Source organism: Paramisgurnus dabryanus, chromosome 19, assembly GCF_030506205.2.
Source record: "Paramisgurnus dabryanus chromosome 19, PD_genome_1.1, whole genome shotgun sequence".
NCBI lineage: Eukaryota > Metazoa > Chordata > Actinopteri > Cypriniformes > Cobitidae > Paramisgurnus > Paramisgurnus dabryanus.
The window spans coordinates 30009401-30153579 of record NC_133355.1 but is presented as its reverse complement, the minus strand read 5'-3'; the positions used below and the strand labels follow the sequence as shown (position 1 = coordinate 30153579).

Sequence of the window (144179 nt, the reverse complement as noted above, 5' to 3'; positions counted from 1 at the left end):
GAATTCTCAGCAGTATCAGTATTGTGTAAAACACTATAAGGCAGTTCTACAGTTCAGACTTATTAGCCGATACAGCTCAAGCTCAACATTTAGCAAGAGAGGCTACAAAATGTTTCAACATTTTCCAAGCGAGTCATCTAACACAGAATATTCCTGAATGAACCAAGTGACGTCATAATCAGATGCGTCATTTTTAGTCCAGACGTTTTCACAAGATTTAAAGTCGTCTCACCCCCCCCCCCCCACCATTTCAAACATCATTAAGAGCTATTTCAAAATCAGTGTCACTTGTTTGAAGTACCAGCCTTCATTGCCCACATAACACACACATTCAAACATCAGGACTCTCGAATCTCAGGGTTAGTCTGGGAAAAGGCAAGTTTCTCCATCACCACAGATCACGTCTGCTTTTTGGTAGGCATCATACATAAATACATTTCTAAACGCTATCGACTCTAGTAGCCCCTAAGGAGGCAAAGCAGTTTCTAAATCGTTCCAAGCAGACTTCTTTATCCACCGTGTGAAGATACATTCCACCCTGGGGCAGTTGGTCAACATCAACCCAACAGGACCCGAAAAAAGACAAGGGGCTGCTCACCGAGTACCTAGTACCAAGTTCAAGTAAAGTCTCTGTTCTCATTTCAAGCGTGGAATTCTTTAAAAGCAAACAGTGTGCACTACAATATGCATAGCACGACTTCAAAGACACAGAGAAACACAGAACCCGAGCTTTTCTTGAGCAAGACAGTCTTGCTGATCAAACACCTTTCTCTGACTAAAGAACCAGAAGCTATCAGCAGCTGACAGTACTTGGCTGCTGCTTGCACACAAAGTCTGAGAAAAAGTCGAACTCGTTTTGCCCTAGAAAAAGCTCGGGTAGCTCTTGGACCCGGTCCAGGCCGAGCTCCAGCACTAAAGACGTCAGAACCTCCTCGTCGATCAAGTCCATGTCCATGACGTTGGGGCCCAGCACCGGACCACCCATCCCCATCTGCATCCCTGGCAAATGACCTGGACCCATTCTGTGCTGAACATTTCCCGCATGATGCATGTTCAAAGGCCCGTGCGGGTGCCCGTGGTACTGGGTATTGAGTTTTTGAAGATGCATGCTGGCCATAAGCTGTTGAGATGGCGTGAGTCCTCCTCCACCCATGTACTGCTGTGGGTGCTGGTTCGGGTGCATGTGATGATGTTGTGCTTGAACGTGTCCCTGCTGCTGCTGCTGCTGCTGACTTGGGCTTCCATACATCATACTGGGTTGCTGCATTTGGTGGGGGTGTCCACCTCCCATCTGGCCATTGATGTGACCGTTCATGACGCCGTTCATGGCATTCCTCTGTCTCATGGCTGCATCCATGGAGCTCTGAGGCCCTCTCCCATAGTGCAAGAGTTGGCCGTTAGGAAGGGTCCGGAGGCCGGGCTGGGGTCCGTGCGGAGAAGCACCGTTCATTCCCATGCGATACCCGTGCAGGCCTCCGCCAGCAGAGCCGTGGGTCATGGGCATCATCAAGTGTTCGGCCATGGCTTCACAACTGCGGAGATACGACAAGAACGTTAGCAACGTGAGGCAACTATTCAAGTGACATCATCGCACAATAGATAACCTTTTTCTTTATGATTCAACAATTTTAGCTTTAAAAACCAGTGCACTGATCGACACGCTCAGACAAAGCAGTAGTGGGGCTCTTCACTAAGGGTATAACAGTGTGGTTAGGAGCTTCAAGGAGAATCAAAACAATAACAGGCGGTGAGGACAAAGTGCTCTGAAAACAAAGCCAACCAACTGCCTGATACATGTGATCAGGAGGCAAACGTAAACTATTGATGGGATCCACACATGTACAGTGAGAATTTAGGAGGAGAAATATTACACTAAAAAAAGACAATGCAATTGTTATTATTATAATCTGGATGTATAAATCAGGTTTTTAGGATTTAGGATAAATGTCATTATAATGATAACATAGTTATTGCTATTTCATACATTTTGTAAAAGTAAATTAAATGTATTTTTGACTAAATCAATAGGTCCAGGACAGGAGATCATAGCGAGCTTACTAAAATATTTTACCAAGTGCACATTTATATCCAAGACATAATCTGGGATTGATGTTAGAGATAAAATGTGTAATGGGGTCGACAGTAGCCTCACCTTGTATCTGTCTTTGTCTCTTTACATTTAAAAAATCTCATCTGCTTTACAAAGACTAGATATATATAAAATGAAATACAAATACTTTAAGGATCCCTTACTGAGAGTTGCATTACAACATGCAAACTACAGAACTGTCTGTGTATTTGTAGAAAAGTTAAAGTCTCCCCAATGCACGTTTACATAAAAATATCTTTATTCTATTTAATATTAAAACAAAGAGTGATACAAAAAAACAAAAACACTGGTAATAGCGTAGTAAATGCCACGTACTGTTCGCTACAACAAATCAAGACAACTTAAATGACCGCTTTGAGTTTTGTGTATCAGGTACACGTTACACTTGCCAAACAACCATGCAGCAGAATATAACAGTGATAAGTGTACACATACCGTCTAACAGATGCTGATCTTGTAAAGATGCGCTTTTGTCTCGCGTGTCTCTTTAAAGCAGACGCACGTACATCCAATGAAGCGCGCGGCCGCGTTCTGTAATCTGTATGCTGCTGAGCGCGACGATTACACACACATACATAAAGATCGAGTGAAGGGCGGGGCTACCTGTAACCCCTCCTCTAATCTTTCCTGATTGGCTTCTTCTCTTATCTCAGACGTCACTGGCCAATTACTCACATGGCCTCACAATGCCAAAGTCAGTCAGTTCTCAGTAATAACACGTAAACTCATCAACATCCCTGGTTGTGAAATAAATATATATTTAAAAAACAAAAAAAACAAAAACAAATTACAATTAGCATATAGTTGTCTCCACAAAATAAAACGTGTTTTATCAATTACATTTAATATTTTATTTGTTCAGCTGTGATCAGTTTACATTAAATGTATTAGAGTACTTTGTACATAATTTTTTTGTATATTCATATATTAGCCTGCAGAATTGTTTTATTTTCTATAGATCTAAAATTCACCACGAGTTCCTTGTGACTTTTATTTAGTGTTTATTAACTCATGAATAAAATACAGTAAGGTCCGTGTTTAACATTACGTGCATTAATTGTTTTTTTTCTACATCCTAATTGACACTTGGACATACCTCATGTATGAAGCCGTGTGCTTGATAAATGTAAGTTTCTAGCAAGTTTTTACAGGACATATGTTTGCTTCGTGACTTCTGGCTGTGGCCTTTGGCCTCGCATGCAAATGAATGTTTACCATTATAAAGAGAAAGTCAGAAACCTCCTGCTGGTGTAAAGCATGTGCTAAAGGTCTGACACAAGCTTGATATAAACTATATACAGTATAATATATAATGTACATAATATGTAAAGTGATAGCCCTACTTATTCTTATATACACACACATATTCTTACTATATGGTTTATTAATTAGTATTTTTACATTTCTTTAAAAAATAATTTGCTTGAACAGAATTGTCATTAAAACGCCAAACACTTTCTCATCTGTATATTCAAGAAAAGAAATAGTCATGCTGAAAGGAATGTGGCAATCAGGCATTTACCTAATCTCTCTCTCTCTCTCTCTCTCTCTCTCTCTCTCTCTCTCTCTCTCTCTCTCTCTCTCTCTCTCTCTCTCTCTCTCTCTCTCTCTCTCTTTCAAGGAAATCTTTTGTAATAGTGCAATGGCATTAAAGTAAGCTATTTGAACAAAGTATTAAATTGAAACAGAACGTCTCATAGCACATGAATCATACCTCAAATCACGCAGCGTCATGCCCTATTACTTTTGCAAATGAACATGAAATGACAATTAAACAGTCATGTACACTTATACTGAATGAAGATCCTGAACCATATCTAAAGCACAGAATATTACAAAGACCTGAGGGGGCAACTTTCACCTTGGGCCTGTAAGAAAAACGTCACTACCTACTAACCGAATAACAATAGGCTGGTGACTACTGCAACCTCCACAGCAAAATGTGAAAGCGTCACACATATAATCCTCACAAAACATACATTTTAACTGTTATTCATGAAAACGTGTTTTTGTGGAAGCATTTAGTATTTCACTTTTGTATATGTACCATGATTAAGTTTTCCTGTGACTATCTAGATGTTCAGTGCCAAAATTCCTTGTGGGATGTCGAAATGTGTCAAGAGCGGATGGCCTAACTAATAGCAAGATAAAATTAGCCCGTCTTCCTAATCTGGATGTACTTTACCTCAGTGAATTGCGCAGGACTACAATGGCCTATTTACTGCACACCAGTTCATTAACGTGAAATTACTTTGAGAACCGAACTACAAGAAAGTTCACATTTAAAACACCAGCTGCCGTATTTGGTTAATGAGTGTAAAAATGGGTTTTCAATTGGAATTTGAATGATTTAAAGTACTAATAAGGTAATATTTTGCAGCACCAGAGACAACAAAGAAATGTAATGAAAAAAATAATTGTGTCAAAAAAACGTTTCCTAAACACACTGAATAACAGGTTAATCTCTTACACCTTTGGTTGAGCCAGAAATTGACACAATGGTCCATTCAACATGATTTTATACATGCCGCAGTACTACTGTGGCATGTATACACTACTGTGCACTGTATTACAGTGTAAACCAAAAATATTGGATATAACGAAACTGAGCAGGTGTGTCCGACTTCCGATCAGCGGCTGACTTGAAGCAGTGCATACCGGTTCAAAATTTTGTCCTACTTGAGTCTGACACTGAAGGCATGTGACGTATGGTTTTAAAGTACCATGAGAGGGTTTCTAGAGTAGCTGGCTCTCTCCAGAGCAGCTACATGACGTTATGATGACGACACAGCTCTTCGTGATTGGTCGCCTCACTGATGACAAGAATCACATGCGTTTCATGTTTAATCCAACCTTCAGTTCCATTAATAAACAAGATAAATTCATGTTTTTACAACAGGTAAAACTCCTTAATATACCTGAATATGTTACAGTGTGTCGTGTAATAAAATGAAAAAGAAAAGGAGTTAAAGAGAAAACTCTTTTGGTTTAATAATGTAGGCTTATGTTTTCCATTATTATCAGGCATACAGTATAAGCACCGATTAAAATATATGATATGAAGTGGTTCTGGATGAAACTTTTTATTAAAATGTTTGTTTTTTACAAATTCACCATCTCATTCACTTCATTCGTGATAAAAAAATAGAAAACACGGACCACACATCGCAAGCAAAGCAAATGTCCGACTTGATGGATCCGCCTTTAACTCCTCCCTCGACTGAAAGCGGCAAACTTCACTGATCGGCCTGTGCAGCGCCGCATGAACTCGAACACACCTTATGACTAGGGGGACAATGCAATGCTCAATATGGCTGCTCTGGCGACATAAGTCACTAAATTCTCTGGGGGAGGGGATCTGTACAGAGTCACGTTTGGTGCTTACCATCCTGTGCTCAGTAGCTGAAGAGGCCTGAATAAAGGTGTTTCAGCATAACTTGAACTTAAGACCAAATGTTATGATACAGGTAATGACAGGTTTAATTATTGATCAGAAACATGTTGTTTAATTGTGATTTTTTTTTCTACTACAAAGGGGGAGGGGACCAGCCTGGTTTAGATGGTTAAGTTGGTGTAGCAGGCAAGTTTTGCAGGTTGACATTTTTTGCTGGCCTGGAAGACCATCTGACCCACCTCTTTAAACAGGCTGGAAGCTTGGCTAGCTTGGTTTAGCTGGTTGGTTGGTTTAAAGAGGGAAGTAGCTGGTTTAAGCTGGTCCTCCCTGCTTGGCAAAGTCTTCCAGCTTGGTCAAGCTGATGGATCAGCTGGTCTCCCAGCCTCCAAAACCCTTCTTAAACCAGCCTGCTTCACCAGATTACCCAGGCTGGAATACCAGCTAAAACCAGCCAACCAGCTTTCAGTATTGTTATGGCCGTTTCACCCGACACACGGGAAGCGGCAAAATCGCCGCGCGGCTTCAGCTTTTCTCTTGTATTGGAAGCGTTTTGTGCAGCATTTAGTGCAAATATGTTTATCTTCAACGGCGCCTGTCATGAAGTACAATGTCCGGAGAAGGAACAGAATTTTGGGTGCACGAGCAAGGCATGTGGACCAACTCCACTTCACCTCTGTAAACGCCCCCGTTTTGCCGCTTTCCGCACGTCTCCTATTGAAAAAGAACTAAACACTCGCGGGTGCCCATACCATGTGAAACGGCCTTTAGCGCTTGATTTTAGAGATATCTGTCTTTAGGACTTTATTGCATGACTTAAATAACTGCCTGAAGGTGTTGCAAACAAGGCTGCCTGGTGGCACGACTTTCCTAAAGGCACTTTGGCGAAAAACCTGGGTTAAAGTCACATATACTCATAATCCAGGTTTCAAGAGCTACCTGTAAATTATTGTTCATTTTTTCGGTGCAAGAGCAGCTCCTTTCTATGTAAACTAAAGTTATTATAAACAAAAAATATGCACTATTGGTTAAATGCAATTAATCTATAAAGCATTTAAAATGGATTTTGTTTTGAATAAGGATTTATAAGGATGTTTTATCAGTTTATGTTATATATTATTCAGTAATTCATAGAATAATAGAGAGGAGTGTCATAGCTAGGCATAGATGCACAGTGGACGGCAGTGATGACCAGTGACGTCTAGCTCAGTGAACCATGCCACAACAATGTGATGGATTATTACTGCAATATGTGGCATGCAAATTGTACCCATGACAGATTTATATTATGGGAGGGCATTATTTCATTTGGATGATTCACTGAACCCAATTTAATACGTAGTGAATCCCCCAACAGTGTTAACAAGGTTTATGATATAGTTGATTCTTGGAAACAAGAATTTCACAACAACAATTACATTTCACCAAAACACGTTCAATCTACCTCACCGAGGATAAATCATTCTATTCAACCTCAATGAGTCATCAAGAACCGCATCAACATGATTAATAAAGTCTTTCCTAAACAATTACATGCCTGGGCTAACAAAATGTCATTGGGAAGGTAATTACAACCAACAGGTTCAATTTGAGACTGGAGCCCCATTTGACTCTTCCGCATGACGGAGCGAGAGAATGAACACATTGGTAGAAAGGTCAGAGCGACGGAGAGCCTTCTTCACTGACACATGTGACAACAACACTGCAAATTATCCATAGTCATTTGCAGGTGGTGCACGCTGAGCATTTCCATAACAGCGCCTATATTTCCACCTCTGACATTTCGTGATAAAGACAGTCTGAATGTTTTCACAGCTGTTTGGTTGCGTGTTTGTATCGGTGTTTAGCATGCACACTCACAGGTGGGTACGGTAACCTGCTGAGATGGACTCGGAGAGCCGGGTGGTTATAGAAACATTTTTTTCATGAAATGTGGGGATTTTAGGTTTTCAAACATTGGGGTAAAGCTGATCTTTAAAAAAGACAAAAGCATCCTAGTAACATTTTACATTGCTCTTTATGGGAGCTTGCAGACTAGAGAACGACGAGCGAGCATTTGGCGGGGAGGAGTGCTGTGTTTATTTCGAAATACAAAAAATTGGACAAAAACATAACATGATCTAGCTTGTCTAAAATTTTCAATAGGTGAATCTCACAACCTTTCAAGAACTTGTTTTGCTGTCACTCCAAAATAGAATTATAGAAATGATATTGTGCTATTTAGGATTGAATTTGTTATTTATTTAAAGATGGAAAATTTGTATTAGTCATAAAATTGAATTGGCCTTATTTAATTTAATTTCTTTTACAGTTTTCGGATAAAATGTGAATGTGTAGATGTTACATTTACATTTGGCAGAGGCTTTTATCCAAAGTGAAGAGGTACACATTTTTGAATAAGATTCACATATTGGTTAAGATTTTGTTGTAGCAAGACATTACTTTCACAAACCCGACCCATCATTCCCATTAAAATGAATACAATTACTTTACATCTCAAAGACGTTTGTGGTAACATGGCAAATTGTTGTTTTCCATGTGTAACCTAATTTCAACCAAACTGTGGGGTAAGAGTGACAACACATGATGTCCTTGGTAATACATAACACACACTTGCCAACCTTAATGCATATGTGCTCTGTCACACGTTGTGTTGTGTACAAAGATCTGTCCAGTCCACACCCAATGTGTTTATCAGCTTATGGGGCGGAGTCTCTCACCTGTTGCTTCAGGTAACCAGGATCAAGCTATGTTTGTGTCAGACTGCTTGTTTAAGTGTGCGTGTATCTCTGTGTGTGTTTTGTGAATGTTTATGCCTGTTTGTTTGTAGGTGTATATGAGTCAGCACGAACGGTAGAGTTACACACTACCCTCGTCTTTCCACATTACTCTGTATGCTTGTGTGAGAGCGAGAGAGAGAGAGAGAGAGAGAGAGAGAGAGAGAGAGAGAGAGAGAAAGAGAGAGAAGATACAGAACAAAAGAACCAAATGTGTGGGGGAGGGCGAGACCTTGCATGCCTGAGTCTCGTGGTGTTAAAGTTATGTTTTGCTTCACTGATTTCATTAGGCGGTCCTTGACCCCTCTTTGAGTTTATCTTCCCAAAACTGGCCTCCTAAATATCCAGAACTTGGTAAAGCAGACGCTGTGCCTTTAAAAAATAGTTATTACACTATGTACGTGATTTAGACCTCAGTGAACTTCGTCTTCGGTGAAACACAAAGATGTTAGCTGGGCAGAATATAGACACTTCAATCTTCATAATACTTTAAGAACTATAAGAAGGGTCTGTTAGTCTCCAAAAAGATCATAATCACTAATGAGAGAAAATAAAAGTTGTCCATGATACGTAAGCTTTATTCCAAATCTTCTACAGCCATATGACAGCTTTGTGTGAGGGACATATCAAAATATAAATTCTCTTGTCTATGGATGGTTTTAGCAGTAACAACATAAACAAATGGCTTTCATGAAACAAACACAACTTTCTGGAGACTTCCACAAAGAATCAATTATCAATACCTTTTAGAGTAGTTTATTTCTGATAACAAGCAAAATAAACAACAAGTAGTTTACCTTAGTTTAAATCATAGCTTTAGCGTATCAAAAACTACACTGAGCTACAATAATGTACTTTAATGTTATTAACGTATTTAATGTTAACTATAGATCGGCTGCCAAACTTCCCTTCATATAGCAGTGATCCATGATCGCCGTCCCCCCTCGTCTTTAGGAAACCAAAACATTTGTTATTTTCGACAAGGTATTTGTTTCAGAGTTCAGTTTAGCCACTAGTTAAACCATTAAACAAACAGTGACCGGAAGTGAAGTTACGTCCAGACGTGTAACTTTGACAACGTGTGATGAAAACGTCTATACCTCTCAAACTTTCTTTGCGCTATACTTCTACGGGTATATACTGAAAATGTGGCACTTTATGATGTGACAGTTTTTCCAAAGTTTTTCTTAGGCATTTTCACCTTTAATTGACAGAGAGCATTGTATGGAGATGAAAGGAAGTAAAGGGTGGCGAGAGGGGAACAAGACCGGCAAAAGACACCAAGCTGGGACAAGAACTCGGGTCACCTCAAAACGCATTTGCGTACATGTCGGAGCATTGTGGCATTGTTGAAGCAAAGCACTGTTGGTATATGTTTGCAGCGTTTCCAATATATGCAACAAATGTGAATCAGATCTGAGATATGATAGATGCAGATTTACAATTAATAAACTTTACTTTTTGTTCTATTTGTAGGCTTATGCAGGGTTCACACTAGAGGCGGCAAGGGCGAGTGATTTACATGTTAAGTCAATGCAAAGACGCGATTGGACATCCCGCTGCTGCGGGAAACGCGCAAGTTGAAAAATCTGAACTTCGGCGGGTTTCCGTGCCGCCTTAACCAATCAGGACCTTGCTGTAGTAGTGATGTGATTACAGGAAGTGAGTGGAGTCTCAGCGGAGTTGCAGAAGCCCCTCCCATGACGTGAATTTCCGCGCCAATATCTCGAATGACTAGAATTTCATTCGCGGCTTTCACGCGCAAATAAAGCAAGTAAACTCAAATGTTCAAGCGTCCAACTACGCATGAATAGCGCGTTTTTGCCGCCTCTACTGTGGCTGGTGTGAATGCACCATTAGGGGGAGTGCACACCAAAGCTTTTATGCTCTGGCCGGTGCATGTTTTCAAATGTTTTCAATGGAAGGTCTGTTTTTTCAAATAAGCCAGCAGCTAGCAGGTTTTTTTTCCGCGCTGAAAGCTGTGCGCCATGAGTTGAAAGAGATTCAACTTTGTGTGAAAAGCTCCGCTTGTCAATGTCAGTTCTCACACGCCCATCCAATCACAGTGGAGAAGGGGCGGGACAAGTATTACAACAACCAACCGGCTCTCACAGCTCAAGTTTCACAGCTACCAAAGCGCTCAGCTGAAGAAAGTTGGAGCTTAAGTTTTGTTGTGCACAGACCTGCTTGAGTAAACTTTAGTACATTTTTAAAGGGCAGGTAAAGGTGTTTTGATATAAATGTGTGTTGGGAATTGTGAACACAACAACCATTCAGTCTCGTTAGAAATGCTGTTTTGATTCTCTTGTAAATGTGATGTCACACTGATTAAGCACCACCTACAGCTACAGACTGACTGGTTCATTTTATCCAAAAGCTTTTCTAAATGTGTTTGTTAGCACATTGTAACAGTACTGTGGCTTAAGATATTATTGTCTCAGACTTATCAGATCTATTTTAACTGAAAGCGCTCACTTTCTGTTGATAAGGGAGTGAGCTTTAGCTCTTTTGCATTTTAAATAGGGTCATTTTGGGCATGCTATAACAAATAATCTGTGAGGTATTCTGAGCTGAAACTTCACAGACACATTCTAGGCCAACATGATCTCACAAAGTTCCGTGGGATAGTCACGGAATTTTTTGCTCATTTTTCCGTGGCATTCTCACGGATCTCCGCATATTTCCGTGGCCCTGCCACAGACTTTCTTTTCCGTGGCATTCTCACGGATAGGTTACTCAACTGCTTTTTCCTATTTTCAAACCATTGTCGCTTCGGTTTAGGGTTAGATTTGGTGTTTGCGTTAGTATGTCACTTTAAGTATTGATTTATACTATTTTTTTCTGATGTATTCTTTTATATTTTCTAAACTTTAATCAATTGTCGCCTGGTGTTGGGGTTAGAGTTGGGTTTGGGTAGGGATGTCATTGTATGTAAATCTAACCCTAAACCGAAGCGACAATGGTAAGAAAATAGGACAAAACAGTTGAGTAACCAATCCGTGAGAATGCCACGGAAAAGAAAGTCCGTGAAATATGAGGAGATCCGTGAGAATGCCACGGAAAAATGAGCAAAAACTTCTGTGACTGTGCCACGGAAATTCGTGAGATCAGGTTGTTCTAGGCACACCTGAGACTTATATTACATCTTGTAAAAATGGGCAGGTGCCCCTTAAAGCTTGATGGCAAAGGCAATGTCAACATTTTGCTAAACATATTTTTTTTCTCTGCTTAAAACAGATCATACGGTTTAACACTTCAGTATCTCTATATAAGCAGAAGATCCACAGTTGTGATTTGAATGACAACAACACTCATCCACAGCAACAACCTAAATGAGCTCAGATTGACTTTCGGGTTTGAAAGTGTTTACAGATGTTGCGGTCACCTTCATGGGCTCTGTGCATACAGCGATGCACATGCATTCAACATGCACAAGTCAACATCAAATCAGAATTGAGATTATTTACATTCATACATGCTCTTGGTATCATTTTATAGACATTCAAAATATTTTCATTGTGGAGCTGATGCTCTTGATAAGATAACAGTGAACAATATGACACAAATGTCTTTGAGTCCACTCAGCGTCTCAGCGCAGGTTCTCAGTTCTCCCCCAGGAACCCATTAGCTATTCATAGCACTCAAGGAATGTGGTTTCCCCACCCCATGATTTGTTTGCGCTCTCTCTCTATCTCTCTCTCTTTCTTACTCGCTCTCTCTTCTCCTTTCTTTCCACCCTCTGTGTGTGTGTGTGTGTGTGTGTGGGTGTGGGTGCACTAGGCACTGGGCAAAACCGGCTTTTGTGCGGAATACATCTGGCATTCAAGTGTTCATGTAGGTCAGAGGCGGGCTATGACACAGCTCTCTGTAAAGAAAACGTTGGACTTTGTTCACAATGGAGTTTAGTTGCAAAACAGTTTTGTGAAACATTACACAAGCCACATTTTCATACAGTGTCATCTGCCCTTTCTGCACATAAGACAAACTATAGACATAGACTATAGACTATCTGACAGTCTATAGACGATCATGTAATTAAATGTAAGACTTACATTTTTCAAAGAAAATTTTGCTCGTTGTAAACTCACCACCACAATTGTTGGCCTTAAAACTATTCCCAGTATTTGTTAAGGCACTTTAAAAATGAGTACTTAGTGGTTTTAGAGTGTCTCCTAGGCGGCTTCGATCTATAAACATGTCAACAATTTGAAAACCTTTAACTAACTTTCTTATCAACACCTCTTTAAACTGTTGCTCAGCCACGAGGGTATTGAACGAAAAGAGAAAACTAACTGTAGAAGATGACCGTACTATTGTGACACTAAGGGCGCACTCACACTATCCAAACCAAACCGCGCTCGGGCGCGTTTAACCCCCAAAGCCTGGTTTGTTTGACTAGTGTGATCGCTCTGTTCCGTGCCCGGGCACGGATTGGTTATTCGCGCCGCGGCCGGGTTGCAGAGGTGGGCCGGAGCGCGGTTCACTTGGCCTCAGGCGCGGAAGGCTGTGGTGTGAGCGCAATCGCGCCTGAGCGCGATTCAAAAGGTGAAGACGTCAGTTGCGCGACCACTCACGCTTATCTGCCTCTGTAAAAACCTTTTGCTGCACGCAGCGGGGTTACGTGAATGTCCGAGCTGCACACGTGACAGATCAACTAAGCAATATGAGTACATGTGAGAGGGCTGTCTGTAATCGCGCACCAAACGACTCTGAATAAAAAACACAGACTTATCATTACAGTGGGTTCCAGTGTTAAGAGAGCGCTTTACTTCCTGCTTTTTCAAAACAATCGCATTTTAATGACGAAAGCGCGCCCGGACTCGGATCGATAAGAAGTACAGTGTGAGTGCGTGCACCTGGGGGAGTAGGGAGGGGTGACAATCGCGCTGGGGCATGGTTTGGTTTGGTTTGGATAATGTGAGTGCGCCCTAAGAGCAAAGATTAGATAATCCAACGTATACAAGCTTTCTTGGCTAAAGCGTTTGCTTTTAGCTGTTATAGTTCTTAGTGCAATAAAAATGATAGTAATACTTCAACACAATCTCATGGCAATTCATACAGTATGTGTTTTACAAGGTGGCTAAAGCCCGGAGTGTAGTCAGTGTTTAATGTGTACGCGAACGTACGTGCGCCTACGAACGCACAGCCTTGCAAAGTATAGTTTGAGAGATACGTGTAAACAGACGTTCGGCTCATGCGCATTGCAATAAAATGCAATATATCTCCTGGGCTACATACTACATTCTCCTGTACGCACATGCGCGACCTATACGTACAAAGTACGCGCGGTTACAAAAATCTAGTAGTGTGCGTACAGTGTGCAAAAAACCTGAACTATACTTCTAGCTTAATTCATATTAATTTGTACAACTACATTCGTATGTTTTGTACGATTTGCTTTCACCCCTGTGACATTAGGATTAGCGGTAGGGTTTCATTAGTATTTTTTCCTAGAAATGTTTGTACAAATTCATACAAATTCGCCTTGTAAAAAATTACAAAAATGGTTTTCTAATGGTTTCTCTTTTTATAAACATGCAGATGCATGTTAAATTCAGGTGTGAACAGCACTGCATCTCTGGTGACCACTTTATCTGAATACCAGGTGTAAACAGGGTTTATGAGTAAATGACTTCCTGAAAAAACACAAATGTTTTTGTGAAAACATAGCTCTCGGTGAAAGCGAAAGTAGCTCTCAGACACCAACTGCACAAAGGTCTCGGATAAGAAGAGTTTAAATTCTTAACTCAGCGGCCCATGATGATGTTGATGGTTTTGTGTTTGTTTGAATGTTTTCACACCGGCTAAACATCTGTGCTGGGAACTGTATTTAGTACTAAAATAAACAAGTAACTCTCCTGCCGATCACATGCATGTGTAGAAAGTGTCACACGGTGTGAATTGCGATGGGTGCAGGCTGCCACTGAGCACGTGCGGTAGGCATCCATGTTCCTGCTGGGTGAGATAGAGCGATAAAGAGAGTGACACGTGAGGGGGAGTGCTCTGAGAAAAAAAACAGCTTTGCACATGTACACTGTAAAATATTGCCAAGACTTTACACTGCAAAACAATCATTTCTCACCAACAAATACGGTAATAAGAATTTTACTGTGAAATCACTGTACAGTAGCCATTTAATCATCTTTCATAACACAGTGAATTACTGGAAAACAGTGAATAAAAAAGCTTAAAATGATTGTGCTGGGTAAAAAGTGAAAGTAGTTATGCAACAAATATTTCCAAAATGAACTGAATGAACTGCATAATTTATTCATGGTGCAGTGCATGCTGGGAACACTAGTCTGTAAAAAGACAAGAGATTACTGTAATACTACTGTGATGCACATATTAAGAACAGTGCTGCTAAATCATACTATACAGTTGTCATTTTATTTTAATAAACAACTATCGCTCTACAAAATCACTATGAAGCTATGCCAACTAGTATAAATTGATAGCAACGTTTTTTTTTTTGTTTTTTTTTTGCATTATGTGTGCTGTATTTTTCTTTCTCACATGCACACCTGGTGCATTTGGGTTTGTTCCGCCCCCATCAACTCGGTTTCCTCCAGCTGTATGAAGAGAAAAGCCGTTAGACCACCGCTTCTCCTTCAAACCTCCCCCTCTTGTTAACCACAGGATCATCAGGCCCTTCCTTCACCCCGCATACACACACACCTCCCTCACCGTATGGTGCAACATGCCAGGCAACCTGATATCCTCTTTCTCAGAAAAGCCCTCAATGGCTCTGTCTCACATACAACACAAACACATCTGTTTAGTGCTGCCACAGTGCACATTATTCTACTGCCTGACTATAACAAGTAACATTTATTACTGTCACTTACAAAATAATACCATGCCAAAACCAAGTATCTTCAAAATACTAAGGGCACCTCTCAATTGAAAGCACCATATAAATGATGATATTTTATATATACAGCCTGCAGCTACCTCAAATATTTCTTTGGATTTTGATTGCTACTGGCTTATATTTTTTTATTATCAAACATTTTCCTACATTAATGCTTTTTAAATTAGTTTTTTGGTTCCGGGACAGCAATTTGCACGAATTCGGTAGAATGGCCCATATACAAATGTAACCAATTTGTGTGCACCTAAAATCAGCAATAATGCGTATAAATGTGAAATGTGCTGTAAATGTAAACATATGAAAACTTAGTAAGAGTAGTTAATATTGTTTATTACACGGCTCTCTGGAATGCTTGATTCTGATTGGTCAGTTGAGACATTTGCAGGTTCGTTCTTTTCAAATTATTATTGGTCCAAAGTAATAACGCATAGCCGGTACTACTTGTACGATTAAAATCGCTTCGCGCCAATAAAGATTACTGTTTGGCGCATTCTTGTGACAAACACTGGACAACCACAATTAAGAATGGAAAATTTTGACATTAATTTTAACATGTACGGAAAAAACAAAACATTTAAACAGTGGATAGAAGAACGAACAACGACAAGACACTGAGACTGAACTTGACAAAATAGAGCATGACAGCTACGAAGCCAACACACAAAAAAATACAGAATGGGCATTAAAACTTCTCAAAGACCGGCTAAAAGAGAAAAAAATGGAGACAGACAAGTATGAAGCAGAGGATCTTAATAAGGTATTACGATCATTTTATGCATCGGTGCAAAGTTTCGCGGAAGGACAAAAATGTTAATTTAAAACAAATATGCCAATAAAATGTTTCAAATTCATATTCATGTCCAGTTTTTTTCTTATGTGGCAAGTAGCCGTGTAATAAGCGGGATAATGTAGAGGCAGCCTGTAGTTATCGCGAAATAAGCCCCTTCAGTGTGATACAAGACCCTCCGCTTCGCGTCGGGTCCTGATCACACTGTCGGGGCTTATTTCCGGATAACTACCGGCTCCCTCTACATTATCCCTTACTTGTTTAGTGTGATTTATGATGCATCAATAAACTGAAACAAATACATGTGAATAACAAAATTAAGATTTAAATAAAGATTATTCTTAAATCAATGTTTGATGTTTATGTATGTATGTATGTATGTATGTATGTATGTATGTATGTATTAATGCATCCACATTACCGCTCTTGTGCGACCACTCGGGCCGTCACAATCACCAATCCCAGGAAGTAAACTGTTGCCTACAATCCATGTGTTTGTTGTAGTCCAAGAACAGAGATTTACTTTGGAGATGATAACTCGCATCACCGTGTACTTTGGGGTTTGTACCTTTTGCTTATCGTTAACATGTACACACTTACCCACAAAAGGAATTTTAAAAACGTGAATCAGACAATAGGTGTTCTTTAAGTAGCTTGTACCCATGAAATGGTACTATGGTTAATGCATAAGATTATCATAAAATACCATGGTGTACATATGTATGTAATTCTCGAGGTGGATAATGTGTGTACGTATGTCTATAATCGACAGATATCCACATTTCTATCCATCCATCCATCATTATCCCCCTTCTATTATAGATCAATAGAAATTATGACAAAATTTCAGAATTTGTAAATTGTTTCCCCTGATATTGTATTTTTAGTTATAATTTTGATTAATTAAATTGACATTTTACATTTTATTATTGTTGCCTACTTCAGGCTTAAATCCCATTCACACAGCACTTTGGTCCCAGAACATTTCTGTAAAACTGGCAGAGAGGCTTCTGTGTGAGCACAAACACATCCTGTAAATGTTCTGAAATCGCTCCTGTAAAGAGGACTCAGTAACATTCCCATAACATTCATGGAAAGCATTCTGTGTGAACAAGAGTCAGAAACCATGCCACAAGGGTGTGCCGTAGTAAGGAAGCGCGTGTCATTGCAACCAGAAATTATGATTCAGCTCTTTGACAAAGTGATTTAAACGCAGATTAAAATTCACAACTAGAAATGTCTGCAAACTGGACTGTAGCAGACATCAGCGAGCTTGTGCGTGGTTTCTCGAGAGAAAGCACGGATAATTAATAAACTCTGGATGTGCAGGACTTTAAATATGCCACGTGTCTTTACAGGATCTTTACAGCATGTGTGTGAATGCAGGCACGGATTCGGGAAAATCATTGGCAGTGTGAATAAACCAGAAATCAAACAATCCCCGACAAATCCTGGATGCATTTTCCATGTATTGCCGTTAGGGTGGCCATTCGTGCCAGTTCCGCCAGACACGTCCCGAACATGTTTTCGGGTTCGTTCTCCGGAAGTCGCGTTGCTCGACCCCATACGTCATCGAGGTTCTCACATTTCATTTAAAATACATTAGAAAATTAAGATTTATTTCTTTAAGACATACAATCATTGTAGTTTCATTCGTACCTTGAAATGTAACGGTTAATTTTCTGAAATTAAACCCAAAATATTAAACATTGATGACGTATGCGGTCGACCAACGCGACTTCCGGAGAACAAAAACATGTTCGGGACGTGTCCGGCGGGACTGACACGAAGGGCCACCCTAATTACCGTAATCACTGAGTGTAAAGGGCTTTTGTTGTTACTGTTAGTAACCCTGCTGTGTAAAAGAAGCTAACCAAAAACACTGATTGCTCGGAGCTGTCTAACTATGATAAAGGTTTGTGTTACAATTAACCCCACGTCAGTTTGTGCTCTGCTCACCCCTATATCGAAGTCAAATTGTAGTAGGGATGTTTTCCAAATCCTCTGGAGGTAGACGGAAACACAGAGAAACAGACTAAAAGATTCTATTCAAAATCTGAATTTTCTTATCGTTTAGCTGTTCATAAGTGGTGAGAAATCTATGTGATAAATAAAATAATCAAATTTGCAATAAGTGTAAATGGTAATTAGATGCTATCTATATTGGCAGATACAATTATTTACACATCAGTCTTTTTGTAGATTAACAGAATGCAATAATAATGATATTTATTACAATTATTATATGGATGATGCATTATTGGGAGAATAAAAACCCTTCCTACAAGTTGCACGTCTGAAAATGTTTAAGAAAGCTTAAATGCCATGATCATGGAAGTAGATAAATGCTAGAATCATGAGTCGGCATCATATGTCCTGTCAGGTGTATTAAAAATATTTTGTATATTGTATAATTTATCAGGCATATTTAATGCATTTAATACTGCTACCAAAGTCACAACATTCAAAATTGTTTTGTTTGTTGTTTTGGGTTGAATAAATCACATGGTTAAATAAATATAAAATGTTTTTCTAAAAACAGCTCTTTTTCTGAAAAGCTGTTTTGTTGCTGGACAAAAACACTGTGTCTGAGTGTTTGAAAAAATGTGTTTACAAATTTGACTGAATGTGGACATAGCCGAAAGTAGACAGGGTTGCTTGTTTATTATACTGTTTGTGTGTTGTTTTTTTCTGTTTAAAGGGATAATCCAGTGAATAATGAAAATTACCCCATGATTTACTCACCCTCAAGCCATCCTCGATGTACATGATTAACTTTTTTCAGACTAACACAAAGTTATTTTAAAAAAATGCTTTGCCCTGCCAAGCTATATAACGGTAGGACTTTGAACTTTGAAGCCCAAAATAGAGCATCCACCCTTCACAGAAGTAATTCACACAGCTCTATGGGGTTATTAAAGGACTTCTGAGGGCAATTGAAGTGATTTTGTAAGAAAAATATAAATATTTAAAACTTTAATAACTAGCTTCCAGCGAAATTCAATCCAGCCATAGAATACTAGATAACTAAATGTAACTTTGCCACTTTGAGAACATTTTGGCTATGAACCGAAAGTCTCCTTCAAATACACTTTGCGCAATGAGCACACCACTTTATGCAACCAAAGTGAACAATTTTCCTAGTGTGCAACAAAGCCATAACATTCCTTTTCCTTATTGTAAAATGCAGAAATTACTGTTTCAAAATTTTCTTTTAATTTTTTTTTTTTCAAAACAACTTCCAGCACATTTTATACTGCATCAGTTTTACACAGTTCAGTCATACAAATGGCTAATTTTTTTTGTACTGAGACTGGATCTTCACGAAGCTGGATCTACGAAGCGTGTACAATCTTGTACGTATCCAGAAGGGCAATGAATGGAAAACAGTTTTCATAACTCCCTCAGGTCACTACAAATAACTTCCTTCACCGGTTTGTCATCCATTGCATAGACAACATTCTCATTTATTCCCGCAATCTGAACAAGGAATCGGAAACACGTTACACAAGTCCTCCAACAACGCAGGAAACACCTCTCTACCATCTCTTCCTAAAACTCGAAAAATGTTCCATCGCTAGACAGTCCAGTTCCTTGGATACATTCTTAATTCAGATGGTATTCAAATGAACTAGGGGAAAGTTCAAACCATCTTTAATATTATAAGGCTGATGCCAGTTAAAGAACTTCAACAATTGATGTTTTAATTTCAGCCTTATAGCTAACTCACTCACATCAATGCTCCGTCAGAAAACCAAGTCTCTGTCCTGGAACCCCAAAGCTAGAGCTGCCTTTAAAAAGCTCCAGGATGCCTTCTGCACTGCTCCCATCCTTAAACACCCTGACCCGAGACTCTCGTTCATAGTAGAGGTAGACGCATCCACCACTGAGGTGGGAGCAGTGCAGTCCCAAAACAATGTAGAGCCTCCCCGTCTCCATCCTTGTGCATACTACTCCCCATCAGAGCAGAACTATGACATTGGTAACCGGGAATTACTGTCCATCAAGCTGATGTTGGATGAGTGGAGGCATTGGCTGGAGGGAGCTCAACACCCCTTTACTGTCATCACCAATTACAAGAACTTGGAATACTTTCAAAATGCCAAAGGGGTGAAATCCCCAACAAGCTCGTTTAGCCCTCTTTTTCACTCGTTTCCAATTCACAATGACAGATAGACCAGAAGATAAGAACCTCAAGGCTGATTCACTGTCTCATATCAACACTCCTGAAGAACCCTTTGCCCCTCAGCCTATCCTCCAGCCATCCTCGTAAGCCCTATACATGGGACCTGAATGACCAAATCCATATTGCAATCAAGTCCGCTCTGCTGGAAGGCCCACAAGGTAAGATCTACGTGCCCACCTCCCTAAGAAATAACCTTCTGGGCTCCCTGCATGCTTCCCCAGGCTCTGGACACCAAGGCAGCAAGCATACTCCCTCACTTCTCCAAGCTCGTTCTGGTGGCCCAGAAAGCTTGTGTGGTTGCCCAGCACATACACGGATGCTCAGGATGGAGGAACCCTCTGATGGTCCTGTTGTTGACCACTGGTTCTGAGCAACCGAGAGAGTATGGTACTCAGTCCATTTCCATCTCCAGCAGGCATTGATCAGTCATTCACATGTTTTACATTTCCTCTAGCTTCATACAGGACTCTTTTACATCAAGAGGCAGATCAATAAGGTCACTTACCGTCTTCAGCTCCCAGCACATATTCATATCCACCCTACCTTCCACATTTCAATACTCAAACCTCTGTGTCTCCTTCTCCCTCAGAACCAAACAAACCATCAGAACCTCCCCCCGATGTCATCGGAACAACCCTCATCTACAGTGTACATGAGATCGTGAATTCCCGGGGAGGTATCTCGTGGATTGGAAGGAAAAGTACAATATCTTGGATCTCACTCTCCTGGAGGAGTTCTACCAAAATCACTCTGATGTTCCGGCATCTCGCGGCAGTAGTAAGGAATCAGAAGCTGCTCTTGGAAGAGGGGATACTGTCAGGGAGTCAACTCAGCCACCATCATATTTACCTGTCAGCTATCATCAACCAACACTATTAAACCTGCACTCATTCCATTCACTATCTTGTCTCAACTTCCCCATGTTGTGTTACCTGACTCCTCTTACGTGATATATACTTACCTGTTGTCCCTGTTTTGTCTGTCAATTCTCAACCTTCGCTGTCCCCCCGCCTTCTCCACGCTCCCCTGCCTCCACTGAACTCCCTGGAACAAACAAAGACTTGCCAAGAATATCTCCACTTCAGTATTGTCTTCCATGGTTATCTATAAACCTGCTGTTGTCAATGAAACTTATATTTGTGTCCTGGACACTGTAATTGCACTTAACAAACATTTGCTTTACTTATTTTCATTTTAGTTTATTTTTGTCCCAGCCTGGATAAGTGTAAAACTTTATAATAAAGGAGAAAAGACATACAAATAATCAAGAGTGCTTTATTGTGTGTCAAAAGTGCCAAGAAAGTCTTTTAATAATTGTTTAGAGAAATATTTACTAAAAGGAGAAAAAATAAAGCGTAAGCATTCAGTTTGTTAAAGGAATAGTCTATCCTTTTTACATATTAAACTATGTTATTACCTTAACTAAGAAGAGTTGATACATACTCCCAAAAGTGCTGTTCCGCCATACAATATAGTTACCCTTTTAAATCCGCTTAGAAAAGCGCTACATTTTATTTTGTGCCACCATACTTGCTCGTATAACTACTCGTATTAAACAAGAAAAACGTTGATGTGTTTGGTCACTTCTAACTTTATCTCTGTTTGGTACCATTGAATGAATGGGGCTAAGCTAAATGCTATCAAAGTGTCGCAGCGCGCCACAGCGCTTACGTGCACGCACTAAGATGATAGAGGTATGTATCAACTCTTCTTAGTTAAGGTAATATCATAGTTTAATATGGAAAAAGGATAGACTATTCTATTAAGTTAAGTGTTAAGGCAAGGCCCAGTTAACCAAGGACAACATTTGTGATATTTGTGATTTGCAATGAAATCAAAGTCCTCATCTTAACCCAACAGAGATGCTGTGGCATAGCCTAAGGAACACTTTGCATCCCAGAAATACTGATGAAGTAAAATGTCCTGAGTGGCTTATAGGATAATTACAGAGTCTTTGTTTGTTCCAGGGAATCCAGTCTCCACTGGATTTGCAGGAGAGCATGGAGGTGGCGGAGGACAGCGAAGGTTGAGAACTGAGAGACAACACCAGGACAACAGGTAAGTGTAAATCACGTAAAAGAGTCACATGGGAAAGTTGAGACAAGATAAATATTGCTGGTTGATGATAGCTGAGAGGTGAGTATGATGGTGGCTGAGTTGACTCCCTGACAGTATCCTCTCCTCCAGGGGCAGCTTCTGATGCCCTACTATGGCAGCGGGTCGTCCATGGCCTCTGGGTGCTGGACTCAGGGTGATTTTGGTGGAACTTCTCCAGGACAGTGAGATTCAAGATATTGTACCTTTCCTCCCAATCCACGAGATACCCCCCCCCCCCCCCCGGAATTCAGGATCTCATGTACACTGTAGATGAGGGGGTTCCGATAATATCAGGAAGTTTTGATAGTTAGTCTGGTTCTGAGGAGAAAGATACCTTATTGATCTGCCTCTCGATGTAAAAGGGACCCACAGTATATAGCAGGGACTCAGCAAGCAAGAGTCAGACCTTATCACCCAGATGGTAGACAGGGGTAGGAGCTCAATGGGCATCAGCAAAGGCGGAAGGTCTGAATGTATAATCAATTATGTGCAAGTCCTCTGTGAAGCTAGAGGACATGTGAAACACGTGAATGACTGATAAATGTCTGTTTGAGTCTTATATGTTCTTTCAGATTGTGTATTTGTGATTTCACAAATACGGACAAAGAAGATCAGATATGATTTTATGAGCAATCAGTGCTAAAATCAAAGGAATTCCAAAGGAATTTCTTGCAATTATATAGGTGACATCAAAGTTGTTTGCAAACAAATGCATTGACACATTTCAACATTTATTTGAAGCTAAGTTTAACATTGGCCTTAAGCATTACAAAATTAAATTAGAAAAATAATGATTGTTTTCAAACATGTTTCCCAACAATCCCCCTTTCTGCTGTTATTCACACAAACAGAAATTTCACACAAAGTTTGGATGCCAGACAAACAGAGCCACATGCAGCATTTTTTCTGTTCAGGGAAGTAGATGATTTATTTATAGCTCTCTGCATGTTAAACTGAGAAAGCAACAAGTATTTTAACTTCGAAAAATGCCACACTTTAGCTTTATTGATGTTGTAACCCTGTAACATCACACTTAGGTTCAATGTTCAACTGCTGATGCCAGCGTTTCTCTCTCTCTCTCTCTCTCTCTCTCTCTCTCTCTCTCTCTCTCATTGGCTGAGTCACATAAGAAAACCGCTGCTTAGGAACAAGTGGCTTTTTAACAGTGTCTCCATGGCGACCCTGTTGGGAAGGTGACAGTCTGCGGGTTGGGAATGTTTGAAGGTCTTTTGGAAACACAGACTAGCAGAGAGCTGTTGATCTTTGCCCTGCCTGCTCGGATATAAGACACTGTTTTTTATCTGCTCCTCAGTCCTCATTTGTGCTTTGTTTAAACAAATATTCTTTACTTTAGTTGTTAGTTACCACTAGTTATGTCTCAGTTATTTACGTATTTGTGCTAGATCAAAAATCCCAACACATGAAATTGCACAAGCATGTGAATGTGATGGCATATAGATGTTTCTCTTTTGGAGCTCAGGAGACTTTAATGAGTTCCTTAGGGAGTTATTTTTCACTTTAACTTGTTCACTTTAACCTTTGTTTTTCCTAAAATTCCAATAAAATTACAGTAGGTATAAATGAGTTAATTGTAAATCCAAAAAAGCAAAGACATTAATTAGTAAAGCCATCATTAAAATAATCCTAATGTGGGACAAACTAAACAGCATGCAGATAATGTCTCATTGGAACTTGCGTTTCTTGTATCTAGCTGATGTTCAGTCATGAAAAACACATGAGATTTGCAGTGATCGGTATGCATTTTTTTGGGTGTCAATAGCACCAAGATGCTGAAATTGTTAAATGTACTTACCATAGCAAAGAAACGTGCTTTTAACAAATATATTGTTCCTTGTGTATTCATTGCAGGATTATAATACATTTTTATTTTAAATTTTAGTTTTCAAATGAGATACCACTATTTAAATATTTACAGTATAGCTTATAATTATCAATGATAGGCTACAATAAAGTTGATAGAACTTAAAGGAATAGTCTACCCTTTTGCCATATTAAACTATGTTATTACCTCAATCTAGATGAATTAATACATACCTATCTTTTTTCAATGCGTGCACTGTACAGCGTGTTGTGAATGTGTTAGCATTTAGCCTAGCCCCATTCATTCCTATGGTACCAAAAAAAAGTTTTATTTTGTGGCACCATACTTACTGGTATAACTCCTCATGTAACAGTCTTTAAATAGGGAAAACACAGAAGTGTTTGGTGGCTTCCCTGTTTGGTACCATAGGAATGAATGGGGCTAGGCTAAATGCTAACACATTCACAACACGCTGTACAGTGCACGCATTGAAAAAGATAGGTATGTATTAATTCATCTAAGTTGAGGTAATAACATAGTTTAATATGGCAAAAGGGTAGACTATTCCTTTAACAGCAATAAAATATTTAAGTTTAATCTTATGCACTTTTGTATTGTGGTTTCATTATAAAAATATTTCACAATATGTCCAAGGCTTCAAAGCAGGGCATAAACTACAGAGAAAAGAGAGAGATTTTTATACCAAAGTTTCAGAAAGTAATACAATTAATGCGTCTGTAAGAACAGGACGTAAGAATGATGTGTATTTTGCTGATATGGTCACTAAATTTAATTGTAATTTCACTTAGGTTAGTACATCAATACATCACCTCCACTGTTTTCACTGCAAAAAAAAAAAAAAAGGAAAAACAAACAACATAAGCAATATAACAAAATTTAAGACAGTATATACAGCATCCTGTTAGTATTATAGTTTATCTTATGAATTCAAGACAGCAGCAAATTGTTTTCATTGTTGGCAAGTTGGCAAATACTATAAAATGTTGTAACACAAAATCTGCAATTCGTAGACCAGTATAAATTTTGTATATCAGAAATTACAATTCTTAACAACTCATAAAGGCATATACTGTATTGACAACAATGTATATCCATACTGCAGTAATTCCTGAACTAGTTCTCTAAAACTCAAGCCACTTTGAGCCGATTGCATGTAATGTCGCAGGTAGTGGACAATGCAGGTCGCGACTCCAAGTGATGTCACTGTCAGGAAGCGCTGGTGTCTGAAAGTGCTGCTGCAGCTAGACCCTGTTGATGTTTTTAACCAAAAAGTGGAACTTTTATTTGGAGTCCTAAAAATGCAAACTTTTGAAAACGAGTTTCAAAGTGCGGGTTTTTGAAAACAATACTGTTTTTGTATTAGTATTAACATCAAAAACATACATCTTTGAAAATGGTGACGTCATGCGCTTGCGTATTATATGTTAAAGCGGGTAATGGGGGTGTACATAATTTCCGAATAATTTTAAGGTGTAATGTGTATTTTTAGCAGCAACTAGTGGCCAGATTGTGAATTGCAATCAAACTTAATTTCGAACCACAATGACAAGCTATAGCTGCCACAGGACAAACATGGCATCGTCTGAGACAACATAGGGATGAAACGTGCTTTATAAAGTCCCTCCAGAAAAATGGGATCGCATGATGTAATGCATAATCAGAGGACGCATTTTTTCAAATACGCCGCACTTTCGCAGCATAAATTGCAGATTTCAGTGCGCAAAATATACGGGCTTGCATGATTTCATAATCCCCGCCTTTTCATAGCAAAAATACATATGTCTTAATAGAAAGTTGAAAAATGTTGCGTTTACCTCACACAAGTGCAGCCATGTACCCTGTTGCCATGTGAACGTTATGAATTGAAGTGATTATGTGATGTGAACATCATTGAAAAGTTCTTGCAAGTTCCCGCAATTTTTACAAGTTCCCGCAATTTCGTCGCATTTTTTAAGAAAACGAGATCAAGATTTTTGCCCGCAACAATCACAAAAAAACTCTTCCATTTTTCTGGAAGGACTGGATATAAATCAGTTTTTCCATTTAGGGCTACTGTAGAAACATGATGGCAACTTCCATGTGAGGAGACCTGCTGTGTATGTGTCAGGAATTTCAAAATGAATCCAAGTGCAGACTAGGGTAGAAAATCAAAGTACACTTTAATGAACAAAAACAGCAAAACAAAAACCCACGATGAGGCAAACAACAAGAAACAAGGCTTAAATACAAATGACTAACAGGACTAAACTTGACACTAAACATGACACTTGACCGATACAAAACTAGACTAAGCATAAATTGGTCACAATACTCACAAGAAAGACAAACGCACAAGCAAAGAACATGAAACACAAAGACTTTAAATAGGGACAAAATAAATTACATACACCTGGAAATCATTACAAGTAAGGGACTGGGGAAAAAGTGACGAGACCCGGGAAATGCGTGGTCAGAATAAACCAATACTAAAACCACGTATCTCCCACATAAAACATGGTACTGCCAGGACCCTGTCACAAAGACTAGATATAATTCAAGACATGATTCTGTCAGGATCCTTATTTTGCTTACACCATGGTTATAAGACATTATTTATAAGACACAGTATTTATGTATTAATTTGTTCTAGTTTTATATTATCAGGAATAAAGCTAAAAAAAATGAAGGAGCAGGCAATCAGTGTTTTTTTTCTTCTCCCCATCAGACAGAAGATTGAATTTTTTTGTCGCTACAACACACATATCTTTATTAGCCTGACTAACACCAGACCAGTCTCATAGAGAATGATACGTGGTCTAGGAACCATCTGCAAATTGTTTCGTATTTCGTGGTTTACGAATGCCCAGAGCTGTTTATCGGGCGCTACGAATGTCTATCAAATGCGTACGTAGCTCATAGCCAATCGTTTCAATATATACGTATGTAGAGCGACATCAATTCAAACGCAGCATAGGGAAACCCAGACTATGGGCCCTATTTTAACGATCTGAAACGCAAGTGGGAAGCGCAAAGCGCAAGTGACTTTGTGGGCCGATCTTGGGCGCTGTTGCTATTTTCCCGGCGGGAGAAATAACTCTTGCGCCAGGCGCAAATCAATAAGGGGTTGGTCTGAAGTAGGTTCATTATTCATAGGTGTGGTTTGGGCGTAACGTTAAATAAACCAATCAGAACATCATCAAACATTCCCTTTAAACCCAAGTGCGCAAGTTCCATGGCGGGTTGCTATTATTATGACGGATTTACCAGGCGCTGCATCCACCGCTGAAAGCCAAGAAACGCAAGCAGTCCAACCCCAAAGTACACTTACAAATCAAGTTCACATACATTAAGGTTTCTTATGAAAACATTTGAATTATTATTTACATAAAATAAACGTAATACAGCCACACAACAAACTTATGAAAATATTTTAATCATTATTTGCATGATAATTTTTTAACGCAGCCACACAAAATAAATAAAAACTATCACCACAATGCTCTAATGATTTCCCTTATCTCATGTGTTAATATTTTTTATTTTAACAATTTATGATTTGCAAAAATAACTGTGTATCTGTGTAGATTAGATAAGCAAAGTGTGTGCGCGTTGTGCACGCTAAACATTATGGTCAAGCATGCGCCCTTAAAATAGCATAATGAACCACGCGCCACTGACTTTAGACTAGTTTTTTCTGGTCAGTGGCACAATTGTTTTTTGAAACTGCAAAATAGCATCAGGAATGGTTTGTGCCGGACAACACGCCTCCTTTTTTGCGCTGAACCACCCAGGTAGCGCAAGTTCATTCCCTAGTTTGCCGACGTGCATCTGTGGAGGGAAAAACCTTCTGTGCGCCGGTGCAAATTACGAATGATACATGCGTCACTGACAAAGTCAATTGCGCTGGGTGCAAGATAGGGCCCTATATCTTTACGAAATTCAATAAATCTTTAAATTTAGTTAAACTAAGCGTAGTGCACTGTTACTCAACCAGAGGGCCGGGGCCCACAGGGGGGCCTCGACAGATTTCCAAGGGGGCCTTAAGATTAAATTACTATTCAAAAACAGACAAAAAGCATTAAAGTAAGATATAACAACCAAAAATCATCAACATCTTTCTAGTGCAAAGCTCAACAACATTCTATTGGACAGAAATAGAGTGAGGGGGGCTTCAAATATTGTTATGGGCAGTAGAGGGGCCTTAAAATGAAAGTGGTTGAGAACCACAGGCATAGTGATATGGAAATGTAATGCGGTCAACAGACTTTGAACTACTTCAAGGATATGTTTACTGAAAAATTATGCACACCCTTAAAGCGTTTCTCAACTAATCAGAATGAAGCATTCAACAGTCCCGTGGGATAATGCAAAATACATACATTCGCAATATCAACTGCATATAAAACATAGTCTGTAGGTTTACCTTTGCACCATTACATTCATAGCACTGTATACATGTACGTGTATTAATCAAAATCCTCATGTGATACAAATGTGCAAGTCAGAGTTCATCAAACTTTAACTTCAGATGAGCTTGCGTTTCTGGTCTTTAGCATTCAAATGTGTATGAATGGAAGTCAATGGAACAAAGTCTAGTGTCATACTCTCACTCTCTCTCTCTCTCTCTCTCTCTCTCTCTCCTTCTGTCCTTTGTGGCTGTCTCTGTTGACTCTGCGGGTGGGGGAGGGTTGTGTGACGCTTAAAGGGAGTTTGAGAACAACACTGACGGCTGACCTTTACACAAACGCACAAACACACACACAAATCGCTACGTGTTTTAATTGTTTTAGTGAATCATCTTTGAGATGGCAGACTTGCAGCACGCAGACATTAGGGTGAAATCTACCAAAATCTACCAAATATGCATTTTTCAGTAGGAATTATTCTGAATTCCTTGTGTTTGCAAGGTAGCAATGTATTAATATTCCACAGATATCCTGTCTGGGCTTTGTTCTGAAATGCTCAATCCTCCTTAAGACTTTCTCTATTCAATTTTCAGCCTTAGGCTCGCAGTGTTTTGCAATCTTGTCTCTTAGAAAGTGTTTACATTTTTAGGATTTTTCACATTTATGATCAAAGATCTAAAATCTCTCTTTGACTTATATTAATGGCATGTTCTGAATGTACTTGTATTTGACATTGACGTAAAATTTGCATATTCAAATACAGTCTCTAATTCTTCTTTCTATTCGTGCTTTGAATTGTCATTGATCTCTTTTTGTATGAATGTATCCCATATGTGCCTTAACACCACTGTGTTGTGTTGTGTTGTTTGTTCATTCTTGTGTACAGCTAAAGGGGAAGAAGACTCAACTAGAAGTCTAAATTATTTTGCTGTCAACTGAACTTAATTTGCACTTAAGCTGGAAGGTTTCTTTATGCCAACATCACCCATAGAAAAGTCACAGTAATTATTTTCTAGCTAACTAGAACAACAGCCCCAACAGCTTAAATTATATTTGACAAAAGCTCTAACTAAGGGATGGAGAATTTCACTGTTGGGCCTCTCCTGTGCTGAATCATTACACGTGCATGACGAATAACACATCAAACTATCACACATTGTACTTGTTGACAAATGGGAGAGCCTTTTAGCTCATTTGTTCTTAGTCTGGTGTTTATTCATAAACTTTTGTTTTGTTGACATAACAGTATACAAAAGTGAAAATCATAAAGTCTATTATTAGAATTGCTTGAGAGTTTTGTGTTCCTTATACAAAACTATTGTATGGCTTCACAGTGCTTATAAATGTAGTACTTTTAAACTTGGGGTTTCGGTAGTAACCCGAGCACAAAAAAGAACTAAAAAAATCAGCTTTACGGCATACGTCACCTTCCTCCACTTCCTCAAATTCGGACATGAGAGCGCAACTAGTTATTTTCCTGATGTTTTTGTCATGGAGACCCAAGGTTTTGTCGAAGTAGACCAGAAAGAGTAAACGGGTGAGTTACAGAATAAAAAGAAGGACGAGAATCAATATTGGGCCAGCGTTCGCTCGCTGGCGTGAACTAAAGGAGGAGGAGGGGTTTCTGACCGATGCTGATTGGCCGTCATGCTGCTTGCTTGTAAACGTGAGCTACGCAATCTTCTGGCGTTTGAAAAAATAAAACCCATGAAATTATATTCACATGACATGCTGGAAGGCACACTTTGTGACCTTTGTCTTCTTTTCCTTTGCAACAGTGCTGGGGCGCTTGTGGCCTCTAAGGGCGCTAGACGTGAAAAATACATGTCTAGCACCCCCTAGTGTCCAAAAACTTCAATGGTGTGCCTTTAAAGAAAAAGTTGAGATAATTGCATTATTGTAAAGAACTTTTGTTAGAGATCAGATTCAAAATGACGATCAAAACATACCCAGAGTTTTTACTGGTTTGGGATCATTGGATGCCTTGTTGTTTTATAAGTTGGGAAAAGCAGCACTTAGTAAAAAATGGCGGAAATATGGATTGCAATTAATCAATTCATCCTACTTTTCAAGTTTTGACTTGTCAATCCGCAACGATGATTAAATATGCTGTATTACGTATGCCGGGCCAATAGATGGCAATGTTAGTTTGTAAACACACACTACAAGCCGCCATTTACAGAGCGATAAATACCAAGCGTGCCGCATAAGCCCTGAAAAGTTACGCCAAAACGTCTTGATCGCCCCCCCCCTCCGCCCCCGGGAATGGGCTCAGTATAGGTCATAAACTCCGCCTCCCCCATGTTATTCAATGGGACTTGAGACCAACTAAACAATTTAAATGCACTTCAAATATCTTTATTTCCGAAGCTGGTTTCTGTCATTTACTGTAGTTTTTATCACGCTGATGTAAATTCAAGTGTTAGTTTTAAAAAAGTTTGTTTTTAGTTAGTTATTTAATGCTATAAAAACGGTGGAGTCAAGTCATGATTGACAGCTGTGATATGCGCATTCTGCGAGGGCGGGGCCTTGATTTCGCAGCTTAACTTCCTGCTCCCTACTGCGCAGGACTGGTCCCGAAATCACTACCACACAGGCTCAAGACCCACGATGTCAGATGTCGGGACACTGACGGCTTCACTTTTCACCAATGGAAGAGAGCGTCGTCGTCCATCTTTTTTTACAGTCTATGATGAATACAAATAAATGAAGACCACAAAAGCATTAAGCAGTTTTGTTTATACAAACGATAGGCTGAGTTTATAACTACAATTGAGCTTGGACTATAAAGCGCCAAAATTGTGTAAACTTTGTTTTAGAAGTTTTAATAAACTAAGTATCTTGATCAACACAAACACAGTCTATAGGCCACCATTGTTGTTTTGCTTTTACTAGTGCATGCTTGTAGTCTGAAATAACACATGCACATGACATCACCATTATCACATTCAAGTTCACATAATTTACACAGGGGTGATAAGGCGTCGTTATTGAAACTTGCAATTTGAAACCTCTCTTCAAAAGTTTGCATTTTCAGGACCCCCAAAAAGCTGCCGTCAAACAGCCCAACCTAAACTTTTTCGTTTATGGTTAAAAGCGTTGTCGTGTAAATGGCCCCTCAATTCTGAAGACAAAAAACACACACAAAGGCAGGATGAAGCCACCTGGCACTGCGGTTGGATGTCAACTCCTCCCCGTCAGACAGAAGATTAAATAAACACAGCAGAGAAGAGTAGACATGGATGAAGAAGGACCGATGGACTGTATTAAATAATGCATAGAATCAAGCCTGAGGAATATTAGTGTTAACTCACACACAGGTGCATGTGTTGCTCATTGTTAGCTTATGATGTAAAGATCTCAGTTGTTTTATCTGAGTACAACTTTGCCTCAGGACAGTAACAGTAATGTGGATAAGCATAGAGACTGTGGTATCTTGGCATGTCTGAGCATAATCTGAGACATTAAGGTCTACGAGAGACACACGTAACATTAGTGAAGTTTTTCTAAAATGAAAATTCAAATAAGCAGGTGACTGGTCTCTGTTTGCTCTCAATTTAATCTCATTGCTATCTTGAAGAAACAATAATAATATTAAAGCTGTCATTTGTGATGGGAAGTTTACTGCATGTCTGTGAGTGTGCCACTAAATGTTTTTCTATTATAAGGAATTAGTGTGGCGTGTCATTATGATATCTTTGTGGTGATACATTTGTGAGTAAGTGGTTTTAAACTATTTTCTTCTTCTAAATGTTTAATGAAAGACTTAACTTTTAGTAAATGCAAAAATGCTAAACATTCACAACATGCCCAAAGAAGTTTAACCAGATTTTTGGAGAGTAAACACACAGTACACGCATGCAAGCATGTGTGTTGGTGCACAGACCCCTCCCTCTCTTCCACAGGGCCGTCACCGTGGCAGCCTGATTATGTAAGTTGTTATCCAATCTGAATGCGTCTGCATGGCTGCATCCTGAGCAACCGCGGTTTGTTTGCATAGATAGTCCTGGTGTAATTTATGAGTCGAGGACAAAAGCAGAAACACGCACATACCTTCGACAACATTTATATAACACTTCACACAACAGGATTAACAGCATCCAAGACTAGACGGACAATAAATTGTTTATTTACATGGACAACCAGTTACTCTTTATTTAGGGTGTTCTTGTTTCAGTGTAATTATAAGTACTGAGTAATATAAATTAACAATTACTGGTGAAAAAAAAAATCAAAATTAACCCATTTACTCACCCTCAAAAATTTAAATTTTTTGGTGAACTTTCCCTTCCCTTTAAGACGAACACATTTGCAGTTTTTTTAGTGAATGTCCTTGCTATTCCAAGCTTTATAACGGTAGAAAACAGGGATCGAGGAACAACTTCTGACTTCAAACCCTAATAAAGTGCATTCATCCTTCACAAAAGTAATCCACACGGCTCCAAGGGGTTAATAAAAGTGTTCTGCAGGTAATTGATGCAATTTTGTACGAAAAATATCCATATTTTTAAACATAAATATCTACTTAGTTTTATTTTTCAATTATTATATATAAATAAGGCACTAAATTAGTGTATTCACATGTATAAGTGTACTTTGAAAAGTACAAAAGCCATACACTACAACAGAGTTTTACTAATATAATCTTTTTTATTTTAATATTTTAAGTATTAAATTAAAAAGTTTGTGCAGCTTTTAAATAGTAAAACATTTTTAAATGTCAAAATATTAATAAACAACATGAATTAAGTCTTTGGGGATGTGCTGATTTTGATTTTTTTCAATAATGAAGCTCACAGATAAGTAATTTGTAAAAAAAAAAAAAGGACCACAATTTTCCAAAACAAATGAAAAAATTTTAAACAAAACAATTTTTTCGTTTTATTTTCATGGCAACTTTAACAAAATAAATAAACCATATTTATTTACCAGCGTTTTATAGGCCTGGCAAACTCGATTCCTTTTAACCCTAAGGGGTCTAAGGGGGTTTTAGGGCCCTGGGGAAGTTTTGACATGCACTGACATTTGTGCTTTTTTCAGTTGCTTAAAAACATATTAATGGCAAAAGTCTCATAACATTGTGTTCAGCGCAAACTGGGCTACAATATTAAATGATCAACATGTATGTACATGTTTGTATTTTTGAGAGAAAAATGTTTATGCGTGGTTTTTGAAAAAGTCACTGATATAAGTCCACAAAACTCATTTTAAACATGTTTTCCCAAGACTTTTCAAAACAGGATCTAGAAGTCTAGAGTTTTTTCTTCAAAATGATGTGAAAATCATTCGGCCTACTCATTCACATAAAACAATATATTGATTTACAATTTCTAAGACACTTTTGCTTGGGAAAGGCTGTATGCGTGGAGGCGGGAAAGCTCCTGAATAATCAGTGATTGACAGCTGAGGAAACAAAAGAGTTGAATAATGAGCCACATAATGAGCCTTGTGGGGATGTTCAACAGGAATGTAACTTTCTCTGTGGTAAAACCATGATGAGGTTTACTTGGGAATTTATAACAAAAATTTTCAATAGAATGTAAACACACACACTATATATATATATATATATATATATATATATATATATATATATATATCGTTGTCTGGACTCTTATTTGTGTTTTTGTAATCATTATAGTAGAAAAACAACAAGGGACAAGCGTGATAAACTTCAATGTTTGTTTACAGCCGCCGCCATTACCTCACGTGTTGATCATGAAAGCAGTGAATGTGTGCAAACGCGAGTGATCCTGTGTTTAATAAACTTGCTGTGTGGAGATATATGCTTAGACGCAACTAAATAAGGATTGTACTGTTTGCAATTGCGTATTTTATAAGAATACCAAAAAGCGCGTCAAGTTTCCTGACTCGCGTGTTTGTGTATGTGCGTTCCCGTCACGTCAACTGTTTGATGGAAGACAAAGAAAACACTCGTGTCTGGAGATACTGACACACATACGCAAGTAAATAAGGATTTAGATGTCATGTTTGGTGCAATCGGATGAAACAACAAGGAATGGAGAGACTGGATTGTGGATTGCGTATCCATTGACTGCAGGAGGCACGAGTCATGCATATGGATGTTTCTGCTTGTTCACTTCAATGGCACGGGGGTGTGGCGATCTCTTCTCATTACAGATAATGAGGTAACTGGAGAAATACGGTACTTCTCCTCCTTCTCATTCAGTTTACACTGAATGACAATATCTGTTTTCGATCTCACTTACATCATTTAAAAGCAGACATCCCAAGCATTATGCAGACATTTATCTTTTTGTTACTATGACAAGTATTTGTTAAGTTACAGTTTATTTTTCTGACGCGTTTCTGAAAGGACTTCACTGAGGGAGAGAGAACAAAACGCGCATCATGTTTATTTTCTTAATTTTTTCGAAAAGCACAAGATTCTGTTTTTATTGGGAGTGGACAGAACAAAAACTAGACACTTTAACGTTTTAAATGATGTATAAATCATATTTGTATGTCAAAAATCAGCAGAGTAATCTAAGTCTCTTTGCGGAGTGATTGAAAAATAAAGAGTTTGCAGCGCCCGCGACCCCAGAGTGTTGGGGTTGTGTGAGTCACTTGAGTCACTTGAGTCAGTATTGCTAAATCGCCAAGGAAACTCAGTACAGACCCACTTTTAACCGGCTGATCCACGCGACTCGAGATTCTCAGAGCCTGAAACATTGCAGACTCGCAGACCATAGGACTTAACTCGTTCTACAGATCCACTAACCGGATTTATAGAGCGACTGAAGTCTCCTCAAAATCACCCACATGGAAAGAACCTATATGTGGATATATGTGCATATATGAAACCTATATGCAGCTTATATGCACATATATGCTGCATATATACAGCATATATGCGCATATATGAAACATATATGCAGCTAATATGCACATATATGCAGCACATATACAGCATATATGCACATATATAATAATATATATGCACATATATGAAACCTATATGCAGCTACTATGCCCATATATGCTGCACATATACAGCATATATGCCCATATATGCTGCACATATACAGCATATATGCCCATATATGCTGCACATATACAGCATATATGCCCATATATGATAATATATATGCTGCATATATGCAAAATTGAGGTGCATATATGTGCATATACAGGCCATAAATTATGTGAATTATTAAATAAAGTTATGATGTCTGCACATTTAAAACATTTACAAGATCTGTCTACGACATGTATAACAAAATGGTTTAATTTAACAGCTACTGTTCAGTGATATTTAACAGCGACAGTAGCGCAGATGGTAAAGCGAGTTGTCTAATGATCGGAAGGTTGGGTGTTCGAATCCCCTCAGTGGCGTGTGGGATTGCGTTTTTTTTTGTAATCGGAAGGTTGGAGGTTTGAACCTTGCTCCTGCAGGTGCAGACTGTCATTGGTTGGACCTTTATTTATGTTTAATTTATTAGCAGCTACAGATTTTAATAATTTTACCAATATATAGGTTAACATATATGTGCATATATGTACATATATGTACATATAATATAGGAAAACGGCCAATTTTATATATGTCACATATATGTAAAACTTATATCAAAACCTATATTGAAACATATATGTTTATATATGTTTTTTCCATGTGGGCAAATCCACAACAAAAGCCTTTCACTTCTGAAATAACATGCTTATAGATTTGAGGTTTGGTGTGTATGGTCGACCATTTAAAAAAATAGGCCTAATAATAATAGTATAATAATAAAGAGAAAATATAGAAAAAACTGTGTCCTGATTATGTAGCCCCCCAAGCCGGAGCGTCTCGAGTCTGCAATGTTTCCGGCAGATATGCAAAATCTGCAGTGTTTCTGGCTCTTATTCGAGAGACAGTTTGCGTGGATCAGCCGGTTACGAGTTGAGAGATTCTCGAGTCAGAGCAGATTCACATGTCTCTCGAGTTTGCAATGTTTCCGGCTCTGAGTGAGAATCTCGGGTCAGTTCTCTTGCAGACCAGCCGGTTACGAGTGGATCTTTAGAGTGAGCAAAGTCTCATTAATAATGTTAAAAGAGGTTTGTGTGTGTGGTGGTGCTGTTTGTGGTTTTACATTGAATTGTAGTAGCACTCAACTGATCCGGTTTAATGATACTAGAGACCCAGGACTCATGAGTTAATTTAAAGATCCGGGTGAAAGATCCGAGTGAGTCACGACTTAAACAGGTTTAGCGGTTTATTGCGCTTTGCTTCCGTGATTGTTGTGTCAGGGTTGCCAGATTCACATAAGAAAACCAGCCCAATGACCATTTAAAATTAATCCAAAAGCATCCCAATGACTACTCACAGCCCAAATTCCATCAACTAATGAACCAAATCCTGTCATCTTTAGCAAGCAGAAAAACATCAACCAGTGGAAACAGTTTAAAAGTAGGCAATTCAAAACTTCGCCGAAAGGCTACAACCCTGGCAACGCTGCCTTCCTTTAAAACAAGCTGGTCACGCAAAGTGCCAGATAAACATGCAGCTTGCACTGTATGAAAAAAGTGCCTGACCTTAATTATAAAAGCACAGCTCGCACTGTAGCCTACAGTATAAAGCGGACACGTGTCTGCGCTGTCCGTCGGTGGTGCAGGAGCATGTGACATCACAGACCAACTAATCGATAATGAAATTTGTTGACAATGTTCAGTAACAGCGCTATCTTGGACTCACGTAATTCATGTTTTAGCGTATTGAGCGTTCATCTTCATAGGTACTTTGCAGGGACTGCAATGAATCGTGTAAGTCAAAAGATGCCAGCAAGATGCACGAGACAGCCGTGATCGTAGACAGGTATCTGATGTATAAATCTAAAGGGGAAACACCATAAACACAAGCTCGGGAGAGCTGCCTATAAGCATGTATGGAGGTAGCTCTTGGGCAGATGAATTCATAAAAATGATGATCCACATGGATAAATTGTTTATAATGAACACTGAAATATTCTATTAAAAAATAAGAATTGTCAGTTTTGATTTTATGGGGACTTTAAAAAAAGACAGAAAACCATTATCAATCACTAAACATTATACCAAAATTCACACATACCTTAACAAATACACAGTAACACCCCAGCAAACATTCACAACGCCCTAACAACGTGCCGAAAATGTGTAAACAATTGCAAAATTGTGCACATGCCTGTAGTGGTGTCTGAGGTAATACAGAGACATTCAAACTTCTGCTGATCTGATGACATGAGGGAGAGGAGGAACGTGTTCTGGTGAGTGTTGACAGGGAACGCACTGTCCTGTTTACTAAGTGAATGAGTTTCAACAGGACTTCCTTTTGCCAGGCCTGAGGGTGCACACAAATACACACGTACATGCACAAATGTCGTATTGTGCAGCAAATAGTACCGGAGCACTTTTTGTTCACACACAAACACAAAATGTACAAATAATTCAAGTGGACTCAGGTTTAGCACATAGCGCTCAGTGTACAAATAGTGATCATATTTTCACACACTGTGAGTTCATGAACTGTTCCTAGAAAACCCTGCTCACCATTCTGTACTGGAACACATCCAGCATGATATAGATACGGGATGCTTTATTACAGCCCACAATCCACTTTCACACATCAGGTTTTATTTCTTTAACTACTGCTTTTCACTAAGTCAAAGTTAAAGTGGCATGTGAAATTTGCGTGTGTGTGCGTGTGTGTGACTGTTGTGCCACCTGCATTACAATTTACAATTTTGCAAGAGCTTGTGGGTTGCCAGATTAAACACAGACTCACTCGGTTCTTATCAGGAGCAAACAGGAGCTTCTACCAGCTTATTGTATCCACAGACAGTACACTGTCAGAAATAAAGGTACAAAACTGTACCTTTTCTGTCACTGGGGCTGTACCCTAGTTTCCGTTTGGTTCCTTTACAGGAATACAAAACCGAATACAGTTTTGGGTAGATTACTGTACCTTAAGAACCTACATTGTTAGAAAAAAAGTCCAAATATGTACCCTAGGTGTCAGTGGGGCAGCACTCTTTATAAATGTAATTGTTTGGACCATTAGGTACAGATGTGTAAACATTTAGTACCAATATGTACCTTTGAGATACAAATTAGGGATGGACCGATACCGATACTGGTATCGGGTATCGGCCTCGATACCACATTTTCTAAAGTACTCATACTCGTTAAAAGTCCCCCGATACCTGGAATCGATACCACGGTCTGAGAAATGTCTATGTTTGTAAGGGGTTAATGCCTCTTGTGTTGTTCAAAGAGGCAGAGTTTACAACAAACTGGAAAACTAGTCCTTTGTTAAATTATATTACTAAAGCTGTTACCTGTAAATTTAAATCATGTTTTTTTATTAAGTACTCGGTATCATTATCGGCAAGTACTGAAATGCAAGTACTCGTACTCGTATTCCAAAAAAGTGGTATCAGTGCATCCCTAATACAAATATGTATTTTTGGTACTAATAAGCTCTCTTTGGTCCCAGTATGTACCTCTGAGGTACTAAAATGAAATCCTTAGGTGCAAAGCTGTACTTTTTGAAATGGTACAGCCCTAGACACAGAAAAGGTACAGTTTTGTACCTTTATTTCTGAGAGTGTACCATTACAAAAGACAAGTGTTATAAGACCCATTTGCACTACGGGAAGTTTTTCAAAGGGGTCAAGACTAGAGGTCTTAACAGGTCCACTTAGATCCGAAAACCCAAGGTCCGACCTGAGCAGGTTCGTCTCTAAAAGTTTCCTGTGTGCCTCGGACACGGGTTGGGTATAATAATAGCGCCATCGGGTCTCGGGTAATTTTAAATTAATGTGTTTTTGCCGAAACAGACCAGAGAAGACCCGAACTATCTAACGTTTGTGCGTCGGTGTCTGTTTACAACCCCTTACAATTTTTTCGGATTCGTCCCGGGTCAGGCCTTTCTTAAAAAAAAATACTTATTTATGCACGTCGGGTTCGAGTAAAAAGTGATTTGGGTCATTTCAGGTCGGGTAGAGCGAAGACCTCTAATCCAAACTATTTATGGCACTATCCACTTTGGCCGTGTTTGCACCTAGGTGCTGGGAACGATTTAAGTACCGGGACCAACTTCTTTTTAACCTAAGTAGGTACTAATCCGGAGTAGGGTCTAACCAGCACAACACAAACTCTCTGTGATGTAAGTGTATGTTTATTAGCCAAAAATGCTTGCCATACTAAACACTAGCAGTGACATTTTTATAAAGCCTTGTAAATATACATTTTATACTTCCTCTACATGTAACAAGAAATAAACACAGACAAACATCCTAAACATGTTCTTGTCTCAACCTCCATTATATATATACTGCAAGTTGTCTTTAGTCTTAAACAACTTATGTTGTTATTTTGCATCAAGACCTCTTCGCACATTATTAGGTCTAACTCGGTACTGCTGGTGACATGTGGCTTTGGCACGCCCTGTGATGACATGATTAGGGCTCAGACTGCAGAAAGAACATGTACTCCATGTATTTGGGAAATGTCTTGTGTTGGAAACAGACAATGCCTTCTGTTGCTTGACAGACAATGCTCAGGAACATTTTAGCCTTGTGAAACATCTTATCACTGCAAGCGCTTGCATTATTAGATTTTTCTTTACCAAAACAGCCACTGTGAATACTTCAGATGACATTGTTGCTGTGCCAACCCAGTGTTTGCCTACCCGCAGCATTCCAGCATCTATAGCTATTCATGATGAGAACTGGTTAATCCAGAGGTTCTCAACTCTGGCACTTGAAATCTACTTTCCTGAAGAGTTTATCTCCAGCCGTGATCAAACACACCTGAGCAAGTTCATCAAGGTCTTCAGGAATACTAGAAAACTGCAGACAGGTGAGTTTGATCATGGTTAGGGTTAAACTCTGCAGGAAAGTGGATCTCGAGGCCCAGGGTTGAGAACCTCTGGGGTTAACACATACACAAGTTGGGGGATGGGCAATTTGGCATCTCCAATTCACCTAACCTGCATGTTTTCGGCCTGTGGAAAGAAACCTGGGTACACCCACACGGACACATGGAGAACATGCAAACTCCAAACACAAAAAAGGCAATCTGACCTAGCTGGGGCTCAAACCAGGGACCATATGCGGTCAAAAAATATGAATTCCGGAAGACGCATCCAAAATCCTGGCCAGGACGCGTCCGGGAAGAATGACACGTATGGTCACCTTAATATATTAGGTCTGAAGCTCTTTTTCTTTTCTTGGAATCTTCTGTCAAGGGTTTTCGATGCTTCTTCCCCGGCTCTGCCACATGCAAAATCGCTAGCTGTGTTTCGCTCGCCTGCCTCTGTGTTGTTTGCCGTAAAGTGATCCTGCTTCTCGCGATATCTGAGACTTTGCGAGACTGAAGGACACCAGGTCGGATACACCGAACTTGCAAGTGGGGTATTCTTCCTACATACGGTAGGGGGGGCGAGAGAGTCTTCTTTCGTCCGGTAATGAGTCATTTAACCATATACCGACTTACGAAGATGATTTATTTACATAAAAATGCTGCCTTGTGTCCCTTCAAGACAAGACAACAGTGGTGGCTGGTGACTGCTCATCCGAGGACGCTAATTCAAAATAAGTGCTCGGGGTGTCATGTGTATTGCTTGCGTTTTCAAAATATGTGTTTGTTGCATTGTGTGAACCATCACGTGTTTTGTCAAAATAAGTGCCTGCGGCACAAGCGTGAAAAAAAGTTTATGATAAAAGAGATGCTCACGTTCACAAAATACACGCACAACACTCCCTTAACATTAAACTCTGATTACGCATGGGATTATGCGAGTATCTGGCAAACGCAAGCGTCTCTTTTATCATAAACCCTTTAGACGCGTCTGCAGCAGGCACTTATTTTGACAAGACACGTGATGCACACAGGATCACTCGACACACAGAACACATATTTTGAAAAAAGGAACCACACACATGACGGCCTACATACATCGCATTGAGTTCCCTCGAAAAAAGAAGTCACCGGCGTCCCCGGCAAGCCATTGTAAAGAGTAACAAAGCTAAAACAATAAACATTGCAAATGATGAAAGTCACAATGTACCATTCTTAATTAAAGAAACTTAAGCACACATTATTGAGGGGGCTGTAAGACATGTCACTGCCACATTTGGGTAATATTCAGGTCAAAGTAATAACAAGGGACACAAGTTTGAATGTAATCCATGGCCGTTTTAATTCTGTTAGTCATCCAATTAATTTTTTTATGAACTTAGAGGACTTTATTAAAAAAATCAACATGGCATGTAGCAGATTCTGCCAACAGTGATATTTCTGAATGACCTGAGGGTGGGAATTAGCACATTTGATGCGAAGGTATTTGATGAACATATAATATGTGTTGAGAGCATTGAGTCAATATCATTATCTCATTTTTGCCAGAGGTGGCATTTAGTGCCTTTTATATCTGAGTATTTTAATTCAAGTTTCCAAAGCCTTTTAAAGGAATAGTTTACCCAAAAATGAAAATTAGCTGTTTATTTACTCACCCTCAGGTCATCTGATATATTGGTTATATTTTTCTTCAGTAAACAATAAAACAGAAACCACAGTGCTCTGTGATTCATAATGCAAGTAAATGGGTACTGGCACTTTGTGAGTTCAAAAAGGAGATAAATCGAACACAAATGTAATGTCCATGACTCCTTGTGACACACTGACGTCTTGTGAATCCATCGATCAGTTTTTGCAAGAAATTAAATGTTATTTCCAACATTATTAGTGTTTCTGCAGAGCCTCTGCCAAACATAATGAACCAAAATCATATTATACAATAACCTAAAAAATTCAAAGAACACAGACAAAGAACAATCACTTTCTCTAACTCCATTATTCCCAAAATAACAGGCAACCATATCACAACAATAGCATTTATTATATTGACAATTTACAGATCAACTTCACAAGAACAGTTTATAAGGATGCTATACAGATCTGTGCCCTTTACCAGACATGCGACAGGTCACAGCTTACAATCTATAAGATTTTTGCATCATTTTTTTCCATCAGATAAATGAATGAGTAAGATGCCTAATGCCTAATTTCCTGAAAACGAATTCAGTTTTTGATTAGTTGGTTATTATTAATTAAACAGTGTTAATGAAGATAAGATTGTAGAGCTGACCACAGATCTGTTCCAACATACAGCTGGTATTCCTTGTCAAACCATTTTTCCCAGACAGTGTCTTAAATACAGACTAACTGTAGGTAGTATAGAGTGTGAGAGAAAGAAAGATCTCTCTTCATCACTCTGTCATTTAACTCATTGCTGATTTCCATATCAATATTTGAGTGACACTAAATGATTTGGACACAACAGGGTGCGTGACAGTGTGGCGCCCAAGGAGCAATTTTCATTTCATTTATACGGGCGGGTGAGAATTTGCGAATGGGACTGTATAAGACCTCAAAGTTTATGAATATTAATGTATTTCCTCTCATTTAATGTTTTTGTCTCATTTATCATATTAAACAGAACACATTCATACTTAATCTTGTTCTTAATCCTGTTCGTTTCTCTTTGTAGGGAATTAAATGAGTTCACGTTCGCATTTTGTTTTTAAACAATTAATTATCTTAGCCGAATGTAAACATTGCATTCGTGGTTAAGGAAAGCCTACCTGTAAAGTCTCTATCATTAAAGTTAACAGTTAACAGTTTCATTTAAACAGCAGTTTATTATTATTATTTATTAGCTATTTAGTATTGTTTTTATTTTATTTTATTTTACTAGCATATTCTTACAAACAACAAATTTTAATGCAACACAACAAGTAGGTATTGTACAGGGGTTTAAAAGGAGATGGGGGCATGTAAATAATAACATGTTTTTGTTTTTATTTGGTTTGCGTTGATGGTGTGACTCTGGATGTTTATACATGTGTTAATACTTTTCTGTTGTGGTGCCATGGCTGAGATGCATCCTGCATTTGTGGTTGTTTGCAACAGATGCTGAGTTCACATATGACTAACACTGCTTCTCTCTCACACACTGACACATCTGACTATAGTCTGACAATGTAATGGCTTTTATCCTTTACTGTATGTCACGTATTGGCTACTCAACTGTTTTGTTCTATTTTCTTACCATTGTCGCTTCGGTTTAGGGTTAGATTTACATTTGCAAGCACCAAATCTAACCCTAAACCGAAGCGACAATGGTATAAAAGTAGGAAAAAGCAGACATTGTAATCTACAGATTACAGTTCATTGTGCTCTTCTCATGCCTTGTTTTTCCCTATGACATTATCGATAAAAGATAGAAATTAACACAATTAACAATTTGTTTTGTGATTTTATACAACCATGGTACTGTTAAAATAACCGTTTATAAAGCTTGTATTACCCATATAGCTTTCCAGATTAATGCCATTGTATTTTTTTACAACATTGCTTCTGTGTTATTGAATAAAACATAGATAATGACAAAGATGAGAGCATAGTGAACCACTAGTTTATTTATGATAGTAGTAACACAATAAATACATCAAGACTGTGTCAGCATATAACAGTCATATGGGTGAGTTATATTGTTCCTCTTTCAAGGAAATCCCCATTATGTTTTAATGTAAGCTTCAGAATAATCAAACATGCAAACTGTATGATAAAGAGAAAGATAAAGCTAATATAACATAATGATATAATTATGTTGGCTTGACAAAATTCCCCTTGACTTAAAGGAGCTGTCCGCAGTGTTTCTACTTAAACCAATCCCTCTTCAATTGCCTTTGTGTGAAGGGGTTGTAATCTCACATTAAAATTATCCACTTTGTGGGTTTTGCTATGACCTCTAAAAAAAATATGATTATTTTTATGTGAAAGTACCGGGCCGGATTTGGCGCGAAATCCAGTGACGTCACCTGCATGCGCGCTCCCGAGCATCTCGCCTCGTTTACTGACTTTGCGCTCAACAGCGACGACACTGATAACAGACTGAAACGACCTGCTCCCAGCACAACACAGACTCCACATATTGTGAAGAAAAAAAGTTATCTGCTGAAGCTCGTAAGGCCAAACGTGAATCGGATCAACTTCGGACAAAAACACGGATTAACATTGGCAGGGCATTTGAATTATGGAGAAACCTCCGCTTTGTTTTGGGTATAAAAACGGATCCGGAGTTGGCTTTCATCCTATTGGGCAGGTTAGCTAACATTACTACAAAGCATGTCAAATATATTTTGATTATGTGCTTTAGTTTTTTAGATGTTGTTTCGGTTTGCTAGCCTTCGCTTTAGCGTGTTTGCCCAGCCGTCGTCGATCGATGACGTAAAACTGCGGACGCGTTTGTTTGCGTGCGTCCGCTTTTTAAAAGTCTTTAAACTCGTACAGTCTGACATTGATGGAAACTGAGATTATACAGTGTGACATGGACTTAACTACGATATTGATCGCACAGTGTGGCTTTACTGTTGTACTGAAATTGTTCAGTGTAGTTCACTAACCGTTTTCGTTATCTTACCGTAAATTTACCTACGTATCACCACATTACATAGGGTAAATGCAGTCAATTAAAAGTTTCAGTGGGAGTTTACCTGAGTTTCCAGCATGTTGTGTGATGCTTTCTCCGGTGTGTTACATCTCATGAGTTCGAGCACGTGCTTGTAAACTTATTGGTTGCAATCTGAAACATCACTGCTAGAGGCTGCTGTAAACTACATACAGTGCCTTTAAAGGTGCAGTGTGTAATGTTTAGAAGGATCTGTTGACAGAAATGCAAAATAATATACAAAACTATATTATTAGTTGTGTAAAAAGACCTTTCATAATAAACTGTTATGTTTTTATTACCTTAGAATGAGACTTTTTTATCTACATACACCGAGAGTCCCCTTACGTGGAAGTCGCTATTTTGTGCTGCCATTTTTTTACAGAAGCCCTTAACAGACAAACTTTTTTTACTAAGTTGACAGTTTCCGGTGGCTGCTACCGTAGCTTCTCTGTGCGTTTCAAAAGCGAGGGGTGAGCAGTGGACTGAGCCCTTTGGCTGCAATTCGCAACCTCACCACTAGATGCTGCTAAAATTTACACACTGCACCTTTAGCATTCCGACAAACATTGACGGGTCCTGGCTGCGAGCGAGAAATTTGTAGAAACACCTGGGCTACAACATTCGAATAAGATCGCTGGCTCTGTAAGAACATACCTCACATTGGGGTGTAAGCTGTACCCCTGGGGCGTAAGAGCCACCCAAAATTCCCCTTGACTTATAACAGGGCAGGAAACATGCTGATATAAGGGAATAAAAACGTTTCAGATGGGATATCTTCGCTTTACGGGGTCGTAGAGACAAGGAGGCATTTCACTCAGGTATCCAATCAGTCTTTCAGGATTGCCAAAGCTATTCAGAGCTATTAAGTCACAACCCTATTGATGTAATAAGCATCAGTTTTTCAGATTGGGCTGTTTTCTGGCTGACATTTCGAAAAGAGGAATTTCTATGAGACTGAGATGTTTAGCATGTCTAGCACTTTTTGTATGTTCGTGAATGCGGGTAGACTACCATTATTCAACAAAGACAAGGTAAAAATGTTTTTTCATTCTCTGTCCCCTTTAATGACGAAAGCGCGCCCAGGCTCGGATCGATAAAAGTACAGTGTCAGTGCGTGCATCTGGGGGAGTAAGGAGGGGTGACAATCGAGCTAGGGCTTGGTTCGGTTTGGATAATGTTAGTGCGCCCTAAACCCTCCTTTTTACAGAGAGTAAATAAAATAGAAAGATTACCACAGGGCACAATTTCAATCTAATCTTGTTTGTATTCCAGGGGTCTGGTTTTATAGTGCCATGGTGAATTCAATAAGGAGGTTATGGAAGACAGATGTTACATGCCTTCATCTTACTTAGGACAACAGCTCAGAATCACTGTTTTATAAGTAGGTCATATATGGGGCACCTTTACTATAGTCTAACCCTACTTGCCCTCAAATTAGACCATTTCATAGATACATGCTGTAAGTGTCAACTGTTCTTAATCCACTTTACAAATCTATTTTGCTTCTATGTTAAATTGAATAATCGAACCTTAGCTCTGTTACAAAACACTGCAGCATAAGATTGAATCTGTAGACTGTTCATCCCAGGGTTTGTCATCTATCATCGGGGTCCAGATCTCATCCCTAACTCACAGGCCAGTTTGAGGGCCAACCCCAACCAGTAGCAAAAGCTCTGTGATTATCCTCACGTGCTAGACTGTGTGTATCGGCTAGCTTAATGAGAATATGAATAACACATGGGTGACTTCTCTCGTGGGAGCCGGGGATGGTGGGTTTGTGACAGCAGCAGCCTCACAGCCTTGGGCTCCAGTGAAATGAGTTGTATTGATTTCTGGAGACGGTGGCTAAACCTTTTCCTGCTTCCCATGTCAATGGGCTCAGCTTGAAGTGGCAATGGGGAAGAATTGAATTAAAGCTCAGATTGCACACTTACTTTTCACTTGGCACCTTTCAAGCGATTGGACTGTCTCTGAATTTGCTTAGATAAGCAATTGCTACTGTATCCACCAGCGCATGTGATTGGATTGTTAAACTGTAGCTTCCTCAAGCCTTTCCATGTGCATGATAAATATACTCAATGATGTCTGTATGACGTGTAATGAAGAAGAGTGCACTCACAGTATCGAGAGAAGTAGGACATGTACCTGGATCAACATAAGGATTAGTTTAAGGGCGTTCTCACACTATAGCCTTATTCGGACAGTGATTGTTTATTGTGGGGATGTAAGGTATTTTAATAATTTACAAGAGGTAGTCTGTGATTTTATTGCTGTATGAATCCAGAAAGTCAGCAGTTTTCTCTGACCACCCATGTAAAAAATCCTGGCCGAATTAATTACTGTCTTTTGACAAACACCAAGGTTGTGTGGTAATATGATTGTCGTCTGAATCCAGATCTCTGAGTTAATAAAGCCCTATTCGGACGGGATTAGTTATACATGGATAGATGGAGTAATGTAATTTTACCACAGGACGTCCGTAATATTGATGGTCGATATTTTTGCAGACATCCTCGTACGAAACAATTACAGTCTGAATAGGGCTTATGCATACCCAAACATACCCGAGTATGTCTGATCCCAAAAATATGGTTTGTTTGATCGCTCTGTACCATATCTGTATGGTGTGCTTAAGCGTACCCTGGTACTGTATGCTTGCAGAGATTGTCTCTGGTACAGTTCAGGGGCGGAGCCCAGTAGCATGAGAGCAAAGTGTGCCAAAGCATGGATCTAAAATCTATCCTCTCTTAAGTAAGAGAAGTAACCTCTCTTCTGTCACAGTAAAAACTCTTCTGATGTGATTACGTGCAGCCACATGTCACATGTGTCCCAAATGACCCTAAATAATAGTTGTGTAAGTCGTATTTGTCGACCGCATACGTCATAGAGGATAATTATTATTTTTACAGAAAAGCAACAGTTACATTTTAAGGTAAGAATGAAACTAGGATTGTATGTGTCACAGGTCGGAGAAGCGGACCGCCCCTGGCGCGGGTAACGTTCCTCCTATTTCCACCTCGAGGAGGTCCCAAAACACCACAATGACCAAACAGACAAGCATTAAAATTTAACAGCTTTTATTAAATATTTAAATGGTAGAAGGAGGGGGGGTAGATGTTAAAACAAAAATCAGTCCTTGGACCTTCGTAGCGGGGGGGGGGGGGGCACTAGGATGCCCTGGGTAAGTACTTCACAGGTATTGTACTCAGGTTCTCTCCTTCTGCAGGCTTTTAGCTGTGACACAGAGGATTACTTAGCCGACACTGGGACTTTCACTCTCACCTAGTTTGGCTCGTGAAGACATACGATAAGTACTCCACAGATATTGAACTCAGGTTCTCTCCTTCTGCAGGCTTCTATCTGTAACACAGAGGATTATTTATGCAACACTGGGACTTTCTCTCTCACCCAGGTAATCATAGCGGCATACAAGTTAGTATTTCACAAGTACTGGACTCAGGCTCTCTCCTTCTGCAGGCTTTTAGCTGTAACACAGAGGATTACTTGGCAGACGCTGGGACTTTCACTGGTCACTCTGGTAGCTCGTGGCAACGTACAGATAGGTTTTTCACAGGTAATGGACTTAGGCTCTCTCTTACTGTGGGCTTCAATACAGGGGTCACACACAGCATATACTGTAAGTTAATTTACCGGCCTCCACAGCCTCTCGTTCTCCCACGACGAATTCAGTGTAGGGGGGGGGGGGGGCTAATGACAACACAACACAGCATCACACTGCACTAATTTAAAGTGTGCTCTCACAGCAAAGTCACAAACTCACCCACAGTACTCCTCACACTTCTACGTGAAAAATAAGGTCGCAGCCCGACCTCCTTGAACTGTCCTTGGGACCGGTTGGCGTGGTACAGTGCAGACCAGTGTTGTAAAACGTCGCTGCTGCGGCCCCTCACTCCTCTCAAGATCGTCACTTCCCGGCTCTCCCACCACTCTGCTCCGTGGTAGGGCCGTTATCCTATTCACTGAAGGCTCACAATACACGTTGAACAAGCAACTCCACAATGACACACTGAATCAAACACTGAGTACTCACAATGGTTAATGCTGTTCTCCTTTGTTTCCTTCTCCCTTAGAATAGATGAAATCCTCTTCACCCAGGTGTAAATCCACTGCTACCGTTTCCTTCAGCAGCACTTACGGTGAGTCACTACAAACACATCAATGATGTACATAGATCAATTCGTTTCCGAAATCTTCAATGAATCGTATACTCAGCCTCTGGCTCCGTTTCCTTCTTTGCTTCGTTTCCAGCAAAACATAAATTCCTACAGCTACCAGCGTGACTTAGCCCAGATCCTCACTCTGCAACACCGGAACGGTTCAACAGCGCAACACAGCTGCCACAAAGAACAACAAAATGAACTCCAACGGTGCTCCTTTAATATTCGCGCACAACTTCTTCCTTTCGCCTCTTACGGCCCGCACTCTTTCCGCTTGCTTCAAAAGCGATCCCCGGATCATCGGCGCCTACGGACTCTTCAGAAGGAGAGTGTGTTTTTGTCCGACCCTTGGCGGAAAGGAGCTTTCCGTGAAGCAACCGCACTAGGCGGAACTGTGTCTGCCCAAAGTCAACCACACTCACTTGTGTTTCTCTGCTCTATTTGTGTGTCTCCTCTTACACACATCCTCCAATCCCCAGCCGCTACGTTTATTACCCACACCTGTGTTCCAATCGGGCTTAATTCGCCTCGCGGCGTTACCGGAAGTTCCGGTGTTTCCGCTCTTCTGTCCGGGTGGGAACACTTCCGGGCGGAACCAATCTTCCCCATCTTTGGTTCCGCCCCTTAGAAATCGTCACCGTGTGACATATGTCTTATGTTTTTAACTGAATGGTCAACAAATACGACTTCCGTAAGACACACCGAAATCCTGACCAGGACGCGTCCGGGAAGAATGGAACGTATGGTCACCCTAATTGATTACCATCAGCAAAACCATGGTTTTACTACACTGGTTGTCAAAACATGGTTATGTTGTGGTTACCATAGTTTTACTACAGTAACCATGTTTTTTTTGGTCTTAACTGTAATAAAAACATGGTTATTTTCCATAAGGGTGAGTACACCCTAAACGGGGTCTCACAACGGACACGCAGCTCAGTGCCACGCCATTCTAAAAAAATAGAACACATTGTTTTCTATGAATGTATGCACACAGGTGCTGCCTGGTGTCTGTCCGCTGTGACTAAGACACTGCTCAAATCCTTGTCATGCCACAAAGCACCTCTAACATAGTTTAACATTAAATAACATCATATTTGTTCCAAATCGTTAGCGATTAACATTGGCTGCTTACGTATATTTTGGATTTTGAGGTAGGCACTATCTGACTAAGTTCGCACTATTTAATGTGCACTTCCGGTGTTTGATACCTCTGAGTTGTCCTAGACGGGACGCGGCGTGGTGCTGAGCTGTGAGCCTGCTGTGCGACCCCCTTAAGGATCATTGTTAGGTTCATGCTGATTTAGTAGCTTAACCCATCATTATATCCTTTCTTCTCTATCTAACTGTAGTTTACTTGTTGTTAGGGTATGGGCTATGGGTTAAGTTTAGGTTGTTTTGCAGGAATGTTATATCAGGACCAACAGAAGATGTTAATCAATAAGTTTTATGTCGGTGTCGTTCATGGTTTTGGTGTTTTATCCCAGGCATAGCACTGGAGGCCTTGAAAATAGAAAGAGGGACTTCTTGGATTTGGAGTCCTTCAGGCCTGAAGTGTCTCTCTGTACTGTGCCGAAACTAAGACTTCATTGAGGGACACTGAGTCCTCAGGGCAGAGTCTGAATTGTTCTTTGTCATCTTTTGACTGCAACCAGTGGACAGCTGGTGGTCGAACACAGACATTTACTACTATGATATTTGAGGTGGAATAGAACAACATCTGTCTTGCCAAATTTAATTTCTTTTGCTAATAGTTTGCTTAGAATCAACCCCTGATATGTTTTAAAACATCAACTCTGTCTAATGGTGCATTTAGATGCCAATGTAGCTGATATGAAGTTGAAAATAGGTTTTTATTTTTGCAAATTCTAAATAAATAAAGAATCTTAAAAAACATCTGAGATGAGTACAGTTTCATCATTTTAAACAATTTATTATCAACTACGGATGTTGAATGTACTGTTTCTACCATGTTTTTTCACTAACACCCCCAACATGAAAACTCTCAAAGAAAATCATGAGCTTCCCACTCGTAATGTTCAAGTGCGCTCAATATGATATACCAGACATGACTTCAACCTACCATTACTTCAGGGGAAGAATTCCCAGGGGGTACCTTAAACATATTGGCTTGGTTTTGGTTTTCAGTTTTGCAACTACAGCAAGACTCTAATTTCACTGCACACATGTGAAAAAGAAAAGCACCTATCATTCCACTGGCCCACGGTTCAGTACATTGTCTCTGTGCTCATGTCCTATTACTCTGGCAGATGGATGTCAGACCTCTGCCTACAGCTGATTTGGGAAAAGAGTTTAAAGGTGTTCAATAATGCACTTGCGAAGTTTTGATTTTGGGCTGTACTAGAATAGGTTTTCATGCCTGAATGTTAAAACACACATTTCTCAAATGCTCTTATTGGTTAAAACCACTTTAAAACCAGAGTGTTTTTTATAAATGCCCCGCCCCTTAAGACGATTACACAGAATGAGAAGTGCGTCATGCCACGTCCTAAAAAACTAAACTATGAGGGTACATGGACTGCATTTATATAGTGCTTTTATAGAACAATGGCCATCCAAGGCACTTTACATATTAAAAATTAAGTAAAAAATGTGTTTTCGACACAAAGAGTTCTGGCTGAACATGAAGATGGGCTCTGTGTTTTCCAGATTTCTCTGATCCTTCTTGAACACTGTAGGATTTTTGTGTATTTGTCTTGCCAAGCACAGTTGCTGGCTGTTACGATTTAAAGATCCATACTACCGGTCCTGACTTCAGCTCAGGCCTAAGGGGCCATTCACGTCCCCTTTCAAGTCCAACTGCATGGAAAACGCCACTGTGCTGCTTTTTTCTTTCTAAAGCACATGGGGCTTGCGCTACTGCAGCGTCTGCCATTGCTAAGCAACCATGAGCCACACTCTCCATAGATTCAGTAATGTATCTCCATGCATTGTTGCTTCTATAGACCTTTTGGGAGTCAACGTCACAGTTACGTCACGCGTGCATGTGGTGGCAGAAAAACTGTGGAAATGAATGAGACACGAGTGAAACGAACAATATAACTCTCTAGAAAATGTCTTGTTGTGCTGTTGAGTGTCAGAATAGGAATGCCAAAATAGATGACCTTCATTTTTATAGTATACCGTCGTCGAAGACACTATTTGAAGATAAACGTAGGTGTTTATGGTTGCAATAAAAGCCCTCAACCGGACAGACTGGAGTGATGAAATCATCTGAAAATCTTTTAATTATTTGAATAGAAAATAATTAGAGAAGATATCCGGAAGTCTGATCCCTCTGTGTGTTTCTTATAGCGTTTTCATCACGTTACGTTTATCATTTATTTAGAAAGATTAAAGATTTGAATTAGTTCATAATATCAATAATATTACCATTTATTAAAGTTTTCGTATTTTTTTCGTTTTCTATTACTTCTTTTTACCTTATATCTTAGCCTATGTCTTCTTCCTGTTTGTTCTAAATTATGATGTTTACTAATAAATATATAAACATAGCACACACACACACACGATGTAAAGTGTTAATAATATATAAACAGGCCTATAAAAATTTATTTGTATGTAAACATAATAGTTTTAGAACAAACACGTAGGCTATAAATATAAGGAAGAAATTGAAAACAGGAAAATGATGAAATATTTAATAAATTATATTATACAGAATACATGATAGCATTGCTCTTATAAGTACGTCAGCGATTCATACTGTAAAAATAATTGATTTACCAATAAAGAACAATACATATACATTACATACATGCAAGCATATCAGTGGCCAAGCCATTAAAACTTTTAATTTATTTAAAAAATAAACGTAACTTGGTGAAAACGTTATAAGAAACATTACACTTAAGAGAAATATAGGGGAAACAGACTTCTACAGAACACCGGATCCATAAAAATCACAGTTTAACGCTAAAACACTTCACACAGCTATTGAGAAGCATTCACTTTCTGCCACCAGTTGGGCTCTGCCCACAAGAAAACGTCATCTCTGTTTGCAAACACGCAAAAGGTCTATTTGTGTCAAAATAATAGCGGCTTGACAGATGGTACAGCTCTGGGTATTCCTGTGATCAGCGGTTTTCCATCTTGAGATACAATTTTTACATGATACAATGTTGATACATAAAGTGTGAAGCAGCATTCTGAAAAGCTAAAATATTTCCAACTCACCATGGCACGACACACCTGGATAAAAGAGTGTGACTCACCACATGCTTGTCGCGGCCACATCACTCTTTATTTGGACAAAAGAATAAAAATTGTCCTCACAAAAGAACGTGATGTGAATAGTTCCTAACTCTGTCTCCAGTTTAAGCCTGGAGTGCATAGTTGAACACACTTTTGCATGTCTACTCTCAAATTTGCAGTTTGGTGTGTCATAGAAGTCCTAAAAGCACGGCAGAAAGGCTAGCTATGAGGACGGGCCTCAACCCGGTGGAGAGTGCAGACCTTATTGAATCACTGGAGTGTGTGTGTGTCACGACAGGTATAAAAGATAGGAGGCAAATGCAGGTGAAAGGTAAACAGTTTATTAAATGAGAACGACACAGATGATATGATGGCAGTCCAATGACAGACAAAGGCTACGGTGGCAGATCCAGGTGCTTGTGGGTGAATGCTGTGTGACGGAGACAAAACCGGATACACAAACGGGCATTAATCCACACGAAGACGAGACACTGGAACACACGAAGACAGAGCGGCTTTGAACAGGCTTGTAGTACAATCATCTGGCAGTGAGAGGAGAGAATGGATGAGTATATATGCTGGCTGGGTAACTACCGCCAGCTGGAGCAAAGCAATCACACACACCTGCACTCACTCAGATAATCAGCATTCAGACACGCACACACTCATGCTTCAGTCACACAGACTGCCTTAGCCTTGGTGCGTTGTCTCGCTTGGAGTATAGCCTCACGTGCTCTACTCCAAGTGCGACGGCACCTCTGGACGAAAGCGTGTGTGGAGGGGACCGCGATCTTGGATTCCAGACTGGGAAAAAAAGGTGGTTGGTACCCTAAGCTACACTTAAACGGAGATAGGCCCGTAGCTGACACTGGTAATAGATTGTGCGTGTACTCCACCATAGAGAGTTGTTGGCTCCAGGAGGAAGGATTCTTGGAAACCAAACATCGCAACACTCTTTCCACGTCCTGATTGGCTCGTTCGGTTTGACCATTGGTTTGGGGATGAAACCCTGAAGACAAACTAACCGTAGCCCCTAGCAACTTGCAAAACTCTCGCCAAAATTTGGAAATGAATTGGGGACCCCTATCGGAGACCACGTCTGTAGGGGGGGCATGTAACCGGAATACGTGATCAACGATAGCAACCGCTCTCTCCGTGGCTGAAGGCAATTTGGGCAAGGGAATGAAATGTGCCGCCTTCGAGAATCGGTCCACTACGGTTAAAATCACCGTATTACCCTGGGAGGGTGGGAGGGCGGTTATAAAGTCTAGCGAAATATGGGACCAGGGTCTCGAAGGGACAGGCAGTGGTCTGAGTAACCCATCGGGAAGGACGATTAGATGACTTACCCACAGCACAAACCGAACAAGACAATACAAAATCATGTGTGTCGCGAGCCATCCCTGGCCACCAGAATCGTTGCTTAACCAGAAACTTGGTTCGACTAACCCCTGGATGGCAAGCTACACTGGAATTATGACTCCATTTCAGTACATCTGATCTCAGTCCCTCTGGCACAAATAAACGGTTCGGTGGGCAACGAGTCGGGGGCGTTACCCCTTCTAAGGCTTTAGTCACCTTCGATTCGATCTCCCATGAGAGCGCAAAGATGAATAGAGTCTCCGGTAAAATGGGCTCGGGAGTGGAAACACGATCGGAACGCTCAAAAATACGGGATAAAGCATCAGGTTTGGTGTTTTTGGAACCTGGACGGTAGGATAGTGTGAAATCGAAACGACCGAAAAATAATGCCCACCGAGCCTGCCTAGAGTTCAAACGTTTGGCTGATTTGATGTATTCTAAGTTCTTGTGATCAGTGTAAACTATGAAAGGCACACCCGACCCCTCTAGCCAATGACGCCATTCTTCCAGTGCTAGCTTAACCGCCAACAACTCCCGATTACCAATGTCATAATTACGTTCAGCAGGCGATAAGCGATGAGAATAAAACGCACAGGGATGCACCTTTCCGTCTGAAGATGTGCGTTGGGCGGTCAGAGGTGTGGCTAGTTGGCTGAAATTGCGATTAAAATGCTGGTAAAAATTGGCGAACCCCAGAAACCTCTGCAGGGCCTTGCGAGACTCTGGAGATGGCCAATCCACCACAGCCTTAACCTTCTCCGGATCCATACGGACACCCTCAGTCGAAATGATGTGCCCTAGAAAGGAAACAGACTGTGCATGAAATTCGCATTTCTCCGCCTTGACAAAAAGCCCATTCTCTAGCAACCTGAGAAGCACTCGTCGTACGTGTTGCACATGTTCCTGGAGAGACGTAGAAAAAATCAGTATGTCATCCAGGTAGACATACAGAAACTGGTCGACCATGTCTCGCAACACGTCATTAACGAGTGCTTGGAAAACCGCTGGCGAGTTAGATAATCCGAAAGGCATCACGCAGTACTCAAAATGGCCTCTAGGAGTGTTAAATGCAGTTTTCCATTCATCCCTCTTCCTTATGCGGACCAAATTATAAGCATTACGTAAATCCAATTTTGTGAAGACGGACGCTCCTTGCAACCTCTCGAAGGCTGAAGACATCAACGGCAAAGGATACGTATTCTTTACCGTGATGTTATTCAACCCTCGGTAATCAATGCAAGGTCGCAAGGATCCATCCTTCTTACCAACAAAAAGAACCCCGCCCCCGCTGGAGAAGAGGAAGGACGGATGAACCCTGTTGCTAGAGAATCAGAAATATATTTCTCCATGGCCTCCATCTCAGGAACAGAAAGAGAGTAAAGCTTGCGGAGACGTACCTGGCAGTAATTCTATAGCACAGTCATAGCGACGATGAGGAGGAAGAGAAGCGGCCTTGGACTTACTGAACACTCCCTTCAAGTCGTGGTACTCCGCGGGCATGTTAGTTAAGTCCATAATTTCCTCCTGAAACACAGACGCAGAGATAGGTACACAAGCAGAGACAAGACAAGACTTATGACAATCTTCACTCCAACCAATGATAGTACCCAGCCTCCAGTTGACAGTGGGTTGTGTTTCAACAGCCAGGGATGTCCAAGTACAACGGGAACCAGAGGGGAAACCGTGACGTAAAACTGTAAAATCTCGGAGTGATTGCCAGAAACACATATGGTGACAGGGTCCGTGATGTGCGTGATGACAGAAAGTTCACTTCCATTCAGTGCAAAAGGTGAAATGGGTTTAGAAAGTACAGTCAACGGAACTTTGAGCTTACGTGCGAAGTGATGGTCGATTAAATTCCCCTCGGCTCCCGAATCCAACAGTGCGTGACAGGTGAGGTGTGTCCTTTGCCACCGTAGCTTCACCGGGAGGAGGGTAGATGTTGCTGTGGTCTTTGTGGTGGAGATTCCGCCCGAGAGTAGCCCCAGATTTACTCCCGGGCGTTGCCTTTTACCGGACACCGATGGAGAAGATGTCCGGCCTCCCGGCAGTAGAGGCAAAGACCCAGTGATCTGTGGCGAATCCTCTCCTCCCGGGAAATCCGAGCTCGACCCACCTGCATGGGCTCCGGATCGGGCATGGAGGAACCGGCCGCTTTCTCTCTCACGGGTGACGGTCTTTCCTGACGACTGGGTAGCCGAACCTCATCGTCGTACGCTGGAGTGTCTCTCAGACGGATGTTGGCTCAGATGGCTGCGTCGATCACACCGTTGAGAGATGATGTTAATTCGCCATGTTGTAACTCGCGCTGAATGCGGCCGGTTAACCCATGCAGGAAAGTATCCCACTGCGCCTTTTCATTCCATTCGGTTCCTGACGGGAGATGATCGCTGGTGGTGTGAGAGGAACAGACGGTGCGGGTGGCGCAGTGGGTAGCGACAGCTGTTGGATCGCTTGGGTGAGCTCGGACACTTTGTCTGTCATATCCTTCATCGCCCGGCTCAGTTCCTCGATCCTGTTGTCCTGTGTGGTGAAATGATGAATGGCTGCGGTGATGAATTCCTCGAACCGAGCCGGGGATCCTTTTCCTGCTGCTTCCATGAAAGGCCAGATGATTCTGTCACGACAGGTATAAAAGATAGGAGGCAAATGCAGGTGAAAAGTAAACAGTTTATTAAATGAGAATGACACAGATGATATGATGGCAGTCCTACCGTGACAGTGTGGAGTGCTGTGGGTGAGCTTTTACCTTGACGTGTGTGCACTTAAAGCTTTGCAGTGCTGTGCCGTCTCTTTCTGCTGTCTTTACTCACTCACAGGTCCAGGGAGCCCCTGTTGGAACGAGGGACAGCTGTGGTCACCAGTAGTCGCCCAAAACCTTATGACCGCCCGCTGCCAATCTTGGCCCTGAGGACACAGAGGTGTATGAGTCCATGTACAGCGTTATAGTTAACTCACCTTGTGTGGCAAGCCTAAAAGTAGGAAGATCATAATGAGGAACGATACTTACCTGTACCAGAGCTAAAGCTAACTCACCTTGGGTGGCAAGCCTAAAAGTAGGAAGATCATAACGACCAACGATACTTACCTGTACCAGCGCTAAAGCTAACTCACCTTGTGTGGCAAGCCTAAAAGTAGGAAGATCATAACGACGAACGAGACTTACCTGTACCAGAGCTAAAGCTAACTCATCTTGTATGGCAAGCCTAAAGGTAGGAAGATCATAAAGACGAGCGATACCTGCCTGTACCCAGACCTAAAGCTAACTCACCTTGTATGGCAAGCCTAAAAGTAGGAAGATCATAACGACGAACGATACTTACCTGCCCCAGGGCTAAAGCTAACTCACCTTGCACGTTCTGAGAGCCTAGAGTGAAAGAATACGGCAACGAACAATACTTACCTGTACTCAGAGCTAAAGCTAACTCACCTTGGACGCCCTGGGAGCCTAGAGTGAACGAACACGGAAACAAACGATACTTACCTGTACCCCGAGCCAAAGCTAACTCACTTGTGTTGACAGAGACCTAGAGGGGAGAGAAATACCAACGACCCTCGCTACTTACCTGCCTATGTCCATGCACCCAGAAGGTTCCACATAGAAGGGAGAGTACGGAAACCAATACTCACCACAACTTGAGCAGGAGAACGAGGCCACTGGAGACGGGCCCGGGGACGCTAGTGTACAAAGGATTCAGATAGTGTCGTTCACCCATTCCCCCAAGAACTCATATAGGCTTTTCACACCTGAAATTGTTAACCCTGGGTTATTCTAAAACCAGGGTTAACGGAATCCTGGGTTATTTTTTTCATGTTTCACACTGTTCAAACTTAACCAGGGGTTAAGAGATAACCCTGGGTATTCATAAGTTGACGTTTCACACTGTGCATTCCTAAACCCTGGGTCAGGAGTCTCCAACCCAGCTCCAACACACCTGTCTGTAATTATCAAGCAACCCTGAACACCATGATTAGCACTTCAGCTGTGTTTAATTAGGGTCATAACATTCTAACCCTGCTTCGTTTCACACTGCATGCGTTTGGCACTGCAATGCGGGGTTAACACCACAAATGCAGTGCTAACCCTGCTCCGGAGCAGGGTTTCATAACCCTGGGTAAAAAGCGGTGCTAACACCGCTTTCAAATTACAGGTGTGAAACGCTCCTTAACCCAGGGTTAAAAGCAGGGTTTAGAATGAAGATAACCCAGGGTTAAGCACAGTGTGAAAAGCCCTATAGTTTGTTTCTCTGCCTTCAGGAAGAAGAGAAGGGCGCCACGGGATCAACAACAAAAGCACAGGAGGTGTGACAAGGACGACGGAGCTCCGTCCTGTCCTTTCCCTGTGGGTACTTACCCTTGTTGACTGGACCACTTGTCCCTCCCCCTTCTCTTGATCCCCGTCTCTCCCTGGAGGAGAGAGAGAGAGAGACCATATTTGTGACCCGTAACGGAAACCAGGGACTCAAGTCGGCAGCACAAGTTTCGAGAAAATGAGAAACAAAGTTTTTTTTTCAAAATTTGTGATTTTCGTTTTATTCCAGAATCTGTTAGTTGAGATCACGAAGAAGCCTCTCCATGTTTGAGATAGCAGTTTTTGTATATTTAAAAGCGTACATTTTGCGTTTGAAATAGGCTTGTTTTTCCGGAGATTCTAGCGTGCAGCGGGGGGCGTCATTGTCTGTGTGTATATTTACATACTGTATAAGCTTGTGTTTTCGCCTCCGCCCCCAAAGGGAACAGCGTGACTACTAAATAAGGATAGTTCGCCCAAAAATGAAAATAATGTAATTAATGACTCACCCTTATGTCGTTCTAAACTCGGAAGACCTCCGTTCATCTTCGGAACACAGTTTAAGATGTTTTATCGTTAGATTTAGTCCGAGAGCTTTCCCCTTCATTGAAAATCTATGTATGGTTTCCATGTCCAGAAAGTTAATAAAAACATCATCAGTGGGTCAGTAAGATTGTGTTGATGCATCGAAAATACAGTTTGGTCCAAAAATAGCAGAATTACGACTTTATTCAGCATTGTCTTCTCTTCCGGCTCGAGCGTGAAGTCACGTGACTGTAGTGACGCGCTGCCCTGTTCCTCAGACATGTTTGCTAAGTTTTTTTTTTTTTTTCAAACTTATAGCCTGCGTCTCCCCAGACTGTAAAGCTCGGGCGCACAAAACAAAAGAAAAATAAAAGAAGCTGGGGCGGAACAAATAACAGTCAGCCGCATCATACGTCAGCCGCGTCACTGACTTTATGCGGCGCCGCAGTCGGATGACGTCAAAGTACCGCAAGAGCTCTTCAAGAAATCTTACGGAGTAGTTTAATTTCGACTCGCTCTCGCGGTACTTTGACGTCATCTCTATGTCAGTTCTTGCAGCGCAGCATGAGTCCAAACACACAGAAGTTACACATATATCGTTGTATTCTTCATATAATTGGCTACATGTTTTGTCTATCAATATTTTCCATGAAGTCATAGGCTGATGGAGGAAAGAGCGAGCCATTGGTAACATCTCTAAAGGATGTCACATTTTCGAAGGCGCTGTTTGGATGATCTATTATACTACTTCCCTTTTTTGAATACAAACTTTGAAGGCGGGTTCATGTGTTTAACGGAGTGTAAGCTCATATACCCTTACATGTTACGATTTAAATAGTCTTCAGATTGTATATTATATTGTATTACCAGACATTCATGCGAAATCTGATGTAAACAATCTATATTTCACGGATTATACGCATTTGTGGACAAATATGGTCATTGGATAATCTGAAACAGACTGGATTCGACTTGTGATCCCCACAAAGGTAAAAGAGTCATGTTTATTTTTGCGGGTTGTCATTTGGTCATAAAATACTACATATGATGCTAGAACATCTCAAAACGGCTTTACAGGGGGTATGGCTTAGCTAAATGAGATGTAAATGAGCCCTATTGTCTCCCCCAGCTGGAAAGAAGAGTCCCTTTCGTCTCGATTTTCTCGGTTTGAGTATTTCTGAGTTCCTATATTCAAATGGCCACAACTTCTCCAAATCTTATCAGATTTCCATGTGTTACACATCGTTGGAAAGCTTAGAAACTCCACTTTCAGAATCTGTGAATAACTCAAAATGCCCAGATCCGACTTGTGTCCCTACTTTCCGTGACTGGTCACATTTAAGCTTTTTTTTCCCCTTTTCCTAAAAGTCATTTTAAATAATTTAAATAAAGTTGTTATATTTTACTTATCTTACTCTCGTGTGTCTGGTCATTGGGGTACTTTTGGGACCTCCTCAAGGTGGAACCTAGTAAGGGGCATGATTGACCCAGTCTGTGGTCCGCTCCGACCTGTGACACAAACACATTCGGTTGATATTGCAAAAGAATCCTGGAGGATCTGAAACTTTTCACTCTGTGTTGGTACTATTGATGGGAAGAATGTTCAAATCAGAGCACCTCAGTAGTGACTACTTAAACTATAAAGTGCCACAATTGATTGTCTTAATGGGGGATTGTGATGCTTACTACTATTTTATTATGGTAGATGTGGGAGCGTATGGTCATTAAAGTGACAGTGGTGTCTTCAAAGACAGTGCCTTTGGATCCAAGCTAGGACTACCACCACCAACCACACTTCCAGGCACAGATGCCATGGTCCTCTACATGTTTGTGATTGATGCAGCATTTCCACTGCAGTGCAACCTGTTGCGTCCATTTCCTGGAGCATATACTACCAAATATCGATTATCTAAATGTTTGGTTACATAACATGTTTTAATTCTCTTTAATCTTGTTTCACCCATAGGCTCAAATCTACACATTGACAAGCAGAATCTTCTCAGTGGAGAATATTTGGCCAGCCGATTGACTATAATACCAAAACCACTGTACACATTGTTAACCCTTTATGGGGCAAGTACCCATATTTAGTCACTTCCGCACACATTCAAAGTGCCCTCCCCCTGTCTTCATGTGGAGTAGTAGAGTCATGTAGTTTTCTCTCAGCCAATCAGGGGAGATCAAGCTATCTCGCGGATTTTAACATCAAGGCATCTGACCAATCAGCAGTGGCCTGGAGCACCTCATACACAGCCATCTTCCAGAAATCAAAAATATTACTTTCTTGAACCTGGCTTCTCCCACACTAATAGTTATAACATCATAACTAAACATGGTAAGTTGATGTAACTCACAAATTATTTGGTTGAATAGTTGTGTTAAAGATTGAGATTGTTGTTATTTGCATAGCATTTTTAAAAATTTGCTTAATGTTTGACTGAAAACTAAACGCACCATATTTGATCATATGCCCCGTTCACCTAAGTGGCACAAATGTCCATTTTTAGACATAAGCCTTATAAATGTATGTCTTTAATTATAGTTAAATGGCATACACAGGTACTTATTGTTAGTGTGAGGCCTAATACTGTGTGAATTGATTTAAATTACTAAATATTGGTTTGTGATAAACAGTGTTGTGTGTAACGCGTTACAAAGTAACGCGTTACAGTAACGTAACTACTTTTTTGAGAAAAAAGTAGTGTAACGCGTTACTACTGAAAATTTGGTAACGTAACGTAGTTCATTTTCCAATTCAGCGCAACGTTACTTTTGGTTAGATTTGACAGCGACACTGCCATCTGCGCTTGTCCAATAGTCACAACGTCCACACACGACAGAGGCTCGTATCAGTCTGCAAAGAAATCATGGCAAGCAAGAAGCAGCTGACGCTAACTTTTGAGGGATGGAGGCATCTTAATTTTAATCAATGTTTTATCAACCAATTGCCTGATTTTAATAAATAAGAAATAAATTAAAGAAAACGATTCAGCTTCATATTTATGTTTAAATGAAATATTTTTTTTAAACATAAATATAAAACTAAATCGTTTTCTTTTATTTATTTCTTATTTATTAAATTCAAGCAATTGGTTGATAAAACATTGATTGAAATTAAGATACAATTAATACAAAACGAAATTCACTTTAGAGAAAGGTTTCTACGAAAACAAACTTAATAAAGTGGTCAAAATCATGTCTACCCACTCCGTTTGAAGTGAATTTCGTTTTGTATTAATTGTATCTTAGCTAGTATCTCAGAAGATCGTGCTTGTTAAATAGCTCTGTGGCTATACTGCACTGAAGCTGCAGTTTAAAATATAAACCCAGAATTCAGCGAACGTCAAGAACAAGAAAACGGACACAACAATCAGACAGAGACGCGGAATTTACATAATGTTACACAGACCATGTTTAAATTTCAATGTTTCTGCACAGAAATACCAACTTGTTCACTTTGTTTGGTATTAATAAGCTGCGCACTGGAGTGCTGGCCGCGGTGCTGAAGACGCGCTCAGACAGAGTACTGGTGGCAGCACAGATATTTACGTGCAACCTATTGGAAACTATTATTCGTTACTATATAATTATTATTCGTTATTTTACTTTATTACTTCCACTTAAGAAGAGTTCTGCACTTTTTATTTCAATATTTCTCTTTATATAAATACTATTTTGTACTTAAATCTATAATTTCATTATTTTACTAACCCAACTAACTCATCTGGGCTTTCCGATAGGTTGCACGTAACTATAGCTTTCTTCCCCTTGAGAAGAGTTCTGCACTTTTAAACTTAAAAAATATATCTCTTTACAAAAAAAACTTTTTTTCTTCTATTTAAAAGCTGTAATTTCGTTATTTTACTAACCCAACTAATGACTCCTCCACTTTCCAATAGATTGCACGTAGATATCTGTGTATATGTGCCATCACGCGTCTTCAGCACCGCGGGGAGCAGCCAGCACTCCAATGTGCAGCTTATTAATACCAGACAAAGTTGGTATTTCTGTCCAGAAACATTGAAATTTATACATGGTCCGTGTAACGTAATTTAAATCCCGCGTCTTGGCCTTATTGTTTTTTTCTTGTTCTTGACGTTCGCTGAATTCTGGGTTTATTTTTTAAACTGCAGCTCCAGTGCAGCGTCTTGGCCTTATTGTTTTTTTTTGTTCTTGACGTTCGCTGAATTCTGGGTTTATATTTTAAACTGCCGCTCCAGTGCAGTATAGCCACAAAGCTATTTAACAATGAGCACAATCTCCCGAGACACTACAACATGCTACTAATAATTCATTCATAAGAGCTGTTTTCTTGTACACAATTAAATATTTTAAGTTAAATGTACAGTGTTAAAACATGTAAAAAAGACAAGATTTTAACAATGTCAAGATCAAATGCCTGAGTAACAGGGTATTGTGTGTATGTACTATGTGTTCGTGTGTTTGTGTGTGTTTCCAAAATATTTTCCAAATACAGGCAACATAAAAGTAACGTAAAAGTAACGAGTAACGTAAAAAGTTACTTTCCAAAGCCGGTAACTAAGTAAAGTAATGAATTACTTTTTTAAAAAGTAACGAGTAACGAGCAAACACTACTTTTTTAAAGTAACTTCCCCAACACTGGTGATAAAACACAATTATGAGCAAATATAAGTGGTACTAACAGTAGTTATGAATGTATTTTCTGTTTTTATTATGTTATATATAACTACATTTCTGCCCACTTTACAGACACGACAAACTTGAATGGAGACATTCATCCAGGGCAATGGAGAAGATTAGTGAAGGGAGGACACTAATTTCATAGACCTAAATAAACTAACTATGTCCAAAGCAACAAGAACTGCATTTCTTGCAAGGCCCAATTTGAAAACCTACTTCCAAACTCAGCAAGGACAAGTACCATGGTAAGAGGGAACCATGAGAAGGGGTCTAGTCAATGTTTTAGAATAAATCACCAAGTTTTAACTTAAATATAACTTATTTGTCATTGCTGTCACTTGTAATATTACAGTATTAATTAATAAGTCTTAAATATGATTACTTCTGTCCTATTTATTTAGACAATGTAGAATCACACTCCCCTATATGCCATTTAAAAAGAACTTGGGAGATCTTCAAACAGCCATAGGCTCCAGTTAAACATTTTTGATCAATTTTCTGAAAGAAAGGGTCCCAAAAGGCTCATCTTGATCAATTTCCCTCTCCTCTTCACAGTTGCTCAACTGGACCATTTCTTGGATCTGCAAAATAGTTGGTGGGGGTGACGGGGAAGCAGTTGAACACCATTCCATAGGTTGAGATGCCAATGGAGATGGTAGAAATGAAGGGCATGATGGTTGAAATGAAGGGGATGATTGGCGAATTGAAGGAGATGTGGATGGGAAAGAGCTCCACCTTGTCTATCTCTGAGTCTGTTGGTGCTTGATGAATTTTGAGAGCCATCCCAACAAAACATGTTGTATTTTTTTCACCAGCATCACTACTCCGTCCCTTCAGAGTTTTTGTTGTTCTCACATATCTATCGCAAAGATACTTCCATCTTTGTCGACAGTATGCATTGTCTTTGCCCAATGTCTGAGCAATCTCTCTTAAAGAGTTTAAGGCCCAATCCCATTTCTCTGTCTTACCCCTTGCCCTTATCCCTACCCCTTAGTTTTGCACGTTCACGTGATAATAAGGGCTACTCCAATTGGGCCTTACTCTCACGTGAACGTGCAAATCTAAGGGGTAGGGGTAAGGGGTAAGACAGAGAAATGGGATTGGGCCTAAGACCATGTAAACACTTGATAGTCTTTCATGGCACTGCGCAAACAAACACTTGGCGGTACGCATACAGTATGCTCTTCTGATGACGAAAATTGGGTCGCATGTATTGTACGAGGACCCTCACGTATGCGTTAAAAAGACGACTACACTTTGGGCTTTGGTGTCTGTGTTACTTTCAGCCATTCATTATTTCTCTGAATGGTGTCCTGTTTATGTAGCCTTGCTGTAACTGCCTAGAGAAAAAAAATTTGCATAGAGGTCGCTCTTTCATAGCTCAGGAGATTTAATGGAAGTCTCAGTTTTTTCATGTTTTATTTAAGTATCAATTAGTCTAGGATGTTTCTTTTAAATTGCTTAGGATAATTAAAAATATAATTAAATATTATTATAAATATGTTAAAATATTTTAGGAATATGGAGCTACAATCAAAAAGAATGTAGACTGTATAGATAACATAATCTGAATTTGGGTACATTTGATGAGAAATGTTTCAGATCATGTTAAAATCTTTAATAGTATTGACTTGGCAAATCTGACCTCTGTTTGTGATATTGTTCAGATCTCTTCTTAAACTCTAACTGAGACATTTCATTGTGATTATCCATATAACGATGCAGTGCCATACAAATTACGGGACTTTCCAGGGAGAAAGAACAAAACGGAGGGGGGCCGGAGATGGGTGTAAAATACAGGAGACTCCCGGGAAAAACAGGAGTGTTGACAGGTATGCTTAGGCCTGAACTCAAGCCCTATTGAAGTTTCTCAGAATGACTCTCTGAAATCTAGGATGCAAGTCATCCAAAGCCTTGTTCTTAAAGCAGCCGATTGTAGCTTGCCTTCCAAGTCACAGTTACTTTTTCCATCAGGGCATATCTCCGTTCTGTGAAATAAAAGCCAAAGGACGCAATTCCTTGACATTCTTCATTTGGGTAGGAGCTGCTCCTAAACCATAGGAGGATGCATCAGTTGGCACTTTATGTTTGCATTAGGTTTCGCATTGTGCTAAATACGTTGTTTGATGTTTGAAATCAGGTTTGATCTTTCAAAAGCTTCTTGCTGCACACTGCCCAATTCTGTTTTGGTTAATAGATCACACAAGGGTTTTGTAGCATCAGTGAAATGGGGCATTAACTTAGTCACATATTTGGCCATGGCCAGGAAACGTTTTATGTCTGCCTTTATGTCCAGAAAATGCTTTATGTTCTATGTCTACGCATAATAAACCCAGCTTTCTTGAAAATTATGTTGTGCTTCCCAACAAATGGTTATTTAAACTGCCTTTTATTTGAGCTTCATCACCCATAAAGTTTATTAAAGTATTAACCTGAAATTTATCTTATCTCTTGTTCGATCCTAACACAATTAAGTATTTTTGAAAATGTCTTAACCATCTTTACCACCCTTTATCTTCAGCACAAGTTGTCAGGACACTGACATGAAAACTTCCCATGTGTGTTCAAGCTGGTGCTTCATTTGCAGACAGTGTAAACAATACAAATGTTTCAATCCGGTAAATGTTTGTCCGGTATCGGAAGAGTATCATACTTGTCCGTCGTGTGTCCTTTATTTACAGCTGCACTTTTGACACAATGAAGTAATAAATCCATGACAGACACAACAAATGTTCTGAACTCTTTTGTGGATACGCTTAACCCCTAAAGATTTGATGCTGGCAACTTAAAAATTCATAAAGGGTTGTTTACACAAAATAGTTTTGAACTTCAAAAAGAAACTTTTTAATGCTCCACAAACCACAAAGTTTTAAAACAACACCAAAGAGTTTTTTTAACCTTAAAATAACGTTTCCAAAAAAAGTTTCAGTCGTTCATCCACTTGAAACAGGGTGAACGGCACTTTCACATTTGCTTTGCAGCCCTCTATCGGCCAAAACCGCACTAAAGAAATTTCCAACCGTCAGGTAGTGGTCCTGTAGTTCGAGTGAAAACTACAAAAACTTGCTTTACGGCAGACCTACAAACCAATCAGAGCCAGCTATGCTGCAGTATTTACGACAGTGCTAATGAACAATTACACTTCTAACCTGTAGGGGGAGCAAAGAGCAATAAGTCTTTAGTGTTGCTTTAAAGTTCATATTTGAAAACAATAAGCGTTATTGTTTTTGTGTAAATTACAAAAAAGCAAATATGTGAAAACTGTGATGTTATGTACATGCGTATTATGTGTTTAGTCTACAGATATGCACAAGTACTTGACAGCTATAACAACAAAGCGGCCTACAGAACTGTGTTTGCAGCCCATTCTCATGAAATGCGTATAAAAACAAATTTCATGAGAAATTCGTGAAAAGTCGGGCAAGATGAAAAATTCAAATTTTGCGTGCATATGATATGCCAATCTTTCCCGTTCACTTATCTTTTTTTTATTTTTTAAATAATTTTACCATTGTCACTTGGGATTGGGGTTAGAACAACTTTTTGTTACGGTACATAAAATGACACCCAAACTTGTTTAATTTATCCACGTTTAGTTTGTGTTGTGGTCTACCACACAACTTAATCCAGAGCAGACACTTAACATTATCTCGGTTGAAATGTGGCTTGGAAAAAGGGTAAAAAATACACAACATCGCCCAGCCTCTCAGGATACCTAGTGTCGGAGTTGCATGTACCCCATGCACAAAGTTTGACCATTTTAAACTTAAAATGACAAGAAAAAACATATAAAAATGAACGAAAACTGACTAACTACAATGCATTTCAATGGACGTGAAAGCAGAGAATGTCCGAGTGTATTGGGTTAGCTATGCGCACTGTGATTGGCTCATTGTGTTCGGGGGCGTGGCTTAGCCATAGGTCAATTGTAACCCCAACTCAAAGGGACGATGGTTTAAAGATGGACAAAAACATGGAGAAACCTATATATTTAATGACATCCTAAAGCAATCCCAAGTCTTAGCCAAACCCAAGCGAAAATGATTTAAAAAAGCAGGAAAAATTGAGAAATCAATACAAAAAACAACACGAAAAGATGCGCCATATTTAATGAGTAGAAAGGACTGGCACATTATATGCACGAAAAATTGGAATTTGGCGATGTATTGCACATCCTTATTCACTGCGTGCTATTTATGCGCATTTCATGAGAATGGGTTGGTTTTTATTAACACTTCTCCAATATATTTTACACAATTTTGCTGCTTTATAGCACAAGGTCACTAGTAGTAAACCTACACCATAGTCATGCTTTTTCCATCTAGGTTTTTTGTATGTATCGGTCTGTGAAGAACACGTAAATGCGCAGGCGTGTTGTGAAAGTTTTAGGCTTTTACTGAAAATCAGGTATTTGAAGTGTAGCAGTAGACGATTAGCCAAACACCAGGATAAAGAGGAAACACATAGGTAGCCACATAAGGTATTATTTGGTCTCTTTCCTGAGCTCATTTTCAAGTTGACCATCTTTTGTTGTTTCATTATTGCACTGGATTCCTCTGAGAGGAGGAGTGTGATTTTCATACACAAGCAGACACTCCATTGTCCACAGCTCTTTCATGTAAATGAGGCATTTGATTTGATCTATCCCTTCAGCTCCAGAGGTGTGTCCCTCGGTTTTCCTCCAGTGTCTTTCCATCTTCTCTTTGTTTCCAAATCCAGAAGGAAAGATAGATGCTAGCAGCGTGGGCTCTTTTCTTTCTTCCTCATTGTGGCTATTGTGTTTCTGTTTTCATATGGAGGAGATCAGTGGAGGTGGGAGGAGGTGCAGGACACAAACCCGTGTGCCTGTGTGATGCATTGTTTCCCTCCACACATGCACACGCGCACATACATACACTCAACTACACAAATGATCATTGTGCGATTGACAGCAGGCACATTGCTGAAGTGTGGCATCTCTCTCAGCACATTGGTCCAGTCACTTCCTCTTATTGTGGGCAACAGGAAGTCAGCAAAAATGAGTTTCCGTTTGAAACATTTTCGGCCAAATATCATCAAAACAGCAAATACGGTTAAAGTGTTAAAGAAATGTCACGTCTATCCAAGCATTGTAAACTGGTGTGTTTGTGTGTGCAGGAATAGATATTAGTATAAAGGTATTAAATATAGTAGGTAGCCTACACCAAGTTTGTTGTTTCTTAAATGATTTGTGATGTCAGCATTCAGGGACAAATGCTGACATCAGATATTTATGTTGATAGTAAAGGATTTAGGCCGATGAAAACATATTTTTAAATTCAAGTGAGCGCAACCACCCATCCCCCATGCCACACAAAAACACACCTTGGAACGTCCTCAGAAACGCTACACTCACCAAAACACGTGCGCACAGCTACCAACCTATGAATCATTAACCATCTGCCGTTCAAAGAGAGAGAGAGAGAGAGCTCTGTCTATTTGCGGGACGCCCCATAAGATTGTGATTCTAATTGAGGCAGCTGGGGGACAGTTTGTAAGAAACCCAAAAGCCTGCTGGAGTAAAAGCACAGAGCAGCTGTGGAGAGAGAGAGACAGAGAGTAATGGATCATTTAATTTTCATTATGCATTATTCTCTTCATCCACTTATTTTTATTTTTAGTGCTGTTGCTCGTAAACCCTTAACTGTTTACTCATAACACTGTTTGTGCTGTCATCATTGTGTTTATCATTTTTTATCGGGTTATTATCCAGTAAGCAATTTGGAATTTAAAAGACGTCCAACAGCCATCCAAACACAGCTCAGACATCTAGGAAAAATTGGGCAAAATTCAACAGACGCCCGACCATAGCCCACAAATGAAAGATATTTAACATATAAAACCAAACACCTTGTAATCACTGTTGACTTTGCATACATGTTATTTTGACGAATATAGCAGTTTATTTTGGCTAAAAGTGGGTTATACTTAAAGCCGGACTATATCGGGTCTACAGTTAACCTAGATCAGTGTTTCCCAATCCTATAGTCCTCAAGTACCCCCTCCCAGAATGTTTTAGGTGTCTCCTTATTTAACACACCTGATTTAACTCATCAGCTTTTTAGGGAGACAGGTTTACCATTTTGGAAGGAGGCTGATGAGTTGAACCAGGTGTTTTAAATAAGGAGACATGTAAAACTTTCTGGGAGGTGGTCCTCGAGGACCAGGATTGGGAAGCACTGACCTAGATGGTGAAATTATTTTTTTATTGCTTGCTGGGTAATTAGTATGTATGCTATTACTGTTGCACCTTTTTTGACTGACAGTCAATAAAACAGGTGATAAATTCCCTGAGCCCTTAGCCTGGGTGCCAACCGATCTTAGCCCCGCCCACAACATTTTGAGGACTGGAAGATCGGTGTGGGGTTTCTCCGTTGAGGAGCTACTATGCGAGACCCAAAGCTGGTCGACCAATCAAATTGTCAGGGCGGGCTTTATACGATGATGGACAGATGATCAACAGTAACGTAATCAACCACGTCACCAAAGAGCGCGTGTGTTGAATCTATTTACAACGAAATGGCTGCCGCTGTAGAATTCAGATGTGTGGATTCTGACATTGAGTCTGTTCTAAAAGATATCGACAGAGCATTGATTTTAAAAGAGGAACAGGGAAACGCGATCAAAGCATTTGTTGATCGGAAAGATGTTTTTTCCGTCCTTCCTACGGGATTCGGCAAAAGTTGATCGCACTTATGGAGGACCAAGTTAAAGAAGCAACTGAAATGGGTATCACGGCGATGCAACTCGGCGTGCACGACGAGATTGATATAATTAGCGGTCGTTGCCAGCTTCTTTTCAGAATCCCAGAATTGTGGCTGCTGAATAAGTGGAGGGACATGCTATGCTCCGCTATTTTTCAAGCAAACGTAATGGGTTTTGTTGTGGATGAAGTTCACCTAATGTACAAATGGTAAGAGATAGTCTTACTGTTTGACTTAGTAAATACTTAATGTTGTGATATAAATGAAATGTTGTAATCATAGTAGGTGTTGATGTACGTTCGCTAACTCAGACTTAGTATAATCGCAATGTTAGTGTCATTGTAGCGAAATAACTAGCAGTTCGGTCAGGCTGCAAAAGACGACATTTCAACATATGTCACACACTCCGTTGCTCTGATTGGTCATAGGTCTATCCAATTGAGTGCAGAGGCATTTTTCGGTTGAGACACGCCTCATAATCGTAGCCCAATGGAGCGGTATCAGACTCAAATTCTGACTAGAATTGAGTATGACACGTCAGGCTGCTGAGCCCTAGCTAGACAACAGAAAATCATAAGGTGCGGCCCAAATCGCGCACTTGCACTTGGGTTATTTTTTACCTATAATGAGTAAATATTGGACAGAACACATGCTGGATTAAACTGACCCAATATTGGGTTGTTGTAATGCCACCATGGGTTAAAACAACCCAGCATTGGGTCAATTGAAACCCAGCTGCGTGTTCTGTCCAATATTTTCCCAACATGGCTTAAAAAAAAACAGTCTTTTTTAGAGTGTGTGCACTATTTTACCACATTTTATAGAGTTTTGCGTTCACAAAGAAAAGTACAAAAATAGAAAATAGTTCCTGGATGATGCACTTATTCAACTGATAATTTGAAGGGTACAAAGCTGGATGGTCGCAGTTTTGCCTATGTGATGGAGGATAGGCGGGCCTATCACATGCCGTAAAAAGGAACGCTCACCTGCGGAGATGATTACACTTCAGTCTCACTGTGCCTGAGGTTATGTTGATATGTTGTACTAAAGAGATAACACTGGCTTTAAAGAACAGTGTACCAATTCATTTTAAATGACTTCCATTGTACTATGCATTTGATGTCTTTTGCCGTCACATGGGAAACCGCTTATATTTCCAGTTAGTAAAAACTGTGTTCCATTTGGACGATACTACTCTTCTAAAATGAAAGAGTAGACAGTTGAGTACATAATTTAAGTGCATGATGCATACTGTAGTATGACATTTGGGACACAGCCAAAGACTCATGTTACTTTGAGGGATAAAAATACTGTTCAAACCATAGACTGTTATAAAGATGGACGTAGTGTTCGTGACGTCACCTATAGGTTTCTGAAGATCATAGTTGAAGCTTAAAGTAGGCCGCGTGTTACCACGCATCACTCACAGATATTCAAAAATGGGTAAAGAGGCAGGACTTGAGTGAAGCTGAGGTGGTTGGTTGCTGAAACCACGCCCGCCTAGGTCGACTCCAGTGACAGCAGTGGCCACGCCCTTAATTATGCAAAACTTTAAGGTTTAATATAATTTAAACGGATGAGTTACAAAAAAATTCACCCCCCTCACAGTTGTCATGAAGGACAAACTTAGCTATACAGACCAAAACACTTTTTGTACCAGGCTGTAAACATATTATTTTCTACTGTAAAAATGGGGATTTAAACATGGGGATATATGGGAATCCCTTTTGGTGCCAGCCTCTAGCAGGCAAGTAGATGAATTGCAGTTTAAATCACTTCCGTATTGGCTTCATCAGAGATTGGAAGGTTGCCCTACGGTTCAAACCAGTAGAAACGGCACAGTATTGTACTACAATTGTATGCGTACCTGACCCAACCCACATAATTCCTGGAAAACCTGGCACATTGCTGTATGACCTGTTATTGTACTATGAATCATAGTGAAATTAAAGTCGCAATGAAGTTTAAATGAAAAACTGTCATTTGTTTTGGAATATTGTGGTATGGTAACACTTTATTTCAATAGTCCACTTTAGACATTTTACTAACCATAAGTAACTTTGCAACTACATATCAACTACCAATCTTTAGAGATTTAGTAAACTGTCTGCTTAATATCTACTCTTTATTGTGATGATATCTCAACAGACATTCAACTGACTATAAGTATCTTTGAAGGTGCATGTCAACTTATTCCACTAACCCAAACCTCTTCCCTAACCCCAACCCTTACAGTCTACTAAAACACTTATGACAGTTAGTTGACGTATAGTTGCAAATTATTGAAAGTTAGTTGACATGTAGTTGCAAAGTTGTTTATAGTTAGTAGAATGTCTAAAGTGGAATATCAAAATAAAGTGTAACCTGTGGTATTTATTACGATTAATGACTTATCTGTAAGCTTCATAGTCATAGGGTATGGCAGGGTCTCGGAAAAAGATGCAGCGATTAGCAAATAGCAACATTACCAACTTCAAACGATCCAATCCATTCTCGATGGATGAATTCAAGTCCAGCCCTACCTTGTTCTTTTCAGAAGAAATTACACTCGGATATACATCACCACGGGGAAAACAAGACAATCGCTACTTCCGTTTCATGGTGACTTTAATCGTTTAAATCAAACTCTAGCCTAGTATTCACAGGCAGGTTCACAAAGTGATGTACAAACTACAACCCCAAAACAGAAAAAGTTGGGACACTGTAAAAATTGTGAGTAAAAAAGGAATGGAATAATTTACAAATCTCATATAAACTTTTATTTTATTCACAATAGAATATAAATAACAAATCAAATGTTGAAAGTGATACATTTTGAAATGTCATGCCAAATATTGGCTCATTTTGGATTTCATGAGAGCTACACATTCCAAAAAAAGTTGGGACAGGTAGCAATAAGAGGCCAGAAAAGTTAAATGTACATATAAGGAACAGCTGGAGGAGGACCAATGTTTAGGAATAGGAATGTTGTCCCATTCTTGTCTAAAACAGGCTTCTAGTTGCTCAACTGTCGTAGGTCTTCTTTGTTGCATCTTCCTCTTTATTATTCGCCAAATGTTTTCTGTGGGTGAAAGATCTGGACTGCAGGCTGGCCGTTTCAGTACCCGGATCCTTCTTCTACGCAGTCTTGACATTGTAATTGATGCAGTATGTGGTCTGGCATTGTCATGTTAGAAAATGCAAGGTCTTCCCTGAAAGAGACAACGTCTGAATGGGATCATATGGATCTAGAACTTGTATAAACCTTTCAGCATTGATGGTGCCTTTCCAGATGTTTAAGCTGCCCATGCCACACGCACTCGTGCAACCCCAAACCATCAGAGATGCAGGCTTCTGAAATGACCGCTAATAACAACTTGGGTTGTCACTGTCCTCTTTAGTCCGGATGAAATGGCGTCCCAGTTTTCCAAAAATCACAGGCATCCAGTGTGGTTTTCCAGCCTTAACCCTTACGCACAGAGATTGTTCCAGATTCTCTGAATCTTTGGATGATATTTTGCACTGTAGATGATGATAACTTCAATCTCTTTGCAATTTTTCTCTGAGAAACTCAGAAAACTATTTTTCATCGCAGCATTGGGGGAATTGGTGATTCTCTGCCCATCTTGACCTCTGAGAGACACTGCCACTCTGACAGGCTTTTTTATACCCAATCATGTTGCCAATTGACCTAATAAGTTGCAAATTGGTCCTTAAGCTGTTCCTTATATGTACATTTAACTTTTCTGGCCTCTTATTGCTACCTGTCCCAACTTTTTTTGGAATGTGTAGCTCTCATGAAATCCAAAATGAGCCAATATTTGGCATGACATTTCAAAATATCTTACTTTCAACATTTGATATGTTATCTATATTCTACTGTGAATAAAATATAAGTTTATGAGATTTGTAAATTATTCCATTACTGTTTTACTCACAATTTCTACAGTGTCCCAACTTTTTCTGTTTTGGGGTTGTAATTAACTTGGCATCAATAACATGAGGCATGTGCTGTTAATAGTTGTTTGTGACTTGAGATTATTCATTTAATTGCACTGCGTTCCTTTGTAGTTGTTCTGTATTTCACAGAGATGTGGAGAGTGTTGGTCCGGTATTATTGTGAGGAAACCCATTTTAAATGAGTGATGCAATAGAGATGTAACAATATGGGTATCAATTGCTAGATGGAAATGGAGAAAGAGTAAAATCTGTGTGTGTGTGTGTGTGTGTGTGTGTGTGTGTATCACAAGAGCGAGGGGTAAAGGTCTTGACACACCGGGACGTTTTTCGTGCGCGTTTATCGTCGGCGTTTAACGTGACGTTTTTCTGCTTTCACACCCAGACGATTTTTACTGGCGCTGAGCCGAGTGAGGTGCAAATTCACCCCTGGACGTTAGATGGCGCTTAATACAAACAGATATATGCCAGTACACAAGGGGGCGCAGCGAAACTTTATGCTTCTGTTCTGACACTCACTTGTCACACAGAAGAAGAAAGCCACACGCTAGTCAATAACAAATCATATGCTTGCTTTAACAAAACATGGATATTACTAGTAGCAGCTCGATTTCTAACAGCAGCAACTATACAAAGACTACTTCAACTCACCATCAGCTACTTGACAGTATGATCATTTGAACCATGATCTTCTCAGATAAAAGCAAACTGTGCATTCGTGTTATAGTCATTATAATTACCATTTTGAAAACGGTGTGTTTATAATATATATATATATATATTCTTTGTACAAACAATATCTCCGTGAACTTAAATACATTTGTTAAATCAAATCTATTTGATTCGATTTTATTATCAGCACTCTCCACATAAAATTAACTATTTTGATAGAACACGTTATATCAAAATTAAAGCTCTTTCACAAAATATTAGGTAATGGGTGATCCGATGTGTGTATTTTTAACTAATCTTTTACAAGCACTTTCTCTTGTTAACAATTTTCTCACATTTACTCCCAAATGTATTGTATTTTGTGATTTGGCTAAGGAAGTAGGTATGTAGTTATTACAATAAGAGGTCAACAATACTGATGTACAAATATATGCATAGTGTCAAAATGGCACGTTATTTTCAATTCGTTTTTTAATCAAACATTTATTTTTGGGAACGAACTGCAGTTTGCAATAACAATCAGAGACATGACAGTAAAATCAAATAAAACAGGAGTCAGAAATGTTGGTCCAGAAAAGTCACAATGACTTTAGTGCAACTGAACGGTAGTGCAAATCAACATTTAGAAATTAGACATTTCAAATGAATTTCTTAAATGTATAATCACTTAAAATACATAAGTAAAATGGTATATAATAAACATTAATCTGTGTGAACAAGAACTGGCAGAGCTGTAGAGCAAAAAAAGTCACAATGATAGAAGTCTAAGTGAACTGTAGTGCAAATAAACATATGTATGAAATGTACATGTTCAACTGTATTTCTTGAATGTATAAACATTAAAAAAAACTAAATAAAATGGTATATAATAAACATCTATAGGTGTGACCAAAAACTGGCAGAGCGCTCCTTCTGTGCTCCTCTTTCTTCTGTGCACTGCTTTCAATGTTTTCCTTTTAGCATCTTTTAATAAGAGGTACTTCTCCAGAGGTTTGTCTCGGACTGTTTTCTTTTGTTTAGATTGGACCTTGTCAAGGCTGGTGCTGGATGATCCTGAATACGTGCTTGCTGGGGCCTCCTCACTTTTGCTCACATCATTTTTAGCAGAAATATTGCTGTGAACACTGTAAAGATAAATGTAGTTTTCATCAGAATCAATCTTTCACACTGAGGGCCATGCCACGATATCCATGAGGTCAATATTTGATTACAAATGTAATTTAGATTCATGGTATTTCATCTGACTAAACAAACTAGGTTACCTATACACAGAACACAAATTAACCTCCTAAAACCCGACCTTTGGTTTGGCTTGCATTTTAGATTTCTTCCAGTTACTTTGGGGTTAGGAAGAAGCAATGAATATAATAACCAAATATTTTTCTTTGAACATGAAGCAGTGTAATTGTCCACGTTTGTGTACAACAGGTTCCAGTTACACACAAAGTATTATGGTGCAAACAACAAAACGTGATATCACACGGTGTACAGGGAACATGCATGGTATGAAGTTAATCACTGTTCAATGTCAGTGCATTACATATCATAATGTAATGCACCAATATTCATTTTTATTACTTGCAGTTATAATGTAAATTTGCACTACTGGTCCGTTCAATACACTACTGGACTGTCTATTTCATACTCCCCGTTCATTTGCACTGCTGGACTACTTGAATTGCATCGTTTGCACCCCTGTACTATGTAATGAATATTAGAATAACTATTCACTGCACAATAACTTATGCCATTGCACTCTTAACTGACAAGTTACAATACAAATTCATTCATGCACTACCTAAATATTAATTTCACTCCTGTTCTGTATAGTTTAATTTATTATGTACATATCCATTTGTAAATTTCTGTATATTATGTTCATAGTACCACCCACAGTAAATTGTTCCATCGTATTACATAATCCTGCACCTATGCAAATACTGATATCCTGCACTTTTTATACTGCTTTTGCACTTCTGGTTAGACCTAACGTTAAACTGCATTTTGTTGCCTTGTACTTGTGTAATGACAATAAAGTTGACTCTAATCTAATCATATAGCCCACACAGCTATGTATTGTTATGTTCTTATATATATCACGTTACCTTCGAAATTCAGTCGATGTTGTGAGGAACTCCGACACCTTCATAAACCTCCACAGCCTCGATGCTTCCTTGTGTGTTTACCTGTTCCACGTGCTCCGCAAGACCATTTTGTGCTTGAGCGCCACCAAGTCGTGTTTTACTGGAACTTCAGCAGCGCCAGGCACGTGAACAAAAGCGCCAATCTCATTGGTCGGCCAACTTTTAACGCGCCGCGTCAAACCAAAAAAACGTGTCCCACGCGTTTTTCTGAAAATGATGCATTTGCGCCTCGCGCTTTTCGCGTGGGTGTGCGCACTCACATTGGCGCTCGTTCTTGAGTCACGAGACGTTAAACGTCGACGATAAACGCGCACGAAAAACGTCCCGGTGTGTAAAGACCTTAAGGCCACTACAAGCTGTCACCGTTTTGACTTGAAGAGGCAGACTGCAGTCTGCAAACACAACACTCAATTGATAAAAATACCTATTGTGAGCAGCAGGCCTTGGCAGGAGACAAAGCAGCCATTGTCACTTTCTTACACACACGTGCGCACACACACGCGCGCGCGGTCTAAGAGGTGGTCCATGATTACAATGCCTAAAGAAGCACAGAACAATAGGAGCTTTAGAGAGTGTCCTTGGAGTAAAGTAAATCACTGAATAAAATATTTCAAACAAAAACATAAAGGTATAACATTACTCTGTTCTTACTCTATAGTCACTCTCTGATCTGTTCTCCCAGCATGATCTGTAATGTAGCCCAAGTTTCACAGCAAGAGTTCTCAAAAGCATTTTACAAGCAGAGACTGGCATTCCAGAATAATCCTGAGGCCCCTCTCCCCTAGGGAACATGGATGTCCCTGGAGAAATTCAAGAATAATACAAAAACAGGCTGATAATGTGTACTGTCTGACTATGGAAATAGGCCAATTTGTATATACTTTTATACTGCTGTATAAATACATTTTTATTTATATAGCACATTTAAAAAACCAAAGGTTTGCAAAGTGCTGAACAGGGATAATACAATAAAATATGTACATATTAACACATAAAAACGAAACATCCAAACACCTCAAAGCAATATATGATCACACAGTTTTCATCATGTGTTAAAAGCTAGAGAAAATAAATACGTTTTAAGACGAGATTTAAAAGATTCGGGGGTTGTGGCCGATTTGACCTGTGGAGGAAGCTCATTCCACAGTTTTGGGGCTACAAAAGAAAAAGCGCGATCCCCCTTGTTTTAAACCTGGTTTTTGGAACAACCAGCCAAAGTTGCTCACTAGACCGCAGTGACCGTGAGGGGGTGTAAGCATGTAGTAGGTCTGAAATGTAACATGGAGCCAAACCATTTAGTGATTTAAAAACAAACAATAAAATCTTAAAATGTATTCTAAAATGGACCGGAAGCCAGTGTATGTGTTCGTGCTTGCGAGTTCCAGTTTTGCATAGCCCAGGTCATCAGGCAAGACATCACTGACCTGACTGGATCCAAACACAATGACCTCGGTTTATCTTCATTTAACTTTAAAAAATTTGAGGCCATCCAAGCCTTAATCTTTTTTTTAGCCCTCCAGTAAAAGTGTGAGAGTTTCTTTCCCCACTTTTAAGGGGAAGATATATTTGGGAGTCGTCCACATAAAAATGATAGGAAATTACATATTCCTTAATTATGTTTCCTAGGGGAAGGAGATATAAAGAAAAAAGAAGTGGTCCAAGAATAGAACCCTGTGGAACACCACAAAGAAGAGGAGCAGTCGATGAACTAAAATCTCCAAATTTTACCGAAAAACATCTCCCTACTAAATAGGACTTTAACCACTACCAACACAGTGTTCTAGACGATAGAGTAAAACTGCATGGTCAACCGTATCAAATGCCGGAGTGAGATCTAGGAGGATTTATATGGCTGAATTTCCAGTATCGTTTATTAGCAATAAATCATTAAAAACTTTTAGAAGTGCTGTTTCTGTGCTATGAAATGCTTTAAAACCAGATTGAAAAATCTCAAGAATTCCATGTATATCTAAAAAAAGATTGCAATTGAAGAAATACAGTCTTCTCTAAAATTTTCGAGATAAAAGGAAGCTTTGAAATGGGTCTATAATTATATAAAACTGAGGAATCCAAATTTCCTTTTTTAATCAGGGGTTCTACAACAGCTTCTTTAAGATATATTGGAACATCACCTGATACCAAACTACTATTTATAATGTTCTGAACAGTCGGGCCAATGGTCTCCCAGGTTTCCTTAAAAAGGCGAGGGGGCACAATGTCAGTGGGGCAATTTGAAGGTTTTAATTTCATAACAATTTCAGCAAGGTTTGCAAGCGATACAGACTCAAACTGGTTGAAGACAGCAGAGTAAGTAACTATGAAAGGGTCTAGAGCAGGGGATACAATATAAGCTCTAATATTCCCAATCTTGTCTAAGAAAAAGTTAAGAAAGTTTTCACATACTTCAACTGAAGCTTCCAAACTAGAGGACCGTGGAGGATTTAATTGAGAATCAATCGTTTTAAAAAGGACCCGGGTCTATTACAATTTTCGGAGATAGTATCAGAAAAATATTTTATTTTTTCATCTTTAACAGTTTTAATATGTGTACAGAATCATGCTTTACATGTTAACAGAATCAATATCAGTGTGCAGAATTGCCTAATATTCATGTCAGTTTAAATTTTGCATCTGAAAGGGAAACTTCTAGAAATGCATATGCAATAACATCAGTCGCAAAAATAACTAGACTACACATTTTCAGCTCTAATCATCCACTGAGCGTCTTTAGTAAATTCCGACCATCGCTATTTAACAACAAAATTATGGTTTGCACTTGCACAAACTGTTAGTAAATCTGACCCTAAATATATAGATGTTAGATTTGTAACATATAGACAGCCATACAGAAATCTGTGCCTGAAACTTGACTACTTCTGTGCGTCTATGAATCGGCGAAAATGAAAAACACAAAGTCTACCCAAAAATGAGGGTACACCAAACACTTAATCAGTGATAAAGAGCTTGTATCCCTCACCTCGCATTACTCCTCTCCCAGCATGCATCATTAGCTGCTGTTTGATTAAAACTCTCATTGGCTGAGATCTGCTCACCTGCTGTTCGAGCCTTAATGAGCCGATGATGGAGAATAACACACAATCATTAGGTGCTCAATGGAGTTCAACTGAGGGGTTCTGGAAGTTCAAATCAGAAAGTTTATTGCAAAACTTTTCTAGCTTTTATCCAAGACCATGAGCCCCAATGTTGTTGATAAAAAAAGTTTAATTGTGAAATTTAATTCCCAGTTAACTACTACACTTCCCATAAAGTCACCTTTACTGTGAAAACGTTCATTTTGGCAGAGAAGATTCAGTGTTCCTGTCTTCCTGTCTAACTTCCTACTGGGAAAGTGAATAAGATTTTTTGCTTAAACCTTGCCAAGAAGAATAGTGTCACTTTTTCATTACAGCACACAGGAAGATTTCCATAGGTAATAATACAGACATTAAAAAACATTTTTACCTTGTCTTTGTTGAATAATGGTAGTCTACCCACATTCACGAACATACAAAAAGTGCTAGACATGCTTAACATCTCAGTCTCATAGAAATTTCTCTTTTAGAAATGTCAGCCAGAAAACGGCTCAATCTGAAAAACTGATGCTTATGACATCACAGGCATCTAACCACCCCTCCACTTTAAAATAATTGGCTACATTTTTAGAGTGGCAGCAAAGTCAGCCAATCAGTAATGAGATTGCAAGTTAAGCCAGTAGGGGGAGCCAAATAGGTGCAAAACCACTTGTTTAAAATCCTCCACCCTAATAGAGCTATCTGAGAGAGGTTTTTAGGAAGCTTCTAAGGCATTACAGACCCAAACAAAAAAATGTTTGTCTACATGTCACATCACAGAACAAGGATAAATACCCCGTTCAATCATTCTATGGCACATTTGAAGGCCCAAAAAAGTATAAATTTTTCACAGAAGTAATCCACATGGCTTCAGGTGGTTTATAAAGGCCTTCTGGGGGCAAACGATGTGATTTTGTGAGAAAATATCAATATTCAATACTTATACATCAAGAATGGCTTGAGGTTGAGTAAATCATGGGGTCATTTCCTTTTTGGGTGAACTATGCTTTTAAATCTCCAAAAGTGGGTACATTTTCTATTTGGCCAGCGAATTTTACAAGGGGAATTGCATGCAACTCTGGCGAATATGTTTCCTATGAATCAAAACCAGAGTATAGAGACATCAGACATCTCCAAAGGTGCAATATCAACATATATTTATGCATTTCTTTGAAATGGGGAACTCATTAAAAACTACAACAAAATTGTCAAAATAAATAAATGAAAGATTCATTTTGAATGACAATATAAATATAACCAGCAAATATAATATATAATGTAATCATTTTATAGAAATCATTTTAATTTATACTATGATTTATTTATTTTGTTATTATTAGTAATCATTTTACAGAAATCATTTTAATTTATATTACGATTTATTTATTTTGTTATGATTATTAAACATAGGGAAAATTTACTTAAAAATATTTGATCTTACTCACCCCTACTCACCCTTTTGCTATATCTGTATGTCCATAATAGGGAAGAGAATAGGACTCAGAATGTTGACAACACAAAAAGTACATACAGTACAGTTATGATTAAAGTAATCCAAGCGCCTGCAGTTGCTATGTATCTGTCTTGTGTTCTTGGTTTATTGGTCATGGTTAAATGTACGAATGTGGTCGTAAGACTTAATATGAATTAATCACCTCTAGTAATATATGTACGAATTGCCATGAGATAGTGTTGGGCCAAAAGGGTTAAAGTTAAATTAGCTTGCTGCCTTTCCAATGTGAATAATTTAAGGTGTATCGCAAACTTAATATATCATTTGCATTGCTGTTACTGGATGACTGCTTCATTTCCTAGCAAATAATGTCATACAGTCCTGTTTTCTTGACTTGTTTCTGGTTATGTTTTTGCTTGATGAATGAAATGTTTATTGAATTTTCCAATTATTAAGGGGAAAATAAATACCAACCAAGTATGCTAGAGGAAGTGAGTAGTCACTTTTGTACCCTGCTACCTATTTATTATAGACATAACATGAAACAATCGTAACTTCCAGTAAACTTACGCAAATAATTAATAACGACAAAGTCCTTTTAGAGTAGTTTACAAGTAGATTACCTTAGTTCAAATCATAGCTAAAGCAAATCAAAAACTACACTGAGCTTACGTTACTATGTTAAATGAATGTATACAATGTTAACTACAAATTGGCTGCCAAATCTCCCTTCAAACAGAATTGTGTTTTAGAATGACGATTAACATTGTCCATGCAGTGTTTTTCCATACAGGAGTTACACTGACATTACATTATCAAGCTGTGTCCAGGTGGAAACAACCCTTATTTGACTACATTTGTATTTTTCAGTGGGTGTTGTGGAAGGATGCAGTCAATCTTTTCCGATCTGGGAAGCTGCACCGGAATTCCCTTTTCCAGGCTTTATTTGCCTGCCAGAGTTTTCTGTCAGGTTGGTTCCAGGGTTTCCTCCAAAAAATGAAAATTTAACCAAATTCTCTCTCGGTGGAAGCCCAGTATGAAGAGACACAAAACAAAGTCAAATTGCTTAGAAACCTAATCACACACCTCTTCTCAATAAGACACGTGACTTGAGATTTCATCTACACAGCACTGAAATTAATCATTAAGCACAATTAATTATAAGCATGTAAATAAAATCGGATGTTCCTGTTTGTCCCTCTCATTGCTCGAGTTAGCATTAACATTTAATTAAATATGATAATAAGGCACATAAAAAGTTCTGTCTGGGCTCTGAACTTGGTATATAAGCCCCCTTTACCTTTAACTGGAATAGATGTACCAGCAGATTGTGAGGTGATGGGGTGGAGGAGGGATGCTGCAAAAAACTATGTCTTGTGAGGGACCTATACCTCTTAACACTGATTGGCTGGATTACTTAACCATGCACCTCTTGAACTTAGGTAAATAAACTTCAATGAATGGGTAATGAAATACTAAACAACAGTTTTTGAGATGTTTACAGGTGAGGTGGTTGTGTTGTGCATTATAGAAGACAAACTTCAGGAGTTTCAAAGTTATCATCTGATTCAATTCTGATCTACTTGAATCCTACAGGATTTCCGCGAGACGTGTGTGTTGCACTCATTAATAGGTCACTTGGATAAAAGCCGAACTGTGATTGGTTGCTTTACATTTCATCAAAAAACCCTCCTGGCCAGTACTTGGTCAATGAAAGCTGCTACCCAGCAAGAAATAGCTGTCATTTCACAGTCTTAGGTTCACCAAAGACACCATATTACCCGGCTATGATCGTGTAATCGCCGTAGCTAGGTCGTAGGTTTTGTATAGGCTGTTCATAGCTCTGCTTAGCCTGACGCGCACCTCGCCAAAATATTAACAATTCATAGCAGACCACAAGTGCTATTTTGCCTTGTTTTAGCCTACATATGTTTGGACGGCTATTAGACATCTTTAAATGCGAAATTGCTTGCTGGGTATGAAGTGGTGCTGCTCTATAAAAAGAAAATGTGCCATAAATTGACATTAACTCTTTCCTCGCCATTGACCAGTTATCTCGTCAATTAAGAGTAAACATTTTCCTGCCAATGACGCTTCCCTGACGAGTTTTTACGGTAATCTTTATTTTACGCTATTATCCGCTAGATGGTGCTCTTTCCCAATTTATAAAAAAACTGAAGCATCAGCTAATTCTCCACCTTGTAAACTCTGTGTATGTTTTGATAACCGTTCTGAATCTGTTCTCCAACAAAATTATTTTACAAAAAAAGTATAATTTCAGTTTTTTGCTCAAAATTTGGTATTTTTTAAAAAAACTACCCATTTGTAAGAGGTTATAAGAAAGAAAAATTAAGGTAGGATGACAATTTTTTCCGTTTTGTTTGTTTATTTGTTTAAAAGCAGAGGGTATGTATATTTGTATGTTTATATATTTATAGAAGAAACTTTTCCTGGAAGGCATTTTGTAAAACTTGTGAAAATCACAAAAATGCTGACGGGCAACTTTTAAACAAAGGCTGGCGGGGAATGAGTTAAAAGGTTCTTCAAATGTGAAAGGTTTTTATGAAATGAAAAATGGTTCTTCTGTTTAACAAAAGGTTCTTTGAACTGAAAAGCTATCAAATAAATTATTCTTAAAAAAACTTTGACTGAACGTTTTTTTTATATATTAATTAATTGGAGTGGAAATATGTCACATTATAAAAGTAAAATGGATTGTTAATGCTGTTATGTGATGACTTTAAAACAACACTTGAGCAGATTCAAACATTTTAACTCGTCCGTGTTATTGTTTGCTGAAGAATGTGCTTCCATGTGGAATAATTGGTTTCATGGGAGCTGTAACCATTGAGCTCAGTATAAAAGCTGATTACTTGTCTCTTTCAAAAAAATCATATATTTACACATTTGGGACCAGATTTACTAACAGCTTGCGCAAGTGCAAACCATTATTTTGGCGTTAAATTACGACTGTCGGGATTTAATAAAGATGCGCTCTTAATAGATTGCGTTGGTCATCATAGAAATCAGCTGTTGCACCTGTGTTATTTCAGCCCACTCACAGGAAATTACGTACCTATAATTCTGTTAATATAGCTTTTATAATAGCCCTAATGCTCTATATCAGGGATGGGCAACTTCGGTCCGGGAGGGCCGGTGTCCTGCAGAGTTTAGCTCCAATCATAATTAAACACACCTGAAGCAGCCAATTAAGGTCTTACTAGGCATACTAGAAAATTTTTAGGCAGGTGTGCTGAGGCAAGTTGGAGCTAAACTCTTCAGGACACCGGCCCTCTTGGACCGAAATTGCCCATCTCTGCTCTATATAATAATAATGCCTGCAAAATGATAAAGCTCAAAGTTCAATGCTGAGCTATATATTTTCATTAACAGAATTGACTTTTCAAGGACTACAGTAGGGTGACCGTACGTGCCATTCTTCCTTGACGCATCCCGTCCAGGATTTCGGTGCGTCTTCCGGAAGTTGTATTTGTTGACCGCATACGCCATTCAGTTAAAAACATAAGATATACAATCGTAGTTTCATTCTTACCTTAAAATGTAACGGTTGCTTTTCTGTAATAATAATAATAATCCTCTATGACATTGAGGTCGACAAATACGACTTCCGGAAGACGAACACAAAATCCTGGACGGGATGCGTCCGGGAAGAATGGCATGTATGGTCACCCTAACTACAGAGAACGTCCGTTTGGACTACAGCCCTCTACTTCCCGGTTGAATGACGTCAATATAAAAGTTTCTGACTAAACTCCGCCCAGTGCTTTAAGTGGCCCAAAAGAGGTGCCGGTACTCTATTTTTTTTTTGTTTTTGTTTTTGTTTTGTTTTTTACTGACTCGACTTCTATATTGAAGGGGTTTTATATTCAGCAGTCAACAGACGACCTTGTAAAAAATAATAAATCCTTTTATAAATTTGTGGATTTGCTTGAGCTAGAAATAGCTACTGAACATAAATAAAATGTGCAAAAGGATTTTGAAAAAATACCATTAGAAAGAGCTACTGTAGAAAGAGCTTTTGAACATAAATAAAATGTGCAAAAGGTAGATATGTGAGTACAATTTTCAGCATGGTTAAATGCTAAAACTAGTTGTTCAGATAGAAAGAGCTTGAAATTTTTTTTTTAAATGACACCAAGACCATGTCTATGGGGTCAAGAATAACAAAATACTGGCCATTTGAAACTCTAAAGTCATTTATTTTGTCCCATTGTTTTCCATTTTGCGGGTGGTAAAACTACTGTGCACGTCGTTCAAATTCATTGAAATTTTGTTTACTTGTAGTTTAGCAATTAAAATAAATGTATATTACAATTTCAAGAATGTTTTCTGCACATCGCCTGGGGAAATCCGAAGTTGCGTCGAGGGGAACCACGTGTTGATTGTATTTTCATTTTAACCGAGCAGCTATGGTTGCGCGTTTCACACACAAACACACACCTCTCCAGAGCACGTTGACACTGACTGACGGACTGACGGATTGAGGGATGCGCTTTTAACTTGTAAACGCAAGGGTGTATGGGTAATGTAGTCTCTGCTCTCGGTGGGACGAATTAGGAAGCGTACATTAAGAGCGCTCTGAAAAGCGGCAGCGCAGCAAAAGGATTAAATTAAACCTCTGATTTTTAAACAGATGTGCAAATGAGCGTTCCGGTACGCTAAAAGCACGTTCTGGGCGCACGGAGAGGTGGTGGTACGCTCAAGAGCTATTTTTAGAAGTGGCGGTACTGAGTACCGGGGCGTTCCGGCCCACTTAAAGCACTGACTCCGTCCACAGGAATATGCTAGTCGCCAGCTAAGCTCAAACGGCTCTGGCTAAGCTAAGCTGCTATCGAATCACAACACACTAAACAAACTACACAATCAGAACTTAATACGTATTTCTGAAGGAGGGACTTCATAGAACAAGGAAGACATCAGCCTGTTTTTAGGACAGTGAAAACAGCGCTCTAGAGATAAGTAAATTGTGTGAAAAATAATGGGTGTTTTTACACACGAAACATGAGCACATGTTATATTGTGCACCGTAAACACAATTAAATCTGCGAAAACACAGGAAAAACGGGACCTTTAATGTGTATGTACTGTATTAATGTGTAATATAAATATGGAATTATGTTGCCTCAACAATTATAGACTAATTGTGATTAAATTTTGATTCAACCGAAATCAAGATGTGCTGACAATGGCTAATTGGCTTTCACGTAGACCACAGAACCAAAGCTCAAACATTATTCTTTCACTTCACCGCTATAAACATGTTAATTTTCTGCAGTATTGTCCAATACTTTATATTGATGACCCATAGTGAGTTTGAGATAAACACGAGGAACTAAAGCAGCTCGTGACGCAGCTCAGGACTTTTATTATTTTTACCCAAAGTGCATATGAGTGTGAGTAATCCCTGTCTGAATATAAACACCAAACCATTAGCTTTTTCACAGCCTGTTTTCCTGTCTGTGCTCTGTGTGTCTACAGTATATCTGTCCAAATGTCCCCACAAAGATAATAATACCAGTCATTTTTTGTTCCCCACAAGGAAATTGGGTAAATCAAACAAAATTATGTTTTTTTTGAACATCTAAAATAGCATAAACTTTTCTATAGTGCTTTTTATAACTGTAAACTATTGCATTGTATAAGAAGTGCACAGTCTCTATCATATTGTTTATTGTATATTTGTAAGTTAATAGAAAGTATGTATGTTTATAGCATGCACTATTGTATTATTGGTCTACTGTGATTTTAAGCATGTACTTTACTGTGATTCTGTATAGCTGCTAATGAACATCTATCCATCCATCCATCCATGTACAAATTGTTCTGAGAAATGAACGCATTATTTTGATAATTTTAAGAATGATTCGAGTAATGCCCCAAAGCGACTGAGAAAAACTGTAAAACTAAAGCGATTTCTCCTCAGCACTTGTTTTTGAGGCAACAATTGTGATACATTTTCACGGATGCGTTATTCAGGCAGTCATGTTGTTTTCACACTTCCACAAGCTTTTTCTCCATCTCCGCTGTCTACCGGACACATACAGAACGGTCAACGCAGCTTGTCTCATGGTTGCTATTTTTGTCATTGGCTGTCATTGGCTATTGTGGAAGTATTGATGTAATCATACCAATTTAAAATCCTAAATATCAAACATGTTAATATGATCGGTGCTGCCCCATTTTACTTGCGAAAAGTTCAGGTAGTGTATAATTTGATCTGTAAACGTCACATATTAGCCTTGCATGATCATTTGAGCCGAACATTGAAACCGATGGTAGATGGAACAGACAGTGAGAGATCATCTCAGTTTTGAGCTCCAGGAAGAGTCCCAGCTGCCTGTAAATCACTGTGGATTGAGAGAGATAGAAAGCAAATGCAATTAGGTGATGTGCGAGTGGAGACGGGAAGAGTCTGAGCTTCAACAGAGACCCAGTTAGACGCCAAGATGACATACAGATAGCTTACAGAGCAGAACGCCTGTTCAAATGTCATCTACTCTACATAATTAGATACATGACAGCCATGAAGAGCCGGAAAGGAGATAATAAATAAAATACTAAAGACTAACAATGTACAAAGAGCGGTGATGCATTACAGCTTCATCTCCCTTCATTTATGGGTCATAAACAACTGAACAACATTACTGTTGTCTGATAGGTTATGGTTAGCTGCAGCGATGATGTCTTTTGTAGGCAAAATCCGGAAAAGTGTCCCCGTCACTATACTGGGGTGTTAGGACCCACACAGACCACAGGGTGAGCACCCCCTACTGGTCTCACTAACAACTCTACCAACAGCAACATGGTTTTCCCAGGTGGTCTCCCATCCAAATACTGACCAGGCTCAGCCCTGCTTAGCTTCAGTGGGCAAGCTGTCTTGGGCTACAGGGTGATATGGCTGTTGGCTACAACAAAGTTTTTACTTACAGTGGTGGGAAAAGTGCTTGCCCCCTTCCTGATTTTTATGTTTTGCATGGAACTGAAGTCTGCAGGACTGTTGCTCTCTAGGAGCAGGGTTGGTGACACCTGACCTAATAACTGGTTGGGTCACCCTTAGCAGCAACAACTGCAAGGAAGTGTTTGCAATAACTTGCGATGAGTCTGTGGAGGAATTTTGGCCTATTCATCTTTGCAGAATTGTTGCAATTCAGCCACATTGGAGAGTTTTAGAGCATGGACTGCCTTTTTAAGGTCATTCCACAGCATCTCAATAGGATTGAGGTCAGGACTTTGACTAGGCCACTCCAAAGTCTTCATTTTGTTTTTCATCAGCCATTCAGAAGTGGACTTGCTGGTGTGTTTTGGATCATTTTCCTGCTGCAGAACCCAAGTTCGCTTCAGCTTGAGGTCACAAACAGATGGCTGGAGATTGTCCTTAAGGATTTTTGGTAGACAACAGAATTCATGTTTCCATTTATCACAGGAAGTCTTCCAGGTCCTGAAGGAGCGAAACAGCCCCAGACCATCACACCAACACAATCATATTTTACTGTTGGTATGTTCGTCTTTTTCTGAAATGCTTTGTTACTTTTATGCCAGACGCAATGGGACACAAGTTTAACTTTTGTCTCGTCAGTCCAGAGTATTTTCCCAAAAGTCTTAGGGATAAAGACAAGCCTTTATGTTCTTTTTGCTCCAGAGCGGTTTTCGTCTTGGTACTCTGCCATGCAGGCCATTTTTGCCCAGTCTCTTTCTTATGGTGGAGTCATGAACAGTGACCTTAACTGAGGCAAGTGGGGGCTGCAGTTCTTTGGATGTTGTTGTGGGGTCTTTTGTGACCTCTCGGATGAGTGGTCGGTTGGCCATTCCTGGGAAGGTTCACCACTGTTCCATGTTTGTGGATAATGGCTCTCTGGAGTCCCAAAGCTTTCGAAATGGCTTTATAATCTTTGCCAGGCTAATAGATCTCAATTCCTTTCTTTCTCATTTGTTCCTGAATTTCTTTGGATCTCAACATGATGTGTAGCTTTTGAGGATCTTTTGCTCTACTTTACTTTGTCACACATGTCCTACTTAAACTGCATGTTATGTTTACTTGAGTAATCTTTGATAAATGTTAAATTTTGTTTGATGATCTGAAACATTAAAGTATGACAAACATGCAAAAAACTTAAAATAAATAAATAAAAAACCTGACAACCTTTACATTACGTTTCTTACTTTCACGCCCCCAACTCGTACACTCATGGCTTAAAAAAATCTTGAGTTTTCTTGTCGTATTTACGACTTTGAGGTGGCATTCATCTCGTAAATGTATTGTGTATTCTGCCATGTATTTTTGTTTGTTACTTATATTTGAGTAAAGTAACATTAACCCAAACACAAGTGAGCAAAGCATCTTTCATGCGCACGTGTATGTTTGAGCTTTAAAGGAGTGAAATGGGAAATGCGCAGAACTATCACTTGGTCAATCATGTCAAAAGACTTTTTCACATTCTTTTAGGCATAAAAAGCACAAAAAGACAGATTTACTCACATGGTCAGGGCAAAGTGTCTTAATAATATTTGGTCACATATTTTTAACATTTTTACTGGTAGACCACTGTATGAAGAATTTGTTGGGTCTAATATGTCACAGTTTACTTTATTTTGCTTTACTACCCCCCCCCCCCTCTCTTTTAAGATGCTGGCTACACCCCTGGGTGTTTTAATGGTAAGTAAATAATGACATAACTGTACATTACATAAAATACAGAGTCATATTTTGGTGTTAAGTCAAGAGTTAGTATAAGCATATTGGTTGGTATCATGCTAAACATTCAATCCTGTTGGATAAAATTGCAGCAATCACTATTAACATATCAATGAATGGTTAGAAAATGTACTACATGTTAACGCCCTCGTGTTTGCTATCTCACTGAGCAATGACCAACCATAGTGATTAGTCATCTTTTTAATTGTGTTGCTATTGTATAATCCAGTTGACATTAATAGAATGTAAGATTGTACGTTTAATATAGCATTAATATAAATGCTTTAGCAAATTACAACCCAATCATATTCTACATTACAAAATGAGCCACCTACATCTCAGTCCAGTAATGAACACAGTGAGATCATCTGTGACGCTCATCTCTGCACATACTGCTTGTTCTCTTTGGCCCTGATTTTCTCTCACAAGATTGTCTCACGTCTCATTTAAAGAGACATCACGGGAGATCAGCGCCTGTATAAGAGAATAAACCATCTGATGGGGGTTAAAGAGGACATTGTGTCCTTTGGGTTACTGGGAAAATGAGCTCTTTAATAGTAGCTTGAGTCACATATGACGGGAGATGATTTTTTCGTGTCCTTTAGTGAACTTACTTCTCACTGTGTCGTGGTCTGTGTATGCGATTGTGTACAGATTTGGGTTATAGATGTGTGGTCGATATCAATGTAGAATCACCCGGTTTACTTTCACCATTTATTGAACTATCTTAATGTAAATTAATTTAAATTCTTGTGTTTCTACCAAAGTAAAATGGATTTTGTATACCGTTACATGCTGGCTTAATAAATACCACCTATAGAAGTACAGACAGTCAGATATCACACTTCTCCATGCCCTATAAAAAACCATAACTGGTTAGTTTTGTTTTTTTATTTTTAGCAATTATCTATAAGGTTTAAATTGATTACAAACCGAGTATTCCCTTACAAAAACTAACTAGGTTTTACTACAGGTAAATAACATTGTTATCTACCAGTTAAACCATGGTTCTTGTAGTAAAACTAGTACACAACATGGTTTCTAAAAAAATGAATACAATGGGTTACAATGATTGAAACTGTAAAGTTACATTAACACAGATTGTAGTCGAGGACTGTGAAGTTAACTTAGATCAGGGGTTTTCAAACTTTTTGTGTGTGTGGACCACTATTTGTAATCAAGAATTTTCGCGGACCACCTCATAATACTTATTATAAAATATGTCTACACAAAGTCCTGAATTAATCTGCACATCAAAATAGGCTTACTAGCACTAAAACTATAACTGGTCATCACATCAGTACAACAGGTTTCTTAACCTTATATCATAATTATTTATATACATATTCTCAGTGTTGGGAACATGAACTAGTTTAGTTCACAGTTCACAAATTTTAAAATGAACTAGTTCAGTTCATAGTTCATATTTGAAAATGTTAAACTAGGTCACAGTTCCAAAAATGAACTAATTTATAGTTATTTTTTCCCATATTATTATTTTTAAATGATTGCCATTATAGCCCATATAGAACCACCACAGACAGCAATTATTTGATCAGTTTTAACACTGAAGCTAAATGCGTCAGATTTCATCTTCATGTCCAACTTTAAATTCTTATCCAACCAGGGTTTACATTAGCATTGACTGTCTTTTCATTTTTGTATTTGTTTACACATACCTTGAAAGGCTAGCCGGGTGGGAGTCGCACCCCGGGGAAGAAGCGCTGCGAGGCATTGCGTGTTTGACAACTCGCAGGTATTGCACACCACACGTGCACGTTAAATAGCGTGAGCTTAGTCAAAGTCTATTTCAAGATGCGGAATATGCGTTAGCAGCCTATGTTAATCGTTAACGATTTAGGAAAAATATGATGTTATTTAATGTTAAACTATTTGAGTTGCGCGGCAGGAATTCCACCAGCGGTCTGTGTTGTTGTGATGACGCATGCAGCGTGACTGGTGAACACCGAGTGGTGGCGGTGTTGCCAGATTGGGTGTTTTTTCCGCTACACATTAAGGCCTGTTTACAGTGTGTTTTAGTCGGGTTTTCGCCTGGAAGAATATACAAATCTGGCACCCTATTGAACGACGTTAAACTGAGAGAGCGTGCCGTTCACAGGCACCAGAATGAATGAGTTCACAGTAACGTTTATTTGGCAGCAGTACACGTTCGCCCAAAATATGAACGAGTTTGTATATTAAAATATACATATTCTTATTTTGCCTTTTCACGGACCACCTGCAGTACCCTCACGGACCACAGTTTGGGAATGGCTGACTTAGATAACACTGATCATACAACACGTTTCAAGGTCAGTTGTATTGACTGATTGATGTCTAGTAGTGTGGCATACACTGCCATCTGCCTGCACACTATTAAACAAGACAATGTTTTATTAAAAATAAAAATCCTACTTTAAACCCCGAGGCTTTTATTTAAGATTTAAAGTGAGGTGAACATGTCGGTCTATATATCTAAATAAAGAGAATTATATACGACCAACAAGTCATTTTGTTGATAGGAAATTGAATTTTGAGGTTAATTCTGTTAATGCAGGGTTGTGGCTAGAAGGGATACAGCAACGGCCACCATCTCGTGAAATCTCGCCGGATGAGCGCTGTTTTATTCTAATCCTACCCCCCAAAATAAAACCCTAAACATATCAATAAATAAATTGTGTATTTGGGGGTATTTCGGAGATTTGTCGTAGGATTAGAATAAAAACAGCGCTCATCCGGTGAGATTTCGCGAGATGCTGGCCGTTGCTGTATCAATTTCCTTATCAACAAAATGACTTGTTGGTCGTACCATTAATTCTCTTAAATTTAGGTCGTAACTGCATCTCATCTAGCCAGCCTAGACCCGCTGTTTTCATCCTAATCCTACCACCAAAAACCCAACATCTCGCGAGATTTAGGCCGTAGCTGTAACCCATCTAGCCAAAACCGTGACACAGCGAGGTTAACTGCTGTATGTCGACCTCTGCTGGTTGTCAAGCGAGCTTTGCCTTCAAAGTTCAAGGACTTAAAATGATCCAGACCCTAAATTGGGATTCTTGTACCCTATGTTTCCCTTTAGTGTAGTGTTTTATAACGTTTTCATCAAGTTACGTTTATTTTAACGTTAAATAAATATATTAAAAGTTTTAATGGCTTGGCTATATGTGATGATGTATGTGTGCAATGTGCATGTATGTATATAAAATGTGTCTTTATTGTTCTTTAATGGTAAGTCAATTATTTTTATTGTATGCATTACAAGTACATATAAAAAGCAATACTTTAATGTATTAGGCTATATAATACCATTTATAAAATATTTCCTGTTTTCTATTATTTCTTTTTACCTTATATTTACAGCCTACCTGTTTGTTCTTAAAATTATTATGCATACAAATGAATATGCACATGTCTGTTTATATATTAATAACACTTCACATCATGTGTGTGTGCTATATTTACATATTTATTATGCATGTAACCATAATAGTGTTAGAACAAACAATAGAGACTCCTTTAAAAAAAAAACTGTAAGAGCTTGGTGATTTTCTTTCTACATTCTGCGTTGTAAAATAATAAAAGCAAAGGAAGAAAATAAGTGCAAACAGTAGTATCATTGAACATCACTACTCTTCAGTCTTTGGATAATGTTCTCACAGTTAAAAAAGCACAATTGCAGTTTGCATCGCATACGCTCTTACAGATGATGGTTTTGCATGATAGTCACACATCAGCACTTGGGTCTCCAATCTGTGCTGGGAACTGGGTGGTATGATCTCTTTGCAGGCGCTTGGTTTGATACGCCTGCACCCATTCATTGATCAGTGGCCGAGCATATATGGTCTGGTTTGAGAGGCCTTGGTAATTGAGAAGAGACGTATCCCCTTCTACCGTGGTGCACAAACGTAAAGCAGTATATAGAAGGTTACAAATATTTGAATTAGTGAAGTTTCCCGGATTTTCCTGACGCAAAGCGTATGCCCAACCGGTCCAGTGTCCCCCAGCTGCTGCTCCTTGAGCCACCGGTGCAGGTTGCTGCGGATTTATGTACTCAGAAAATCGTTTTACCGTTGCCATTTCATCGCGACCAGTAATACGAATGATCTGCAGATTAAGCTCGGTCCACGGAAAGTCAGGAAAGGAGTTTATGGCCCGAATGACTGTGTTAATGCCAGTGAGCATTTTCAGCTCGGTCTTATCACAAAGGAGTGCCAATTGCAAGCTGATCGGTTGTACAACTGTGCGGACTCCAGCGAAGAGGGCAGCAAAGTCATGTGATGACAGGCCCTGCGGAGCCAAATGATTGTTGAGAATGTCCCAACCTTTCATGACCTGCTCACGAGTGAAATCCACGTTGTCCAGATTTGTCTCATGCTTGACCTTAGTAATAATTTTTCGGAGATTTGACTGTGTGATGTTCCCTCCGCTGGTAACGATAGTAACCCCAAGAGCTAGTGCACTGATAAAATTCTGGCGAGCAGCGGCACTAGTTGGTTTCGCCCCGGCTAGGGCAATTAGCTGGGCAAGGTATGCGGGGATCACCACAGGGCCTTGTACGGCAGCACCGGTCGCAGTGTTGATATCCAAGATCCCTCCTAGCGCCCATGGGTGGAGCTCATTTTCTTGGGGAGCTGGATTACAGGCCGCTGGTGCATCCTGAAATACATTTTGATCTGATCTCACAGGATCAACGTCTCGAACTAGGAGAGCCAGCCATGTTTCCCATCGGGCTCTGTTGATTATAATGAGGCCCTTCTCATTAGGTTGCACTGGGAAGTTGTTGGGCCAGGCAAGAAACAGCTGGTTGACGTTCACTTCGATGTCCTGTTGGAACATGATGCGATCAACAGGTTCCTTTCCAACACACAAATCCAGAAGTTCCATCATCTGATTTTCTCCAAGAACATTGCCTTTATACTGAATGAGGCCTCCAGCAATGAGACTAATGGCCCCCATGGCAGCCCTCACATCCGGGTTTTGAACATAGCGTTCCTGTGCTAGGGCGCGCACTTGCTGTCGAGCGAGGAGCCAGCGGAGCTGAAGATTAACTGGGTCTCGCCCGGTGTGGGAGAGCTGAGGGCTGATCCGCATCCACCTGCTAAGGGCCCCACCTTTCAACATAACCATGTCCGCAAAGTTAAAAAAGTCGACCATTTTTTGAGAGCTAAACAAGAACTCTGAATCTACTTTTAAAACTGCTGTTGTGGTTTGCTTTCTACCCAGTCTTCAACTCCCTCCTGGACTGCAAGCTGCAAACCTCGCAGATTAGTGTGACACACCCCAGTGTTGCCAACAATTTTTAATGGAAAGTAGCTAAAGTAAAAGAGTTTGCAACTGAGCGATGTAACAGTACAGTTTCAAAACAAATGAGGATCAAACAATACCCAAATAAATAATTACAAATGCTGTTTTGCAGGTAAACATCTCATTCACGCGTCAGCCCCGTACACTCTCATCTGAATGCTGCTGCTCATCACACTACATAGCATAGATATATACACTAGATGTCGCATTGGGGTTCTAAGCATGCGTCAAAACCGCCGCCATCTTAGAACAGGGGTCTTGTCATAGGAAGTAGCTAGGTAAAGCTGCTATCTCCGCCTCTACTTCGAATTCATGGACGATGCCGGACTTTTGTGCTGCGTATGGATGTTAGGGCTACTAGCACTATGCATTATAGTTAGAAAAAGTAGATTTTCAAAATGTTAAAACGTAATTTTTTCTGGACTCAATGCTAAATACATGTCTGACTGTTGAAACGAACCAAAAGAAAACCAAGAAAATCGCGTTCATGACGATTTATGGTGATTTTATTTCTGTTACACACCATTGCCTACAATGACGCTGATGCGGGGTTCCCCTGTTTCAAGATGGCGGCTCTAGTTGACGAATTCGGTCCAATGAACTGCCGTAGCCAAGGCGACATCTAGTGTATGACTACATAGAGCAGACGCAGAGAGAGATGCGCGCATGCCTGGGGAAAGCAAGACCTCGCGCTCACAGGGAAGTTCAGATTTCAAGCTACGGCTCATCCTAAAAGTCGCTAGGCGCTTTTTTGTAAAATACTCGCTACTGGGGTCTGAAAAGTCGCTACATCTAGCGACAAAGTCGCCAATTTGGCAACACTGAACACACCTATCATCTTTAATAAGACGAGCCGACGTTGCTTACGGGATCGCGTAGCTTGGCGCCCTCTTACCAACATCTGTCTTTCAGCCAATCATTAAGGCCCGTTGGAACAACGTCACGTGCGTAATTAATATTCAACAGTTTTGTTGCGCAGGCAGCCAATAGAACTGTTCTCCGCATTTCTGATAAACCCGCCCCTGGATTTCCGGGGCGTAGTTTCATGTGGAGCTCAGGAGCCACGTGCAGCGATGTGAGCACGTTTATTATTGTATTATAATAGAAGTTTAAAAGTGTTTCAGAGATCGACGTGTTATTAGGCGAGTCAAGAATTTATACACTCTTCTTTTCACTCAGGTAAGTGAAAAATATCTGGTAAGTTTCATATTTTTCTCTTATAATTAGTCTGCAGTGCTTGGGGAAGATGCGACCAATAAGTGTGTGAGTTAACCTATACTGTCGGAAACACACAGCGCGGCATAAACTCTGTATAATAAATGAAGCGAACATCTATTATTTTACTATTATTCAGTGATCGTCTCTAGTTTTATAGTGTTTATGAATGTATAACAAGGTCCACTGTTTAACTGCTCCTATTGTTAGCACATTGTATTCAAACAGTAACATTCGTATGTGAGATGGAGGTCATATATTCATTTATTATTATGCTTTTACACTAGCATCAATAAGCCAAGAAAATTTGGCAGATGTGTTTTAATATGGTATTACAGTAAGGTATGTTTATCATGTTTTGTAAGGGTTAGCGTCTATGTTTATCTCGTAACGTTATGGTGTCGATGATCGGCTGTAGATGTGTGTGTTTCAATCACTGAAGCAATAATGTTTTAAGAAATAATAGACACGTGCCTTTTATTGGCGAGTTTAAACAGATTGAGTCATGAATTATTGATGTGAGTTCCAGTCAAAGGTTTATTTGATTGTAAATTGATCGTGGTCTTATCACTTTAAAGTGCACGCTAATGACGTTTAGTTTGTCCAACTAAGACCTTTAGAAAAAAATGATTTAAGTGAATTGATCTTAGCTAGAGTATTCTGTCCTAAAAGTGAACATTGGCATTTCTGCGTAAGTCTTCACCAAAGCGATAACATGGCAGTATTACATCATGTTTCTTGGAAATCACAAGACAAAAAAAACTAACAATTCAAAAACAATTAACTTTAGGACTTATTTCTAACGGTGGAAAGTTAAAACATGTTTCTTCTTCCAGCAAATCAACGGCAGTATGAAGTATATTCTGGTGACGGGTGGTGTCATATCTGGCATTGGGAAGGGCATCATAGCCAGCAGCGTGGGCACAATCCTCAAGTCCTGCGGTCTGCACGTCACTGCCATCAAAATCGACCCGTACATTAACATAGATGCAGGCACCTTCTCCCCCTATGAACATGGTAAATTCATATCGAACTGGACATCTCTCACTACAAAGAAACTTAATATAAAGTATTCAACTTTGGAGAGGAAAGCAATGAATAATAAAACTATTGTTGAAACACTTAAAAGCCCCTTAGTTTGAGAACCACTGCCTTGAATGAATCGTGGTGTTCATGTGTTTCTTTTAATGACAGCAGTCAGGGCTTAACATTAATGTTTACATTAATGTTTATATTAAAGTTACTAGGCACTCAGGATTTTCACAAGCCGCAATTTTGCTGTTGGGAAAATAAATTTTATATTAAAAGTGACTTTGGCATACAGCACCTTTAATATTGGCAGCTGGATTTAACCGGCGGGATAAACGATCTGCTTCAACCGTTTTAAAGTTATCCAGTTCGACAGGAACACCACAGACTTGGCAACAACTGATATATGTACCGCCTTGGACCGTTCCAAAATGGCGGATGACTTCTGTATAGAGGGTATGCACGTGACGTCACCTTCGGCCAAAGTGACTGCGGTTACGCCCACTGAGTGGCAAAAAGTCTGACCGACAGCATTAGCATAGCGTGATAAATGCGTCTAAAATGGGAAAAGTAGTTTCTTTCCAAACTGCAAAAAAAAAACATTCAAAGCAGAAGTAAATCAGTAGCAGTAGCCATATGTCAAGTATGTACAATTTTGGGATAAAAATCCTATAAAAAATACACAAATGAAAACTCTTATTCTGTGTAATTGCAAAGTTATGTCAGTGAGCCTTCATTAAAAACATCCATTATGATGAGCCCTTTGTTCAACAAAGGTGGGATGGTTTAATAGTGTTAGACAAGACAAACATATATGTCAGGAAAAGTGCCAATGTCCACAGACTACTGGTTGTTTGGCAAGTTGTTAGGGTCACTGTTAAGGCCAACTAAATTCAATTTAAACTGATAATAATAGTCAGTTTGACTGCCGTTTTCGCAGCAGCCGCTTTGAAAACCAGCCATTTTGTTGAGTGTTTTGCCGCTCAACAGGGCAAGCATCAGCGTGGTCATGTGGAAAAGTGACGTCAATGCATACCCTCTATACACAAAGTCCCTTTAAGAATGTCACTTAACTAGGCGGCCATGTTTGCATTGCCTCCGGGCAGTTATTTCAGTCATGCGAGACTAAAGTCTTACCTGTTTGAATGGGGAAAGACAGATGTGTCTAATATCGCAGGATAAAACTAAATATTTCTGACCAGCAATTAAACCTGACATCAACTGTACCATAACTTTTATTTCTTAAGTTTAGATTGGTTCTTTTAAACATGTAGTATCTTTGCTATAGAGGCCAAAAACACAACTAAATTAAATCTATTTTACTATATAACTAGTGTAGAGGATCTGTATATAAATGTAATGTGTCGTGTGTGTGTGTGTGTGTGTAGGTGAAGTGTTTGTGTTGGATGATGGAGGAGAGGTTGATTTAGATCTGGGAAACTATGAACGCTTTCTCGATATCCGGCTCACCAAAGACAACAACCTGACCACCGGCAAGATCTACCAGTCGGTTATCAACAAAGAGCGTCGAGGAGATTATCTGGGCAAAACTGTACAGGGTGAGAAGCTGCTCGAGAACGTCTGCTATTACATGAGCTGCTACTAATAGTTTATTATAATAATAATAATGTGTCTTTTATGACACCTGCAACTTTCCTTTATAAAGATTTCCAGGAAGTTGGTATTCATTGACAAACATTGTTAATATTGTACATTTGTTTAATCTAGTGGTGCCGCACATAACCGATGCTATCCAGGAGTGGGTGATGCGTCAAGCCAGAGTTCCTATAGACGATGATGATGTTGAGCCTCAAGTGTGTGTCATAGAGGTAAGACAAACGCATACATACAGTACTTTATAGGTTTTTTAATAGGTTTTCAATATCTGAAGTTTTGTCGCTATGTATACAGCTGGGTGGTACGGTAGGAGATATCGAGAGCATGCCTTTTGTCGAAGCCTTCAGACAGTTCCAGTTCAAAGTGAAAAGAGAGAATTTCTGCAATATTCACGTCAGTCTCGTGCCACAGGTGAGCGGCTGTGTGTATGCATATATTTACATTAAAATATGAGATGACAGGTGAACCTACTGTGGTAAATGAGTAACCAAATCTCTAATGTTTAGCCCAGCGCTACAGGAGAACAAAAGACCAAACCCACCCAAAACAGTGTAAGAGAGCTCAGAGGACTGGGGCTTTCACCTGACCTGGTGAGCAAGCCAAAATCTTTCGTGTTAAAGGGATAGTTCACCCCAAAAATTTAAATTGTAATTTATTTACTCACCCTCATGTTGTTACAAACTTTCTTTGTTCTGTTCAACACAAAGGGAAGATATGTTGAGCAATGTTTGTAACCAAACTGTTAGGCACCATTGACTTCCATAGTAGTATTTTTTAACTATTATGGAAGTCAGTGGTGCTTCTGGTTCCTGTTTCATTGCTAATATCTTTGTGTTTAGCACAACAAAGAAATTTATAGAGGTCTAATTTCTATTCTAATTCTGATGCGTTTTGTACGAAAGTAAGTAACACAAAAATATATATATAGCACACACACATTTATTTTGTGTTTTCTCTTTCAGATCATGTGTAGATGCTCCACTCCACTTGATAACTCTGTTAAAGAAAAGATCTCCATGTTTTGTCATGTGGAACCTGAACAGGTAAGATTTTACAGTAAAGTCGAGAAGCACAGGTCTGAAAGTAGGGCTGGGTATCGATTCAGATGTTCGGTATCGAGTCAATTTCGATTCATAAGCTATCGATTCTCTGTTCGATTCCGATTCTCGGACCGATTTTTATACTTGATTCTCGATTCAACTCAATGAATATAGATTTAATACAAACACTTTATTTATAAAAAAAAAGTGAACATAAGGTTACAAGTGGGCAATTAATAAAAAGAAATTAAGAGCCACCAACCTGTATTACATTTTATTTTTGGTACACTAAAACAGAATCTATCTCTAATTTTCAAATGCGCATACAATTATGTTAAATACAATACAATTTTGATGCAAGATGAAAAATGTATGCTGAAAAAAGTAAAAACAGTCGCATTCCTTGATCAAACAGGATCAGGTTATTTCATTAAAAAAAATGTATTCGTGGCTTTTGAGAAACGATTTTTAATCGACCATGTTAAAAAAATCGCAAAATTGATTTTTTTTCCCAGCCCTATCTGAAAGCCACCAAAGGTTTGTCAAAATAGGGACAGCCTGGGGCCAGTGTGAATGATCCTTGGGCCAGTTAAGAGATCTGTAACTTGCCAGTGCGGCACTGTTACGAAAATATATCATTGGTACATTTTGAGGCCTTGCCAAATAAAATTTTCCATTAAAAAGGATGCGACCAGAGATTTTAATGCACTACTCGTTTGCCATTGGCTTATGAACAAACTTCAGGGTTCCCACGGGTCCTTGACATCCTTGAAAGTTTGTGAATCTGGGGGGAAAGTTTTTGAAAATATACATCCATAGATACAGGTCATTGAAAGTGCAAGAAATTTTCTGGAAAAAAATCCTTTCCCTGTGTAGTGTAGGATAATATCATAAAAATTCTAGACTTAAAAGGCACACGTGCTAAACTGTTCACTTTGAATGCTTATATCTTTTGTATGCAAATGTTGATTCGTACCAAAATGCTTTTATTGCATAGTTGTGTTTGACACATGAAAACGTCTCGGGTGACGTATGTAACTGTTGTTCCCTGAGAAGGGAACGAGACTCTGTGTCTCTCTTGCCATACTTCCTGCGTCCCTGTAACGCCGTCTTTGGCAATATTTCAGATAGCGATATACTTCCTGACTCCCGCGTCACCCTGTCTTATTCGTTTAAGCCTCACCATTGGTTGAATTTGATATACACATTCAGACGCACTTACCCTTGGACACGTCCCTAAAGTGTCAACGCAGTGACGCAGTGCAAGTTCCCTCAAAAGGGAACTGTAACAATGTATCTTTAAAGATAACACAATGTAACATCTAGTCCTTGAATTTGAGGAATTTATTGGACCTGGAAAGTCCTTGAAATGTCCTTGAATTTGAAGTTAACTTAGGTGTGGGAACCCTGAAACTTGTGTCACTCACCTTTGGACAATTTGTCATCTTCTGCAGGTGATCTGCGTCCACGATGTCTCGTCTATCTACAGAGTGCCATTGCTCTTAGAGGATCAGGGTATTGTGGGATACTTCTGTCGCCGATTGAATCTGCCCATCGAAAGCAGACCCAGGAAGATGCTTGCTAAGTGGAAGGAGATGTCCGATAGGTTAGCATGTGGTTCATGAAGCGCAGGTTTAAATCAAAATGCATATTATGTATTTGCAGTTTTGTTCACCTTTCGTGTATATTGTGTTTGATTGACAGGTCAGACAGGTTGTTGGAGCAATGCTCCATTGCTCTGGTTGGGAAGTACACGAAGTTCTCCGACTCGTACGCCTCTGTGATTAAAGCTCTCGAGCACTCGGCTCTTGCCATCAGCCACAAACTGGAGGTCAAGGTGAGTGAATTCGACTGATGCTGCATGTCAGTGGGGTTGGTTAGAGACTCGCGTAGGCCGGATGCTGTTTAATAACCATAATCAGACCTGCAAACTTGTCGCTTTTCGGCGACAATCGCCGTTTTCTTGGTCAATTGGGTCATTCACGTGAATCGCATAGAACCGGAGTTTTTTTTTTTTTTTAGGTGGGGGGGGGGGGGGGTCGGAAGGCTGCCCTTTATCTGAATGCCATGCGGGCTAGAATGGCCAAACATTATTGGATAATTCTTATACTTGACATTTCTCTGGGCCAATCGGAATTTTAGCATGCTTTCCTCTGGGCCAATCAGAATCTTAGCACTTCCTTCAGAATCTTGAAGACAGCGCGGTCCTTTGGATGAGAGACACACCTGGCTACCGCGCGAGTCTGATGGACACTTTTAACGTGAACCATCTTATTTGAGGTAAGTCAACTTTTTTGGACCAAAAACGACAACTATTTGTTTGCTTGATTTAATTAGCGTTAGCTACCGCTTATATTGTATTTTTAGGAACGAGTCAACGCCGAGTAATGCACAAACGTAGACCTTGCATAAAGTTTGCCTATGCTTCGAGCAAAATGACTAATGTTAGCTAACTTAGCAGGATGATTGTTAGCTAGGCTTATCGTTACCCGGGTGTTCTGCCCGGAGTTCCGAGATATACGGCTACTAATCGAATTCTGAGCTAACGTTACCCTGAGTAACTTATTCATTATGGTGGCTGTGGTGCGCGCTTGCGCAGGCAGTCATTCGTGATGTGTGTAAATGTGACTGTTTACACAACAGCTGATGCGAGAGTAATGTTAAAGGAAAACCCACCCTTTTTCAATATTTTCCTATGTTTTTACCTCAACTTAGACTAATTAATACATACCTATCTTTTTTCAATGCATGCACTTAATCTTTCTACATCGCGTTGTGAATGTTTTAGGATTTAGCCTAGCCCCATACATTCCTGGTGGCTGTATACCTGGTAAACAGTAATTTTTAACAACATAGGGCTGTTTAGATAAAACAATCTGGCGAGCGTGTTGTCCTTGGCTAATACACCAACAGCCAATTTCTGTATAATAAAGGGCTACATTTTGCATCAAAGTCTGTCAATGAAATCTTTACATTGTATTGTTAGTTGAATTTACATTATGAACACTAGCACTTTGAGATTGTTTATTCAATGTAAGGAGCCCTACATATAAAATGCATTATCATTATAATTATTGAACAGAAATGTATTTTGATATTCACTGACTGCATATCAGTCATACAGTATGGAGACACGTTGTTTTATATGAGTGTATGATAGTTTGCAAGGTTATATTTTAATGATTTTAATTTACTTTCAGGCAATGGTTCTGGGCACTTTGGTGGAGCACTCACTGCCATTCACAATGGCCCGTCATCGTCAACCTAGCGCAGACGCCGGCTGAGGACAAAGTGGCTCTGTCGCACGAAGCTTTCACGAACATCAGCAAAATATTTTTTTTTTCATTTCTGTCTGTCTCTTGTTGTTTTTTATTTCAGTGTCATGCTTCACAACACCTCCAGGCGTTTCCATGAGTTGTAAATAAAAACATTTGTAAAGTATTAAATGTGTCATTCTCTTTAAGCTTCAAGGATGTTTTAACATTGTTTTTTTGATTAAAGTATGCTGATTTTTGTTAAGTCACGCTCAGAATCATATTAAAATCACAAAAATATATAATGTAACAAACTGAAGCAATGTGATCAAAGGGGTATTTCAACTGTACGGATGAGGGCTCATTATGTAATGACATCACTGATGTGTCATAAGTTGCAGAGAGCAGGATTGTCCTATAAGAGCTGGAAGCATTTAAAGTGCACATCTAATTATCTGATTGGTCAGTAATGAGCTGGCCAGTTAAGCCACCATCTAGATTATACTGTTGAATTCGACCTGTCCTGTAATGTGGCATCAACTTTTGTATCAACACCCGTTTCTATCTTTTAGTATATAGATTCGGCAGATCTGGAACCCAGTACCTTACAGGAGGACCCTGTGAAGTATCATGAAGCCTGGCAGAAGCTATGCAGCGCAGAGTGAGTACACTTATCCTGAAGTATACTTCGTCTTTTTACGCACACAGCCTTGTAAAATATATTTCATTTGACTCATAAGCGTGCATTGCAATACCTCTCCTGGCCTAAATAAGTAAGCGTGTTATAGCAACCAGGCAGTGATCGAAAACTTGCCTATTAAAAATATTGTACAAAGAATAACATCTGTACATCTCTGATGTAGATATAAAATTATTTCTGTTTTTGATGTCACCAGTGGTATTTTAGTCCCAGGAGGTTTTGGAGTTCGAGGGACAGAGGGCAAAATTCAGGCCATCAGCTGGGCAAGAAAACAGAAGAAGCCGTTCCTGGGTAAGATCACAACTAGATAATTCAATAAAGACAAATATCTTGTATGTGCTTACATGATTTATCTTTCAGGTGTATGTCTGGGGATGCAGTTAGCCGTGTGTGAATTTGCCAGGCACGTGTTGGGTTGGAAAGGTACATCTGCATTTACAGTAAACAGATTTCAGATAACTCAAGAGATTTTTACCTGAGATATTAACTGTGTCATTCTGCTGCTTTTACCACAGATGCAAACTCGACAGAGTTTGACCCAGAATCCAAACATCCTGTGGTGTGTATCCAGTCACATGTTCAGTTTTGAAATCATAACTAGCACATAAAACCAGATGTAAATTTAAGACCGCATTTGTTTGGTTGTTTCCAGGTGATTGACATGCCAGAGCACAATCCAGGACAGATGGGCGGCACTATGCGATTGGGGAAAAGGCGGACCATTTTCAAATCCCAAAACAGCATACTACGTTAGTAAACTTCCCTTTAATACTATATCAACAGTGTACTGCTAAATAATGTATTAGTGCTGATATATAAATGTCCTTGATTTCCTCATACAGGAAGACTTTACGGAAATGTAGACCATGTAGATGAAAGACACAGACATCGTTTTGAGGTATATCATCTCCGCATTTATTCCTAGCATGATTTTAGTTGATATGCTCTTTCAAACATAGTTATACCACAGATAAAATAAACACTAACAAAAAACACAGCTCACAATTCTGTATCCCACAATGCAATGCATTAGTAAAGTCAGTATAAATTCAGAGAATCGTTTCTGAACACGTTGTAAATGTAACACATTGAAAAGACTGAACTGTGTAGTACTGAATTGTGGAGTTAAATCATTAAATCGTTTTCCCCCCATTTTTGAGTTCAAGATTTTTTGGGCATGCATGAAATCATGTTTGGTGTAACACAGTGTATTTCTCTTTGTAGGTGAACCCAGAGCTCAAAGAGCACTTTGAAGAGAAGGGCTTCCGGTTTGTAGGTCAGGATGTGGAGGGCGAGAGAATGGAGATCATCGAGTTGGACGGTACGTTAAGGACAAAATACAACCACCCAGAGATCTGAGTGTGTAACATTAGCAATGTCTTAGGGGCTGTTTACACTTGGTATTAAGATGTGTTTTCATCGATCGGATCACAAGTGGATGAGAGAGACACATTACGTTTACACCTGGTATTTAAATCCGTCTCTTTTGTCCACTTTCGACCGCATCTGTGCTGAATACTGTGAGGGATTGGTCTGTGAGACGGTGGGCGAGTCTCTCTGCTGTCATTCAAACGCGAGCGGGAGTAATTATGAGTTTATATGGACGCAAACTAATATTATGTCGGAGTCCACTGCTTGTTTAGCAAGTATACATGCTGCACAGTGTTTTGTACGTGTGTATGTAAGCGCTTTCTCTGAATTTTCGGCGCAATTGATGAAATAGGATCGCGCAACTTTCACACTTTCAAAACGAAACTACGGAGATCAGCCGCTTTAGATGTATCAATGAAAGGCTAAAAATAGCGCTCTTCATGTGTGTTCACGCCAGAAGTCAAAAAAAGACGTAAAACTTGTGTTTAATACCTCAGATTAGATAAATGGTTGGAGAGAAGGCTGGATGTGGTTGAAAGTGGTTGAAAGTGGACGCGTTCAAAACATTTTGAACACCATTTACACCTGGCATTAACGTCGTCCACTTGTGATCCGATTGACGAAAACGCATGTTAATGCCAAGTGTAAACAGCCTCTTAGAAAGCATTCACTGAACATAGCAAGGTCCTCCACGGTAAAGTGTAGGGATGTAATGATACAGTGTGCGATTGTGCTTGCTATGCTTCTCAATGAATTAACTGGCTACATCCAAAAGCCAGGGGGCGCTCTTGTGCCAAAACTCAATATGCACCGCAGAAGTGTATACGCATATTTATATCGATTTTCATTATTTTATGACAGGTGATGCTTTCTCAAATGATTGTTATAAATGACTCAAGCCCCTTGATTTTTAATTGATAAGGGCTTCCTACTAGGCAAAGAGCCCTAATATATGAAAGAGCTGTGCATAATATCTCCATTGCGATATTGGACCGGGTATTATTAGTGTGTATTGTTACACCCCTAGTAAAGTACTGGCCTGAGGTCATGATATAAAAGTAGGTTGTTTTTTATTTTGCAGATCAACCTTATTTCGTTGGTGTACAGTATCACCCAGAATTCACATCTAGGCCGATTAAACCATCTCCACCGTACCTTGGTCTCTTGCTGGCTGCCGCTGGCCGACTTCAATGTTACCTCCAGAAAGACTGTCGGCTTTCACCACGGTATGGAGCAGTGTTATCCGAGCAGCACAATGTACATGCATCTTATAAAAGGACCGAAAGCTTTTCCTGACAGTCAATAAATATTCTAATAAAGCTTAAAGTTGAGGGTTATAAAATGAAGTCAATGCTTTTTTCTAGAAACCATCTGAAAAGCCATGCATGTCAACAAATATGGTTGACGTTTTGTTTTTATTTACAGAGAGACATACAGCGACCGAAGTGGCAGCAGCTCTCCAGACTCCGAGATTGCAGACTTCAAATTATGTTCAGTAAATGGAAACTAAATCAGTTAATGGTGTATTTGTTTTCATTGTCGTTTTATCCCATGAGCCTTGCCTTTTATGACAAACCCCAAAGCTTTAATTTGGTACATAATTGTGTAGGTTGTGTGGTAACACGTGAACATTACCTGCTAAAGCCTCAAAATGCAAGATTTAAAATAAACCAAAAAACCATGCATGGAGTGTGGTGTTTCGTTTATCGCAAAAGTTCAAGGATTTGTGAGTCCTGAGAAATTACTAAAAAACTTGGCCCTTGTAAACTGCTGCCTCATGATATCTGCACTAAAACATTAACAGCTCCTGGGTTGTAGCAACTTCATGGTGTAAAACCCTATGCATTCTGCCCTTTAAATCCTTTTTAACCCATTTGCACCTGATGCTGCACGCCAAAACATCTACCACCAGTTACTTTTATTTCTAAGTGCTACAGAGGCTTAGATATACCAAAAAACGTAATATCTTGACTATTGTTTTTCTAAAAACCCTCAGGAGATAAGGGTATTTATCCAGAAATATCAGGTTTTAGGAGTAAATGGGTTTTAATGGCTTTGTAAAAGCTTAAAGCAAACAACCTCACCTGCATTGAGGTTATTAAAGTGGAAATTCTTGTTTGCAAAAATATTTGCATTGAGTTACTTCAAATTTATATTGAATAAAAAACCACACGCCTCTGGACCAGTGAAAGCTTTTATTAAACAGAAAACATACATGGAAACACCAATATATTAGGCCAATAGTCTAATTGGGTCACATGACAAGCAAAGAAAAAGTGCCAACTCTGGTCCACTTGGACGTCAGACAGCTGAAGCTTTCATCTTGCATCCTTTAAACCATAGTGAAGACCATGCACCTTTAAAATAGAAACCAAAATAAGTAAACCACACAAACTAGAGTACACAAACATCTAAAAGCATTGATCTCAGTCCCATATCCGCAAGTTTCATCCAACAGTCACCATTACAAAGTGTGTCATCATCGATCAGTATGGAAATCAAACCATGGTTTTTGATGTACATACCTGGGCAAAACAAGTGGCAAAGTCTGATCCACTCAGAATTCCGATACAACAGCTCAAGCATCCCAAGTCATAGTGAAGACCACGTACCTTCAAAATAGAAGCCAAAATAAGCAAACCAAACAGACTACATAGTACACAAACATCTAAAATTATTGATCTCAGTCCCATATCCGCAAGTTTCATCCAGCAGTCACCATAAAAGTGTGTCATCATAGATCAGCATGGAAATAAAACGTCGTCATGGTTCTTGGACATACCTGGGCCTGAATTCTCCAGCTCAAGTTTCCCCAACTTGCACCTTTAACAAGAAAATTAATTATAGTACAGATAGAGCAAGTGACTTGATCATAAACAGTGCTAAATTTGTTGGACAGTAGAGTGACTGACAAAGCCACATCAGACCAGCCAGTCAAAGACTCCCCAATAATTTGGCACGTAGTTGGAGGATCAGGTGCACTGAGACAGCACCAATCCTTAGGAACGTGCCAAATAAAGCAAGTGTTCAACTTACCGACGGTTCTTACAGGGACTAAGCATCTCTGGAGGCACAGCATCTTTTAGGTGACTTCCTGCCAGTATATTGTAGCATCTAAAGTGGCAAAACAACAATAAGCAAAAGCAAACACCACTAAAACACAGTGTTTAATTTTAGCTGGCTCAGATAAAAATTTTAATTCTCATAACAGAGGTTTTTCTCTCAGAGAGGGCAAGTTTTGTCATCATAGCCAGGATTAAAACATAAGCTACAAACCATAACAAACCTTAGAGACCGCACACGGGTTCATTCAGCCAATCTCTGCGAATTAAGCAACTATAGGCCATCACACCTTTACAAGAGAGGAATCAAACATTGACACCTGATCTTCTCAGACTTTAGACAAATGTGCACTATATGTAGTTAACTTACCAGTCATTCACTTAACGCATCCTCCTGTGGAGATGTTTAACCTCATCTCTACCATCAGACCTGCAAGATAACCAACAGTCAGACCTAGACAATTGAAGTAGACATCTTTTACTAAACATGTGGATGATGTCCTTTGCCTTAATGTTGCTGAGACAGCTACAGGTTAACTGTACAGCGACCGTCGGTCAAAGTGATGCTGTTGGCTCCTGTTTGACCGCACCTGCTATAGATGAACAGGAACGGCTTCGATCAGGGCCAAGCGGTCGGTTTACTACCAGTGGCTAAGTTTACATGCATAAATATGGGTTAAACCCGACTTAATTCAATCCGAATGCAGATTACGTCAGTGGAGTTTACATGTTATCGGTTTCAAATGTTTATCTATACACAGTGTATGTAATGAAAACCAAAAATCTTCACAAGCTCACAGCTGAGGTTGCCAGATCCATAATAAATCGAGCCAAATGGCCATACTTGGCCAAAACATTAACTACTAAGGAACTAAATTCTTTCATGTTTACTTTATTCACTTTTTGCAGACGATTTTACGTAAAGCAACTTTTAGTATGCATGTTCAACTAGATGTCTCTGATTAGTATGTGTGAACACTATAATGGGCCAAAGTAGGAACACAACACGTGCAGATTTACGGTGCATGCAGCTGGACATTTTACCTTTGCAGCAGCGGTGGCCTGATGACGTCATTGTAAATGATAAAAGGCATACTGTAAAAGAGTTAAAAAGGAAACATTTATAAGGATGACCTCAAAGAGAAACATGCAAAAATAGATATGAAATAAAAAATGAAATCGTGTCAACAAGTCAAAGTATAAACATGTACTGGAACAAATTCACATTGCGTTTATTTAAAAGCCTCAAGGGGACTACAAAAGGGAACATTAAATGTGCGAACGACGGCATGTTAATATTAAACGATTAAAGAGTTTACTTTAGCAGGTTTTAAAACAAATATGCAGGGAAAATAGTCAGAAGACTTCTTTAACTCGACATCAACCCACGTTGTAGCCGACCGTGTTTAAACTACACAATAACCTCCAATATCATTAATATCACAGTTAAATGACGCTTCGACAATAAAATAAACTATTTAGTGAAAGTAAACGACATAAAAATTAAACGCACCCTTCGATGTTATAAGATTGTCTCTTCGCTTACCTCTGCACTTTCTGGTGAACGCGGTTTCAAGGAGGAAGAGGGAACGCGGCGGCGCCATTTTATACAGCGCTTCTCTACGCTGATTGGTTCGATGTGATTACGCGACCGCAGCTGTGGGATTATGGCATATGTAGTTTTGTATGCAAAGATTTGAGTAATATATCTTATAAAATCAGTTTCTTTTTTAACAAAAGGTGAAAAGTCAGATAAATTAAATCATTTTTGATAGAAACATGTATTTTATAACCTAAATTAAATTAAAGTTGCTTAATTAAAAATAAGGCTAGAATTAATTACGATAACCTAATGTCTCAAACAAACCAACCCTCTAAAACTAAACCATGAATCTTCTATCTGTGTGTAGATCAGACATATATTTACATTGTGAAATTATGTAATCCATTCCGGACCATGGTCATCTGATAGACCATATTAAGATGCTTTACTTGCCTAATAATATAAGGCTGTTTTCTTTTGATCAAATGCGATTTTGTTTTACTTTTTTAATCAAAACTTAAGTTCGCTTCTGCAGTTTATAAATGTCCAGTGTGATGAAGCAATGTCACGGCTCTTCTGTTTCAGCACCACGGACAGAGACAGATGACCGCTTACTCAATACAGTCTGCAACAATCAAATACGATCCACACACATAAAATATAAATAAGAAATTTTATACAAATATTATTATTTGTATAATAAGCCACTCGGGGCGTTGGGTTGCACTCTGTCTCGCGTCGTGAGTAAATAGCATTTATTTTGTAACGCTAAGCAAGTTTCATTTCCTCCAGCTCAGTAAAAGTAATTCTGTGGTTTTAGTTACACATTAGTCAGACTAAAAGGTTTATACATGAGATTTAACGTCATCACATGACTGCAGCACCCACCACACACACACACACACACACAAATACTCGAGCGCGCACCTCTCCGCTCCATAGACTCGATGTAAACACCGGGCGCGACGCGTGCGCTTTGTCTCTGAGCTCGGACCCCGCCATGCCATGGATGCTTTATGGCAATATCAGTTTAGGATCATTTTACTCGGGGACTCGACGGTGGGGAAATCATCTCTGCTCAAAAGATTCACGGACGGCATATACAGCGATGTAGCGGACCCGACGGTCGGGGTGGATTTTTACGCCCGATCACTAGACATTGAACCGGGCGTAAAAATCAAACTACAGCTATGGGATACAGCGGGCCAGGAAAGATTCAGGTTAACATTACTGTCGTTTTAAATGTTATTTTTATCATTACTATCTATGTCTCATCTGCTGACTGCTGCCTGACATTTTTAGCTAACCACATCCTTTAGGCACGTTAAGTGTTACTGACAGAGTGCCTGTTTATTGCAGTATGATTAATTGAATAAGACATGGTGAAATAAAAATGCTATGCATGCATTTATGATGTAGCCTAGTGTGTGAAAGTCCATTCATCACGGGGTTTTGTGCAATTCAGTTCAAGTAGGCTTGTATGCAGGCCTATTACAGACCAGACCAGACCATACATTTCTGAATGAGATTTAACAGGCACATCACGTTGATTGTTTTTTTTCTCATATGTCACACCTCATATTGAGTCTCTGATCTGTTTGTCATATATTTAAATGCACTGCCTGCCTTCAGGGTAGCACTAACATGCACCTTCTTTGCTTTTTTGGCGAACAGATGAAATTAAAACAAAGCACCACAACATGGCCTATATACATGAATAGTGGATGTGGTTTGACAGCCATAAGATAGTTTGTGTACCCAATTAGATTTTTGAAAAATGTTCTGAAGCATTGCATCCATGTGGTCAAAATGGTTCTTTACTAAAAATCCTCTTAAAAGAAAAGGTACAAAAGCAGTCATTGGGGCGGCAGCCTTTAAAAGGTAGGAGAGAGTGGGGCAAAAAGTAACGCTTAAAAAAAAATTAAGTTAGATGAATCATTTTTTACACACACATCTCTGCTACAAATTAACACTTAAAGTTTGTTTGTGGGACCTACCGTTAGCGTACAATTACACCGAAATTGACAATGTGCAGACGTTACAAATTACCCCATAGGTGGGGTTAATTGTAACAAAAAGAGGGTTTGCCTTAACACCTGAACCTTAAACACAAATATTTAAATCAAATCCAAATCTAAAGGTGGATATTGTTAAATAACCATTATGCATCAATGCATGTAAATAGATTTTTTGGAAAGGGCTGCACGATTATGACAAAATATCATAATTGTGAGTTATTTCTTCTCATATTGTATCAGTTATCATTTTGATGAATAGTATTTACATTGTTTTCATTTCATTATCATTGTAAACCTTCAATCCCAGCTATCAGTTGGAATTGCTGACATGTTTCAAAATAGAGTTATGTTTTAAGACAGTGATTAAAATAATAAATAAGGTTGGATTTGGTGACTTACACACCCAACTCAGAAATAAAAACATACAAATTTACTTCCATGCCTCCAAAACACTCTTTGTTCAATATCTTAACCAAAACACATCAAAACTTTTCACAAATTCACAGGACAGTAAGAGAAAAAACCAAAAGCACAGATTGCTCGGCCCTATATATTTCAAGTTAATTGTTATAATTAACCTAGTCTTGCCTAGCCAGACCTTCAATACTGTTTAGACAACAGTCTGTGGGCATGAGGTCTCAGGCTAACACTACAATTAACCCTGCATTAGTTTGTGCCCCGCTCACCCCTACACCTAAAGAGTACCTCAGATATTGGTACCAAATGTACACTGTAAAAAAATCCGTATAAATTACAATGTTATTGCAGCTGGGTTGCCGGTAATTTACCGTAGATTTACATTTATGTAATTTACTGGCAAGAGTTTGTTCAAAGTTAAATAAATTTTAAATATTAACAAGTCTTTATCTTTACAGAATAAAACTATACAATAACAGCCTCATGCAAAGCATTCTGGGAACCAGAAATCATCATCAACCTTTTTCTGTTTTTTGCTTCAGATTTTGTTTCCCAGAATGTTTTGCTTGATGCTGTTTTTTTAGTTTTACTCCATAAAGACAAAGACTTGTAAATGTTTAATGTTCATTTAACTTTGAACAAAATATTGCCAGTAAAAAACATAAATTTAAATCTACGGTAAATTACCGGCAACCCAGCTGCAATTTCTATGGAATTTTTTTACAGTGTATACATATGTGTACCTAAATGGTACATGTTAGGATCTTTTTAAGGGTGTTCAGGGTTTCCCGCAGAAAATTTGTTAGTTAAGGTGGTAGGGTTGTGCAGGTGGGCGGGCCGGGGGCGTGGCAATCAAAGGGTACGCGTCATGATGAAAATATTTTTATTTAAAACACTCAAATAAAACTCAATTTTGAAGAAACTATGACAGAAAATGAACACATAATAGATTAGTAATGAATTAAATGTTTTATCAACAGGCTAGATATCCTCCAGACATTGACAAAGCATGTCTTTCTCTCATTTTGGCCATGTTGCGCGTGCCCGCTCGCAGTGTGAAGCACATCCACGCTATTCTTCGAGATGCACTTGACAGTCTTTTGTGCTGCAAAATTTTTTTTTTGGACGACCTTGTTAAGGTGGTAGGGTATCCCAGCTTAGGTGGGCCGCCCGAACTGAAAAGTGCTGCGGGAATCCCTGGTGTTGTCCCAGTGAAAGCTTTTGTACTATTTATTCTGAGAGTGTTCCAGGTGTTTAAAATGTGATTAAATGAATACCTGTATGTTAGGATTAAAGGACAAATTTTAAAGGGGACATATCATGAAAATCTGACTTTTTTCATGTTTAAGTGCTGTAATTGGGTCTCCAGTGCTTCTATCAACCTACAAAATGTGCAAAAGACAACCCAATAACTAAGTTTTGGTTAACCATTCTCTGCAAGCATGTGAAAAAATAGGTCATTAAAATTTGTCTCCCCCTGTGATGTGAGAAGGGGATAATACCTCCCCTTAATCTGCACTTTCCAACCACGGCACTGCCATTGAGTGCAGAGATCAGCTCATTTGCATTTTAAAGGACACACCTACAAAGTTTCAATTTTAATATGCTATAATAAATTATCTATGTGATATTTTGAGCTAGGACTTCACATACGTACTCTGGGGACACCAAAGATTTATTTGACATCTTAAAAAAGTCTTGTGAAATGTCCCCTTTAATACATCACACACTGACTTGAGTTGCTTTCTAAATGTTCCCATTTTACTCATATCATTGCTGTTTCTGCATTTGTTTTTACTAGGGATGCATCAGTATAAAATTTCTGAGCCCATATCAATAATCGATTACTTAGATTGACATCTACCGATACCAGTGGTTTTCCACTTTCAAATTATTGGGGCAGTTTCCTGGACAGGGCTTTTCCTAGTCCCAGAATAAAAGGCATGTCTGGGCTGCTTTAGTTGTAAAATCACCTTGTCCTGGCCTATTTTAAAATATATTGGTGACATTGTTTTGTCTCAAAATGCAAAAACTTCTTAAATACTCTATTATAAATAAGGCCTAGTCCTGGAACCTAAACCTAGTTCAGGAAACCGCCATATTATGTTGTAAAATCCTAGACATGCAAAGCGTACAAACTGCTAAAATAATCTCATAGCATGCATTTTCTGCCCCTTTTGATTGCTAGGATGTAATCTGCTCTAATCATCAGCTGTTTTAAATAATCATCCGATATCCAATAGTGGGAAAATTTGCTTTTCTAATCTGCCGATACAGATTCTAGGTCGATATATTTGTACATCCCTACTTATGTTTCTGTTTAACTGAGCAGAGAGTAATAAAGTGGATATTAAAGGGATAGTTCACAAAAAAATGAAAATGCTGTCATCATTTTCTTATTCTCAAGTTGTTTTAAACCCGTATAAATGTCTTTTTTTATGATGAACACAAAAGAAGATATTTTGATAAATGATGGTCAACTGTGTGCTTACCATCATTTATCAAAACACTCCCAAAATATTTGTTTTACTACTATGAAAGTCAACAGTTACAATCAGCTGTGCGCTTACCCTCATTACTTTATCTTCTTTTGTGTTCATCAAAAAAAAAAACTCATACAGGTTTAAAAACAACATGATGGTGAGTAAATGATGGCAAATTTTTTGGGTGAGCTATCCCTTTAAGGAACGTTCCAGGTTCAACATCGGTGATGTACTGTTCATTACCAAAAGTTCTGGAAGTCTTAAAAATGTTGTTTTCTCCAGGTCCATAACCACTTCGTACTATCGCAACTCGGTGGGCGGTCTCCTGGTCTTCGACCTGACCAATAGGAAGACCTTCGATCACGTGCGGGAATGGCACAGAGAAGTCAGCGAGCACATCCTGCCTCATCACATGGTCTACATCCTGATCGGCCACAAGAGCGACCTGAGCCGCGACCGCAAAGTTTCGCGCGACGAGGCGGAGCAGCTGGCGGCCGAGCTCGGCGTCCGCTACGTGGAAACTTCGGCCAAGTGCAACAGCAATGTGGAAAGAGCTTTCGAGCTGCTCACACGGGACGTCTATGAGCTGATGAAGATGGGCGAGATCTCCACCCGTGACGGATGGGACGGAGTGAAAAGTGGCCTCACCGCTAAAGTTCTGTATCCGGCTGAGGAGGTGGCAGAGCGTGAAAAGAGCTGTAACTGCTGACTCCCAAAATACCCCTGTAATCTCTCACCTGTGTATTGCTCACCTCTGTGTTGCATCATGAACACTGTCTGGTCTCTGCTCACCATCACGCTTGTTGTCGCTTTCGGTGAATGATGGTGCAGTTCTCTGAATGCAGGTCACTTAAAAATGCCTCATTTTGATGTGATGAGCACATACATGAGTGTAGTATGTCTGGGCTTAAAAGGATAGGCCCTGCTTTATTAGAGACCGACTCTGAAAAAACAAGGGGTGTAAAAAGCTTGCTGCGATCTTGTGAACATTGATGTACGGTTAAACATTTTTATATGTCTGTGCTTCCAGCTCTGTGTCTCATCCCATCACTTGAACTTTATACAGATTATTGGGTTAGTTTCTTCCCTGTTTATGATGGTTGTGGCATTTTCACCTTTAACATCCAAAAATTTCCTGTTGAGACAAGAAGTTGGGAAGAGACATACAGAAGGATTTGTTGTAATTATAGCTTTTAGATTATAGCATATTAGCAGGTGGGGACATTGTTATAGTAAAGAGAATTTTATTGGACAATTCATTAGAAACTAAATTGTACATATATTCATCCAAACAAGACAAATCATCAATATTTTGGTTTATTTGGGCAGAATAAAGTGTGTACATTTTAAATGCTTATGGTTTTGTAAAGTTTTAGTATAGCATAGAGTTTATGAAATGCAGACTATGAAAACAATTTTGATTTGGACTTTTTTTTAAAAGGGAAGCCAAAATTTGATTCTTAACATATTAATAGGTCTGCAAATGTAATGTAGCACAATATTCACACAATGAGCAAATTTCCAGGCATCATAGCTTCTGCTGCTTTTGACACAACAGCATGGAGAAGAAAAAAAAAATCATTCAATCATTTAAAAATTCTATTTAACACAAAAAATTTGGCACCCATAGTTTATTATTAGAGTAACTTATAATGTGTTTTATTCAGTTCCATCAAGGGCTCATGGTTTGGGTGGTAAGCAGTCCACACCATCCTGTGTCCTTTTACATGATCAGGGTGTGGTTGGCCGAGCTTCTCGCTGACCAGAAACTGCTGCGTAAACAATGTCAATAAGTTTCTCTAGATATAGACTTTCTGACAGAAGGTTCCTGCCTATACAGCAGATAGTGAAGCAGCTGGTTTATACTCAAAACACACCTAGCTGACTCTCAGATCTGGGAGAATACGTCTAACACAATATTTATTTTTTAAAGTGAAAGTGAACCCCTGGTTCTTCACCCATTTTAATGTGGAAGCGCACAATGAGAAACAATCTTATTGTTAAAATGTTTTTATGTCAGATTTTAACACACTTGCATGGATATAAGATTTTAAATATTCCATTTTCGAGCATTTATTTATTGTACTAAAGATATACAATACAATACTGTCAGGTACAAGTCTGAGACTCCACTGTATGGGTTCATATTCAAATGTAAATCGGGAAATAAACAAGGAAAAAAATAAGAAAGATTTAAAGATTCTGCACTTTATCTTGATCACTATATCCAATGAGCAGAATTGTGACATTAACCACTTTCTTTGTACACAAAGTCAGATTTTCTTAATAACATGTATCATCAGGATTTGCACAAATTTCAAGCCAGTTTAAGTGCATACTTTCATTAAGGCAAAATTGGGGCATGCTTTAAAATTCTGACATTTTCTATTTTCCAGTGGATGTAAACAGTGATGTCACAATGCAAAAAAGTGACATCTTATGATTGTAATAATCATCGAAATGTGGTTTGGAACGCTTTTGTGTAAGTTTTAAGGATTTATGAAATCTGCCATGACTCATCATCCAACTTCTCTCAGCTCATATGTTCGATAAAATGCAATAACTCTAGCTCTGGAAATCACATCTTATTTACAATCAGTGCAGAAAATGTAACAGATCACTTTGCAGTAGGACAATCATATTTTAATCATTTAGTGTACAGATGAAAAACCATTAGATAAATGTCAATAAACTTAAGAAACAAGTAGTAGGGTTCGATTTAATCTATAGTAAAATTCCAAATTTGCGATTCAACAAATGCCAGAAACTCATAGCATCTTCAGATATCTCATCCATTAAATACATTTTTCATACAATCTTATTTTGATATGGTCGTGCCAAATACATTTTACAAATATACGATTGACCTTCTGTAGTGGCCAGAAAATGGCTTTTTAAAAATAAAAATTGTTATTTGTGCAGGAAAAAACACAGCAAAGATGTTAATTAGCTAGTGTAAATGAAATAGATACTGTGTATTTTAAAAAAAATATTTCAACAGAACATCATGGTTTTTATTAGGAACCCACTGTTAACACTGTCACATAAATAAAAGTTTCAAATGTTGTGCTTCATAGATCTAGATTGGCAAAGAAAAATCACACAAATTATGTCAAACAAACTGTAAATAAATGCTCATGCCAATGTTAATAATGCACATCATGCTTTGTCAATATATTTGCATTGTGATTTGGTATATGTCATACAAAACATCAGTTATGTTTTAAATGAAATTACATGTAAATAAAATAATCTGTGTTGTTTTCATAATCTAATGTGTTTTGTATTATATAACATGACATATAATTTTAAAATGCTGTTTACACTTAATTAATTCAATTAAATAAATGAAATAATTTAGAGGCCTGTTCGCACTTTGCAAGATTTAATTAAACATTTTAGGTAAACAGTATTTAAACAGTATTTGTATGAGTGGTGACCTGGTGGATAATTAAATCAACTTCAGCTTATCTGTAATGTAAACTTGGATATCTGTGTTAATATTTCAGTTGTAGTAATTGAGCCTCAGTGGTAGAGCATTGCATTATAGGTCATGGGTTCGAAACAAGGAAACACACTGACAAAAAATAAATATCTTTTAATGCACTGTAAGTCTCTTTGGATATAAAAGATTGTCATATTCGTGAAGGTAAATAAAATTTGTTTATTAATAAAAATTTTCCATACAGCAATTGAGTTTAGGATTTAAAGGTGCAGTGTGTAAATTTTAGCGGCATCTAGTGGTGAAGTTGTGAATTGCAACCAACTGCTCAGTCCACTGCTCACCTCTTGCTTTTGAAACACATAGAGAAGCTACGGTAGCTGCCACCTGACAAACATGTCATAGTTGGAGACAACTTAGTAAAAAAGTTTGTCCGTTAAGGGCTTCTGTAGAAACATGGCTGCACAAAATGGCGGCTTCCATGTAACTATGCATTCACACCAGCCGCGGAAGAGGCGGCAAGCGTGGATGATTTACATGTTAAGTCAATGCAAACACGCGATTAGGCATCCTGCGGCGCGGTACACGCGGTAGCCGCGGCGCGGATGTCGCGGAACGCGCGGAAGGCGCGGAGCGTTCCGCGCGTTCCGCACGAATTGAGCGTTGCCGCGGGAAACGCGCGAGTTCAAAAATCTGAACTTTGGCGGAATTCCGCGCCGCGTTAACCAATCAGGAGCTTGCTGTAGTAATGACGTGATTACAGGAAGCGAGCGGAGTGGTGTAGTCTCCGCGGAGTCGCAGAAGCCCCTCCCATGACGCGGATTTCCGCGTGAATTTCTCGAATGACTAGAATTTAACGCGCGGCGTTCACGCGCGGATTAAGCGAGTAAACTCAAAATGTTCAAGCGGCAAACTGGACGCGGTTCACGCGTTTTTGCCGCCTCTTCCGCGGCTGGTGTGAACCCACAGTAAGGGGACCCTCTGTGAATGTAGTTAAAACGTCTCATTCTAAGGCAATAAAAACATAACGGTTCCTTATGAAAGGTCTTTATACACCCCTGATAATTAAGTTTTGTATATTATTTTGCATTTCTGTCAAGAGATCCTTCTTGAAATTACACACCGCACCTTTAAAGGTTTCTTCCTTGCCTGGACAATATTAAACTGTGTTAGATCAGGGGTTCGCAAACATTTGGGTGCCAGAGATTGTTGTGATATGTCACAGTAATTATATGGTCCCAATATCTAAATATGTTTTTTTTATACAGAACAATATACCCTAATTTATAGCAAATTATTTTAGGATGCCCGAGCTATAGATTACAGACTATAGGGTCCCCGGACTTCTGAAAATTGTTTTACTACAGTTAAAAAAACATGGTTACTGTAGTAAAAACATAGAAACCACAAAATAACAATGGTTTTGACCAGGCGGACACTACTTAAGTATTTTTACTTTCTATATAAAAGTAAATTTTAAGTATTTGTATTTTATCAGTGTTTTTCTTTGGAAAACATACATTCCAAAGCATATTATTATAATTTACTCCACTACATTTCATAATTTCAAGTTTTTGGTTTATATTAAATATAAACATCTAGTAATTTTTACTTTTTCAAGAAAAGTAAAAGTACACATTTTTTATGTAATCAGGTATTAAATGAATTTTAATATGCAATATAAAAGGAATACAGAGTGATTCTATGTTTTAGAATGTAGTGAAAATTTTAGTAAAGTAAATTTTTCCCCAGACAAAAAAATAAAAAATAAAGCACAGATGCTTGAAAAATGTAACTAAAATACTCTAGTAGTGTCCACCTCTGATTTTGACAACCATGGTTTTGCTAATATTAATCAATAAAGTTTTATCAATAAAAAACATGGTAATTTTCATAAGGGCCCACTTTAAGGACCCACGAGTAAGATGTTTCATAAGCTTCCTCATATGTTCAATAATCTAATTTACCTATTTAAGTTAAATTCGACTGATTTGATAATTGCTAAAATTCGGCTAAGGATGTCCAGTTCCCAGCATGCTTTGCATTGGACTGGTTAATAAGAGTAAATGTAAAAATACTTAATGTTTTTAATAAAGTTTGATAGAGTTGTCAGAAGCTTTGTAGTGATGACGTTGAAGTCGAGTGACCGTGGTCTTACAGTCAGTTCGCGCTTGTAGGTTAGCTTTTCATTTCTAGTAAAATAATTTAGACCAGTGGTTCTCAAACTGGGGTCCGGGGCCCCTAGGGGGGCCACGAGATGGTGCCGGGGGGGGCCCAGTTTTATGACATTTTATTAAATACATTCATTTATCATGAATTCTGTCTAATTAAACCTAAAAAAAATAAGGCTACTAACCAACAGCACTACTTTGTATAACTTAATATGTTTTGTTTAGTTAAAATGTTACATTTTAGAACAGTTTTTTTGTCATCAATTTTCTTTGGGGGGGCCGCGAAAGAATGCACCGTACTCAGGGGGACTGCACACGGAAAAAGTTTGAGACTGATTTAGACTTCAGAATTCATAAAAGTTGTGTCCATCTGTGAAGATTATCTTGTTGGACAAAACGCTTAAGTGTGTTTATTTTTTGTTAAACAAAGAGCTTATTTTTTGGCGATAATCCATGTGATGAATGGCCTTTTTTTTCTCCTGCAGAGGAAAGAAACGAGAGTCGCGCACACTTCCGGGTTGGCCTACAAAAATACGTCATTACTGAAACGTGTCTTATGGGTAAAATCCAATTGGCCCAGGCGCATGTCTATCATTGATGTTACCGCCCACATCCCATGATCCTTCACTTTACTATGCCGCTAGACAAAACATTTCATATTTGCTTTAATCGTATTAATAAACAGCGACATTATTATTATCACTATAATCCATTATTATCAACATGCTGTCCTACTGTGAAGTGTGTTGATCACTGTGTTTGACTGAAGCCCAAGCAGTACTGTGTTACCGTCACTGGGACAAGCAGACTCTGTGAACGAGTCTCGGGGTTGCGGACGATTCTAGTTAAAAAGGGTATCTGCCATGTTTGGCACAGTGGTGACAGGGATTCACTGACACCGCTGCGGAATCGCTATCAAGAGATTTCGGATGCACAATTTTTATAAACCGGGGCTGTTAATGATCGTTGATCTTGACGCCCCAACATATCATGTTAATATAAGACGAACCATTCAATGTCGAAGTAAATGCGAACTTAACTGGGAAGAGTATAACATATCAAAAAGTAACTTTAACTTTCCACTGTAATGGGGAAATAGGAGAAAAGTATCCATTTTGATGATAATAATATCAAGTTACATGGTATTAACACTTACTTTGTAGGAATTTAATACTTATAAAATATTAGAAGATAGACTAGCTATAGACCATTACCCAATACTAGTTTTAGTAGTTTTCATAACTTTACAAAGGTGGAAAATCAAAAATTTCCTTGATAATCGCAGATTTTACACAACTACAATGAATCTGTTTTGTAATCATGTATTTTGTCAGTGCAGTTACACAGTCTCTCATTGCTGTGGATGGAACAGGGACGCGCTCGAGCAGGAAGTCTCACTCAACAAACTGCGCATGTTCACTAAAGTCTCTCACTATGTACGGATGACACCGACGGCGATCTAAACGGTAAGGCCGATCCAGCCCATTTTACTTTCTCAGACGTACACTAAACGTAACCGAGCCGCGGAGAGCTTCACCGGGACGTCGACTCGCAGTTTTAGCGGCACGGGCGTCAACGGCAGCCCCCCGCGCACGGCGGCGGAGCGTCTGCTCGTTTGTGTGTGTGCGTCCCGCCGCACGGGCAGACGTCATGAGAGCAGAGCACCGCGGCACGACGCCAGCGCGTCATTTATATACAGTGCGTCTGACCCGCGATACGCTCAGTGAATGATCCGCGCTCGAGGCGCTTGTGAACGTCACGTTAATTTTGTTAAAAATATTCACCCATGAACTCAAAAGCGAACGGCGGAGTGCGCGTTAGCTAGCATAGCACGCTAGCGCGTAAACAGAGCAGCGCTGAGGAAAAATGTGGATGCTAATCGGCTAACCGAGTTAGCCACCTGAAAGAAGCGATGTTGTTTAAAAATTACCATGTAACCATAGTTACAGAGTTAGCACATTTTATATTGGCAAATCTTTGAAACAGTGTAAGAATCTTTTTGGCTGATGTCAAGCAGCGATTCTATTTCTGTGGAAACCATGGTTACCACGGTAAAATTTGTGAAAGAGGTAGCGGTGTAATAGTACAGTAATGGTATTAGATACTAGTTAGTTTTTTTTTGTTAGTGTACTTAAAACTTGTATTAGTGCCTGCATTTTTTAACGAGGGTTGAATGTTCCTTGAGGTTTTTTTTTACATCTGTCTTGGGCTTTTCTGACATACATAATTTCATAATCTGGGGTTCCTAATAATTGCTGTTTTTTGCACCATAATCTATTAACGGCAATACGAAAAACAATCAGGAAACATTCTGTAACATTAACACCTCACCAAATAGAGAAAAAAACAAGGATGCTCTTCACCAGTACTTTATCTGTTATAGTTAAGGGTCATTGGAAATGTTTTGTATATATATAAAAAATACTGAAGTAATGTTTGTTTCTTAATAAAACCAATTATTTTTACTTGTAAAGTCATTTTGGGCACATGTTAAAAATATTTAATGAATAAAGTCATAAAGTTTTAAGAATTGTCATAAATTTCATTATAGGCCTTTTACGAGAATACAATCATAAAAAAGTAATAATATTTTGACCATGAAGGTGTATACACCTCGGGTCTTTAGTGACGCAGCGCATCATTCACTAACCTCTACCTTTTATTATTTATTTTTAGAAATTAAAGTATTCCTCAAGCTATATCATTATTAACAATTTAACAAACAAGAACAATAATAATGAAAATGTAAAATAATAATGGTTTTATAATTAATTTCAGGTAAAAAGTGTATAGGGCCACTAATACTCGAGGTGTTTATTAATGTTACAAAAAATAAACGAATGTTCATTAAACCAAAATATTTTTGTTATGCTGACTAAAATGATGGGCACCCCCCCAAAGTCTAAAAACATGCAGATGAGGTCACTAAATGAGTCACTAAATTGCCATTAGGTGTGTACAGAGTGTACCCAGAGCCCTTTAGTAAAATAAAGAGTTCAGACAACAGAAGTCCAAAAAGCTCGACCATCACGTGATTCATTGAGACTTCAGTTAGTTCCTGAAAGCTCATAGTGAGACATTGAAATAAATTTACAATATTTATACATCACACCAATATGTGTAGATGGAACTAAATAAAAATACAATCAACAGAACTATGTTTTTGACAAATAAAATCCACTAATATGGGAAGATTAGTATGGTCATGTTTTACACTGCATCCAACAACTTTAAACCTTTAAAATGCATCACACATGTGTAGGATGTACGCTTATAATGTTTATACATGTTCATTATGTTTGGACTGTGTACTCGTGCCTGTTTGATTTATAAATATACAAAGATCAAGATAAAGAAGAGACTCACAAGGCACTTCTTCGTTTTAAAGGGGACATTTCACAAAACTTTTTTAAGATGTAAAATAAAGTTTTGGTGTCTTCACAGTACATATGTAAAGTCCTAGCTCAAAATAGCAGATAGATCATTAATAATAGCATGTTAAAATTGACACTTTGTATGTGTGAGCAAAAATTTGCTGTTTTTGGGTGTGTCCTTTTAAATGCAAATGAGCTGATCTCTGCACTAAATGGCAGTGCAGTGGTTGGAAAGTGCAGATAAAGGGGCGGTATTATCCCTTTCTGACATCACCGGGGGAGACAAATTTCAATGACCTATTTTTTCACATGCTTGCAGTGCATGGTTTACCAAAGCTAGGTTACTGGGTTGCCCTTTTGAACATTTTCGAGGTTGATAAAAGCACTGGGGACCAAATTATAGCACCTAAACATGGAAAAAGTCAGATTTTCATGATATGTCCTCTTTAATTTATTATAACTTATAATAATACCTCTGACTCTGTCGTTTTCTTTTTTGTGTTTAATATGAACATCTGATGGGAGATGCCATCTTCATCACTTTTAAATATTATTTATCCCTAAACGTATTAATATATGCATTTTATTTGCATTTAATTTAATTAACAAGCAGAATCACAGTGCCAAAAACACTCCACCCATATGTTTGTACCGACAGCATGTTTAATAACCTGTATCTCTAATTACACCATAATAGATGAATCTGCATTAGGAAACAAAATTTACCATTAAAAGGCTGTTGGTGGTTTGTTATTTGTTGCTAATGTTATCCTCAGCCTGTCCTAGCCTGACCCGTTTTCTACTAACATCCCCTAAATGTACTAATTTAATTTAATGAGAATTTAATGCACAAAAGGGCTTTTCACATTTGAAATTGTTAATCCCGGGTTATTCTAAACCCTGTGTTAATGTAATCCTGGGTTATCTGTTTCACGTTTCACACTGTTCATACTTAACCAGGGGTTAAGAGATAACCCTGGGCCTAGGTATTCATAATCTGACATTTTATGCATTTGTAAACCCTGGGTCAGGAGTCTTCAACTCTGCTCCTACACCTGTGTGTAATTATCAAGCAACCTTGAACACCTTGATTAGTTGCTTCAGTAACTACCGGGAACTCTTAAAAAGGCTCCATGATTCACCATTACTGTCACCAAAAACTCTCTTCCTAAAGGAACCTTGCCTGTAACCCAAGAATCTGAGATAGACGTTAACCCTCCCCTGACCCCTGAAAATGCATGAATGGATGGTTGTATGGCAAAAGTTTGTTAGATAAACATCCAGGTCACTAAAGACCTGAATATGTAATAGTTATTGGGGAAACACTAATGCATTTATGGGTTAATCATAAAATCACAATATTATGAGGAAACGTTTATAATGTATACAATTTGAACATCTTTATTACATGAAAGGTATGTGGTGGATTTTATTAAATTGGTTAGATTTAATATAAAAAAAATAAAATGAGCTTTATCACCAACACCTTTCTGGCAGATCATCATTAAAGCGTTATTATTGTTTGAATGCTGCTGTGGTTATGCTCATATATTATTATGTGCTCTATATTCTTGTCAGAGCTGAAGGAGAGTGCGGGTTATGGCAGAGACAGAGGTCACTGTGTCCGTGGAGGACATGGTGGTGATGAAGACTTCTGAGGAAGAGGATGTTGAGCCTGATGACCAAAGCAAAACTCAAGTCATTTTGCAGTTGCAGCCCATCACAGCTGGGTAGGTTTGAAACTCTGACATCACATCAAAACATCCCAACATTTTAAATACAAGCGTATGATAATACTGTATCATCATATATTGCTTAAAGGAATATTCCAATTTCATAAAAAATCTGTTAGTTTACTTACCCCCATGTCATCCAAGATGTTTATGTCTTGTTTTGAGGAAAACATTCCAGGATCTTTCTCCATATAGTGGACTTTAGTGGACCTCAACAGTTTTAGTGCAGCTTCAAAGGACTCTAAATGATCCCAACTGAGGCATAAGGGTCTTATCTAGCAAAACGATCATCATTTTTACCGCAACAAGAGTAGTTTTAAACAACTTCTCGTCTTGCACTAGCTGTGTGACGTGCCAGCATTGACTTATGTATTATGTAATCACATTGAAATGTCACACATGACGTATGTGAAAATAACGCTCCAGTGGTTACAACTGTGGAGAAAGAGGACCGTTCAGATATTGTTTATGTGGAATGATACTAATTCATGTCTTTTGATGTGATTACGTAATTTGTAAAGTCGCGCGCTGTGGAATGTTTTTTTTTTTTGACTGAACAAAGAAAGACATAAACATCTTGAATGACATGGGGGTAAGTAAATAATCAGGATTTTTTAATGAAAGTGGAGTAATCCTTTAATGGTACAGATGTATAAATGTTATGAATACGTACACACCAACCATTGATGATGATGTTTTATGTTTTAGGCTTGGAGAAGAAAGCAACGAGACAGATGCTGCGATTGTGGCAGTGGATACACCAGGTAAGGGTGTCCTCAGTCTTATTAAATGAAAAGATTTGAAAACACTCCTGACCCATTCATACAAGTTATTTTGTCTTGATTCAGTCCCTTAATTCATTCCCCTCCAGCCATTTTTTGAAAAGTTGCCCGCCAGCACTTTTTGTGAGTTTTACAAAAGTTTCACAAAATGCCTTCAAGATTTTTTTCTAAAAATATATTAACATACAAATATATCAAATGAAAAAACAGATCCTCTGCTTTCAAACAAACAAACAAAACTGGGAAAAAAACCCTTAAATATGGGATTTTTTTTAAATACATTTTTTTTAGCAAAAAGTTGAAATAATAGCATTTTTGTTAAGGAATTTTGTTAGAGATCAGATTCAGAACGATTATAAAAATATACATACAGTTTAAAATGAGGAAATAACGTTTTGGCTTCAGTTTCTTCATAAAAATATAATATTAACGGTATTCACGGTATGCATTGCAGATTAACATAAAAATTCTTCAGAAACAAGTTTTTTATGCAATTGTTTTTTTTTTAATCGACGAGATAAATTATCAATGGCGGGGAAAGAGTTAATAAGCAAGCAAAGAAAATCCAAGTTACACTGAGGGGTCAGTTTTCCTCTATACAATCTGATAAACATAACTTTGCCTTAGTTAATTATATTACCTTTTGTATAAACTGAACAGTGCCAAGGTTTGTCCCAGGTTTATAGATGAGGTGTATAGAGATATAGGGCGATCTGATGCATGGTCTAATGCACACGGCGCACAGTCTAAAGTGTTTTAAAAAATATTACAAATGGTTCTCACCATATCCAAAGGTACAAAGTCATAATATAAGAAAATCAAAATAAATGCAATATTAGCACTCTTTAAAAGCAAAAAGAACTCTTCACACCTTCTAAAGTCCTGTAATCTGTCCTCATTAAGAGACTCAATAATGATCTTTTACCTTTTAATCCTTTAATTTTTCATATTTAAAAATGTTTGTGTGCCGCTGCGCATCCATGTGTGTGTGATAAGCAAACGCATGCTGTCGTCCTGTTTATAGGCACATATTAATAACATGCTCATTAAATAACAAAAACAATATTGCGCCATTAACTTAAACCAGGTTTTAATTGGTCAATGGCGTAGTCTATTTTAGATGCATCAAAATAGCAACGCACCAACAATGCACCCGAACACATCTCGTTTTCAGACCAGAACGCCCATGGGCGCACAAATGGGCGCAAATGCATTTGCTATTTAAATAACGTGACGCTGAACGTAAAAATGATAACTGTGATGGGCTGAAACTAGCAATAAACACTTGCGTCGCGCTTTGTGCTGCATTATTTCGGGTTTTTGACAGGGCCCATAGTGTCAGCAGTTCATCTTTATTTAGGTTGAAAATGAAGGGTCAGTCATTTTACTGAGGTTGCCACCATACAGTAATCTGAACAAAGAATTTATTAGTATAGGAAGAAATTATTATTTCATTCTGTGTATGCAAAGATTAGTCTATATAAGATTAGAAACACCCGTTGTACAGGGAGGAGCCATTCATATTGACTGGAGAAAATGTCAACATTAATGTGTTAAACATGCCGTATCTGTCTGTCTGCTCAAATCTATCAGAGCTCTTCGGTCTCTGGATTACAGTTTATGTCCCTAATTTCACCGTATGCATTACTGACACAGAAGGCTGTTGTTTTGCGTGTGTCTTCTGTTTTCAGATGTGGCATCCGCTGAAGCTGAAGATTTAGAGCTAGGTTTTCCCATCACATGTGGGGAGAGTAAAGCCATACTTTTGTTCAAGAAGTTCGTCTGTCCTGGGATCAACGTTAAGTGTGTTAAGGTAGGTCTTGTCATGTTAAAGGGCTATGTAGACTGCACATGAAACAGATGCTGATTTGCTAATCTGGGTTTCTCGCTGTATTTCCAGTTTGAGGATCAGTTGATAAGTCCGAAGCAGTTTGTGCACATGTCTGGTAAAGCCACCTTGAAGGACTGGAAGCGAGCCATCAGGATGGGTGGGGTTATGCTCAGGTATAACACATTCTTGGTCTGATATAACAAAGCTGAGTGTCTGTAACATGTTGCATTATCAAAAGTTTGGTGTGTAGTATTAAGCATGTAAGATTTGTGTCTGTCTTCTATTTATATGCCAATGAGCAATATATATAATATAGAGCAAGTTGGGGCGGCACAAAGGTCCCCGGTTTGAGCCCTGTCTAGGTTAGTTGGTCTTTCTTTGTGGAGTTTGCATGTTCTTCCTGTGTTAGCATGGGTTAACTCAGATTTCCCACAGTCCTAAAACATGCAGGTTAAGCCGGGCTCACACTACAGGATCGGAAAACTACACGAATCACTGTGTTGCTCACACTTTGCAACAAGGTTTCTTCATATCTGTCGTCGTATTTTCTTAGCTGCGCACATACTACCCAACACTAAATGAATACATACTATACCAAGTCCCATCAGCCTAAATAGGAGAAGTTCAATATCTTAAAAAATATGCTTGCTAAGGTAACGCAACATATTTCCAAACAGAACTTGACTCGACAACACACTGAGCGTGTATACGTACTATGTATACATTAAATGCACTGTAAGTTGCTTTGGATAAAAGCATCTGCCAAATGCAAAAATGTATGTGGTGCATCCTTTGCAATGATAAAGATTTTAAATAGGTCTGTCGTGTGATACATTGCTATTACGTGGTCCTTTTTGATCTTACTGCATTCACATGGCTTCATTAGATGCAAGTTTATATTGTCTTAAAAAGAGTTTTTGTTACATAAAGGGTCAGTTTCCCTAAATTCAAGTTATTTTAGGATATTTAAGTGTTTTTTTACAGACATACCTTACAAAAAACAATACTGGTGTGCATCTTGAGACAAAACATTGGCACTGATATGTCAAGATACCTCAGTAAAACGTGTTTTTAAATTAAGGCAACACAAACATGCATTTTAGTCTGTGACTAAAATAAGCCAACTAAAAGGATTAGTTTAGGCCAGGACTACACCTTAGTTTAATTAGGAAATATAAATACAAACACGCATTACTAAAAACTTTTGAAGCAAAACAAAGAGCATTGATGTATTTTAAGATATGTCGGTACAAGTTGTTTTCAGTTTGGACAGCTCTTACATTTATTTTAGTCTAGGAATAGTCTAATCCCTGTCCGGGAAACCGCCCCTATGTATTTTTACTTAACTGTCTTGCCGCAGTATAGAACAGAAATCTGCCTTTATTTACAAGCATTAGGCAAATGCTTTTATTCATAGATTTATTATACATTTTTTTTTTACGGAGATTACGGAAAATACACAGAAAATGCATCCGGGATTTTTTGGTGCACTCACACTTCCAATGATTTTTCTGGAATCTGTGTGTGCACTCACAAGATCCCGTTAAAACACATGCCATATTTAAAGTCCTGTTCTCGGTAGGTTTTTTCATTCACGGGACGTGTTTGCCTCTCTGCCAATTTTACGGAAAAAGTGCTGTGTGAATGGTGCCCAGTGTTTTGTCGTCTCTAAACAAAATTTTTGCAGTGCTAACGCAGTGCTCGATCAACTGGGCTGTAGAACCACCTTTGCACTTGCAAACCATTTCGTGTGTTTTGTGAATAAGTATGTTCTTCAGCTAAAGATTAATCATGTAAACTTTGTGTGCGTTGTGTAGGAGGATGATGGACTCAGGTCAGCTGGATTTCTATCAGCACAGCACACTGTGCACAAACACATGCCGCAGCACCAAGTTTGACCTGTTGATCAACAACACACGCTTCCCACCGGACGGTAGTGGGCTTAATACACCCACCAGTGCTCAGGGTAAGAGCTCATGCACACACAAATACACCAACCACTGCTCAGGGCAAGAGAAAGATCATAAAAGATCATACATACACACACATGTAGTTTTTTGTTCCAAAAGTTCCCATCTGGATGTCAGGACTGCATACTTAACATCTGTCTCCTCTAAATGTCTTGCATGTTCTTAAGGCCTGATGGTGTGTGTTTGTGTGTTAAATGAAGGAAACGTGTCTGTTGGTAATGGAGGTCAGACAGCCGCAGCAGAGAAGACTGGTGAAGAAATGATGGGCACAGTGGAATGGAGCACGGCCACTGTAGAAACCTCTCCGAAAAAAGACTCGCCTGACATCTCAGGTAAACACAGACAACAGAACATTCAGACAGCTGTAAGATCTGAAGACTCACCAATGTTGTCCTGTGTGTACACGTGACCTCTAGAGGAGACGTTGAGTTTCTGGAGGGGTATCGCTGAGGTTGGACTGATGGGGGAAGTGGTGTCTAACATCCGGTCAGAGCTCTTGGGTCTACTGAGAGGTGTTCAGCTATGCAGTGATCAGAGCTCACTACAAGACGCAGGTCAGTCTGTCCAAGTGTGTTATTTATGCTCTATATATATATATATATATATATATATATATATATATATATATATATATATGGAGCTTCCCAAAATGTGGCACAAAAAAACAGGAAAAATATGCAAGTTTCGTAAACACTATGGGACGGAATGATATATTGCACAACAATTATGGTTGAAGTCATGCTCAGTTTGTCGTGTTCCGTCTAAATATTATTAACATAGTATCAGCGATCTTATACACTCACCTAAAGGATTATTAGGAACACCATACTAATACTGTGTTTGACACCCTTTCACCTTCAAAACTGACATAATTCTACGTGGCATTGATTCAAGAAGGTGCTGAAAGCATTCTTTAGAAATGTTGGCCCATTTTGATAGGATAGCATCTTGCAGTTGATGGAGATTTGTGGGATGCACATCCAGGGCACGAAGCTTCCGTTCCACCACATCCCAAAGATGATCTATTGGGTTGAGATCTGGTGACTGTGGGGGCCATTTTAGTACAGTGAACTTATTGTCATGTTCAAGAAACCAATTTGAAATGATTCGAGCTTTGTGACATGGTGCATTATCCTGCTGGAAGTAGCCATCAGAGGATGGGTACATGGTAGTCATAAAGGGATGCACATGGTAAGAAACAATGCTCAGGTAGGCCGTGGCATTTAAATGAAGCCAAATTGACACTAAGGCACCTAAAGTGTGCCAAGAAAACATCCCCCACACCATAACACCATTTCATTAATGAGAAATTGAACAGGTGTTCCTAATAATCCTTTAGGAGTTATTAGGAACTCCTAAAGCCAGGACATGCCTCAGAAAAAGACGTTACTGGTGTGTATCTTGAGACAAATTAATGGCACTGAGTTATTTGTTGTTTTTTATCATGGCAAGATATTTTTTAGTTGATGCAGCTCAAACATGTGTCTTAGTCTAGGACTAGCCTTAAGCCTTGTCTGTGTAACCATGGGATAGTGTCATATTATTAACATGCACAGTGCTGTATAAACTGCATGAGTCATATTAAATTATAATGGTACACATGAAAAAATGATTGAATGACCTCTGCTTGTCGCTGTAGTGCTCACTTGATGAACTTCTGTCCTACAGAGATTGCGGTTCTGAGCAACCTGGCTCAAGTCTTTGACCTGCTGGACTCCATCAAACAAATAGTGAATGTTAGGCGACAAATGACTGACCCAGAACAGACGCAGGTCCTACGAACCCTGACCAGTGAGTGAAGAGAGATTTTACTGTTCTGAAAGATTTAATCTTGACAGAACTCCAGAGAGCTGTATAATAATGTGATGTAATATATTCCTAACAATGACACATCTTCTATTTGTATGTGTAGCATTGGAGCAGCAGGTAGAAGAACAGAAGAGGCTACAATCCCTCAGCTGGCTTTCTCAGTCTCAGGCCCTCAGCAGTCTGGTTTTGCCCTCCACCCCTCCGGCTAAACGCGCTCCCAAACGGCCCCGCCTCCAGCGGCCCGCCTCCACGACGGTGCTCAGCACTTCTGTAGCCCAGCCTCTCACTATTCAGCCCCAACAGTTCACCGTTCTCTCCCCTATCACCCTCTCGTCCTTAGGCCAGTCGTTCGCCATGGCCGGTCTCGCGCAACCCTCCAATACACTGACCCTTCACACTCTTCCCCCAGGCTCGCAGTTATTTACGCGACTCGCCGCCGTTCCCGACGGAAAAACGACAGAAGCCTTCACCTTTCATCCCGCATCCGGGCTCACGCTGCTAGGCACGGCAGCCGTCCAGGACCACGGACAGCTGGGGGCGGTAATGAGCCCGATGGAGCTGGTGCAGTTGACGCAGAAGGAAACCGCTGCCGGTGTTGCCCAGGATGGTCAGATGGTAGCGGGCACAGTGGTGATGCAGGACGGTGTTGTCAGAGTCGTCCAAGAGGACGAAAACCAGACTGACACCACGCTGATCGAGATCGACCCGGCGGGGGACGACCACGGCGTCAGCGTCATGGAGCTGCATCTGGAGGGAGGCGCCACAGGAGGAGACGGAGAAACCGTGGTGCACGGCGGAGAGGAGGTGGTGCGAGGCGACGTGGAGGAGGAGACGGGGGAGATCCAGCTGGAGGCCAACGGTCACTTTCACAATCTGCCCGTTGTAGTGGTGAAGGAAGAGACACAGGACGCCGGCGAAGCCAAATAAGACACAAACCACCCTCAGAGACTGACAAACGGAGTCAGACAGGGAAGGGGATTGTGCCGCCACAGGTGGAGTGTGTGTGTTTGCCGCACCAGCTGTCTTGTTTTTCATTACTTACTTCCTGCACAGCCAAGCCTGACGTGTCGCGTATTTGTAAAGCAACTTCAGTATTTTTTTTACGAAACAAGATGTGACTTTTGTAGGAACAGAGTCAGTATTTGCGTTTGCATTCGGATGTTTAGTTTGGGCACTTATATTTTATTTTCATTTGGTTCGGTGCCAAAATGTAACACAGTTGCCGTGCCCAGATGTGCAGTATTGGACGGTGGATGGCAGTAAACTGCTATTTGAGACACTCCCGCAGTCAGAGTTTACACTGTCTGTCTGTGTACTTTCTGATGGAAAGATCAGGGACAATGGCACTGAAATTAAGTTGTTATTAGCACGTATGATGAAGGGGTCCTGCATGTCCTTCACTGAAAATACACAGATCTTCCTTCACCTGTACATGACACCTGTACGTGAAGGACTGATGTGTGATATCTGTTACGGTGTTTGGACGAACTGTTTAGTGACTAACAATGCCTTGATATTATTTAAGATAATAATCTGTTTTAAGTCATTGCTAAAAAATGATTTCTATTGAGGTTTATAAATACAGTGTATAAATACGTTAAAGTCAGTTAACTTATTACATTTCAAATAATGGTTTATTCAAAAAAGAAATGACTTTCATCATTTATTCACACTCTTTCATGTCTTATCTGTGTGACTTTATTCTGACATATGAGATGTTTTGAAGAATGCTCACAAAATCATATACCTGTAGTGACCAAAGGCTGTAATCTGTATGAAGCCATGTGAGAGCTTTGGGATGACGTATAGGCCGCTCATTGGCTCTTCTGCACAGGTCATACACAGATGTATGTGAATGCAGACAAGATTTGAGAGCTACTCAGCAGTAAAGATGTTTGTTTAGACTACTTTTAAGATTTGTTTTCGTTATTTTAAGAAGCTTAACAGCTTTGTCACTCATTTACGTTCATTGTTTGGAAAATAACTATGTTGCAGTGAATAAATGATGACAGAAGTGTCTCTTTTTGGAGAACAAATCTTTTTTTCATCTTATTTTGTGCATAGACTGATGTCGGATCTCTTTCTGATCCCTCCGTGTTGATTATGTCATGTCATCCAACAATCTTAAATGGAAAGTTCACCCATAAATAAAAATAAGTGCGTTTACATCCACAGTATCGGGGAAAGCCCGTACATGGTGTAAGCAAAACCTGATTGGCTCAGGTAGTTTTTTGCTCATTATCCCCCGATTTCGCATGGCATGTAAACACCTTAAAGGAACATGCCCACATTTTGGGAATTTAGCTTATTGACCGTATCCAACAGTGTTAGATAAGTCCATACATACCTTTCTCATCTCCGTGCGTGCTGTAACTCTGTCTGACGCAGCCCCCGCTAGCTTAGCTTAGCACAAAGACTGGAAGTAAATGGCTTCAACTAGCAAACTGCTCCCAATAAGTGACAAAATAACGCAAAAAGTTTACTATTTATGTGTTGTGGTTTGTATAGTCACACCGTGTACAAATAACAAGGTGATATGAGACACAGCGATCTTATACATACTGGGAACTATATTCTCAGAAGACGAAGCACTGCTACTTGGGCGGAGTGATTTGCACAACTCTGACCGAACTCTCTGCTCCTCACCAGGGGCTTCTCGGGTGCTGCGAGCAAATCACTCCGCACAAGTAGCAGTGCTTCGTCTTCTGAGAATATAGTTACCAGTATGTATACTGTTAAAAGATGACTGTGTCTCATATGACCTTGTTATTTGTATGGTTTGACTATACAAATCACATCACATAAATAAGAAAATGTTGGCGTTATTTTGTCACTTATTGGGAGCAGTATGCTAGCTGGAGCCATTGACTTCCAGTCTTTGTGCTAAGCTAGCGGGGGCTGCGTCAGACAGAGTTACAGCACGCACAGAGATGAGAAAGGTATGTATGGACTGGGGGTTACGGGGAATAAGCTAAATTCCCAAAATGTGGGCGTGTTCCTTTAACTGGCTTTTTCGCAGTTTTGTTCATGTAAGCGCAAAGTAGCAATAAAAGTCTGCACTCGACTCAAGCAAGTGGCATAGAAACTGTGAAAATAAAAGCTCATGTTATATTTACAGGTTCTGCAGACATGATAGAAAAGTATAGCTTAAGACAGATTTCCAGTCTGCGTTTTGAACAACTATATCTACTATAGGCGAGAAACCTGACAAATCTCTTAATCCCATGTAAATGCAGTTTTCTGCATAACCGGCTTATTGATTTGCATGTAAATGCATGAAAACAGGTTTCTATAATTAGCAGATTTTTGACCGTTTCAGATCTGTATAATTTTTTAGTTCTATTGAACACAAAGGGAAGATATTTTGAGCAATGTTTATAACCAAACTGTTTTGGAGCACCATTAACTTACATAGTATTTTTATTTCCTACTATAAAAGTCAATGGCACTCCTGTTTCCTGCTTGATTACAAATACATGCCTCTGTGTTCAGCAGAACAAAGAAATTCATGGGTAAACTATCCCTTTAATAAGTTAGTTTTCACAAACCAGTACTTGATAATGTGAGAATGGCACCAGAACAATAAAATACACAGACCTGTATTTCCTGCCCGATTAAAACATAAACATTGGAAATAACACCAGAATTAACAATTAATTTACGTACACATATCCTAAAAATGTATCTTGTGTGACTGATACGCTGTAAAGCGGGTGAAATTAGATCATGATTTTGAATGGAAGTCAATGACGCCTTCTGCCGGTTGAGAATACCAAGATGGCCGCTCGAACTCTGCGCTGGCTTCACCTCACGCTGTTACGTTAAGCTTTCTATGCGCAATCCAGTCATTTATATAGATCAGTGACCATAACAATTGGTTCTGTGTAACTGGAACCTGTTGTACACAAACGTGGACAATTAAACTGCCTCATGTTATTTGGTTATTATATTTATTGGTTTTTCCTAACCCTAAATAGCTGGAAGAAATCTGATAAAAAGACAAACCCAAGCTCGGGTCAGGTCAACATTTAATGCTTTGTTTGCCTGCATAAGCTATCAAATCTTTTGAGAGCCGCTGAAATGATTGAACAGTCTTGGCAAGATCTTTGTAGTTATTGCTGTATTGGTGATTGAGCTGGATGTTGTGCTTTTTAAAGCTGCAGTCTGTAACTTTTGCCTCTGTGTCGCCATCTGTGTCTGAACTGTAAAATTGCAGTTGTTTGCAGAGTAATTTTCTGTATGTGCGTTGTGCTTCATCACGCTACTCTGCGCAGTGAATCTGATGTCTGTGATCTAGAGGTCTTCTCGGCTCCAAAGACCCGAATCACTTTTAACCCAAACCTGACATGCATAAATCATGATTTTTTAAAAGAAAGACCCAACCCGAGGGCCAAGACAAACCCGACAAAATTAGACCCGAGTGCAACCTGAACCAGTGACAATTTTTTTGGACCCGAATGTTAATGGCACTGACGTGTGTGCAGTCTGCAGCCTCGCACGCACCAGTCAGACAGAAAGAAACCCTGTTGGCCTTGCATCCAATTTGCCCCACTGCTTCATTTATTTTCCTTTGTTTTCTGATGACAACACCAAGGTAACCGTTACAATGTGCATTTAAAATTGATTAACAGGTCTGTCTCAACGAAAATGAACCTACAACAATGTCGCAAGTGCTCTTGGCCAACAGAAGGGGGGGGGGGGGGGGGGGTTGGAAAAGTACTTGATGCACACATGCGAGAACACGAGTTTGCGTCTTCTCGGGTCTGTTTGACAAAAACACATTCATTTTACATTTCCAGAGGCCACTAAAATCATACCGGCCCTGTGTCCAAGGCACATGTGAAACTTTTATACCTGAACCCGCTCGGGTCGGACCTCATGTTTTTCGATCTACGTGGACCTGTACAGACCTCTACTGTGATCACGGCATCAGAGCAGATCTGTTATTATACAGTTAGAAGTACATCCTAATAGTCATATATCCAAAAATTATCATCTGAACAAATAATATATCCACCGCGTTTGTTCAGACTAAATGAAAGGGTAAATGTTTCAACATATGGTGCTGATGTTTTACCTGTTCAGAGGAAAAAGTCATATATACAGTACTGTGCAAAAGTTGTAGGCCACCACCACCAGACTGGTTGTTTTAGAAGTTTTAATGTTAATTTATATTTATTTTTCAATCGATTTTATTAAGAGACAAAATGTAAATACAGACATTTTTTTTTCAAAAATACAATGTCGTATTTAGGCATCGTCGGTGACTCTTTGTTAAGTGTGACCTCTCTTGGCACTAAACACATCTTGAGTGTTTTTGAGCAGAATGAAGTAAAACGACAAATTTCTTTAAAATTAGAAATTGGGATTACATTTTATTTAGGTTTAGATCCTGCAGTTTCCTGCTATTGCTCAAGTAGAAGAGGAGTATACCCCTTTTAATAAATTTGTATGTTTACATGATGTTCCCCAGATGATTGTCGCTTATAACTTTACAGATTAATCTGCCATCTAAAAAACATGTTTAAGCAACTGTTAAACAAACTACAAAAACCCTTCCTCATCCACAGAGGCACACGTGACATTACCTGGGACCTCTTCTTTTTGTTTACGGATGGGATGAAATGAAGCAAAAATGAATGGCGGAAAACTTGCTTTTCCTGCGAAAACAGACTCGGCTAATCAAATTATTATTAGCTTTCGGTTGTGAATTGGGTAAAGGTGAGGAGACAGTTTTAAACATTGTTCATTTCAGTACTTGCTCACTAATTGATTTTTGCCAATTTACCCCCCAAAAAGTTACAGATTGCCGCTTTGTTCACAGTTTAGTAAAACCACACTTGACATGCAGGTTGCACTATAGATACGATATAGATGAAGGTTGGGATGGATGTAAATAATAATAATAATGGTGTAGTGGACAGTTTTCCGACATGTGAGTTTTACCCTTATATTATGTTGCGGGTCAATTTGACACGTTTTGAAGCTGTCGGATAACCCAGTTAACCTGTGATTTTATTCTTGAAATTTTGTGACTTTTTCTCATTTATGGCCTTGAATATGCATGCAAAGTTTGGAAATGCTGATATGTTTTGAAGTGTACCAAAATACTTTTGTAACGATTTTGAGGTTCACGGGTCAATTTGACCCGCATTTTGATCTGTTCCAAAGCAACTGTATAGACCTAAATGAAATATATATTTTTAGTGTTTGTTGCTATATTGGTGTTTAACTATCCTGAAATTGGGGTAACAATGCTTCTCCTCACTCTTTTGAGTACTGAAAAAGACTTTTACAGACACAGATGGTCAAAGTGAGCTATCATTTCTAATTACAATGTATATGAAATACTACTAAATGTACTGTTTACTCTAAGAAATGTTGTCACTTTTTCTCATTTAAATGCAAAGTTAGGATATACTGATGTGTTTTGTAGTGTTTTTTTTTTTTAGCACAAATAATGTTTTTTTTTTTTTGTTACAATTTTGATGTTCGCTAGTCAATTATACCCATATTTGTTTGTTCTAAGGCAATATAGACACAAATTAAATACATTTATGTTGGTGTTTTACTACCCTGGATAGGCAAAAGTGAGCTTTTCCTCACTTTTTTCAGTACTGATAAAGACTTCCTCAGACACAGAAAAGTAAAACAGAACTATCATTTCTATCACTTCTTTTCAATGTATATGAAATACTATGTAAAGCAGATTAATTCAGACCCACAGAAAAGCCAGAGGTGAGTACAGGTGATGCCAACTGTGCCCCACAAAACATGACACCAAAATAAGCATCATTTGTGTAAAAAATGCAAGAAGTCAGAAAGCACATGCTTGATGTGATTTCTTGAATTTGGACGATGAGCCTCAAGAACAAAAGATGAGCACTTTTTAGGAAAAGAAAAGCTTCATTTAATTTCACAGCAATATTAATTTGTTTATTTAGGATGTTTTGAACATAGGTATGTTAAAAAAAACATGTTGAATTAAAATTTAAAATGTTAAATGTTGCAACAGTTTTTGTGCAACATTTGTTAAAACAAACATGTTAAAAAGTATGGTTAAATGGATTTTTTTAAATCATACTTTTTAATTTTAAAGTCGGCATGAAACGGAATTAGCGATTGCCTTATTTTCCCCGTGGTGACGTATATCCGAATGAAACGGCTTTTGAGATGAAATAAGGCAGGGCTGGATTTGAATTTGTCCATTGAGATCTGATTGGATCGTTTGAAGTTGGGTCGTGTTGCTAATTGCTAATCGCTGCGATCTTCTCCGGACCCCGCCCACCTGCCATACTTTTGACCGGAAGTGAAGAGAGATCGTTTTGAGGAGGGGAGGAGATTTGCATTTTTGATTAAAGATCATGAGCACACACGAATTTTTTTAAAAATAATGAAGCTCACAGATAAGTCATTTGTTAATAATACCACAATATAAAAAATATATACAGTATATAGTTTTTCATTTCAATTTCATTGCGACTTTAAGTGTTTGTAATGTGTGACAAATACTGATACTAAAATGGTCCTGTTCATACCTAATTCCTTCTTGTTTCTCATAATGTGATATTTAAGGAATTGCATTGAATCCAATGCGGGTCAATTTGAAAAATTCTAAATTGTCACAAAAATCGGTCATAATACAAGGGTTAAATCCCGGCTCCTTTGCCGATCCCATACCCCTCTCTCAACCCTGTACTTTCCTGTCGTCTCCTTAAAGGGATACTCCATCGTTTTGTCATATTAAACTATGTTATTACCTTAACTAAGAAGAGTCGATACATACCTCTATCATCTTAGTGCGTGCACTTAATCGCTGTGGTGCATGGTGACATGTTGGTACCACTTAGTTTCCCTGCTGAAAAAAACAGCATACCAGCAAGACCACCATATGTTGTGTTTTGGTGCTGGTTTTCTAGTGAACACCAGCTAAACCAGCATCAAACCAGCACCAGCATTAGCTAAACCAGCACCAAACTAGCATTAGCACCAGCTAAACCAGCATTAGCACCAGCATCCCATGCTGGATATACCAGCATATGTTGTGTTTTGGTGCTGGTATGCTGTGACCACCAGCTAAACCAGCATAGACCAGCATAATTCCCATGCTGTTCCATGCTGGTTTGATGCTGTTTTTCAGCAGGGAATTAGCCCAGTTCATTCAATGATACCAACCAGAGATAAAGTTAGAATTGACCAAACACATCAACGTTTTTCCTATTTAAAACAAGTAGTCATCTGGAGTGGATTTTCCAGGCATGACTTTTTACTGCGCCGAGTCGAAGTACTCCCAAAAGTGCTGTTCCGCCATACATTATAATTACCCTTTTTAACCCGCTTAGAAAAGCGCCAGGTTTTATTTTGTACCTCCATACTTGGTCGTATAACTACTCGTATTAAATAGGAAAAACTTTGATGTGTTTGGTCATCTCTGTTTGGTATCATTGAATGAATGGGGCTAAGCTAAGTGCTATCAAAGTGTCGCCGCGCGCCACAGCGATTAAGTACACGCACTAAGATGATAGAGGTATGTATCGACCCTTCTTAGTTAAGGTAATAACATAGTTTAATATGACAAAACGATGGAGTATTCCTTTAAATACTGTCTATCAAATAATAATAATTATAATAATAATAATGTTATCGCAATGAAACAGTCTCATCTAGAGAGTGTTTGTCTAGACACAAAGTTTTATAGAGCCTTATTATTAAGCTGATGTCGTCTTTGCATCTGTTTTAATCCGGTTTATAGATCACAGATGTCGTGTCCACATCTGTCAAATAGATTGCAAATGGGACTAAAGACGATCTGCTTCATGTGAGACTTGAAGGATGGCTTTGGATGTGGTATAACACACGGACTAAGCCAGAAAATAATGAAATTGAAACTCTTTGGCCAGAAGGGGGCACTTGATCACCACTGAGATGACTGCAGGAACTGTATGTAGTAATGTAGATGCTGCCTGCCTGTGAATGTGATTATAGTCTGGGTGTTTCAGCTTTAATAAAGTGCAGGAATAAGTTAAGTAGACTGCTGTAATGGGCATGTCCTTGTCTCTCCGGCAGCCCTGTCAGCTCTCGTATCTCTGACGGGCGGCCACTGTTTCTGGAGTTGACGGACTGTTTGAACAAACTGTCATTACATCTAAACTCCATCAGACAGCTGAGATGAACACTGTCAACACTACAGAGCTTCAGAGGAAAACAATTCATCCTCATGTTGTTATAAAGAGTGATAAAGAGAGAAGAATCATTATGTCGCGCTTACTCTCATACAATGGCTGTGTATGTATAGACTTTTTGAGCTGTATGTGACACTTCTCACATATGTGCTCCACTTGGAAAAATACCAGCACACGACTGGAGAAAAGTGAAACATAATGAGTAAATAACGGCAGAATTTTCATTTCTTCGGGGGAAGAAAATCAATCTAAAATTGACCACTGTTTCTTTTTTATTCACAACAAAGACTTAACAATCACATCAGGTGATTTACAGTCGTAAGAGGAGGACTGGAGAGAAGTTGCATGGAATAACAATCGCTCACATTATATGCCAACCATTCTTTCAAACAGTGAGTAAACAGGCCGTTTTATTAGCTGGGTATGGGATGTGTCCTTTGGCATTATATTTGCAAAGAAAGAACAGCACGCCATCATATCCCTCCAGCCATAACATCACCATTATCTCATTCTTCTTTATCGCATAAAAGCGCAAGGACCAGGCCTAGACCAAAACCATCTTTATGTGGATCCGAGAGGTCTAAAGCTGGGTTCACACTTTAAGATTTTTAGCTGTCCCAGATAAAAGATGGCCATTGTGAAACATTCGCTTTGATTTCTATGATCGTAGCTTCTAAACAGTGGTCCTTCATCGTAAAGTGAGGGAGATTCAACAACGGGCGATGTCAAGGTCTTGCGATCAAAGATAGCCTGCGATTATTTTCTGGCAGTGTCAGCATGATTATACACCTAGTAAGTAGCCATTGAAAATGCGACATGAAATGACATATTGATCAACGTGACGTGTCGCTCAAAATTAAATATGCTTTACTGCGTGAAGACATAATGTGGGTTTCTATCCCACTGATTTTATGCGCATTTTTAAGTATCGCATAAAAATGGTGATGAAAATGGCAAATTTCTAATAAATATCCCTTAATTTGCATAAACGTTTTTATGCTCGCTTGAGGTTGTTTTTGACTTATGTGAAAAATAGCAAATGCGAATAATTGCAGATGGAAAGAATTTGGTGAATAAATTCTGACGTAGCGATCGTTGAACCCACGATTCTTTCCGCTGACGTTGTCTTTACTGTATGATGGGCATCAAAAACATTTTTTCTTCTGTGCAACGTTTCAGTTTGACAATTACAAGCTGCACTGCTAGTAAATTTATAACTTGCCAAATCGTAACTAAATGTAGTCCTGTCTCCATTTTCCAAGCGTGCCTTGTTTTATTGGTTACTAGGTTACCAATACCACCGTCATTCGCTCAAACCACTTAAAGGTTCACTCTCATGTTGTTACAAACCTGCATTCATTTTTTTGTTCTGATGAACACGAAGGAGGATATTTTGAGAAGTGATTGTAATCAAAACCGTTCGTGGACCCCATTCACTTACATAGAAGGAAAAAAGAATACTATGGAAGTAAATGGGGTCCACAAATGCTTTGGTTACAAACATTTCGTGTTCATCAGAACAAAGAAATGTATACAGGTTTGTAACAACATGAGGGTACGAAGGAGGATTAGGGCCAAGCTAAAATAAAAAAATAAAACCATCTCGAGATTAAAGTCATTAAAATGTGAGAATAAAGTCATTATTAAACGAGAAAAAAGTCAGAATAAATATAATTTCGAGAATAAAATCGTTATTTAGAAAAAATAAAGTCGATATTTAACAAGAATAAAGTCGTTATTTGACAAGAATAAAGTCGTTATTTAACAAGAATAAAGTCATTATTTAACAAGAATAAAGTCGTTATTTAACGAGAATAAAGTCATTATTTAACAAGAATAAAGTTGTTATTTAACAAGAATAAAGTCGTTATTTAACGAGAATAAAGTCATTATTTAACAAGAATAAAGTCGTTATTTAACAAGAATAAAGTCATTAT

The 144179-nt window shown here is 39.1% G+C and overlaps 5 protein-coding genes, 1 long non-coding RNA gene and 5 other non-coding genes across 13 annotated transcripts in view; 4 read left to right on the top strand and 7 right to left on the bottom strand.

Annotated features, from left to right (window-relative positions):
* cited4a (Cbp/p300-interacting transactivator, with Glu/Asp-rich carboxy-terminal domain, 4a) overlaps positions 1 to 2671 on the bottom strand; it is a 3703-nt gene extending 1032 nt beyond the window's left edge. Inside the window, exons 1-2 of the mRNA XM_065290926.1 lie at positions 2546 to 2671; positions 1 to 1532 (exon numbers count right to left, since the gene is read on the bottom strand). The exon at positions 1 to 1532 is cut by the window's left edge and continues 1032 nt beyond it. Coding sequence (XP_065146998.1) covers positions 794 to 1522 — 729 coding nt within the window. The 5' untranslated portion in view covers positions 1523 to 1532; positions 2546 to 2671 and the 3' untranslated portion in view covers positions 1 to 793. The remainder of the gene's footprint in view (positions 1533 to 2545) is intronic.
* Positions 2672 to 94204: 91533 nt separating this feature from the next.
* On the bottom strand, positions 94205 to 96355 carry LOC135780087 (uncharacterized). The gene is made up of 2 exons (XM_065291017.2): positions 96115 to 96355; positions 94205 to 96006 (listed from the first exon to the last, which is right to left on the bottom strand). Exon 2 carries the CDS (start codon positions 95984 to 95986, stop codon positions 94619 to 94621), a length of 1368 nt encoding a protein of 455 aa, XP_065147089.1. The 5' UTR covers positions 95987 to 96006; positions 96115 to 96355; the 3' UTR covers positions 94205 to 94618.
* An 816-nt stretch (positions 96356 to 97171) lies between these two features.
* On the top strand, positions 97172 to 107939 carry ctps1a (CTP synthase 1a). The gene is made up of 18 exons (XM_065295093.2): positions 97172 to 97378; positions 98251 to 98431; positions 99832 to 100002; positions 100172 to 100272; positions 100355 to 100471; positions 100567 to 100650; positions 101023 to 101103; positions 102555 to 102706; positions 102805 to 102937; positions 104927 to 105015; positions 105251 to 105345; positions 105415 to 105477; positions 105570 to 105613; positions 105707 to 105803; positions 105897 to 105952; positions 106279 to 106375; positions 107507 to 107651; positions 107851 to 107939. The coding sequence occupies exons 2-18, from the start codon at positions 98266 to 98268 to the stop codon at positions 107933 to 107935; spliced, it is 1776 nt and encodes a 591-aa protein (XP_065151165.2). The 5' UTR covers positions 97172 to 97378; positions 98251 to 98265; the 3' UTR covers positions 107936 to 107939.
* A 677-nt stretch (positions 107940 to 108616) lies between these two features.
* On the bottom strand, positions 108617 to 111096 carry LOC135780088 (uncharacterized). Of its 2 annotated transcripts, none has more exons than XR_010544967.2 (8): positions 111001 to 111024; positions 110532 to 110582; positions 109858 to 110080; positions 109712 to 109777; positions 109462 to 109539; positions 109208 to 109248; positions 108951 to 109037; positions 108617 to 108782 (listed from the first exon to the last, which is right to left on the bottom strand). It is a non-coding gene; the product is annotated as an uncharacterized lncRNA (long non-coding RNA). The 2 variants fall into 2 exon arrangements; XR_010544965.2 differs by lacking the exon at positions 111001 to 111024 and adding an exon at positions 111034 to 111096 and having other exon boundaries at positions 108619 to 108782.
* On the bottom strand, positions 108844 to 108916 carry LOC135780107 (small nucleolar RNA SNORD99). The gene has a single exon (XR_010544981.1). It is a non-coding gene; the product is annotated as a small nucleolar RNA SNORD99 (small nucleolar RNA).
* On the bottom strand, positions 109101 to 109171 carry LOC135780108 (small nucleolar RNA SNORD99). Its single transcript, XR_010544982.1, has one exon. It is a non-coding gene; the product is annotated as a small nucleolar RNA SNORD99 (small nucleolar RNA).
* Positions 109602 to 109680, bottom strand: LOC135780098 (small nucleolar RNA SNORD103/SNORD85). Its single transcript, XR_010544973.1, has one exon. It is a non-coding gene; the product is annotated as a small nucleolar RNA SNORD103/SNORD85 (small nucleolar RNA).
* LOC135780099 (small nucleolar RNA SNORA16B/SNORA16A family) lies at positions 109982 to 110117 on the bottom strand. Its single transcript, XR_010544974.1, has one exon. It is a non-coding gene; the product is annotated as a small nucleolar RNA SNORA16B/SNORA16A family (small nucleolar RNA).
* An 812-nt stretch (positions 111097 to 111908) lies between the features above and the next one.
* On the top strand, positions 111909 to 119218 carry rab42a (RAB42, member RAS oncogene family a). Its single transcript, XM_065295064.2, has 2 exons — positions 111909 to 112250; positions 116231 to 119218. Exons 1-2 carry the CDS (start codon positions 112036 to 112038, stop codon positions 116655 to 116657), a joined length of 642 nt encoding a protein of 213 aa, XP_065151136.1. The 5' UTR covers positions 111909 to 112035; the 3' UTR covers positions 116658 to 119218.
* Positions 119219 to 122408: 3190 nt separating this feature from the next.
* LOC135780105 (U11 spliceosomal RNA) lies at positions 122409 to 122544 on the top strand. The gene has a single exon (XR_010544979.1). It is a non-coding gene; the product is annotated as a U11 spliceosomal RNA (small nuclear RNA).
* A 361-nt stretch (positions 122545 to 122905) lies between these two features.
* On the top strand, positions 122906 to 135096 carry gmeb1 (glucocorticoid modulatory element binding protein 1). 2 transcript variants are annotated; one of them, XM_065295039.2, is made up of 10 exons: positions 122906 to 123027; positions 126514 to 126665; positions 127377 to 127432; positions 129142 to 129263; positions 129351 to 129454; positions 131099 to 131247; positions 131452 to 131583; positions 131668 to 131805; positions 132920 to 133042; positions 133164 to 135096. In XM_065295039.2, the coding sequence occupies exons 2-10, from the start codon at positions 126535 to 126537 to the stop codon at positions 133985 to 133987; spliced, it is 1779 nt and encodes a 592-aa protein (XP_065151111.2). In that variant the 5' UTR covers positions 122906 to 123027; positions 126514 to 126534; the 3' UTR covers positions 133988 to 135096. The 2 variants fall into 2 exon arrangements, with proteins under 2 accessions (XP_065151111.2, XP_065151124.2); XM_065295052.2 differs by lacking the exon at positions 122906 to 123027 and adding an exon at positions 123038 to 123259.
* The last annotated feature ends 9083 nt before the right edge of the window (positions 135097 to 144179 follow it).

Coding starts and splice junctions, on each gene's coding strand:
- LOC135780087 (XM_065291017.2), bottom strand. CDS start 95,986: ATGCGGATCAGCCCTCAGCTCTCCCACACCGGGCGAGACCCAGTTAAT.
- rab42a (XM_065295064.2), top strand. CDS start 112,036: ATGGATGCTTTATGGCAATATCAGTTTAGGATCATTTTACTCGGGGAC. Junction 112,251..116,230: donor GCGGGCCAGGAAAGATTCAG/GTTAACATTACT, acceptor TGTTTTCTCCAG/GTCCATAACCACTTCGTACT.
- gmeb1 (XM_065295039.2), top strand. CDS start 126,535: ATGGCAGAGACAGAGGTCACTGTGTCCGTGGAGGACATGGTGGTGATG. Junction 127,433..129,141: donor TGTGGCAGTGGATACACCAG/GTAAGGGTGTCC, acceptor TTCTGTTTTCAG/ATGTGGCATCCGCTGAAGCT. Junction 131,806..132,919: donor GAGCTCACTACAAGACGCAG/GTCAGTCTGTCC, acceptor TCTGTCCTACAG/AGATTGCGGTTCTGAGCAAC.
- ctps1a (XM_065295093.2), top strand. CDS start 98,266: ATGAAGTATATTCTGGTGACGGGTGGTGTCATATCTGGCATTGGGAAG. Junction 100,651..101,022: donor TGGGGCTTTCACCTGACCTG/GTGAGCAAGCCA, acceptor TTTCTCTTTCAG/ATCATGTGTAGATGCTCCAC. Junction 107,652..107,850: donor GACTGTCGGCTTTCACCACG/GTATGGAGCAGT, acceptor TTTTATTTACAG/AGAGACATACAGCGACCGAA.